This window comes from Capricornis sumatraensis, chromosome 2, assembly GCF_032405125.1.
Source record: "Capricornis sumatraensis isolate serow.1 chromosome 2, serow.2, whole genome shotgun sequence".
In the NCBI taxonomy this organism is placed as follows: Eukaryota; Metazoa; Chordata; class Mammalia; order Artiodactyla; family Bovidae; genus Capricornis; species Capricornis sumatraensis.
In genome coordinates this window covers 148,712,204-148,856,382 of record NC_091070.1, presented here as the reverse complement: position 1 = coordinate 148,856,382, position 144,179 = coordinate 148,712,204, and positions in this window count along the sequence as shown.

Genomic DNA, 144,179 nt, shown 5'->3' with positions numbered 1-144,179 from the left:
CTTTGATTTGGCCAGGACAGCATTCATGGGAATGAGGCCTGAAAAATGCAGCTGACGGAGGTCAGCATAATAAGGCTTCAGGGTAGAAGTGAACCTTAAGAAGCTAGTTGAGGATGAAGGCAGAGGGTAGTCAGAGTGGGAGATTCTCCTAGACATAGGGAAGTGGCCCAAAAGAAGGCATAGCGTAGAGACCTGGAGACTAACAGAAGTTGCTTTTGTAAAATAAAAATGATGGAAGGGAAGGTCAGGTATAATAATGTATGAGAGAAAAGAAGGACAAGGTTGAAAGTGAGCAGGGATTTAAAGTCCGAGGAGAAGGCCAAACAGAATTAAATGAGTTGGGAAAATAACTAGCATATCCTAATGGAACTGGTACTGCTTGATGCACCATGTCTATATTTTCTAGATTTTCTGCTGTACAAAGAAGGAAGAATATAAATTAGGCTAACACATTTCTTCTTGGTTAGTTATTAAGCAAAATGATTGCTCAGGAGTCTTTATCTACAAGTGAGGTGACTGGTCAGGGGAACTCTAAGGTTATCTTCTAAGGTACAGATTTTGTATCACAAAGATTAAGAGGATTCTTGTGAAACGATTAACATGTGAAAATAAACCCAATTAATTTATGGGTTAAATATGTGGAATATATATGGGGTGTGCATATGTGTGTGCATGCTCAGTCGTGTCTGACTCTTTGTGACCTCTTTGAGCCTGCCTGGCTCCTCGATGCATGAAATTTTCCAGGCAAGAACACTGAAGAGGGTTGCCATTTCCTACTCCAGGGGATCTTCCTGACCCAGGGACCAAATCCATGTCTCCTGTGGCTCCTGCATTGGCAGGGAGACTCTTTGCCAGTAGCATCACCTGGGAAGCTCAGATATGATTTATAAACTCATGAAAGAAGAAATACTATTGGAATAGAGATGAAGAGTTCCTCATCTATATTTCGTAAAGTAATTGTTAGGTACTAGTAATCCTAGTACTGGGAAAGACCAAGAAGATGATAGAGGCAGAACAAGGGAAGAGAAAATTCTGTATGATTTAAAGTCTCACAGGTACATGTATGATCTGGCTCTTAGGGCAGAAATTGATAAAATTCAATAATTTGTCTGTAACAGAAATAATAAAGCGAATAGGACTTAATTGGCCTAATTTAAAAGGTTCAAATGGACACTGTAGAACACTTTGTAAAATGAGTAAATTTACCTTAATTTCATATATTAACTCGAAGAATTGAAAACTAGCTAAAATGTGACTTGCAAGGTCCTCAGAACACATTATTCCATTTGCTAATTATAATCAGTAGAGAGAATCCCTGTCTAAATGCAGGATGGGCCTGGAAAATATAATGCCCATGAAGCCAATAGGTGGCATTTTAACTGTATCACGTCTGTTTGAATACAAGAGACCACCTGCGTTTGCAGCATGTTGAAACAAATCCATATAATATTTGCAAAACCCTTGGCATTGGGTAGCTTTTTTCCTCCCCTTCCATTTTAGTAATGTTTCTAGAAAATTTTTCAGATTAAAGGGATAGAATGTAAAGCTAAAAATTTTAAATGAAAGCTTTACATTTACATTGATGAATATGAACATTTGGACACAGTCACGGTGATATATTGAGAGATGATAGTTCATTCAATACTTTAGAATATAATAGAAGATGTTTGTGGTCATACTGCCATAAAATAATTGAAATTTTCAACAATATTAACTTTTAGGTGAATAAACATTTGCTAGAAAAAATGAGGTAAATAATTCTCAGCCTCTCTTCCAAGTAGTTTTTTCAGTACTTGTTACTATGAAGGGGTTGCAAACTCACTGACGCTCATTGGAGCTGCCATTGAAGAGTCAGATACTTTCATTCTCCTCAGCATCCCCAAGATAGCACTCGCCACGTCCTGAGCTCACCAGTCCCTTATCTGTAGTCCTGAACACACGCTATGGACCTTCTTATTCTGTCCCTGAAATCCGAAGGTGGAAGCAAATTCACCCAACACTTCTTAAACCTAGTGATGGGACCTCCTTGGATGGTGTGAAAGAGGGAGTCCACTTTAATCCTGAAAGAATATCAGAGAAGAAAGCTAAATAAAAATGAGAAAGAATGAAAAGGGTGGTGATGAGTAGAGAAGTTCTAGTCCTGCTAATTCCCGCTTTATCCACATTACGTCTCTGTCCCTTCACTCAGCTTTCCTTCCCCTCATTGTACTTACTCCCACCTGATATCATATATCTATATATATATATATCTACATATATATAATATTCATTGTTGTCTCTGCCTCCATTAAGACATTGTCTTCTTCAGTGTCCTATGTGGAGAGCTTAAAGAGTGCCTGACACATAGCAGATGCTTAATAAATATTTTTGGCTAAATGAATGACTGAAGGAATTAGCTGACGTCAGATCTCAGAGTGGATAGTGGCTTCCATGCTTTAAAGGTTAGGGTCTTAAATATCTTGTCAAAAGACTTGAAACCTTGAGCATCTGTATTTGAAGATGATAGATCTTAACTAGACATTGTACAGTGTCTGTATACATGGAATCATTGTTGTAAACCAACTAATATAATGTTATATGTCAATTATATTTCAGTTTTTAAAAACTGTTAAAAGAATGAAAGACAAAAGAAAGAAAGTGAAGTCACTCAGTCGTGTCTGACTCTTTGCAACCCCATGGACTGTAGCCTGCCAGGCCCCTCTGTCGATGGGATTTTCCAGGCAAGAATACTGGAATGGGTTGCCATTTCCTCCTCCAGGGGACTTGGCCGACCCACGGATTGAATCCGGGTCTCCCACACTGCAGGCAGACTCTTTATCAACTGAACCACCAGGAAAGCCCAAAATAATGAAGTGAAATGTCACAACAAAAAAAAGATAAAGCATCCCTTTTCACTGCCTACCAAAGTATCTCAATACTATAAAATAATATATGCTCAAACATATTAATGTGTTTGAATAAATTTATTGAAGATGAAAAAATTAAAGGAGGAATAAAAGGGGGCATGAAGGATGTAAGAAAAAGTGGAAATAATTAATTGTTTGTGTGAAACTGAAGGAACTGTAGCTAGGGACTGCAGCTAGAGAAAGTGAATGAGAGGAGCAGACCTCCAGGTGGGTCTGGGCTGAGACTGTCCCAGCTAGTAAGTATCTGTTACTCCTCCAAATCAAACTTTGAAGTATGTGTTTCATATCTACTTGGAATCCAGGCTAGTGATGGAAGGACTGGGAAGAAGGTGTGACCTTGGTGGCAACTTTTAGATGTTCTCTGCTGTCCAGACTTGCATCCCCATAAAATATGGGCTCTGAGCACCCATCCACTTCTGAAGGCAGCTTAATGAGGCCACTTGGTCATCTCACCTCCCTATGTCTCCTCACCTCTCATTCCAAGTAACCTATTAAAATGTCTGCAACAACACACTGTCCTGCCATTTTGCTATCCCTCCAGTGATATTGTAGGGCTCACTACCAGTTGGGTTATCAAGCAGCTTTCTGGATTACATTCATCCTCACTTTTGAACTTAGCAATGCCTTTAAGAGTTGTGTGGAAAATGAGCTAGCTACAAATATTTGAGGATAGATTACAGGAGCATTAGTTTAAATAAAATATCACTATGAGTGGTTATGAACTATGTAATATAGAGTTGACAAAAAAGTAAGCTTTATGTATTTAGAATCTGACTCTGTAGCAGCCATTGGGATTAACACATAATGCATATTAATTGCCTCATTTTATCCTTATGACCACCTGAGGTAGGAACAGATATTCATGTTATGCACAGTGATGGTTTAGAGAAGGTTAAATAATTTTAAATTATTTTAATTATTTTTAAAATAATTTTCTCAACATTATAGTGCTGGTTAGTGAAGGAGTTAAGACTTAAACCAAGACCCATGCTCTTGCCATTGGCCAAGGCTGTCCCAGTAAGAGTTTATTCTCAGTGGTGGTGGTGGTTTTTCAGCTACTTAGTCATAACTGACTATGACCCCATGGCCTGCAGCATGCTAGGCTTCCCTGTCCTTCACCATTTCTTAGAACTTGCTCAAACTCATGTCCATTGAGTCAGTGATGTCATCCAACCATCTTGTCCTTTGTCATCCCCTTCTTCTCCTGTTTTTGATCTTTCCCAGCATCAGGGTCTTGTCAGTGAGTCGGCTCTTCACACCAGGTGGCCAAAGTATTGGCGCTTCAGCATCAGTCATTCCAATGAATATGCAGGTCAGCATCAGTCATTCCAATGAATATTCAGGGTTGGTTTCCTTTAGCATTGACTGGTTTGATCTCCTTGCAGTTTAAGGGACTCTCAAGAGACTTCTCCAACACAACAGTTCAAAAGCATCAATTCTTCAGTACTCAGCTTTTTTTATGGTCCAAATCTCACATCCATATATGACTATTGGAAAAACCATAGCTTTGACAATATGGACCTTTGTCAGCAAAGTAATGTCTCTGCTTTTTAATATGCTGTCTAGGTTGGTCATAGCTTTTCTTCCAAGGAGCAAGCATCTTTTAATTTTATGGCTTTTAATTTCATGGCTTTCACCATCTGCAGTGATTTTGGAGCTCAAGAAAATAAAATCTCTCACTGTTTTTTCCATTGTTTCCCCATCTATTTGCCATGAAGTGATGGGACCAGATGCCATGATCACAGTTTTCTGAATGTTGAGTTTTAAGCCAGCTTTTTCACTCTCCTCTTTCACCTTCATCAAGAGGCTCTTTCGTTCCTCTTCACTTTTTGCCATAAGAATGGTGTCATCCACATATCTGAGGTTTTCATATTTCTCCTGGAAATCTTGATTCCAGCTTGTGCTTCATCCAGCCTGGAATTTCACATGATGTACTCTGCATATAAATTAAATAGTCAGGGTGACAATATATAGCCTTGACATACTCCTTTCCCAATTTTGAACTATCTGTTCCACATCTAGTTCTAACTGTTGCTTCTTGACCTGCATACAGGTTTCTCGGGACCAGTTAAGGTAGTCTGGTATTCCCATCTCTTTAATTTAGAAAGATGACAACAATAACCCTGTATGCGAGACAGCAAAAGAGACACAGACGTTTTGAACAGTCGTTTGGACTCTGTGGGAGAGAGAGAGGGTGGGATGTTTTGAGAGAATGGCATTGAAACATGTATAATATCATATAAGAAAAGAATCGCCAGTCTAGGTTCGATGCAGGATACAGGATGCTTGGGGCTGGTGCACTGAGATGACCCAGAGAGATGGTATGGGGAGGGAGGTGGGAGAGGGGTTCAGGATTGGGAATACGTGTACACCCGTGGTGGATTCATGTTGATGGATGGCAAAACCCATACAGTATTATAAAGTAAAATAAAGTAAAATTTAAAAAAAAAAGAAAAGAATTTTCCAGTTTGTTGTGATACCCACAGTCAAAGGGTTTAGTGTAGTCAATGAAGTAAAAGTAGATATTTTTCCAGAATTCTTTTGCTTTTTCTATGATCCAGCGAATGTTGGCAATTCTCATTGGTAGAAAGGATTAATAAAAAGAAGTAAGGATATTGTTGAGGAATATAGGCTGATGCAAATAGTTACAGAAGTACAGTAAAGAAATGTATGACAGGGACATGTCTCTGCCTTGTTTCTGCCAGGAGTTTACACACCATACCCTAGACTCACGTTCTCAAACACTGACTGTTTGTCATATCTGAACATGGGATACAGTGGTGAAGAAAATAGAACTGTTGTCTTTATTCCTAGAACCTCAGCCCAGCTACCCTCTTGGGAAACAGAATCTTTAAATGCCCTTCAGCCTTAACCTCACCCCCTTCTTGGACCTATGAACACACCCCACACCGTTGTTGCTGCTGTTGTTTTTCAGCCACTATGTCATGTCCACCTCTTTGTGACCCCATGGACTGCAGCACGCCAGGCTTCCCTGTCCTTCACCACCTCCTGGAGTTTGCTCAGCCTTACACTCACTGAATTGATGATGCCATCCAACCATCTCATCCTTTGTCTCCCCCTTCTCCTCCTGCCTTCAGTCTTTCCCAGCATCAGGGTCTTTATACCCTTTATTCCTCTTTTATCCAAACTGCCTTCTTCCATCTTTTCTCCAACGTCCATCTGGCACCTGCCATTCACCAACATGGCTTACCTTGTGGAGGTGAGAGTAAGTTCATGAGTCTTAGGTGTTTCTGCCTTCGTGGGCCCTAACCTTCTTTAAAAATAAAGGTAAATGTATTTTATGACCACCTTGGCATTGAAATGAGTGTAGTAATATAACATATTAAACATTTTCTTTGACCTAAAATTTTGTATTTTTTCCCTTATGCTTTTAAAATAAATGAACATATTTCCATAGGCCCAAAAAAGAATCATGAGCTGTAGGTTCTATGCCCAGTATAACTAATGCTTATATTGATGGTGGGTCTAGTCACCATTTGGCAAAAAGCTGATGCTCACCTATTGCTTTCTAGTAAGTCAGGCATAACTGAGCAAGAAATACCTCCTTTGGTTTATTGAGATCTCTCTGTGAGGCACTTTTCTGGGAGCTTAAGACTTCTGCCCTTTTGCTTTGATGCTCTAGTCATCACTCAGTTGTCATCTGGTAATTGCCTAATTATATTATCTGATGATAAGTGAGGTTTTTAAGTGATAAACTTTTCCAAACAGCTGTGATGGGATTTGGATTTGGTTTCAATATTTTAATTTACAGTTGCATTTGTAAAATCATAATTAGCCTTAATTCATTTAATGACCTCCATCACAGGCTGTAGAATATGTAGAATGTTTTTAATTACACATGAATCAACATCACAGTTTTAGAAGGGTCCAGTGAAGTTGACATTCACGTAATTCCTACCATTGGTCCTTAGCAGAAGATTTAATAATTTTTCCACTAACAGTAAAAAGGTTTTTAATGAATACAAAATGTTTTTTTCTGAAAGGTTGAATTCACTTAGGAATTTAGAGATATATCTTTCTCTTTTAAATTTTTGGAATCTCCTTCCTGACCTTTTCTGTTCTGTGCCCAGGATAAATATACGTCTTTGGATAAAGTTAATGATGTTATAACTGATCCTGAACAAAAGGTTAACTTCTAATCAGGACCACAATTGAATTTAATCTGTCAAAAGTGGTTTTATGTGTGTTTGTGTTTTTCCTCTCCGTTTAGGTGTGTCTCTTAATTAATCTTGCCTTAGAACGAATTTGTGTTATTTTCACTTTTAGGTAGACCATAATGGTAGCATTCTGAAGAACGGTAAGTAGGGACTGGTCAAACTGAATTATTTTTGCCTACTTTGCTAGCAACAGTTTTGGAAAATCTGGATTGCACTATGAAAAGTCTGTGTGCCTAGTGTCATGTTATCCAGTTGGCCAATCCGCTTGGTTTTGGGAAAAGTCCTAGAAGCTTGGCAAGAAGAAGTTCTCAAGAGAGCATGAGTCCTGCCAATTTCCAACTGGCCAAGACTCGTTACAAGGACTGCCTTCCCTCCAAGCAACCTGGCGTTTCCACTCGGATTGCAACCTGCAACACAAAGATGCGCTTGGGAGGAAGACTAAGCAAACCTCTTCAGATTTCTGCTCCAGGTGCATCTTTCATTCTGGTCTATCTGGTGAATCTTTCATTTCCTATCTTGTTTGCTCCAATCTTCTTTTGATCACTGACCATTTCAAATATTAGGGAACAGTGGGCACATAACAGGTTGGTTTCAGAACCGAGAAAGAGCCAGGACAAATGAAAGATGAATGAACAGATCTATTTATATGTATGTATGTGTGTACACACACACTCACACACATACACACACAAGGCATTGAACCTGCCTGAATTGTTCAAATTGTTGTTAATGAAATTGTAGATTTTCTGTGTGAGGAAACCTTTGCTGGCCTTTGCTCCAAGGGCTCCCAGCCTGCATGCCTGTTTGAGGAATGGTGACAACTGTGCTCTTTGCCTGGCTACTTCCATTTGTGAAAACATGTGGGTGAATGGTAGGTCTCTCCACTGTGAATCTTCTTTTCAAGTCATAGCCAAGAGTAAAAGCTCCCAACAGAACTGAATAGCATTCAGGGCCTACATCAAATAAGCTTAATTTGCTTTTTATAAGAAAAAAAAAACCCTCAGAAAACTGAAAAAAGATAGTCACCCAATTAGAATTTCTAGACAATTATTTTGTTTCTAAAATAACCGTCATTTTAATATGTTATTTTGCTGTTGTTCAGTCATGTCTGGATCTTTGCAACCCTTTGGACTGCAGCATGCCAAGCTCCCCTGGCCTTCACATCTCCTGGAGTTTGCTCAAACTCATGTCCATTGAGTCCCATCCTACCATCTTATCTTCTGTCACCCCTTGTCATGCTGCCCTCAATCTTCCCAGCATCAGAGTCTTTCCCAGTGAGTTGGCTCTTCACATCAGGTGGCCAAAGTATTGGATCTTCAGCTTCAGCATCCATCCTTCCAATGAATATTCAAGGTTGATTTCCTTTAGGATTGACTGATTTGATCTCCTTGCTTCAATCATGTCTGACTCTTCACGACCCTATGGACTGTATCCCACCAGGCTCCTCTGTCCATGGGATTCTCTAGGCAAGAACACTGGAGAGGGTTGCCATGCCGTCCTCCAGGGGATCTTCCCAACCCAGGAATCAAACCTAAAGTCTCTTATGTCTCCTGCATTGACAGATAGGTTTTTTTTTTTTTTTTTTTTTTTATCATTAGCGCCAACTGGGAAGCCCCGATATGTTATTTTAACACAGCCATTTCTGATAGTCTAGATAAGCAAGACAGAGATATCCCATATATGAAGTGAAGTTTATTGGCTGGGTGTGGCTGGGAGAGTCTGGAAGGCTTGGAGCCCATACATATCCCTTTGGCAGATCTGGCCTCATTTTACCTATAAACACTGTCAACACTGTTATCTCTGAGAAAAGAGCCTTAAATCAGATTAGGTGAGATCATTCCTTCAATGGGTTAATGTATCCTTGTCCCAAGAGCTCTGGTTTCCCTTTTCACCGTGCTCCTCAGTCCCCATGTACTTTAAAGTGCATCTTGGCTCTTGTGTGTGCCTGCTGGCTCTTATCTGTCTGACCATCAGAGCAGGTTGGTGTGATCCCTGCCCTGCCTCATGCAGATGGCACAGAAAGGAGCTGGGGCTCTCAGGAGCGAGCCCAGCCCCATTCCCCTTATTCTTCTCCTCTTGGTGTTTGTTCCTATATTGTGAAGCCATGTTTGGAAACCTCCTCCCCACTTGCCTCTTCAGTTTCTGTAAATCTCTTGGCTACGAGAGGAACTCCAGCCTAGAAGGGCTTAAGCTGGTGACAATCTCTTGAAATCAGCAGAGATTGGTGTATGGCTCCACTAGGTCTTGTTGCTCTATTGCCGAATGTTCAGCTCTTTGTATGAAATGCCTTGGGCATCATAAATGATGACTGTATGAGTGAAAGAAGAATCTCGAGGGATGTATCCCCATCAACTTTCACTAGACCTTCTTAGATTGTCCCCCAAGTGTCCACTTCAGTGTTTTATCACTTTTTAAGCATACATCAATAGATATTTTTGCACTGTTCCTGGGTGTGACACATTATGTTACAAAAGTAACCTATAGTCTGATAATTGAGTGTCATGGGCAACAGCAGTCAAGCTGGAGGGGTGGCATCTCAGCACACCATTCTGAAGGGGTAGAAAGAGCATTGATAGAGACATCTGCGGGACATGGAGAGAGGTTGGGAAGTGCACCTGACCTTGACTGTGTGGTTAGGGAAGTCTGCCTAGAAAAGCTGTCACTCTAAATGGAAAAATTAGTTGGCATTAGTACAGCAAACCAAGGAAAGAAAGAGGTAGTAGAAGGAAGAGAAAGAGAAATGTTTTGAATGTATAGAGATCTAAAGCTTGAGAAACTGAGAGTAAATTCACAAGTTCTCCATTGCATTCAAATATCCATTTCCTTTCATTAAATTATCTTTGGAGATGAAGACTTCCCTCTAGCCCATAGGATGTGCAAGATATTTTCATTCACCTTTTGCACACTCCTGTAAAACCTTTACAGTACTTACAAATTCTTTTAAATGTGTGTCTTCCTAAATCCAAAACTCTAAGACCAAGCATTTCACTTCACTTTCATTTCACCCTAGGCCATAACTCTCTGGGTGTCCATCCTGACAGTGAGCAAAGGCCTCTCTGGATGCTCCATGGAAACTGATTGTCAGTTTCTGAATCTGTGAAATGGAGCAATTAACAACACAGGTTCAGGGACAGAGTAACTGTGAAATAAAGATGCTTCACCTCTGCACTCCTCTCACTCTCTCTGGGCTTCTTCCAAAATCTAGGCATACAATTGCCAGATTAAGCAAATGAGAAATACAGGGCACACAGTAATAAATTTGAATTTCAGATAATAAAAAAGCATAATTTTTTAGTATGTGTGTGTCCCAACTTTCGCATGGCACATATTTATAATAAAAGTGATTCATCATCTATCTGAAATTCAAACTTGACCAAGATTCCTATATTTTATCTGGCAATCCCATCCAGGATGTGGCCTAGAAAGAGTATGCTAGTAATGTATCCTTCTTCTCAAAGAGAGTCCAAATTGTATAAGCCATGCAAAACCAGGATTCTCTCCCATATGGTTCAGTTTGTTATCATGATTAGCTTAAAGCACTTAACACTACCATTAGTAAAACTACTTTGGTTATTGTTGTTATTTTGGTAGAAATAAGCCTTGCTCAAGAAAGGTCATGGCCTTTACTGACATATTTAGCTTGTGATGAACTAAGATCATCACTTCTTACTCTTTTTACTCTTGTTTACTTTTCCCTATGTTGAAAATTCCATTTGCACCAGGCTCTCTCTATTCACAGCGTCTGGATTCATGGACAGCCTGATCTTAACCATCTTGTTAGCCACTACTTCTCTTACCGTACTTGAAAAGAAGGCAGGTAACCTGAGGTCAGAAACAGGATTCTCTCACTTGTGCAGAATCTTATGAAAAGATGATTGAATCCCCTCACCAAAGTGGGGCTAGAAGGAAATTTTCTTTTGAGGCCAGTTGTCTGCTTTCCTTTAGAGCTCAGTGATTATTTTCGTGACTTTGGAGTCATCAGCAAGGTCTTTCTCTTTCCCCAGCCATCACTGGTTAGATTTGTATCAGCTCACCTCACCCATGGGCTTCCCTGGTGGCTTTAGTGGTAAAGACTGCTACTGCTGCTGCTAAGTCGCTTCAGTCGTGTCTGACTTATGCGACCCCATAGACGGCCGCCTACCAAGCTCCCCCATCCCTGGGATTGTCCAGGCAAGAACACTGGAGTGGGTTAGTGGTAAAGAATCTGCCTACAATTAAGGAGACCTGAGTTCGATCCCTGGGTCAGGAAGATCCCCTGGAGAAGGGAATGGCTAGCCACTCCAGTATTCTTGCCTGTAGAATTCTGTGGATGGAGGAGCCTGGTGGGCTACAGTCCATGGGGTCACAGAGTTGGACATGACTGAGTGACTAACACTTTCACTTCACTTTCACCTCACCCTAGGCCATAACTCTCTGGTTGTCCATTTTGACAGTGAGCAAAAGCCTCTCTGTATGCTCCATGGAAATTGATTGTCACACAGATACAGTAGAAGTCTATTTTGGCCACGCTTGTGCTTGCCTAGATCCACTCCCCTCCACCCAAGTTTTGGGTATTCTCCCACCCCTGACCAATCTAATGAGCACTTCCCAGGGCACTGCCAGCATCTCAGGGCTCCTAGGGCTCTGTGAGCACATGAGGAGGAATCGCTCCTGCCGCACAGCATCTGGAATATAAAAGGCCCTCACTGTGTTTAAAAAAAGTATATATTTTCTTATTAGTTTCTTAAGGTTGCTTTGGCAAGCAACTAGGGAGCAGGCTTGTAATATTTTTTACATACGATGTTTGAAACCACTAATGCAAAATCAATTATCCTACCATTTTCATCACCATTTGAGAAGTAAGGAATTATACTAATTGTTTAGAGAATACAGCCGACCCCCGTGGAAGTTGCTCTGCTTTATCACAGATAGTTCTCGCCCTGTGCTTAACCTTGAATGAATTTCCTTTTCCAGTCAGTGTCCCAGTGCCATCTAATTTGTTTAATTTTGTATCCATATGAGATACGTATATTCTGTGATAATCATTTCATGATGTATATGTCATTATAATGTACATCTTAAATTTATGCAGTCCTGTGTATCTATTATATTGGAATACAACCGGAAGAAAAAATAAAACTTGGTCTCATTCTTTTGGAAAAGTGGAAGAGAGCACTAAATGATTGCTAATCTATTGCAATCTAAGCACTAATCTTCAGTGCTTTTACTAATGATATTCATCATGGTAGCTAACGTATTTTCAGGGCTTTCTATGTGCCAGGCTCTGTGATATAGACTTTATTGCATAATCTCATTATATCCTCACCTTCTGGTGAAGCATCATTATTTTCCCATTATACAGATTCAACACTGAATGCTTAAGGAATGTCCTAAACTCACAGAGCCCGTTGATTTTGGAAAGGACAGGTTGGGATAGATTTGGTAGGCTTTGGCTTTCAGTGATTATTCAAGTTTGGACCAAGTTCAAGTGAACTCGAATCCTGGATCCACTGTTCACTTAGACTCTTTAAAATCAGCTTATGGATCACAATAAACTGTGGAAAATTCTGAAAGAGATGGGAATACCAGACCTCCTGACCTGCCTCTTGAGAAACCTGTATGCAGGTCAGGAAGCAACAGTTAGAACTGGACATGGAACAACAGACTGGCTCCAAATAGGAAAAGGAGTACGTCAAGGCTGAATATTGTCACCCTGCTTATTTAACTTGTATGCAGAGTACATCATGAGAAATGCTGGGCTGGAGGAAGCACAAGCTGGAATCAAGATTACTGGGAGAAATATCAATAATTTCAGATATTCAGATGACACAACCTTTATGGCAGAAAGTGAAGAACTAAAGAGCGTCTTGATGAAAGTGAAAGAGGAGAGTGAAAAAGTTGGCTTAAAGCTCAACATTCAGAAAACTAAGTGGCATCTGGTCCCATCACCTCATGGCAAATAGATGGGGAAAGAGTGGAAACAGTGTCAGACTTTATTTTTTTGGGGTCAAAAATCACTGAGGATGGTAATTGCAGCCATGAAATTAAAAGATGCTTAGTCCTTGGAAGGAAAGTTTTGACCAACCTAGACAGCATATTCAAAAGCAGAGACATTACTTTGTCAACAAAGGTCCATCTAGTCAAGGCTATGGTTTTTCCAGTAGTCATGTATGGATGGGAGAGTTGGACTGTGAAGAAAGCTGAGCACTGAAGAATTGATGCTTTTGAACTGTGGTGTTGGAGAAGACTCTTGAGAGTCCTTGGACTGCAAGGAGATCCAACCAGTCCATCCTAAAGGAGATCAGTCCTGGGTGTTCGTTTGAAGGACTGATGTTGAAGCTGAGACTCCAATACTTTGGCCACCTGATGTGAAGAGCTGACTCATTTGAAAAGTCTATGATGCTGGGAAAGATTGAGGGCAGGAGGAGAAGGGAATGACAGAGGATAAGATGGTTGGATGGCATCACCAACTCAATGGACATGGGCTTGGGTGGACTCCGGGAGTTGGTGATGGACAGTGAGGCCTGGCATGCTGTGGTTCATGGGGTCACAAAGAGTCGGAAACAACTGAGAGACTGAACTGAACTCTGTTCACATAAGGGATCTAATAAAGCACCTATAGTAAAGGGTTGTAAAGATTAAAAGGGCACTGATAATATTGATGAAAACTTATGAATGCTTACCAAATGCCAGGCCATGTTTTGGAGTCATTGGACATATCTGCTTATTTATTTCTGACCGCAAAAATGGGGAGCTGTTCATGCTATCCAATTTTAGAGATGGGGAAGATGAAGCCCACAGAATATAAGTAACTTTCTCAAGTTTATGTAAACAGTAAGTGATGGAGGTGGGATATGAGTCCAGCTGTTTGTATTTGGAATCATTTCACTACATTGCCTTCAATAATGGAACCAGAGCACTCAGCACAGTGCCCACCACATGGTAACCACTCACTAAATGGTCGTCTTTTAAGAACATGACTCTGTGCCATGTGCTATGCTGACACTTGTTTAAGTTATTTCAAAAAATTCTTATGACCACCTTAATAAAGTAACAATGAACCCACTTTTGCATATGTGGGCACTACGTTATCCATGAAATACGTGAACTTTATGTGAAATATATGAACTTTCCAGCATCACATTCACAGTGAGTAACCACATTGAGACACAGACTCTGCCTCTTAAATCCCCAAGCCTGTGGTTTTGGCCATAGTCAAATAGACAGACCACTGTTGCTATTCTGAGAAAAGACAATCCCAAATAGTAGCTTATTTTTATGTGAGTCTTTTACATTTTCTGTAGCTCTCAAATTACCCCCATGTAATCTTTTTAATGCTTATTTAGGTTTGGTTTTTGGAGCTGTGAAATTGATCATGATTTATGATAACTTCTGTTTTTTGTCTTCCCTCTGCTCCAACATATAATCTCCACATGCAGTGTTTCCCATCTCACTAGGAGAACAGGCACTGCAGGAACCATTTAGCATTCTAGGGCTTTGCTAAACTTCACTTTGGGGTGATGTATCAGGCAGTCAGTCACAGCAAGATGCTAAATGCCAGATGTTGCGTTGTTGGCTAGGATCATCCTTTGAACATCTGTCTCCAATCCTGAAAGGGGAAATGCCCTAATGCACAGAAAACGTGGCTATTTGTAAGAAGGTATCTGGCTGCTAATGAGTCACTAGGAGTGATCCAAGGGAGTAAAGTTACCACAAAGGAGACTGGCCACATTCAGTAAACTCAATGATATTTTCAGTGAGTGAAGATTCGAGGGGTATTGGCATAATTTAAGGAAGAACTTATTTGGTACCTTTTTTCAGTTCTATTGTCTAGCAGCTGGAAGCTTGGTGGTTTAAAACAACAGAAACTTACTGTTTCACACTTCTGGAAGCTAGAGAGCCAAATCAAGTGTCAACAAAGCCGTGTTCCTTCTGAGACTCTTGAGGGAACGCTTCCTTGCCTCTTCCTGGCTTCTGGAGGTGGCTACTGCCCTTAGTGTTCTTCGGCAAATGGCTGCCACACTCTAGTCTCTGCCTCTATGGGCACAGGCATTCTCCCTGCATTTCTTTTGCCTTCCCATGGCATTTCTTCTTATGAAGACACTAGTCATACTGGATTAGGACTCACTTTCATGACCTCATCTTAATTTGATGACCCTATTTTTCAAATAAGGTCGTGTTCATAGACACAGGGTGGGGTGGGGGGCTAGGATTTCAATGTGTCTTTTTGGAGGTCACAATTCAACCCATAACACCATGTAAAATCATCACAAGTTCCAGGAATTAGGACATAAATATATTTGAGGGGACCATTACTCAGTCTACCCTATATTCTAAGTGATAGTTCATAAGATCAAATATCCCAGAGCATAGCCGTGTTACCTGGATTCCCAGAGAAGGTCTGAGCTGAGTCTGGAATCCAGGTCTGTGAACCTTCTGGCTTTGCAGCTTCTATTTGAGGAGGCAAGTTCTTGGTTGAGTGTTACAAATAAAGAGTCCTTGGGTATAAATTCACAGAACTTGTGTTAGAATTGTTGACTGGGACAAAGATTTAGAAGTTTCACTGGCTATTTTAGGGAATGCAGTGGCCTGGTTTTACAGCCTTGAGGAAATCACCTTTTAAATTGGACCTTAGTTACATGAGCTTTGAAACAGGATTATCATAGAAACTTAAAATAAAATTGGTTGATGACTAATAAAAGCATCCTAACAAACCAAATGAGCAGGGCGAGTCTTGGAAAGAAGGAACAGTACTTGATGTTAAGAGCCTGCTGATGGACATAGGCATGGGTGTGGGATCAAACAGATATCAGGACAAAGTTATTGCTGGCCCGACCCCTTCCTCTGCGTGTCAAAACACTCAGAAGTTAGCTCCTTCCCTCCAATGATAGCTCTTAAAATCTAAAGCCCACGCTCTTTCTTTAGCACCAGTTATTAAAAAGAAAAAAATAGAACATTTCAGCTATTTTAGCCCTTTCTGCCTTTTCTCTACTTTTAATTTTCTCTTAAAACTCTTCAGACCCTGAGATGAAACCTTTTTCTTTAATTAATAAAGACTGCATGAAATGCTTCAGCAAATTCACACACTGCATTGTCAAACATAGAGTTTCACTTGGAAAGATGAAGAAAAGTGAGATTTGAATCTCCCCAAACTGCAATTAGGTCAAGTGGAACTATATTTGAGAGACAGAATCAGGAAAAACCTTCTTCACGGATTCTGTATCTCTAAATAGATTTGGGGCTTTGCTAAGGCTCCGGGTTAATCGTGATGAGAGGAGAAATGGTTGCCCTTGCTGTTGCTTCATACATGGGCAGCAGGAAGAGTTTGGAAACATGGATGAGAGATTTTCCCATTGCTATGGACTATATCTGTGATATAAGGGGCACACGTTTGTTGAAAGGTTTTTCTGTTCAAAGCAGGAGATCGATGCCCTGAACTCACAGACACCATCCCGCTCAGCTGTGGCTCCCATCTCCCCAAGTGACTTAGGGAATTAGTTGACCTCTCTCGCTCTTAGATTCCTGACCTGTAAGTAAGGGAGTGGACGAATCTTTAAGGGATCTGTCATTTTACAATGTTAAAATAGTGATCTCTTCAATACATTTGTTGTTATGCTGAGGATATCTGTGAAAACTTTCACCTCTTTGTGCTCAGTGGTTCACTACAGCTTTACACTGCCTCATGGGTCTTAATAAAAAATGTGTCTATTGTATGAGAAATGATGAAGGAAGCAGGTCTAGATCCTCTGAATGGTACCCTAGGTGGAAGCTACCTTCTAAATATTTCATGTTGATAGGGAGCATGACAGTGAGAATCTTCAGAATTTCCTGAAGTGTGCTCCCTAGAAGATGAATTCCAGAGGAGGAGCCAACACTTCTGATGGTGTTTTGCTGCAAAGAACACAAAACTCTATTACTTTGCTACTCGACATGTGATTCGTGAAGCAGCATTTGCATCACCTGGGAGGTGGGCAGCAGATCCAGCCCAGATCTGCCAAATCAAAATTTGCATTGCAACAAATCCCAGGGGATTCATTTACATATTAAAGCTTGAGAAGCACTTTCCTCTTGATTACACATCCATAAATAGAAAGTATTTAATTCAGTAAGAAGTCCAGGAGTAGGCAGTTGTGGCTCAGTTTGGTGCCTCAGTGTGCAGTTGGGCATGCAGGCATTAGCCATCTTTTTGCTCCACCTTCCTCAGCATGTAGAGTTAATGATAGAGTACAAGGTGGCATTCAGCCCTACTCAGGGCTCACCAAGAAGAAAGAAAGGCAAAGGCAAGCAGGAAAGGATAGGGGTGAAAGTGAAAGTCACGCAGTCATGTCCCACTCTTTGCAACCCTGTGGGCTATACAGTCCATGGAATTCTCCAGGCCAGAATACTGGAGTGGTAGCCTTTCCCTTCTCCAGGGGATCTTCTCAACCCAGGGATGGAGCTCAGGTCTCCCGCATTGCAGGCGGATTCTTTACCAGCTGAGCCACAAGGGAAGCCCAAGAATACTGGAGCGGGTAGCCTATCCTTTCTCCCGTGGAGCTTCCTGACCCGTGAATCGAACCAGGGTCTCCTGCATTACAGGTGGATTCTTTACCAACTGAGCTACCAGGGAAGCCCAAAGATAGGGGTGGGGCCTTGCTTATAGGTTCTGGAAGTGGCTGCCGCAAAGGTCTCCACCTCTTACTGGCCACAACTGTGATATACAGGCCAGATTAGACACAAGGCAGGGCAAACACAAGAAGGGGTTTATTGTGCCAGCTTCTGTACTACAGAAGGCACAGGAGAAGTGGACTCTGAGTTACTCGTAGGTAACCGATCCACTGTGTTTGCTGTATTCATGTTCATATTCATGGAGGAAAAAATATAGCCAATTATGTTTATTTTTTTTAATTTTTATTTTTACTTTATTTTACTTTACAATACTGTATTGGTTTTGCCATACCTTGACATGAATCCACCATTATGTTTAGGAAATAAATCTAAATAGGTTTCTTTTGCACAGGACTTCTGAAAGCTTTTAATATACCAAGGTGCATTTTAAATCTTCCAGAGGGAAATACAATATATAATGTTTTCTACTCACATGGTTATAGAACTTCTTTTCTCAAAAATCAGTTTTCTGCCAGAGGGGGGAAAAATACAAAAATAACTGGAAAATGTAGATCGATATCATGTGATAATGTATTTTTGAGCAGGGGTCATCAAACTTTTCTGTGGAGGGTCAGATGGTAAATATTTTGGGTTCTGCAGCCATAATGTCCCTGACCAGCTACTCAGCCTACCATCAGGGTGCAATATGTCAGCGGACAGGCTTGTGTTGACCACATTGTGCCCACCGGCCATAACTTGCTGTCTCTATTTTAGAGTCCAGTTCAGTTTAGTTGCTCAGTCAAGTCCAACTCTTTGCAACCCCATGGACTGCAACATGCCAGGCCTCCCTGTCCATCGCCAACTCTTAGAGTTTACTCAAACTCATGTCCATTGAGTTGGTGATGCCATCCAACCATCTCATCCTTTGTTGTCCCCTTCTCCTCCTGCCTTCAATCTTTCCCAGCATCAGGGTCTTTTCAAATGGGTCAGCTCTTCACATCAGGTGGCCAAAGTATTGGAGTCTCAGCTTCAACATCAGTCCTTGCAATGAATATTCAGGGTTGATTTCCTTTAGGATTGACAGGTTTGCTCTTCTTGTAGTCCAAGGGACTCTCAAGAGTCTTCTCCAACACCACAGTTCAAAAGCATCAATTCTTCAGCTCTCAGCTTTATTTATCGTCCAACTCTCCCATCCATACATGACTACTGGAAAAACCATAGCTTAGACTAGATGGACCTTTGTTGGGAAAGTAATGTCTCTACTTTTTAATATGCTGTCTAGGTTGGTCATAGCTTTTCTTCCAAGGAGTAAGCGTCTTTTAATTTCATGGCTGCAGTCACAATCTGCAGTGATTTTGGAGCCCCCCAAAATTAAGTCAGCCACTGTTTCCCCATCTATTTGCCATGAAGTGATGGGATCAGATGCCATGATCTTAGTTTTCTGAACATTGAGTTTTAAGCCAGCTTTTTCACTTTCCTTTTTCACTTTCATCAAGAGGCTTTTTAGTTCTTTGCTTTCTGCCATAAGGGTGGTTTCATCTGCATATCTGAGGTTATTGATATTTCTTCTTGAAATACCTTGATTCCAGCTTGTGTTTCAATTAGAATTAGCCACACCAAAATCTTCCCTGGCAGCTCAGACGGTAAAGCGTCTGCCTACAATGTGGGAGACCTGAGTTCAATCCCTGAGTTGTGAAGGTCTCCTGGAGAAGGAAATGGCAATCCACTCCAGTATTCTTGCCTGGAAAGTCCCATGGACAGAGGAACCTGGTAGGCTACAGTCCATGGGGTTGCAAAATGTCGGACATGACTGAGTGACTTCAATCCACAGCAAAAACAAGATGAAAGAGACCCAACCACAACAAGATGTACTAATATTTTGATGGTGCCCTAAATTCTACAAAATATTTTAATATGAATTCATATTTATATTGTATTTTTATATTCAATGTAAATATATGTACACAGATATAAAATGTTCAGTTCAGTCGCTCAGTCATGTCTGACTTTTGCAACCCCATGAATTGCAGCACGCCAGGCCTCCCTGTGCATCACCAACTCCCAGAATTCACTCAGACTCACGTCCATCGAGTCAGTGATGCCATCCAGCCATCTCATCCTCTGTCATCCCCTTCTTCTCCTGCCCCCAATCCCTCCCAGCATCAGAGTCTTTTCCAATGAGTCAACTCTTCACATGAGGTGGCCAAAGTGCTGGAGTTTCAGCTTTAGCATCATTCCTTCCAAAGAAATCCCAGGGCTGATCTCCTTCAGAATGGACTGGTTGGATCTCCTTGCAGTCCAAGGGACTTTCAAGAGTCTTCTCCAACACCACAGTTCAAAAGCAGCAATTCTTCGGCACTCAGCCTTCTTCACAGTCCAACTCTCACATCCATACATGACCACAGGAAAAACCATAGCCTTGACTAGACGGACCTTAGTCTGCAAAGTAATGTCTCTACTTTTGAATATAAAATGTCACACACATGGAATCCCCTCTGATTTTTTTACCCATGATAATGACTATCACTTTTGTGTCGTTTCTTGAAAAAAAAAAAGTACTGTGCTCTAAGTTTCCCTAAGAAACGACTCTGGATATTATTCATCAGGACTCTGGATATCATATTTGATCATTTGTCCAAAATTATAAAGTTTTGATTATATATATATTTTCTTCCCAACATGCTCTGAGAATTTCTTAAATTTAACTGTCATATTCATTCTTTAAGGGAGGCCACAATCCAACCAATTATTCACAGGGGCTTGTGAAAGCATTGCAAGTATTTGAGATTTACTATGGCAGCAGAAGATGAAATGGTTAGATAGCATCACCAACTCAATAGACATGAACTTGAGCAAACTCTGGGAGATAGTAGAGGACAGGGAAGCCTGGTATAGTGCAACCCATGAGGTCACAAAGTCAGACACAACTTAGTGACTGATCAACAATTTAGGGGCTCTTAGCTTTCTAGACCTTAAATTCCTCAGTGCAAATCTCCTTCCAATCATATCAGATTTTTAGGCTCCGTGGTTCCGCTATTATGTACTACCATCATACGAGGTACATGGTTCTATTATAATGGCATCTGTGGTGTTTGGGGCTTCCCAGGTGACTCAGTGGTAAAGAATGCACCTGTATTGCAGGAGATGTGGGTTCAGTCCCTGGGTTGGGAAGATCCACTGGAGAAGGAAATGGCAACCTATTCCAATATTCTTGCCTGGGAAATCCCATGGACAGAGGAGTCTGACAGGCTACAGTCCATGGGGTCACAAAAGAGTAGGACACATCTTAGCTACTAAACAACAACAACAATTATGGTGTTTTAGTGTACTTGCTTCGGAGAAGGCAATGGCACCCCACTCCAGTACTCTTGCCTGGAAAATCCCATGGATGGAGGAGCCTGGTGGGCTGCAGTCCATGGGGTCGCTAAGAGTCAGACATGACTGAGCGACCTCACTTTCACTTTTCACTTTCATGCATTGGAGAAGGAAATGGCAACCCACTCCAGTGTTCTTGCCTGGAGAATCCCAGGGATGGGAGAGCCTGGTGGGCTGCCGTCTATGGGGTCGCACAGAGTCGGACACGACTGAAGTGACTTGGCAGCAGCAGCAGTGTACTTGCTTATTTAAACTCCTTATGTGTCTTTGCTTCAGAAATAACCTGCTTGAGGGCCAGGCTGGTGTATGTTCTGTTTGTCCCAGCGCCCTCAGTGCTGAGCAGACTGTGATGGATGAACACTGTTGAGTGAAGTGTCTGGTGTCAACTGTAGGGGTGGGATGTGAGGGAGCTGTGAGGGTGACTTCAGGGCTGCTGGGTTACCTTGGGGTTTCAAAGCATGTCTTCTGTACTCACTGACACGCCATCTCCACCCTGCAGGTGGCCATCTATTCTAACTCTGCTGGCATTTTCTGTCATGTCACAGCAATGAGAACTGATCCCAAGGCAACAACAATGATGTACCTGTGGATTGAGTTCAGGCCATTAAATTGCCATCATGCGACCTATCTAATGTCATTATAGCCCAGTTCCAGAAAAGCAGAGAAATAAGAAAAAAAAAATGACTCAATTACCAATGTACGTGTTGTCAGACTTTCAAAAGAGCCCGAAGGAAGAAGTGTCTGTAGTAGATGGAATGGTGTACACCCACACACACACACACACACACACACACACACACACAAACAGACACACAGAGCCATCCCTTCCAAGGATAAACTTCCAAGTTTGTAAACTATAGGAGGAGGACAATTACTAAACTAGAGCTTTATTTGGATGTGAGCCCAGTTCACTCACTCTAGAATACTCTTCAGCCAAATTTGTTTCCAGGGGCTTATGGAAGAAATTTTACAAATTCTAAATAGGAAGTTTTGAAAAGCTGAGATCCTTAAATCATACAATATGCACCGAGTGACATAGGTTGCCTTGTATGTTACTTTGGGATTGAAGAAAAGAACAAAACAGCATTCTGGACCACGAAAGTGAGTGAAAGCATATAGTCAATGGCAAATGACACTGACATCCCTGCATCCTGGATTTGCTGACTATCAGGTGACTGTCCAAGACATTGTTATGGTAGTTTTGGTTTGAAATCGTTCCCTGGAAAAGTTGCTTTAGGAACCCTTCAGACATTTTCTCACTTTAACTGATTTCATCAGTGTTAACCCTGCATGGGACACTGTGCTGCTCTCCTGCCTTGGAGTCATACACTTTCTTTTTCTTTGTTTTGTTGTTATATTTGGCTTCTTAGGGAAATACCTGAGCAGAATGTCCACCTCTCTTGGCTTCTTATAATTTTATTATCAGTCTTTCTTGTCACCTGCTCTTGCAAATAGGCCCGGGAACTTTGGGCATCCTTGTGCCTTAATAGTATTTTTAAAATGCCTCCCACCTCCTCTTTAATTAACTGTAATCAGGAAGGCTAGTTGGTGGACACATGGTGTCATCACTCTGTGAAATGCTGCCTGATGGCTATAAACATGGCCATATGCTCTCTGTGAAATATGACTACAATCACCAGCAACAGGAATAGCTGATGGGAGAAGACTCGGCTTCTCACTTCCTTCTGCTTTATTCTCCAAACCTGGGAGGCACTTTGCAGGTCAGCTGAATATTTTCTCTCAGCCACTGCTGCTTCTGCTAAATTTCCTTTTATTTTAGTTTCAGTTCTCTCCAAGACATATTTGAGCTAGAAATGGCAATTATTAATGGAATATATTTGGTACCTTCCTGTTTAACATCACAACACTTTAATTAGGCTGGCCTCTCTTTAAATCCTGCACTACACACATAACATGGGTTTCTCCAACTAAGTGGTTATCAAGAAAGAGGATAAAACCATCAAAATTTTCACAGTGAATGAACAAGAATTTCTCAGCAAAGTTCAATAGATTTGCCCTGAACCGGTGCGGCTTATAAAACCCTTGAGCCTAATTGCTTTCCTGCATTTTGGCAAGAAAAATAGCTGACTTGCAATGGAATAGAAAGAAGAGGTTTGGAAGAAAGTGTCTTTTAAGAAAAGCTTCCAATGAAAATTTCAATCAATATTTTTAATCCCAGGAGACTAGATAAAGTATGATATTATGTCCCTTGCACTGAGAGATTGTGACGAGGGTTGTTTTCCATGTAGGTAGGAGAGCAGCGTGCCTCTCATGCTACAGTGTGGACAGAGAGCTAGACTCCGGCATTTCAACAGTGCCTCGTACCTAAGGTGGCGGCCCTTGGATGCCACATTCTTACTGAACCAGGTGGACTCCTGCTTTCACAGCTATGCTTGGAGACACAAATGTCTGCCTTCCCCACTGTGAAAGTCAGTGAGAGGAGCTGAGTATGAAACAAGTAATATACTCCACGTCCCTCCACTAAGCATCATTTGACTACTTATTGAAATAACCAGACAAAATTGAGTGCAGAGGAGAAGCACTGATTGCTTTGAAGCCTTCACTTTCCCATTTAGAAGTGTCTTAAGTTACTAATTTTGATATCAAGTTTTCTACCTCTAGGAGTATATATGTATACATATGTATTATTGAAAGCTTATTTTATTGCTTCTTTTATGCTTTCAGGGCTTTGTTAAAACAGGGCTCTCACCCTTTACCCTTTTTCGCTTTTTTCCCCACCTTGTATGTACTGCACAGACTATTAAACTGTGTGCAGGTGATTGATCTCTTTAATAAAAGCAAGTTCTTTAGTAAGCAAAGAGTGATAAAGATAAACAAATGTACTGGTTTGTCCAGTGCTTTGGAGATTATGGTAACACGGGGGCATCAGGAAAGCCTATTAACAGATAAGTTAGATGAAACACATCCATTCTGATCTCAGTAAGCCGGGAAACCATTCGCTTTAAGTTAATTTTATCCATGTTTTCTCTTCATTTGTAATACTTTGTGGGTTTTAACAGAAAATATTTAATAGTGTGCAGTGCAGTCCGTAGATAAACGATCTTGGCAATTTCTCTACATAACTGCTTGTCAAGCCCTTTAGCAAGGTACACAACGCCCTGTAGTTTATCACTTCACTTTCTAGATTGTTTCAAAAGATCATTGAGAGGGCCGAGACTCCCTAGAGTACTGTGCTCTGATCCTGTCATATTTTTTAAAATGCTGGAAAGTGTAAGGTTACATGGTAAGATGGTTTTACATGGGCATTTCTGGAGCTCGTCACCATGGCGCACCCTTTCCATGGTAACCACTGTTTCCATGGCACGTACCGTAAGCTTCTCCGGAGCAGCTGAGGGGTTTATCAAGATGCTTACCCACCCACAAGTGTGCACACACACACTTGCCTTCTTTCTCTCTCTCAGGCACAGATTCATCCCACCATTTATGTGAATTTAGGCACATTTTCTGACAAATTCTGACATTTCTGACTAAATGGAGCAAAATTAATTTTAAAATAAAATCTGCTTTTCTTCCTATTATGTGATGAGACAAATAACCACTGATGCAGCCTTTTTGAATGATGCAGAAATGTAACAAAACCTGGTGGTGTTCTCAGTGACATGGATTAACAGGATACAATCTCAGAGGCAAAATTTGACAGGAAAACAGTCAGCCCTGGACCAGATTTTCTAAATGTATCTCCCTTTCTTAGACTCTGGGCTAAGTCTGTACTCAGCATCATGTTAGATGCTATAGCACATAAAAGAAATTTATTCCCACAGGAGCCTTGCATTTTCTGCAGGCTTGGGGGAATGAAGTTTAGACATATATAATAATTAGAAAACAATATAACATTGTACATAATCAAAATAAATTGTTATAATGCCAGAATTTTTAGGCTTAGAGGCAAATAATATAGCTGTTATTTATTTTAAAATATTTTTTTCTATCACTTTTATCCTTAGGACTGGAGAAACCAGAACACTTTAGGAAAATGTGCTGGTTTAGGTAGAGATAATGGTTCATGACTTTCTGAGGTGCTAATTAAAATCCCAAGATTTAACAACAGTTGTTGTTCTTTTGTTATTGATTTCAAAATTGATAGCTTATCCTTTTATAGTGTAGGTGGTTCCTTTGGAAATTAACTTCCAAATACTTTAAGTGTAGTGATGATAAGAGAATGGGGTCTCTGAAAACCATGGGTTATACCTAGTGTCCCAGTAGCTATTTTGGCATGAGACATAGAAATCAGCAGTTCAGGCATCCAAATCTTTCCCTCCTAAAGCGAAATCAAACGATCTCTTAAAATAAGCCCTATGTGAGCATGGTTCTTGGAAACTGATCTCGAAAGGAAAGTGTATGTAGACATAGCCAATTCATTACTTTTTTCAAGGAACATTTATTTTGTTCCCAAATGTGTCTAACACTTTCTGTAAAGAGCTTTTATTTTTTTCAGCAAGAAAAATAAGATAACTGTGTGAAACAACTAAGGGAACTCAAGCCTAGAGGTCCCAGGGAGATTCAGAGTAAAGATGATAGAAATTCTGAATTGAAATGAATCTATGATGACATTATAAGAGTGTTATGTACCTCAAAACAACATGGTTAACAATAATAAGGATTTGAGTCAGTGCAAAGGAAAGAAGAAGGTATGAGAGAGAACCTGCAAAAGATGAAGGCAGAAAAGAGTCTGGTATATTATGTTAAGTGAAAGAACCCAAACACAAAAGACCACACATTTTATGATTCTATTTATGTTAAATGTCCAGAGAAGTCAAGTGTGTGGAGACAGAGAATGGGGATGCAGATGGGAATGGGGTTAACTGTAAATTAGCATGAAGGATTTTCTTGGGGTGGTGAAAATTTTCTAAGACCACATTATGGTGATGGTTGCACAACTAGGGAAACTTACTGAAAAATGAATAATAAACTTAAAGTAGGTGAATTTTATGTTATGCATATTATGCTTTAAAATGTTTTAAAAAAAAAACAAAGAAATGAGTCTAGTATGAGTAAGGGATGGCAAGGAAATTGACATGGTTGTAGTACAATAACAGGGAAATAAATTGATCCAAGTCACACAGCTGATAAAATGTAGAACTTGTTAAGAGAGAGAACTGTCCGACTACAAGTAAGACTAGATAAGTGAAGTGATGCCAATTGGGATACAATACTGGATTAATTGGGAGAAGAGAATGGGTTTTACTTGAAAAGTTACTTGGAATATTTTTGACTTTTCAGCAGAAAGAAGCATGCTTACTGAGAGTGGTGTTTTAAGAAGCTTAATTTTAGAAGTGGCATTTTAAGAAGCAGGATCCATAGGTGAAACCCTGTGTTAAATGTTCTGGCATTGGGAGGATCTATGTGGTATTTTATCTTGAGGATTCGCCTGGGTCTCCATCTTGGGATTCACCTTGGCTGTTCTTGGGGGGACAGTTATGGGCTTTATATATATAGATGACAGCGCCCTACCAGTAAACAGTCACTCTTTTATTTTCCTTGATCTTATAAATATTTAATCACTATACTTAAGAGGAAGGAACCATATCTACTTAAAAATCTTTCTTCTACTTGACCTCCAGTCTATATTGACTGTGACTTATGTGGATACAAAGAGAACAACAGTCATTGAGTTTTATTATCAATTGCGGATTGATTCATTCAACAGAACCTCGTTTGAAACTTTCAATATGCAAACCATTACTAGGTACTATAAGAAATGCACATGAGAAGATTACATGTTCCAAGTCCTGAAGGATGTCACAGTCTGGAATCCTGCCTGTGAGATATCAGGCCTTGTAGAGTCCGCAGGTGAGTGTTTCTCCCTTCACCTGAGTCTGCTGTGTACATGGAACAATCCTAATAGTTCTTTTCTTAATCATTTTGAGAAGAAAAAAGTCAACAGGGCCTTTCCTTTCTTTGATATTTGAGATATTCTTGGGATGGTATTTCATTGCCCTTTGGTAGAATAGCTCATGAAAACCAAATAATACTTTGTGTAAACTACAGACTTCCCTGAAAGAGTGTGCTTGAAATTTTTGATTCAGCTAACTTTCTGTCAAGTTAAACAACCAATGTCAGGAAGGAATTTGAGAATTTGTAGAAAATTCTAACATATTCTTATACATTAAGATAGAGTTAAGGAAAATTCATTATGGTCAGGTTTGTAGGATCTTTGTTTTATGAAAGGTATCCCCAACCTTATTTTTTTCCAGTATTATTTAGATATAATTGATGTACAGCTTCGATTTGTGTAAATATTGTGAGATTCTCACCACAGTAAGTTTAGTTAACATCCATAACCTCATATGGTTGTAAATTTTTTTTCCTTGTGATGAGAATGTTTAGGATTTATTCTCCTAGCAAACTTCAAACAGACCATGCCGCATTGTTAATTAGTCATCATGTTGTACATTACATCCATATTTAACTTACTTATAACTGGAAGTGTGTATCTTTCGATCATCTTCACCCAGTTCCCCCATCCCTCACCCATGCCTCTGGAAACCACAAATCTGATCTCTTTTTCTACATTTGTTTTAGATTCCACATGTGAGATCATACAGTATTTGTCTTCTCCTGACTTATTTCACTTAGCATTGGGCTTCCCTTGTGGCTCAGCTGGTAAAGAATCCTCCTGCAATGCAGGAGTCCTGGTTCAATTCTGGGTTGGAAAGATCCCCTGGAGAAAGGAAAGGCTACCCATTCCAGTGTTCTGGCCTGGAGGATTCCGTGGAATGTATAGTCCATGGGGTCACTAAGAGTCGGATACAACTGAGTGACTTTCATTTCACTTAGCATTATGGCCTCCAGATCCACCCATATTGTCACAAATGACAAGATTGCCTTCTCTTTTATGACTGAATAGTACTCCAGAAGGAAATGGCAACCCACTCCAGTGTTCTTGCCTGGAGAGTCCCAGGGGCTGCTGTCTATGGGGTAGCACAGAGTCGGACACGACTGAAGCAACTTAGCAGCAGCAGTACTCCAGTGTGGTGAGTGTACACATTCTGTTGCTCACTCACTCAGTTTTGTCCAATTCTTTGTGCCCCATGGACTGTAGCACACCAGGCTTCCCCATCCTTCACTCTCTGAGTTTGCCCAAACTCATATCCATTGAGTTGGTGATGCCATCCAGCCATCTCATCCTCTGTTGTCCCTGTCTCCTCCTGCCTCAATCTTTCCCAGCATCAGGGTCTTTTCCAGTTAATATATATATATACATACATATATATGTATATACACACTCACTTGTAAATTTATATATATATATATAAATTTTTTTCTTTATACATTCATTTAGCATTTTCTTTATACACTCACCTGTAAATGACACTTCACTTGTTTCCTTCTCCTGACTGTTATAAACAATGTTATAATGAACGTGGGGGTACAGATATCTCTTTGACAGAGGGATTTCATTTCTTTCAATTATACTCAGCAGTGGAATTGTAGATCATATAGTAGTGCTATTTTTAAAATTTTGAGAACAAGCCTTACTATTTTCCATAGTGGCTACAGAAATTTACATTCCCACTAACAGTATACAAAGATTCTCTTTTCTGTACTTCCTTGTCAGCATTTGTCTCCTGTCTTTTTCACACTAGCTCTTCTCACAGATGTGAGGTTTCTCATTGTGGTTTTCATTTTTATTTCCTAATGCAAGGAGATCAAACCAATCAATCCTAACGGAAATAAGTCCTGAATATTCATTAGAAGGACTGATGCTGAAGCTGAAACTCCAATACTTGGCCACCTGCTGCAAAGAACTGACTCACTGGAAAAGACCCTGGTACTGGGAAAGATTGAAGGCAGGAGGAGAAGGGGACAACAGAGGATGAGATGGTTGGATGGTACCACTGACTTGATGGACATAAGTTTGAGCAACCTCTGGGTGTTGGTGATGGACAGAGAGGCCTGGCGTGCTGCAGTCCATGGAATTGCAGAGTTGGACATGACTGAGCAACTGAACTTCCTGAACTGAATAAATAATGACATTGAGCACCTTTTCAGATACCTATTAGCCATTTGATTATCTTCCTTGGGAAATGTTTATTCAGGCTCTTTCTCTATTTTTTAATTCCTCTTTTTTTTTTTTTTTGATATGAGCTGTATGAGTTCTTTGTGTATTTTGAATATCCAGTCTGATTTTTAAACAATTATTACTGATTTAAAGTAGTTGGTGCTCACCCCAATTTTGCATTTCTAGCTGCCTACATATATGGAGGCATGGTGGGAGGAGGCCCCTTTCAAAAGTTCTCTCAAATCAGCCTAAAGGGCTTATTAAAAGCATGGAGTTCAAGTGCACTAGGTACCATCCCTTATTTTTCAGTGGAGGAAGCTGAGACTTGAACAGACCAGAAACCATATTGAGGCCACCTATTTAAGCAGCTGCAGTACTGCTACTATCAGTACAGTACCAGAGACTTGAAGCCAGTTCCCTGAAATCATTATTATTGGAAATTCTTTTTTTTTTTTTTTTTAACAACTTTTGGATCCGTCATGGGTGTACATGAGTTCCCAATCCTGAACCCCCCTCCCACCACCCTCCCCATATCATCTCTCTGGGTCATCCCAGTGCACAGCCCCAAGCATCCTGTATCCTGTATCGAACCTAGACTGGCGATTCATTTCTCACATGATAGTATACATATTTCAATGCCATTCTCCCCTCTTGGATCATTTGTTTTAACTTCCTAGCAATTTACAGTCATTGAATTATGCCTTACGAAATACTAAGAGTAGAACCTATTTTTCCCATTCTCCTAACCTTCCCACCAGTCACTCAGTATATACAGATTATTTTAGAAATATATTTCTAAAAGTTTAGCTTATAAGTGTCACCAAATTTCCACCAATTCCTTTTAGTCCCTCTGAATGAGTCAGAATACTGTAAAAGTTTAGAAAGAAAAAGAAAGAAAGTGAAGTAACTCAGTCATGCCCGACTTTTTGCAACCGTATGGACAGTAGCCTGCACCAAACTCCTCTGTCCATGGGATTTTCTAGGCAAGAATACTGGAGTGGGTTGCCATTTCCTTCTCCAAGGAATCTTCCCAACTCAGGGATCGAACCCAGGTCTCCCGCATTGTAGACAGGGAGCTGTCTGAGCCACCAGGGAAGTCCTGGTGAAAGTTTAGAGCAGGGGTTAAAAAAAAAAAACAAATGGATTTTGGTCTTGTTCTACCATTTATTAGGACCAGAGCAACTTATTTCAATTTATTAGGACCAGAGCAACTTATTTCAATGTTGCTGATAGATTACATTCAGTTCAGTTCAGTCGCTCAGTCGTGTCCGACCCTTTGCGACCCCATGAATTGCAGCATGCCAAGCCTCCCTGTCCATCACCAACTCCCGGAGTTTACTCACAGTCACGTCCATCAAGTCGGTGATGCCATCCAGCCATCTCATCCTCTGTCGTCCCCTTTTCCTCCTGCCCCCAATCCCTCCCAGCATCGGAGTCTTTTCCAATGAGTCAACTCTTCACAGGAGGTGGCCAAAGTATTGGAGTTTCAGCTTTAGCATCATTCCTTCCAAAGAACACCTAGGACTGATCTCCTTTAGAATGGACTGGTTGGATCTCCTTGCAGTCCAAGGAACTCTCAAGTGTCTTCTCTGACACCACAGTTCAAAAGCATCAATTCTTCGATGCTCAGCTTTCCTCACAGTCCAACTCTCACATCCATACATGACCACTGGAGAAGCCATAGCCTTGACTAGATGGACCTTAGTCGGCAAAGTAATGTCTCTGCTTTTCAATGTGCTATGTAGGTTGGTCATAACTTTTCTTCCAAGGAGTAAGCGTCTTTTAATTTCATGGCTGCAATCACCATCTGCAGTGATTTTGGAGCCCCCCAAAATAAAGTCTGACACTGTTTCCACTGTTTCCCCATCTATTTCCCATGAAGTAATGGGACCAGATGCCATGATCTTCGTTTTCAGAATGTTGAGCTTTAAGCCAACTTTTTCACTCTCCTCTTTGTTCTACAAAGTTTCACTTTGCTTCAGCTCCTCCTTGGTTGGGGGGGAGGGGTCCCATATTTTTCTACTCCAGTGATGTCAGTTTTGGCTATGTCACTTACTCTGTTCAAGATATTAAGAGGAAGCTTTGATCAGAATGTTAATAGCACAGAGTACCGATGTTAAATGATTTGGTTTGGTCTCTCATGCTTCTGCTATTAGCCATGAGAAGAGCATGCTCTGAGTTCAATTTGCAGCTTGGAGTCAAACCATATTTGCAGCCTGGAGCCTGATCAACTAATCCTAATTTAGTTCACAGAGCCTTCCTAGACAACCCATAAACTAATTAGTGAGAAAAAGAAATCTTTGTTCTTGTAAGTCACTGAGATTTTGTATTGTTTGTTTTGCAGCATTGTCATAACAATAACTGACTAAAAACAATTTCTCTATGCCTCAAATGCCTGATCTATAATGTGGAGTAATATTTGTACTAAACTCATTTCCAGTGTTTGAGATTCATTTAAATGATATATGTAACATATTTAGAACATTGTCACCTTGTAGAAAATTATGTCATCCACTATCATATGTTATTATTTAGTGAACCATACTCTAAAGACTTGTTGGTGTGCTTATATCACCTCCATAAAACAGTAAAACTTGCCAGTGGAGGAGAAGTACAAGCAAACAATATGAGAACTGTTCTTGTGGTGACACTTCTCTTGGTTATTCTTCTCCCCCCTCTCCAGATTCATGCCATGATAATGGGCTGCAAGAGCTCCTTGACTGGTAGTGGGTCTCTTCATTCTGTAAAACTCTTTAGCTCTTCTGCCCATGCCTTTTCATCTCTAGAGTAAATTTGAATGTAGTGTTGGTGGCTGGAGCAGATATCTGACTGATATCCCCTAGACCAATGAACTCAACATGAAAGTACTGAATGCTTTCTACCTCAGACACTTGTATATCTCTATTTTTTGAAGTTTGTTTAGCAAGGTAGCCAGGAAGTGCCTCTGGGGCAACCCTCAAGCCGTGAGAATTGGAGTTGGCAGATCAGAACTCTAAATTTCTCACCCCTCTATGAGACATTTTGAGGAATATTCTACTAGATTCCAGCAGAGCTGAGTCCTGTGCCTGCCCAGTTGCTAAGTCATGTCTGACTCTGCAACCCCCATAGACTGTAGCTCACCAGGCCCGTCTGTCCATGGGATTTTCCTGGCAAGAACCCTGGAGTGGGTTAACATGCCCTCCTTCGGGGGATCTTCCCGATTCAGAGATGGAACATCTACTGGCAGATGGCCTCCTGCATTGGCAGGCAGATTCTCTACCACTGAGCCACCAGGGAAGCCGTTCCAATGGAACGGAGCCCCAGTTTCCTACACGATAACTTGTTCATTGACATATTATTTACTGGGTTTTCTCCCTTTTCTGTCTCAGTAGTCCTTCCCTAACTTGTACTTCCTTGAATCATATCCCCCTAAAATGCCTGAATTCAAGGCTCTTTCTCAAGACCTATGTTTGGGCCAACAAACTCAGTCAATTAACCTATCTTTACCCCTTTCACTTACGCTGTCTGCTTGTGGGCCAGGAGTACCATGGCAGACATCTACACTTGTGTTGATAAACTGGTAGCAAATTTTCAGTATTTTTTCCCTTGATTCTGCAGGTAACAAGGCCAGTGGTTTTATTTGGGCAGGGTTGTCGTCTGTGGAGGGGAGCTTCTTCACCCCGGGTTATGTACCCTTCTTGGAGGCAGCCCACAGCAAGTAACTGATTGCTTCAGGGGTTCAAAGCTTGCCCTCCCTTGCCTCAATTTGATACACCTCTGAAGGTGATTCCCAGATTCCTAGCTAACCACAGAGTTGGAATGGCTGAGGCCTCTGCATTGTAGTTCAACTCCTCTTTCTGTCCATTCCTGCTTCTCTTTCTTCCCCGCCCCCTTCAGCCATGATTCCCAAGAGTACTTCCCAATAAACCTAGTAGATGCAAGTCTCTGTTTGAATGTCTGTCCAGTTAGTTCTAGGAGTAGTCCTAGGAAGTAGACTTTAAAATGGGATTTTGGAGCTGGAGCATCTACTGGCAGATAGTAATGAGGACTCCATCACAGGTACTGGGTAGAGTCCTGGTTGCCCTTGGCTTGCTCCTGTGGTGCAGCTGTTGAATGTGTGGTGAGCTGTGATGGGATCCCAGTGGAAAGGAATGCCTTGCTGGTGCAGTTGGAGAGGTATGTAAGAGGTGGGGACTATGGAATCAGATAGCTGTTGCTTGGAATTGTTCATGAGTTAATCAATGGAAAAGAGACTCCAGGAATAGACCTGCACTTATAAGTAAATAGATTTTTTTTTTTAAAGTGCCAAAGCAACTAATATAAAAATTGTAAAAAAAAAAACCTAGTTCTGAAACATCTAGAAATTAATGTGGATAATCATATACTTTGGCCTTATTTCATACCCTACACAAAAATTAATCCAATATTAATCTTAGATTTTAATTTAAAGTTTGAAACTACAAAGCTTAACAATAGTTTGGGGTAAACAAAGATTTTATAAACAGGATAAAAAAGCAAGAAACTTTTTTATAATGATAAAATATACTTTGTAAAATGAAAAACTTTTGCTCATGAAAAGGGAACTGGTATGAAAATGATTAGATAAGCCACAGACTATAATAAAATATAATATATTTAATATGTGTGCTGTGCTTAGTCACTCAGTCATGTCCAACTCTCTACAGCCCCATGGACTGTAGCCCACAAGGCTCCTCTGTCCATGGGGATTCTCCAGGCAGGAATACTGGAGTGGGTTGCCAGGTACTCCTCAAGGGGATCTTCCCAACCCAGTAACTGAACCCAGGTCTCCCACATTGCAGGTGGATTCTTTATTGTCTGAGCCACCAGGGAAGCCCAAAAATACCAGAGTGGGTAGCCATCCCTTCTCCAGGGGATCTTCCTGACCCAGGAATCAAACTGGGGTCTCCTGCATTGCAGGCAGATTCTTTACTAGCTGAATTACCAGGGAGCCCCATTTAATATATATTATATGTTAAATATTTAATAAAATAAAATAAATATGCATATTAAAGACCTCAAATCCAGCTATATTAAACATTTCTTCCATTCAGTAATTTAAAAAAATTGGCAAAAGGTTTGAACAGTTCAGACTCTTCACAAGAAAATATGGTAAATTAGTATATTTAAAAAACTGGGAAATTAAAATACAGTCAGAATTAGACACCACTTTAGAGGTACTAGAATGGCTGAAATTAAAAAAACTTGTGAATAGCAATGTTGGTTAGAAGATAGAGCAACTGAAATTTGTAAACATTGCTGGAGGGAATGTAAAATGGTACAACTGCCTAGAATATAGTTTGGCAGTTTCTTATAAAGTTAAGCGTAACCTACCTTATGACCCAGAAATTGTAATCCTAGGTATGTACCCGAGAAAAATGAAGTCATATGTCTAAAGAGAATTTCAGAGCAGCTTTAGCTGTCCCCTCACAGGAAACAACCCAAATTTCCACCAGCAAGAGAATGAACAGAACAACTTAGTATAGTCATACCTTACTACTCAACAGTAAAAACATACATACACTACTGAGTGTAAAATAAATAGCTAATTGGAACCTGCTATAAAGCACAGGAAGCTCAGCTTGATACTCTTTGATGACCTAGATGAGTCGGATAGGTTGTGGGGAGGAGTAGAGAGGTCCAAGAAGGAGGGGATATATGTACATATATAGCCGATTCACTTCATTGTACAGCAGAAACGTAACACAACTTTTTAAAGCAATTACAGTCCAATAAAAATTTTAAAAATAAATTAAATTAAAATTTTAAGCCACTTAAAATCATCTATTTGTAAAAAAAAAAGAGACAATAGAAAGGAACTAAATACTGATATATGAAGCAACATGAATGAATCTCAAAAACATTTTGCTGAAGGAAAGAAATAGACACATAAGAAAACACTGTGTATGAAGAGCTACAACAGGCAAAACTAATCCAGAGTAAAACAAACCACAGTAATTTCTTCTGGGTATGGAGGTTGGCAGAGAAGGGGCACTTGAGAACTTCCTAGGGTGATGGAAATATGCTGTATATTGATAGGGATATGGTTATGTGGGTATACCTATGGCCACAGTTATGTGGATTATTCATTTGTCAAAACTCTTCAAACTTAAAATCTGAACTTTTCATTGTACGCAAATTATACTTGAATAAAAGAAAGGGTTAAAAAAGTAAAAGCAAGTACACCAAGGCATAAATGCCACCAAGGCATTTTGCCATAAATTTAGGCACAAGCTTTTCTGAGCTTGACTAGATTTCACATTCTTTTCCTTTAAATTATTTATTGAGCAAATGATCATTTTGGAGACTGCCTTTATCAAAATAAATTGCGGTTATATACTCTTAACTTAGAAATCCTTTCTGAGACAACAGAAGTAAGAAAATGTATATGCAAAGTTGTTTATTGAATAGTTTTGTATTATGTTTAAAGATAAAACACTAAATGAAGCCAAAATGTTCAAGAAATTGTGGTACATTTGTATGATGAATTATTTCATAGCTAAAGACATCAAATAATTGTTATACAATAAGGAAATGGAATAATAATATTAGTGAACAACATAGGATATAGAATTGTATAGATAGCATGATTTCTATTCACATAGAAAACACTGGACAAAGAAGCACCAGGTTGTTAGGAGTTTTTATTCTGGGATTGTGAATGACTTTTATTTTCTTTTTTTCAGACTTCAGTTTCTGCATTTTTATTTATTTCTTTTATAATCTGACATAAACCATAAGACTTACAAAGTTTTACAGTAAAATGAAAGTTAAACCTATTGAAGCCCTGAGCCTGGCTTTCTTTGCCCTTCTGCAGCCACTCAACTATGGGCAAATCATCCATAGAAGTACATGGGAAACCCCTGAAGCTTTCTCAGAAATCAACTGCTCAGTTCTTGCAGAAATAGGATATGAATTCGAGTTTTTTTTTAAACCTTCCTGATGAAGCCAGCTCTCCTTTCCCTCTGGTCTTCTTGCTTGTCTCTCCTCTCCATCCTGCTCCAATTCTGCTGGTCTCTGAACCATGAAGAGCAGTGATGCTCTTTAGGAGATTCTAGCAGACACTGATATCACTAACTTCCATGCCATTCTAAAAATACATTTAATTTGGCTCCATTTCCTAGTCTGCAAACTTGTTTTCATCAAAATTGAAATCAGTTCAATAAGAAGTCATGTACATCTCAGCCCCCTGTTTGGTATTTTGCTGAGATTAAGTGAGCTCAGGACTCTGTAAGAGATCGCCCTGCACCAGAAGGGTTTCTACAGGCTTGCAGTCATGGGACACAGTGATTACCATAGAAAAGCAATTTTTTAACAATAAATCAGCTCATTAAAACCAAGGCAATGAAAAGTTGCATATGAGGAGGAGAAAGGGAGTGAGGGAAGAAGAAGGACTATCAAAAATCTCTTCATGATGTTTTATTTTATCTATCCAAAAGCTAATCCAAAGGTTGCTACAGGACTGTGCTCATAAAACAGGTCTGCAAAGGGAGTCTCTACAGAAAAAGCTGCCTTGCCCGCTTCACTGGCAGTTGAGTTCACAGTAGAAATACATTCAATTCCACATAGTAATAGTGCTTTAATAACAGATGAAAATATGTTTTATGGTGTGTGTTGATAACTAAATGCTTATCCTATATATAGAAATTCAAATAATTGGAATTTCTCATAGCCAGCATCCAGTTGAGACCACTGGAGAATACCTTGATATAGAAGGTTAAAATCAATAGACTGTGTTTTGGTTATTTTTCCAAAGATGTCTGCTGTATGTTTAATATACTATATTTGTATTATGGGCTCTGGTTCCTGTAAATCTGAAGTCTCTCTTTCTTGAATGAATGAGGAGATAAGCAATTGAATTTGAAAGATACTTTATGCAACAGAAAAGCAATTTTGTTCCTGGTTATCAGAGGGCAAGAAGTGAACTAGCAATTGAATGCTAAATATTTTTAACCCTTGGAATTCTGGTTTACTCTCTGGGCTCAATCCATCTCAGCTGTAATGTTCCATATAATGGAGAAGCATTTTGTTAGAAGTTTAGTCGATTTGAAGTAATTAATTATCTTTTACTGTTAATGAATGTCAGTTTATACTACAAAATCTCCTATTTCCATTTTTATAGAAGGAAAGGAGGAAGATTCCCATTTCTTACTACGAAGACAGATGAATACTGTTTAGCTCTGACTAGGGCTCCTTTGTGATAAACTTGTGTTGGTTTTAGCCGTGGTTCACAATGGGTCTCTGAAATTCTTGGTGCTCCCAACCCAGCAAAGGAGGCTGACATTTTCTCACCACATTTTCTGGTAAAAACTTTATTGTCCACTCCACTGGTTCTTCTCAAATAACTTTTTAAAGAATTTGATGACTTAAAAATTATTTATTTCAAACTCTTTACTCACTAGTCTTTGAGAATAATAGTACAGATATAGCTAAAAGCACTATTTTTAGACACTATTTTAACTGAATATTTCTGAAAAATATACCTTGCCAAAAAGTGATTTTTTTTTCTTTTGCTTATCAGTTTATATTACACGTGAGGTAGCCAGCCTCCAAGATGGGCCCCCAGTGATCTTCCCTGCCTGGTAATGATGTTTTTGTATAGTCATTATCCACGTTGTATTAGTCAATAGTATGCAGCAGAAGTGAAGATGTATGTCTTCTGAAATACCTCACATGAGACATTGCCACTCTGCCCTGTTCTCTTGAATTGCTTGCCATGTTATAAGGACTCTCCAGTGTTCCCATGTTGGAAAGGCCCATATGGCAATATGAGGCATCTGCGACCAGCACTTATTTGCCAGCCTTGAGAGTGAGACATCTTAGAAGTGGATGCACCAACCCCAGTCAAAACTCTGATGATAGCTGCCCTGGCCAATGTCATGACTGCAACCTCCTAAAAGATCCTCAGTCAGACCACTCAGCCAAGCCATGCTCAGATTCTGGACCCACAGAAACTCTTAGAGATAACAAATACATACTGTTATTCTAAGCTCCTAATTGTTGGGTAGCAATTTGTAAGCAATAATACATAACCCTGGAAAAAGCCATCAAAGCACAATAACAGATTTCTCACTTAAATAGAATTTTACAAAAGCATGCTAGGATGAGAGTAACTTTGGGAACTGGACATTGTAGATTGTAGCAATACAATCTATTTTTTAAGATAACTTTCTGCAATTAAATTTTTTGTTACCAACAAGTGTGATCATTGCTGTTAGTACATTACTTCCTTAGGTAAAAATTCTCCATGGGTCTACTGACATGGATCTGCTACTCAGTTTATTTGCCTCAACATTTTAATAACCATCAGAGTGTGTTCCGTGATTCCAGAAGTCATTAGAGGCAACTAAGTCTTGAGCTGAGTGGTGAATTCCTAACACATAAGTTAAAGAAGGAGGAACTGCAAATGATAGACTCCCAAGAGCTGTGCCATAGCGAGGGTAGGATGTGGTATGCAGTGTCTGCTTCCCACGTTGGATTCTTCTCACACTGACAAAAGCTCTCCCTGCCGGAATCAAGTTGACCTGTCAAACTTAGAATAAATAGTAAACCTTGACGCGGTAATACAAATGTACACACACACACACACAAAGTAATGTCTATACCTCAATAACTCAACTGAGTACATGTCTATTGAGTCCTTGCTGTAAGCAGTCCACTTCGCTGGAATTTCATTTATAGAAAACACAAATTCTACTTCCTGACCCATTCTATTCCATGATCTTTAATACTATGACATGCAGTCCTGGATGGAAGTCCTTCAAATCTCTCCTGCCCAAAACACTTTGTCATTCAATTGACTCTTAGATCTCTGGATTCTTCCCACTTAGGTCTGAAGCCATTTGTTTGGAGATTTGAACTAAGCATTTAGCATTTGTACTGTCACATGACTACTTTTTGGTTTCCGGAGTTTCTTTCCCTTGTTTACTTAGTCCTATCTTCCTAGTACTTACTGTTGGCATGCTTTACTATCTACTCTGATTTCTAAATTATTGGTTGACCACCTTCCTCCTTATTCGCTTATTTCTGGTTTAATTCAGTGAAATACATTCTATTAATAAAACCAGGTCTCTACTTTTAAGAAACTTACAATTAAGTAGAACAGCACATGTGGCAGAGGAATGCATGAACTCTCCATTCTGCTCCCTGCTCCCTGGAGGCACTAATTGTCTGTGAATCACCTCTGTTTCCTAATATTCTGCCACCAGGGCTTACACTGTCGAAGGGGCTCTTGATTGTACCCTGTGCAAAGTAACTGTTCAGTTACTTTGATCTCATGAGAGTCATAGTTCAATTATGGAGGTAAGACCTGGTGGGAAGAATTCAAATAATAGCAGATTTCAAAACGACAATAAGAGGACAGATCTAATGAGACAGAGAACCTGATTGTTATTAAGTGACATTAATGGTCATTGATTTGTCATAGTACACAAAAGAAGGTGAGATTCCTCCAGGTGGTTCACCTGGGAGAAGGCTTTTCAGAAGTAGCATTATGAGCTTGATCTTAGAGGCCAAATAAGTTTTGGATGGGTCAATGGCAAGAGGAAATTTGAAATGCATAAACATGAGAATCACAGTGAACACTTAAAGATGAGGGCTTAAAGATAATAATGTGTTGGATCTGGTCAGAGGACCCTGAGCTAGGTGGAGAAAGGATTATGGGGAAGCTCACAAAGGGAGTTTGGGGCAGGTTGTGACCAGCAAATGAAATAATATATGGGAAAGAGCTTTGTAAACTTCAAACCAGCATAGAAATTTAACAAAAATATTTATTACAATAGCATAAACTGTGGTGGTTGCCAGTGAAATAATATTTGACTTAGGGCTTTGTTATTTCTTTCAAAGAGATGTTTGAAGATCATTGCTTTGAATAGCTCTTCTCCAAGTTCCGTTGCCTGTAGCTATCTTTCTCTCCTATTGACTTCTTTTCAGCCATCTTTAGTACAAATGGTGAAACTGCAGAAAAACTTCAAGGCTTTGCTCTTCACTTCCTTTAAAGGTTCTTCATCTCTTTAAGAGTTTAGACTTCTTTTTATAACTGTGGCAGCTGCAACTCCCAGAGGTCCCTCTAGCCTTGAGGTTTGTTTACCACTCAGCAGGGATTTGTTTACCACCTGGTAGGAGAAGAGTCAAGAAGATAAAAGCCAATCAGGGAAGTAGAAAGACAGAACCAGACAGAAAATACCAAGAAAATAAGATTAGAAACACCAGGCTCAAGTAGAGTTAACTTTAGCAATATGGTGACCCTGGCAAGCCCACTGAATGCACGTTAAATCATTTTATCCTGTGGGTTGTTAGAGATCTATTATGTCTTCTAAGATTACTTTGTGCCTACTGAACATGCTCCACCATTTTAAACTTTCATGTTTTAAAAAAGTCTCCAATCACTTCAAGTTCCCAAACAAATATGTTTCTGGTTCTCACGTTGTTAATTGGCTAGTCAGATTGTACTTGGGGTGAAGTCTGACTTGGGCTGATGAATAGTTAATAAAATACCATTCATTTTGAAATATGAAGAGAACAAATCTCTTCTTTAGCATAATTCTTCGATAGCTAAAGTTTATATTGAAAAGCTTGACATACCACGATGCCTTAAAGTAGCGTCTGAATCCACAAGTCAAATTATTTTAAGTCAACCATAAGTACATTTTATCATCTTTCTTTGAAAATTGGTGATCTGGTTATGGTGGAGGTATAGTTATTTTTCATTAATTATAACAGCCAGTAAACCAGAAATTATGATTATCAAAGAATCTGGAAATTCAAGGTTTTAGTGTAGGAGTATTTTATTTGTTAATGTTTAGTATTTATAATCTTAAAGATAAAAAAGAATGTTGAATTATTTTGCTCACGTTACCGTCTAATATGTAGGCTTTTATAATCTATTTTTATTCACTTACAGACTCTAAATATAACTTTGATCTTGCTAATTCACTTGAATATGGGGTAAGATAAATGATTTTTGAATATTTAAAAGATTCCATTTAAAATCACTGATTGAACTGGTTTACAGCTAGAAGCAACTATTTCTTAGATATTGGGGATTTATTGTATATGACATATTAAGGGATAAATAAGGACTAGAATTCAGAATGTCTTTAATCTGAGACCATCTTATATCATTAAAATATACTAATGTCATTCATTCAATACATTTGTTGAGCATCTACAAATGTTCTGATAACTTTGTTAGACAGGGTTTTTTTTCAAATGTCAACATCTAGAAATTCTGTGGAATAATAAACTCATTGTTACATTTTGAGCAGCAGGTTGATAATTATCTTTTTAGAAAAGTCGTGCATTGTTATTTGTATTGATGAAGACAGCACCTCTTTCTATTGGGAGTTCCCAATAAATATCATTCAGAATAATGTGTCAAGAGCAGTCTAGGGCAGTTCATGGGAAAGGCAAGTATGCCTGAAAATCAAGGATGAGGTGAACACTTAGTAACTGTTCCTGGGCTATTTTAAAACCTGACAGCCCACGGGCAAGAGCTGTGGATATTTCAGACTCCAGGTAGAACTGGCAGGATAGTAATTGCATCCTGTGGAGCTTGTGGGAGAAGGTTGGAAGGATTATTAGAGTTTATTAACCATCCTAAGGGCTTTCCTACATACCTTTCCTAGGAACTCTGAGGTTTGCCATTTACTCCTCACTGACCCCTTTAACCTTTAGCCTTTTCTTCCTTCCAATTAATTTTAAGCATTGCTACAAGAAATCATATTAGAAACCAAGTTTCTGCTTTGACTAATATATTGAAATGACTTCTCAGTACATTGTGCATTTGACCCTAGGCATCTGAGTTTTTTCCAACCAATTTTCATTACTTGCTAGGAATGTCTACTGCTGTCGATTGGAGAGGATGTGCTTTTCCTTTACATAACTACTTGCTCTTCTACATGGGGAGTCATTCATTTATTTTAGTCGGTGGCTACCTACTTTTTGTACCATGCTGGGTGCTGGCAGTTTCAAAAAATTATTTAGATTGCGGCAATCTCTCAAGGGAGCTGATAGCCTAGAGAGAACACCAGCACCTAAGTAATTACAGAACAAAAGAAGAAGTGCTGTCATACCATTGTGATAAACAAGGGCATGAGAGCATGGAGGAGTTACTCACTTCCTCTGGAGGATCCCAGTGAGGCTTCACAGGAAAGGCAGTGCTTGAACAGTTTTGTGAAAGATGAACATCTATTTTTCGTATGTAAAGAATGGAGAAATAAATAACAGCAACAACAAAATAAAAGCATGATTGGGGAAACAGCAACTAGTATATTTGGAGTGCTTGTGGTAAGAACTGAGACATGGAGAAGTAAATAATCAAATCACACTTAGGCATATTTTTAAATTGTAATTAATTCAGAGATTCTCTTCAAGATGGTAGAATGAGCTGATGTAGGGCAAGTTCTCCATCCAATATAAATAGATGAAAGGTTTTTAAAAGTACTTTTCTTGAGAACTTGTTTAGAGAGTCTATATGCCTTAGATAGAAGAGTGGTCCTCCTGTATCAGGTAAAGTTTTCCTCTTCCACTGAGCATTCACCTCAAGGAGGGATGTACGTGCAGTGGTGAGGGGGCAGGGGGACACCAGCTTAGCTGCAGATCAGCCAGATCCACCCTGGTGATCCCTGGGGTGACAGATGTCACCGTCAGACTGCCCTCGGATTCTGAAAGGACTTATCTGAGCACAATAACAAGAAAGGACATCTCCAGTGCCAGGAATTTTGTAAAGGGACCACAAAACGGCATGTGGAACTTGAAGCCCTATTCCCTATGCAGGTGCCTCATCCTAAAAACTGAATTTGAGATCTGCATCATTTGTCTGTCACAGAAACACAAACGGGATCACAGAATAAACTCAGGAGAAACTCCATGCCCTAATTTTAGAATGACTCACAGCAGTATCCCATAGATGTTGCTATGTAGTGCTGTTATTGTCATTATTTTCCATGCTGTCTGTATTTTCCGTTTTGATTTCCTCTTTAACCCACAATTTGTTTAGAAAAAGAGCTGACATGCTGTTGGGAGGGCTTTGCTGTGGGTGTGGTTGGTGTTTGCCTCTGGGTGCAGGGGCACCCCAGTTCCTCCTCATGGTTGTCATAACAAGAGCATTTGTTTCCAGCCACAAACTCTTTTCTGACAGCCTTTGGTATTGGCCGTCTCCTACTGGTATCTGTTCCTCAGCGGGTGCAGGTGTGAGCTGGACTGCTCCCACGTTGCGTGGCAGCCATAGGTGAGCCTCAGCCGGCCCTCCCTGGAACCTTTCAGACACCCACTCGGCTTTCTGGAAGACTCTCGGTATGCTCTCTCTTGCCTTTGTGGCTTTTGCTGTCAGTCTGTCCCACTCGGTTTATTTCTTATGTCTTCTACGCATTCCTCACTCTATATTTTTCTGGCAGCTTCTCTCTCTTCACCCTGTGTATCCTGTTTTCCAGTGCCTTTTGGGATTTATTTGCCTATTTATTCTGTGATGTCATTGATATTTTGCAGGGGAGGACAGGTGACCTTGTGTGTTTACTCAGCTATCCTGAAGAAGAAAACTGTGTACTCTGTCTGTCATCTAGTTCATATCCCTGGTTCTTTAAAACCCAAGGAAACTGTATTATTTATTAAGATTGCTCCATAACCACCGAAGAAAAGTAAAATTGCTTTAGCTGCTGAAAGGATAGGAAGCTGTTGTTTCCTATACTTACTTGGTATTTCAAGATAGCGCTAGTCCCACAGGAACAAACTCTGGAATATCACAGTGTCCCTTTGTCTAACAGATTCCATCTGCTAAAACACTATGTCTTCTCACACCTGCCGTCTTAGTGAGCTACTCAAGGATGGCGTGACTGATGGGTAATTTTGTCAGTTTAGCAAAGGGAGGGCTTTCACAGTAGCCTATGAGACAGCTTCGATTTATGTGGCTGTGTAACACCAGGTTTAAATATACCCCTTTCTGTCTAAGTCCAGAACGGAAAAAAAAAAAAAAAAGGTGATTCAAAGATGTTACTTAGAGAGATTTCAAAGTGGTTCCTGGAATCTGGGAGCCTGGTATATTTGATTCAAACCTAAAGAAAACCTCTACAGATTGAAGACCAGCCAACGTGACCATGGCAGCTGAGCCTGGGGTGCATCTGAGAAGGGACCACATTCCCCTGATGGCAGGTCAGGGGCTCCCCTTTCCCACAGACCACATAAGGGATCTGTAGTAGGAACATCTGCTTACAAATGAAGCCCTGGAGGGCTCTCTGCAGGGACTGAAGGAACCACAGCCAGCACAGGCTGCCATGTTCTGCTCAGCCGCCGGAGCTGAGGGGAAATCACTTGCCAGAGCCAAGGGAAAGAGGTTGCCCGTGTGGCATGTCCTACCAGAGTATGTGGGAGAGAAGTGTTAGCATACTAGCCTGGGTGGAGGAAGCCAGCACAGATCACATGAGTGTCAGGAAAGTGAAGTTTCCTGCCCCATATTCCTTTCCTTCCTCTAGCACCTCTTCAACCCTGGGGATGTCACTGGCCACCCACTCAGTTGGGGGAAAATAATCGAATTTCTAGGTAGGGGAATAGAAAAGACAATTATATGTCTTCCCTTCACTGTAGACTGCTAACCAGAAGCAGGCCTGAACTGGGGAAATGGGGAGAAATTGGAAATCTAAATGCAGTGTTGAGCTTGGAAATGACCAAGTACATTACATGGTACTTGGTAATTTAAATATTGATAGGAGATGTCCTGGAGATTAACATGTCCAGAGGCCATCTGAATAGCCAAGAGTGTTCAGGGAATTCATGAGACCAGGCTGAAATTTCCCCAGGGCAAAGAAGAAAAAAACCACAGGTTACTTCGTGAGTGCACCTCTCTTATTATCAGTGTCTTACTGAAAGTGACATTATTACAGGCACGACCCCCAACCTGCCTCAGGGCTCGTGCTAACACTGTGGACTGGACATGATCTCTCTATGGCAAAGAGTTCTTTTAAACAAAGTCTGGGGCATGGTAATCTTGAGTCTGAGAATCCTAGTCCCACCATGACGTGTTGTCACAGTTCTGAATTTTTGTTCTGTTAACTGGTGTCTTATCAACCCCATTTATTTAGGAATCTGAGCTTTTTTTTGTTGTTTTCATTTTTCTAACATTAAGCCCTAGATAGGAGGGAAGAATAGAAAAACCTCCAGATCAGTGATTTTTAAAGAGGACCAGCAGTATTAACATCCTCTGGGAATTTTTTATAATTGCAAATTCTCAAATTCTGGACCTGAAATTCAGCAATGTGTATTTTTAAAAGCTCACAAGGTGGTTCTGATCCAGACTACAACTTGAGTACCATAGATGCTCAACAGAACCTCACTTTACTAGGCTGTTTTACAACTTTATTATTTCTAAATGTTTTTTGCACCTTTTAAAACTGAGGGATATTGCCTGGAACAGTATAAATCATTTGGGAAAACTCTGTTGCATATGATTGCTCTCTCATTTTGGAAGACGTTGCTCAAAAAGCTTCAATACTTTGGCTACCTGACATGAAGAGCCAACTCATTAGAAAAAACCCTGATGCTGGGAAAGATTGAAGGCAGGAGGAGAAGGTGACAACAGAGGACAGGCTGGTTGGATGGCATGACCGACTCAATGGACATGAGTTTTAGCAAGCTGTGGGAGATGGTGAAGGACAGGGAAGCCTGGTGTGCTGCAGTCCATGGGGTGTCAAAGAGTTGGACTCGATTGAGTGACTAAACAGCAAATTTTAATACCACTTTAGTTCACTGAGTTCAGAATTTCTGAAACACGTTGCTTGAACAGAGGTGATTCTCTAACAGTTTGAATTCCAGATAAAGTGTCTCAGTGATTAAGCTGGAACCCTGGCAACAGAAATATCTAGGTTTGAATGATGTTATTTGCTTACTAATTTCATGATTTTTTTTTTTTTTTTTTTGGCAATACCACATGTCTTGCTGGATCTTAGTTCTCCAACCAGGGATTGAACCCAGGGCCACGGCAGTGAAAGCACTGAGTCCTAACTACTGAACTTCCAGGGAATTCCTAATTGTTTAAAATTTCTAGACCTCAGTTTCATAAATTTTGACACCAGAATGACAGTCGTCTTAAAGGACTGTGAAAGTGTTAGTTGCTCAGTCATGTCCTACTCTTTGCGACTCCATGGACTGTAGCCTCTTAGGCACCTCTGTTGATGGAATTCTCCAGGCAACAATACTGGAGTAAGTAGGCATTCCCTTCTCCAGAGGATCTTCCTGACCCAGGAATGAAACCCCGATCTCCTGCACAGCAGGCAGATTTTTTTTTTTTTTTTTTTTTTTTTACCATCTGAGCCACCAGGGAAGCCGCTGTTAGGATTGCAGAAAGGATTAAATATTATACTGCATATGTGATGTGAGCAAAACACTTAATTGAGTACTTGATGAACAAATATGCTTTACACTAGATGGTGGTGGTTATTATTATAACTGGGATGTCCTTCACTCAGTTTGGACTGCACCTCAGGTACCCTAGTCTGTCTCCAGGAAAGAGAGTCTACCACAGATCTGTGACAATCCAAAAGCCCAGTAATTTATTTCTCTTGAAGGCCACAACCATCCAAGACTTTCCCAGAACCCATGAGGAGCCTCATTCAGAAGTTGATACAATTTTTTCAGTATTTTTTTCTTTTTGGGGGGGATTGAGTAGAAGCCAGCCTAAATCCAGCGTCTGAAGCCGAGAACTTGGGCAACCTACTTGGCTTTCCTGGTGGCCATGAACACTGGAGGACCAGGGGGGTCTGGCTAAGGCATTTTGTGCTCTCTGAAAACTGGGAGGCCCATCAGCATAGCATTAACTGATTCCGTGGAGGGAGGGGCAGGATCTGGAGGATCTTTTCCAACCAAAAACGTGAGTTTTGGTAATTAATCATTTGAATATAAGAGTGTCTCTTATATTGAAAGCAATCAAACTCATCACCCAGTGAGAAGGGTGAAGTTCTAAAGACTTCATTTATCTCGGCTCCTTTGTACTCAGCAGTGTCTGTGCAAATTGCTTATGAAGTGAAAAGCATGAGGGAAAAGGCACAGAGAAGGCTTCCGAGGAAAGCTTTATTTTAACTCTAGGCATGATTCTCCATTTATTATCAGAGGGAACTATATCAAATATTCCTGTGCTGGAACCAATGATTAAAAGCACCTTTTCATTTGATTCTTAAAAAAAAAAAAAAGCATGTAAGCTATTACAAAAAAGAAATCAGCCAGTGCCTGGTCTTCCAGCTCTGAACCAATGAATGACACAGTACAAGACAGTGTGAATCTGGGTGCCCACTGGGGTTTTGTGTGGTACGGACACCCAGAACAGGTTCACCTGTGATGGGTTCACACCATGGTGATGAATTAGTTAACCGTCTACATAATCTTCATGTGCTGCAGCTAAGATTTCAGGTATTTTAAATCTAAATGAAGGCACTTTGCTTATCCTGTGTAAATGGAACTTACAAACAGAACTGCAATTTCATTTAATAGCTATAAACCATTACTCTAATGGTTTGACAAATACCTATGAGGATAGACTGCAATATTTCATCCAAGAAAGGACTGAATATTAAATAAATGTAACCTCCCAATGGGTTCTACTTTAACCCCCTACTAATTTTGGAGGGTGGATTTAAAAGCTGAAAGCATTTCAGAGTAAATGTTAGGGGTGGATGCAGCAGTTCTGTGGTGCAGATTAGCACTTTATCCCAGTAATCACAAATCCTTTTTCCATCTTCCATTATCACTTCAAACTCATCACTGTAAAGTGCAGAACTTAACTCAGAAGTTGGAAACACCATTGCCTCATGTCTAACATCCTGCTGGGGGATTTAAGCCATTAACTAATTTCTCTGCTCATGCTTATTATTTTTTTGGAAACAAAATTGAACAACAAACATCTAGAGATCTCTTCCAGGTTAATATCAGTGAAGTCAAAAGTGCACACCCGATAAAATGGGAAGATGAATCATCATTCTGTAGTCAGAGAATATATCAAAGGCAACATCTCTTGATTCAAAGAATAAAGGGTCATCAAGGGACTTTCAAATAAGAGGCCTCATCAGTTGGAAAATTTTGAATGGTGTCTAGAACCTGAAAAAAATGGTTTCTATAATTATCTCCTGTAATTAAAGATATTTTTGATATTGGCTGTTTATGGAGTGAGAGAAAATAGGACAAAACCCCAAGGACAGAAGTGTTCAAGGAGAAATTTGTTAAGGAAAGGGACAGTTTCCTTGTGGAGCTTAATAAAAATTTAGTTTCATTTGATTCATAAACTTTTTCCTCCTGAAGACATATCACTCATATGCACTACAAAAAGACATTTAATGATTAGACAAAAAAAAAAGGAGGGGGTTACATAAAATTGATCACATCTGTAATGACCAGAGAAAAATAACAGCAGCTACAAACCCTTTAATTATAACTGACTTAAAAAAAACAAAACAAAACCCTGAAACTGCTTGTAATGGCTGCTTTCATTCTGTAGTTTTGCTTTGTGTTTGACAAGAGGAAAGACGTGCTGAAAGCTTCCGAGAACCCTATAGCAATTACCAGAAAACCAATCAAAAGGCAATTTAGATTTTTCGAAAAGTGTGACTTATCAATTTACCCAATAGAGTTTTTCTTTTTTTCTTTGTACGCTAATTAGATGGTGGTTTAAAAACATTGCCTTTCACAGGGACACAGATTTTGACTAATAGCATAGACCAATAAACCAGACCATTGTCACATCTTTCACTGTTGGAAAGATCGTCCCTGTCACTACACCTATTCATTTCCTAAGCCTCTTCTCAGTTTCCAGATTTTCCTATATTCAGCTGCCGCACCTGCAGCATACCCAGAAACTGCTGGGAGGAGACCCTGTTTCTGACAACAAAGCAGGCGTGGGGCGCAGCACTGCGTTCTGATGAAAAAATAACATCCCTATGAATTTTCTAAATTGCATAATCTTTCTTCAAATGACAGGAAAAGGATACAAATACATATAATGAACTGATGTGAGGCATAAATTAGTCCCCTTTGTAGCATGATGGGGAGTAAAAAAAAAAAAAGAGTACGTGATGCATGAATCTCCATCTTCCTCTCACCTCTCCTACCCGTTCCCAGACACCACCTCCCCCAACCTAGTTCGGCAGCACATCTCATTTTTCTACAGATGGAACAGCCGCTACCCTCCAGAATCCGTGAGTATACGTATCCACCAGTGTTGAAACCGTTTTCCTCCCACAGAGAGCTTGAGATGCTTGTGAGCCCAGGCATACACTCGTGCACGCCCACACAAAGAGAAATGGGAAAAGAGTGTTGGAGATTGAGAGTAAGTGTTCCTTTCCATTTTTGGAATGGGCCAGCTATAGACAAGTTCCTTTATTTTTTTTTTATCATTGTGTTCATAGGTATAATTCCTAATGGCAATTTTTTTCAAGAGAGGTTTGTGTGATACCTGAAAGTTGAACTAGCCCTGCATTCAGGGGAAAGAAGCAAAAGCAGCCTTTGCTATAAAGCAGCTTGCTTTTCATTGGGAAGATGCTGAAGGCAGAAGTGTACAGTTGCCTGCCTTTCAATATTCCATTTGCAAGAACATCTTTTCATTGATCTCTGTCTATACATCCTGAAAGTGTGTGGTGTTAATTTGTTTTTTGAGATATAGATCACATAGTGTTGCCAACACTTACGCTTCCCATTAAGATTCTTTGTCGTGTGGTTTATTTCAACTTCTGCAGCAAACTCAACATCTACTATTAAAGACAGAACTCTATACAAATCCAAACAAACAAAACAAAGCTGAACTAAACCAGTTCCTCTGAAGGCTGAAATCCAAGTAACTCCAGTGGCAGTTTATTTCACAGTGGAAATGTGTTTTGTTCTGACATGTATGAGCGCTTTAGTTATCACTGAGAGTTAGCTTCCTAGACAAAATAACTTCATGGTGACAAATTCTTCTTTCATCTATAGAACTCAAAAGAAAAATAAAATTGTCACATTGATGTGATTTGCTGAATTTTAAACTGGGAGGAAATTTTTGAAATTAAAATTCTAATTTCTACATTTATTCGAATATAACAAGAATTTTAATAGATCAAGATTTTTCAAATTATTTTATTAATGCTACTGTTTTTGAGTACTACCAACGTGCTGCTGGCCCCTGCTTCAGGAAATTTATTAACACTGTTTCATTTTGCCTTCTCAATAGCCCATCCAATTATGCATTTCCCCCATTTCACAGATGCAGAAACTAAGGCTCAGAGAATTTTGATGGTTCACCTATAGTCAAGGTAGATTACAATCCCTGCCCATCGTTTCAGCATTTATTCAGAATGATTCTGAATGCTTTAGGTAAAAGAAGGTCATGATTTTAAATCTTATCAGAATGATAAAACAGGCATTACACTGAGGGTTTATATTACTATTTCCATGGCCTTGGAACTTCATATGCATAAAGTGTTATTTTCTGACATTATGTAGCTTGATTTATTTTTATGGTAAATCCATTGTAGAGTTTGATACATATTTAAACAAGAAAAAGGATATTAAATCTTAAAAGATCATTTATATAAGATTAGAAAAGCTATCCTAAATACACACATGTGGATAAGGAAAATGTTAACTAAACTGAAATTCATACCTGAGTCATATTCTCTTCCTGCTTTTCTCTGTCTGGAAAGTTTTTCAGTCACCATTCTTTCACTAACAGAAAAAGGCATCTGGCTCATTCTTTTCAATAGGTCCTGAAATACTGGTCTAACAGTGATGTTAGACTAAATGCAAAACAGGTAGTTTATTTAAAGATGTTCAAGGAAGACCCAAGGAAGAGCTGACTCACTGGAAAAGACCCTGATGCTGGGAAAGATTGAGGGCAAGAGGAGAAGGGAACAACAGAGGATAGATGGTGGGATGGCATCACCGACTCAATGGACATGAGTTCGAGCAAACTCTGTGAGATGGTGAAGGACAGGGAAGCCTGGCATACTGCAACCCATGGGGTCACAAAGAGTCGGACACAACTTAGTGACTGAACAACAACAAGGAAGATCTTGTTGTTTAACAGCTTTAGGTGTAGCTGATGGATATGGGCACATAGCAAAGACTTTTTTTTAATCTTATCATCTAGGCAAGTGTAACTGAGCGGGACGCTATGAGGCTTTTCCAAAACAGAACTCTCCCCTATATCCTCTACTTTAGCTCCTCTCTGAAGGACCTAGCTAATAGTATGTGATACCCATGTTCTGAAATGTTTTGTAGATGCTAAAAAAAAACCCTCACCAAATAAAAGAAATTAACTACCTGATGGCCATGAGCACATAGCCCCTAGACCTACTGGAGCCTGAGGATGGATAATGTGACACCACCCTGTTACTTCACCATCAACCAGAGAATTGCGCGTTAGCCAATCCCATACTCTGTGACTTTCTTCCTTCATAAATCCTTTAAAAAGGCTTTCCTGGAACCCATCGGGGAATTTGGGTGATTTGAGCACTGGTTGCCCTAAATTCGTTACTTAGTGTCCCGCAGTAGACGCTGCGCTTCCTTTCACCACAATCCTGTGTCAGTAGGTTGGCTTTATTGCCTAAGTTTGGTTCAGTGACACAAATACATCTCAAATCTTTATAGCAAGGCCCACAGAGAAAATGGTTCTCTTTCTGCCCCACTGCTTTAACTCTGGGTCTTGCCTGGCTGCCCTTAGGACTTATGGCATCTCAGCATATATACAACCCACATTCTGTGGCCCATGGAAGACTGGTTGAGAGGCTCTAATACTGTTTAAGAAGAAGGACTCATTTCCCAGAGAGAATTCTGGAGGTGCCTACATGGCAGCTTGACACTTTTCAGGGTCCAAATTCATAGGGATTTCACTCAAATTTATCCAGATTACTCCTATTGTTTCAATCCCCCACTTCTCTTTCCCCCTCCTGTTAGTGTCCTAATAAAAGCATTTGGTGATCCTCAGGTGGAGAAGTATATAGACTATAATCTGAGATGAGAAAGGGAAATCTAGCTGAGCTTCCTTTAAAATAACTACTACTTGACTCTCCGGACTCTTTCTCTATTTGTAACTGAACAATGAAATTCATTTTATCATTTCACTATTTTAACCATGTCATGGGCCTACATGAACAATTCTCGAGAAGAAAACAGCAGTAATAGAGGAAAATTCATTCCTGATTTTGATTTTTTTTATGTTTGGTAATTCATTTATATTTGCAATAAAGAATTCCAGACTAGAGGTAACAGAGTTGTGGCAGAAAAGTTAGCATAATGAAGCTGGAATTAAGTGATCAAAAATATTTTTTCTGTGAATGTTAAGGGTGTGCATTGACTGTAGAAAACCTATAGTAAGTTATAAAGACTAAAATTCTTTCTTGTTTCTATACCAGTTATTATTTTAGCTGTGAAGATACTGCATATAGATTGAGTATCAAGTAATAAAATGGTCTCTGGATTATTCTAGATACATTTTCTTGATTCTTGTTCTCATCTTTGCAGACTTATATTATTCTGTTCCTTTAATTGTTAATGTTTGTTTAGCTGGTTTCCACTAGAAATTATTCTATCTCCCTCTATAAGAAATATGAATATATGTGTGCGTGTGAAGTAGGGTCAGGTTGGGTATCAGGGAAGCAGTCTGCTTCCCTGTAACTGTGAAGCAGAGCTACCTGAGAATAAGGTAGAGTCCTCTGTCATAGATGTTCATTTCCCTTCTATCAACAGATAATCCTAACTCAAACTCAAACCCAAACATTGTGCTCGATGTTCAGAAAGGACCAAGAATTGAGATATACAGGTGCCAATCCAGATGCCACAAATGTTCAACATAAGGAAATAAGAGGAGACCATCCAGGACTTTTATTTGATGCTAAGGACAAAGGTAGAGTCATAATCTGATTCTATCCTTAACAGACTTTTATTTATACTAAAAATGAAAAGACTGAGCTGCATTATGAATGTGGCAGTTTTCTACTTTTGTGTAAATAAGAGCTATTCAAACCCTGGCTTTCATGATATGGTAGACAAGACATTAAAAAAAAAAATCTGAGATAGTTAAGCTAGATTACTCTGTATTTTATTTAAACACTATTATTAGTATTATATGCCAGGCTTCAGGGTAGATTTTGAAATTGTTAAGAACCAATCTTGTAGCAATTAGCCACACACAGCTATTTAAATTTAACTTGAAGAAAATAAATAAGTTAAATTTAAAACATCCTTAATCACACAAGCCACATTTCAAAGGTTAAGTTATTGGAACATGGACTGGTTCAAAATTGGGAAAGGAGTACGACAAAGCTGTATTTTGTCACTCTGCTTCTTTAACTTCTATGCAGAATACATCATGCAAAATGCTGGGCTGGATGAAGCACAAGCTGGAATCAAGACTGCCGGGAGAAATATCAATAATCTCAGATACGTACTCTAATGGCAGAAAATGAAGAGGTACTAAAGAGCCTCTTGATGAGAGTGAAAGAAGAAAGTGATAAAGTTGGCTTAAAAACTGAACATTCAAAAAACTAGATCATGGCATCTAGTTCCATCACTTCATGGCAAATAGAAGAGGAAAAAGTGGAAACAGTGACAGATTTTATTTTCTTGGACTCCAAAATCACTGCAGATGGTGACTGCAGCCATGAAATTAAAAGTCGTTTGCTCCTTGGAAGAAAAGGTATGACAACCTTAGACAAGCGTATTAAAAAGCAGAAGCATCACTTTGCTGACAAAGGTCCAGATAGTCAAAGCCATTGGTTTTCCAGTAGTCATGTAGTGGTAAAGAATCTGCCTGCCGATGCAGGAGACACAATAGACTTGGGTTCAGTCCCTGGGTTGGGAAGATCCCCTGGAGGAGGAAATGGCACCCCACTCCAGTATTCCTGCCTGGAAAATTCCATGGGCAGAATAGCCAGGTGGGTTACAATCCATGGGGTCACAAAGAGTCAGACATGACTGAGCACGCACACACACACACACACACACACACACACACACCATGATCAGGTCATATGCTACAAGCTGGGGACATACACAGACAGGCACAATTTCTGCTCCTGGAAGCTTGTGATTAATTCCCTTCCTTCTGCTAGTCTCAACCCTGTTCACACAGTTTACCTACAGGAAGACTTCACTGCCTTCCCTCTCCCAGCTTACAGTAGATAACCTTTCTGTGAATTTCCTTAGCATTTACTGTTCTTATTTTGACAATTGGCCCATTCAGTTGGCACACGTTTTGCAAAGTACTCATTACATGCCAGAGACTTTGCTATTTTCTATGGAGAATATAGCATGGCAAAATAAGGAATTTCCTCCTTTGAACTATTGCTTATGATATTTATAAAGCTGACAATAGTAACAAGTGGGCTCCATGTAAAAGGGGACCAGAGGACCTGTCACATTGGCTACCATTTTAGTTCTGCCAAGGGACACACGGTAGGCAGCAGAGCGCAGATCCGAACTGTGTCTACTGGACTCCAAAGTCTAACTTCCCCTTTGACACATTCAAGAGCAGTCAGGGACTACATCATCTCTCAGTATTCCTCTGAGTGCCTAGCATGGCCTGACTCTGAAAAATATTTGTTAAATAGAATAATTAATCTTGACTTCATAGCCTCTTGGTCCAAACATCAAATAAGCACTTTACCTGAGAGTGGAGGAGGGAATTGGTCTCCAGAAGGTGCAGTGGTGTCTGAGCTGCTATGTGGAGCTTTGTCAGGGCAGACACGTCTCATCTGCTTAATAAAGAGATGTGGTAAAAGACAGTCAGAAAACACTACATTCAGCTCCAACTGATCTTGCTGAGCTGGTGAGATCTTACTGTAACATGATCATAAATTTAGAGATTCTTCTGAGCTGAGACCTGCTTAAAAGGGTAGAGTCAAGAGGTGAAGCTCAAACAATCTGAGTTTTGAAAAGGCTTTTTTTTTTGGTTGCTTAGGATGTAAAATTTTGCAGAGATCATCTTACTCAATGAAACAGACACAGAGACAGCACCTACTGAATATGCACACATGTGCAAACACACACCTTTTGAGGTGCTATGAGGGGGTAAAAAAAAATAACAATTAAGTATACACCAGCATTATAAAGGTGACACCTATTGACAAAAAGGCTGCTAATCATCTAGAATATAATGGTAATTGAGCTCTAATGAAAATACAAAGATGCTATGAGAGTATTGTGGAGTAAGAAACTCATTCCAGCCGAGGAAGCTTGGATGGATAGGGTAGGTTTTAAGTGAGCAAGAAATATAACTAACTATTGATGGCAAGCTCAACATTAAAAAACTAAGATCATGGCATCTGGTCCCATCACTTCATGGCAAATGGAAGAGGAAAAAGTGGAAGCAGTGACAGATTTTATTTTCTTTGATTCTAAAATTACTATGGATAGTGACTGCAGTCATGAAATTAAAAGACACTTGTTCCTTGAAAGGAAAGCTATGACAAACCAGGAAAGTGTATTAAAAAACAGAGACCTCACTTTGCCAGCAAAGGTCTGTAAAGTCCAAACTATGGTTTTTCCACTAGTCATGTGCAGGTGTGACAGCGGAACCATAAAGAAGTCTGAGCACCACAGAACTGATGCTTTCAAATTGTGGTGTTAAGAGAAGACTCTTGAGAGTCCCCTGGACTGAAAGATCAAAACAATAAATCCTAAAGGAAATCAACCCTGAATATTATTGAAAGGACTGATACTGAAGTTGAAGCTCCAAAGTTTGGCCACCTGATACTAAAAGCCAACTCACTGGAAAAGACCCTGATGCTGGGAATGATGGAAGGCAAAACGAGAAGGGGCGACAGAGGATGAAAGGGTTGGATATTGTCACCGACTCAGTGGCCATGAGTTTGAGTTAGCTCCAGGGAATAGTAAAGGACTGAGAAGCCTGGTGTGCTGCAGTCCATGGAGCTGCAAAGAGTCAGACATGGCTTAGTGACTGAACAACAACAAATAAATTAAAATATGCTTGCCTAATCACATAAGCCACATTTCAAAGGTTAAACCATCACTATTTCTACTGGCTACCATATTGGACAGCACAGACATGGAACATTTCTACCACTGCAGTAGTTTCCATCCATTGGGCCAAAGATTTAATGATAAATAAGAAAACTATGCACCAACCAGTACCGCTGAAGAAGCTGAAGTTGAATGGTTCTATGAAGACCTACAAGACCGTTTAGAATTAACACACAAAAAAGTTGTCCTTTTCATTATAGGGGGCTGGAATGCAAAAGTAGGAAGTCAAGAAACACTTGGAGTAACAGGCAAATTTGGCCTTGGAATACGGAATGAAGCAGGGCAAAGACTAATAGAGTTTTGCCAAGAAAATGCACGGGCCATAGAAAACACCCTCTTCCAACAACACAAGAGAAGACTCTACACATGGACATCACCAGATGGTCAACACTGAAATCAGATTGATTATATTCTTTGCAGCCAAAGATGGAGAAGCTCTCTATACAGTCAAAAAAAACCAACACCAGGAGCTGACTGTTGCCCAGAGCATGAACTCCTTATACAAAAGGAGTTCTCCTTTATACAAAATTCAGACTTAAACTGAAGAAAGTAGGGAAAACCACTTGACCATTCAGGTATGACCTAAATCAAATCCCTTATGATTATACAGTGGAAATGAAAAATAGATTTAAGGGCCTAGATCTGATAGATAGAGTGCCTGATGAACTATGGACTGAGGTTCATGACATAGTACAGGAGACAGGGATCAAGACCATCCCTATGGGAAAAAAAACGCAAAAAAAGCAAAATGGCTGTCTAGGGAGGACTTACAAATAGCTGTGAAAAGAAGAGAGTCAAAAAGCAAGGAAGAAAAGGAAAGATATAAACATCTGAATGCAGAGTTTCAAAGAAGAGCAAGGAGAGATAAGAAAGCCTTCCTCAGTGATCAATGCAAAAAAAAAAAAAAATAGAGGAAAACAACAGAATGCAAAAGACTAGAGATCTCTTCAAGAAAATTAGAGATACCAAGGAAACATGCAAAGATGGGCTCGATAAAGGACAGAAATGGTCTGGACCTAACAGAAGAAGAAAATATCAAGAAGAGGTGGCAAGAATACACAGAAAAACTGTACAAAAAAGATCTTCAAAACCAAGATAATTACAATGGTGTGATCACTCACCTAGAGCCAGACATCCTAGAATGTGAAGTCAAGTGGGCCTTAGAAAGCATCACTACAAACAAAGCTAGTGGAGGTGATGGAATTCCCGTTGAGCTGTTTCAAATCCTGAAAGAGGATGCTGTGAAAGTGCTGCACTCAATATACCAGCAAATTGGGAAAACTCAGCAGTGGCCACAACACTGGAAAAGGACAGTTTTCATTCCAATCCCAAAGAAAGGCAATGCCAAAGAATAATCAAACTACTGCACAATTGCACTCATCTAGTAAAGTAATGCTCAAAATTCTCCAGGCCAGGCTTCAGCAATACGTGAACCATGAACTTGCAGATGTTCAAGCTGGTTTTAGAAAAGGCAGAGGAACCAGAGATCAAATTGCCAACATCCGCTGGATCGTGGAAAAAGCAAGAGAATTCCAGAAAAACATCTATTTCTGCTTTATTGACTATGCCAAAGCCTTTGACTGTGTGGATCACAATAAACTATGGAAAATTCTAAAAGAGATAGGAATACCAGACCACCTGACCTGCCTCTTGAGAAACCTGTATGCAGGTCAGGAAGCAACAGTTAGAACTGGACCTGGGACAACAGACAGGTTCCAAATAGGAAAAGAAGTACGTCAAGGCTGTATATTGTCACTCTGATTATTTAACTTATATGCAGAGTACATCATGAGAAATGCTGGGCTGGAGGAAGCACAAGCTGGAATCAAGATTGCCAGGAGAAATATCAATAACCTCAGATATGCACATGACACCACCCTTATGGCAGAAAGTGAAGAGGAGCTAAAAAGCCTCTTGATGAAAGTGAAAGAGGAGAGTGAAAAAGCTGGCTTAAAGCTCAACGTTCAGAAAACGAAGATCATGGCATCTGGTCCCATTACTTCATGGGAAATAGATGGGGAAACAGTGGAAACAGGGTCAGACTTTATTTTTTGGGGCTCCAAAATCACTGCATATGCTGATTGCAGCCATGAAATTAAAAGACGCTTACTCCTTGGAAGAAAAGTTACCACCAACCTAGCTAGCATATTGAAAAGCAGAGACATTACTTTGCCAACAAAGGTTCGTCTAGTGAGGCTATGGTTTTTCCTGTGGTCATATGTGGATGTGAGAGTTGGACTGTGAAGAAAGCTGAGCGCCGAAGAATTGATGCTTTTGAACTGTGAAAAGAAGAGAGAAGACTCTTGAGTCCCTTGGACTGCAAGGAGATCCAACCAGTCCATTCTGAAGGAGATCAGCCCTGGGATTTCTTTGGAAGGAATGATGCTAAAGCTGAAACTCCAGTACTTTGGCCACCTCATGTGAAGAGTTGACTCATTGGAAAAGACTCTGATGCTGGGAGGAATTGGGGTCAGGAGGAGAATGGAACGACTGAGGATGAGATGGCTGGATGGCATCACTGACTCAATGGACATGAGTCTGAGTGAACTCCGGGAGTTGATGATGGACAGGGAGGCCTGGCATGCTGGGATTCATGGGGTCACAAAGAGTCAGACACGACTGAGCGATTGAACTGAACTGAACTGAAGAAAATTATGATCCTTGCTGACAGTTATGGTGGTCAAAGTGTTAGTCACTCAGTTGTGTCTGACTCTTTGCAAATCTATGGACCGTAGCCCATGAGGCTCCTCTGTCCATGGGATTCTCCAAGCAAGAATATTGGAATGGGTTGCCATCCCTTTCTCCAGGTTATCTTCCTGACCTGAGAATCGAACTTGGATTTCCAGCATTGCAGGCAGATTCTTTACCACCTGAGCCACCAGGGAATTGGACTTCCCTGGTGGCTCAGAAAGTAAAGTGTCTGTCTATAATGTGAGAGACCTGGGTTGGGAAGATTCCCTGGAGAAGGAAATGGCAACCTACTCCAGTACTCTTGCCTTGAAAATCCCATCGATGGAGGAGCTTGGTGCAGGCTACTATCCATGGGGTCACAAAGAGTCAGGCATGACTGAGCGACTTCACTTATACCACTATGTAAGTATAGTGGTAGTTGAAGCCCATTTCTCCCCAAAGACATGAATACTGTGTTCTATGCTATAATAACAAGAAAATGCATGTATTTGAAGTAGCATAAAGTGGTGGAAGGGGAGAGTCTTTTTCAGGGACTGTTTGAGGTAAGACATGAAGGGGGAAAAGAAAATAATTATGCACAGAGTGATACCCCATGGTCCTATTAGGCCACAACTATGGAACAACTTGCTGTGTTTTCTGGTTATTGCCCTCTGCTTCTTCTCTCTACTGTTTTATCTTGGGGGGCTGGATCTAACTTCTAATAAGGATCTAGCTGTGACAAATCATCTGAAACTTGAATTCTGAGCTTGAAGCTCCAGGGCTAAGAAATATCATCACCTATTTGTTCATCTGAAAGCAAGGTTTATCCTCCTCTTTGACACACTCAGAGGCAGTCAGGGACTATATCATCACTCTGTGTCCTTCTGAGACTCCCAAACATATGGACACTTGAAAAATATTTGTCCGAGTAAGACAAAAATGCCCTGGGTGCCCTCCATCAGCTCAGATGCAACAGACAAGAATAGACACATCATGTTTCCTTGGAAATCATCCCAACCTTTCACATTCCCATTTTTTGGGCACTACCATTCTCTCAGTGTTGATGAGTTAAAGAATCATATTCTTGCTTGCCTTTCATCCTCCTCCTCCCTACCCCATCAGCCAATGAGCCTACTGATCCTTCCTTTCTATTCTCTGTGCCAACACTCAGTCCATTCCTCATCACCTCCTGCCACCCAATGCTCTAGTTTTCCAACTCCTTCCAGTTCTGTACATAATACTCCTGCACACAACCCCAAGATGGCTCTCCACTCCTTACATTCAACTTAATCATCAAGGCTCTTCAGGAACTGCTTCAATTTTCTCTTGCTGGCCATATCTCTCTACTACCTGCCCACCTGGTCACTGGACTGCCTCCTCATTTCATTTTTCCCTTAATACGCACTGTGGTCAATGCTGATTTATTGCTACTAACAATCTTCCTCTGGGCCGTGGTTCTCCACCCTGGGTCCCGGGGCCGCCGCCAGATTGGGCGGGGTGGAGGAGGAGGAAGAGGAGGGTGGCCCGCCACCCTCCTCCCACCAATGCCACCTCTTGCCTCTGGGCAGTGGAGCGGCGCGCTGCGACCCTCTAACTCAATGAAACCAAGCCATGCCTGTGGGGCAACCCAAGACGGGCGGGTCATGGTGGAGAGGTCTGACAGAATGTAGTCCACTGGAGAAGGGAATGGCAAGCCACTTCATTATTCTTGCCTTGAGAACCCCATGAACAGTATGAAAAGGCAAAATGATAGGATACCAAAACAGGAACTCCCCAGGTCATTAGGTGCCCAATATGCTACTGGAGATCAGAGAGAGAAATAACTCCAGAAAGAATGAAGGGATGGAGCCAAAGGAAAAACAATACCCAGCTGTGGATGTGACTGGTGATAGAAGCAATGTCCGATGCTGTAAAGAACAATATTGCATAGGAACCTGGAATGTCAGGTCCATGAATCAAGGCAAATTGGAAGTGGTCAAACAAGAGATGGCAAGGGTGAACGTCGACATTCTAGGAATCAGCGAACTAAAATGGACTGGAATGGGTGAATTTAACTCAGATGGCCATTACATCTACTACTGCAGGCAGGAATCCCTCAGAAGAAATGGAGTAGCCATCATGGTCAACAAAAGAGTCCAAAATGCAGTACTTGGATGCAATCTCAAAAATGACAGAATGATCTCTGTTCGTCTCCAAGGCAAACCATTCAATATCACAGTTATCCAAGTCTATACCCCAAACAGTAACGCTGAAGAAACTGAAGTTGAACGGTTTTATGAAGACCTACAAGATCTTTTAGAACTAACACCCAAAAAAGATGTCCTTTTCATTATAGGGGGCTGGAGTGCAAAAGTAGGAAGTCAAGAAACACCTGGAGCAACAGGTACATTTGGCCTTGGAATGTGGAATGAAGCAGGGCAAAGACTAATAGAGTTTTGCCAAGAAAATGCACTGGTCATAGCAAATACCCTCTTCCAACAACACAAGGGAAGACTCTACACATGGACATCATCAGATGGTCAACACCAAAAGCAGATTGATTATATTCTTTGCAGCCAAAGATGGAGAAGCTCTATACAGTCAACAAAAACAAGACCAGGAGCTGACTGTGGCTCAGATCATGAACTCCTTATTGCCAAATTCAGACTGAAATTGAAGAAAGTAGGGAAAACCGCTAGACCATTCAGGTGTGACCTAAATCAAATCCTTTATGATTATACAGTGGAAGTGAGAAATAGATTTAAGGGTCTAGATCTGATAGATAGAGTGCCTGATGAACTATGGACTGAGGTTTGTGACATTGTACATGAGACAGGGATCAAGACCATCCTCATGGAAAAGAAATGCAAAAAAGCAAAATGGCTGTCTGGGGAGGCCTTACAAATAGCTGTGAAAAGAAGAAAGGCAAAAAGCAAAGGAGAAAAGGAAAGATATAAACATCTGAATGCAGAGTTCCAAAGAATAGCAAGAAGACATAAGAAACCCTTCTTCAGCGATCAATGCAAAGAAATAGAGGAAAACAACAGAATGGGAAAGACTAGAGATCTCTTCAAGAAAATTAGAGATACCAAGGGAACATTTCATGCAAAGATGGGCCCAATAAAAGACAGAAATGGTATGGACCTAACAGAAGCAGACGATATTAAGAAGAGGTGGCAAGAATACACAGAAGAACTGTACAAAAAAGATCTTCATGACCCAGATAATCATGATGATGTGATCACTAATCTAGAGCCAGACATCTTGGAATGTGAAGTCAAGTGGGCCTTAGAAAGCATCACTATGAACAAAGCTAGTGGAGATGATGGAATTCCAGTTGAGCTGTTTCAAATCCTGAAAGATGATGCTGTGAAAGTGCTGCACTCAATATGCCAGCACGTTTGGAAAACTCAGCAGTGGCCACAGGACTGGAAAAGGTCAGTTTTCATTCCAATTCCAAAGAAAGGCAATGCAAAAGAATGCTCAAACTACCGCACAATTACACTCATCTCACATGCTAGTTAAGTAATGCTCAGAATTCTTCAAGTCAGGCTTCAGCAATATGTGAACCGTGAACTTTCTTACATTCAAGCTGGTTTTAGAAAAGGCAGAGGAACCAGAGATCAAATTGCCAACATCCACTGGATCATGGAAAAAGCAAGAGAATTCCAGAAAAACATCTATTTCTGCTTTATTGACTATGCCAAAGCCTTTGACTGTGTGGATCACAACAACCTGTGGAAAACTCTGAAAGAGATGGGAATATCAAACCACCTAACTTGCCTCTTGAGAAATCTATAGGCAGGTCAGGAAGCAACAGTTAGAACTGGACATGGAACAACAGATTGGTTCCAAATAGGAAAAGGAGTCCATCAAGGCTGTATATTGTCACCCTGCTTATTTAACTTATATGCAGAGTACATCATGAGAAACGCTGGACTGGACGAACACAAGCTGGAAGCAAGATTGCCGGGAGAAATATCAATAACCTCAGATATGCAGATGACACCATCCTTATGGCAGAAAGTGAAGAGGAACTAAAAAGCCTCTTGATGAAAGTGAAAGAAGAGAGTGAAAAAGTTGGCTTAAAGCTTAACATTCAGAAAACGAAGACCATGGCATCTGGTCCCATTACTTCATGGGAAATAGATGGGGAAACAGTCGAAACAGTGTCAGACTTTGTCTTTTTGGGCTCCAAAATCACTGCAGATGGTGACTGCAGCCATGAAATTAAAAGACGCTTACTCCTTGGAAGAAAAGTTATGACCAACCTAGATAGTATATTCAAAAGCATAGACATTACTTTGCCAACTAAGTTCTGTCTAGTCAAGGCTATGGTTTTTCCAGTAGTCATGTATGGATGTGAGAGTTGGACTGTGAAGAAGGCTGAGCGCCGAAGAATTGATGCTTTTGAACTGTGGTGTGGAGAAGACTCTTGAGGGGCCCTTGGACTGCAAGGAGATCCAACCAGTCCATTCTGAAGGAGATCAGCCCTGGGATTTCTTTGGAAGGAATGATGCTAGAGCTGAAACTCCAGTACTTTGGCCACCTCATGAGAAGAGTTGACTCATTGGAAAAGACTCTGATGCTGGGAGGGATTGGGGGCAGGAGGAGAAGTGGACGACAGAGGATGAGATGGCTGGATGGCCTCATGGACTCGATGGACGTGAGTCTGAGTGAACTCTGGGAGATGGTGATGGACAGGGAGGCCTGGCGTGCTGCGATTCATGGGGTGGCAAAGAGTCGGACACGAATGAGCGACTGAACTGAACTGAACTGAACAATCATCCTTACACATAGAAACCATTCATTCATTACTTGGCATTTATTAAATTCTTACTATGATCAGGCCATGGCCTTCCAGGTAAAGAAACCCCGGGAAATCATGGAGGCCCGAGGAATCTGGTATGCTACAATCCATGGGATTGCAAAGAGTCAGATACAAGTTAGTGACTGAACAGCGACATTGATGGCAAACATTACATGAAAAGGCATGTCAGGCAGGGAAAACCACCAGAGCAAAAGCCAGAACAATAAGGTTCATGAAAGAAACGATGTGCACTTGGGAAAGACACCTGCAAAGGTCAATAGAAAGTTCACCAGGGAAGGCCTTGCACCATAGAGCCAGGAAATGGGATCATATTCTCTTTATGGGAGGAGTATAGGGGCCATCTGAAGTTTGAGGACCAAAAACCAAAGTGATGTAACATGGGTTAACACTGATGAGCCGTCAAGGCAGTGTCCTTTGCCTTTAGGGGGTGGAAGAACTTTGAAACCTCCATGTCAGCAAGGTTACAGCACAAATGGCCAAATTTCTAGGATGATGGCAGGCTATTCAATGCACTCCTAGCTTACTTTATTATTACCGGTGTTAGGATTAAAATATGACATGCATTTTCCAAAGTAATTTATTAGATCCTCTCAACTTACACTCTTCCATTACTCTCTATATTTCCTTCTAGCACCACTAAAACTGTGAAAGATGGGCTTTATTGTATTTGTTCATATTTTAATTGCATTTTGGACTTTCTAAATGATTTACAACCACTAATACTTTGTGATGAATAAGTAGTCATTTGTAACCACTATTTATATTTAGCAAAGCATCACAAAATCAAGGGAGCAATTTTTGCATTGAAGCAAAATATTCCTATACACAGAAACCTCTTTAGGAAAGCAACAGGATGTCAAAATACAAATCATGCTTTATTTTAGGAAAATAAAAGGTGGAGGTGGCTTTATGTATGGATGCCTTTACTACTAACTAGCTGTTTGGTTAGTATATGTGTTTTTTAATTTGTAAAAATGACGAGAGTTGGTTTTAACTGCTGTCTGTGACCTCACCTATCTCTAAAATGGGTTCCTAGCACATATAAAAACACTCAAGGTTTGAAATTCAATACCACATATGTTCTTACTTCATGTAACTTTTTCAGTTAAGTCTTATATTAACAATATTTGAATGATGCTTACAAAATACAATAGCTCTAGCACAGCTTATTTCAAGATAGAGAAATACTCAGGGTTTATCTTCACAACATGAACTGGAATGAAATCTCTCACAATACAGTGAGCCTGTGGAGTTAGTCCAACCCCAGTTTGTGTCTCTAACCTGCCATTTAACTAGTTTTGCAATTTGGAACAAGACACTCAACTCCTTTAAATCACAATTTTTTCATCTACAAAATGGAGATAATAATCAGGCTATATAAAGACATTAAATTAATTGAAATAAAAATATGGCAAGTCTTAACACAGTGTTTTCATATGTAATAAGGACTGTAATATTACCTGCTATTCTAATAATTACCTGACAATGCTGGAAAAATGAATTAGGCATGGACCTAGCCCTTGAGAAAAACAGGTTGGAAAGGGAGATGAGGCATATGAACAATGCTGTTATACAGGAAAGAAAAGTGCCATTGTCATGAAAGCAGACCAGAAAGAAGATTGGAAATTCAGAAGGCACATCTGCATGTTTTCTGCTTCATATTTGTACCACAGAACTTTGGCCAGTGGTCTAACCGTCTTTCTGATGGCTTTGTATTGTCTCTTACTCCTTGTTCACAAAATACACATGAGAAGATTCTCCTTGGAGCATGCTTGAGGGTTAGGGTGCAGAAACAGCTCTTTCTATAGCTTCTCTGGTAGTTCCCCTTGGCTTTAGGAAGGTGATGGAGCCCGTGGGTGGGACTTAGAAGAGCTTAGATGATATCCCCCCTACTTCAGAGGGCACAAGGACTCCTTCATTGAAAGAGGGAGCTCTTTGAAATAAGACTTGGCACCTCTGAAAACCTTCCCTTCTATATAGAAAGCATCAGTTCAGTTCAGTCGCTTAGTTGTGTCCGACTCTGAGACCCCATGAACTGCAGCACGCCAGGCCTCCCTGTCCATCACCAACTCCCGGAGTTCACTCAGACTCACGCCCATCAAGTCAGTGGTGCCATCCAGCCATCTCATCCTGGGTTGAACTCTTCTCCTCCTGCCCCCAACCCCTCCCAGCATCAGAGTCTTTTCCAATGAGTCAACTCTTTACATGAGGCGGCCAAAGTACTGGAGTTTCAGCTGGGAGAAATATCAATAACCTCAGATATGCAGATGACACCACCCTTATGGCAGAAAGTGAAGAGGAATTAAAAAGCCTTTTGATGCAAGTCAAAGAGGAGAGTGAAAAAGTTGGCTTAAAGCTCAACATTCAGAAAACAAAGATCATGACATCTGGTCCCATCACTTCACAGGAAATAGATGGGGAAACAGTGGCTGACTTTATTTTTTCGGGCTCCAAAATCACTGCAGATGGTGACTGCAGCCATGAAATTAAAAGATGCTTACTCCTTGGAAGAAAAGTTATGACCAATCTTGATAGCATATTCAAAAGCAGAGACATTACTTTGCCAACAAAGGTCCATCTAGTCAAGGCTATAGTTTTTCCAGTGGTCATGTATGGATGTAAGAGTTGGATTGTGAAGAAAGCTGAGTGCCGAAGAATTGATGGTTTTGAACTGTGGTGTTGGAGAAGACTCTTGAGAGGCCCTTGGACTGCAAGGAGATCCCACCAGTCCATTCTGAAAGCATACCATTATTTTAATAGCAACATATGTGTGTGGCAGGGTGGAAGCTGGGAAAACCATTATGTTAGGTGTTTTTCGGGTGTACATCCCTCATCCAGCAGGTCTTCCTTAAGTCTTTGGTATATGATCTTCAGGGCTGTGAATGAGTTAAGACATTAAGACATAAGTGGTTTAAGACATGTTTCACACTGAACAGGAGCTCTGAATTTAGACAGAAATACACGATTACACTGTGGTGAGGTTAAGTGTTGACAGAGATGGATACAAAGTGATCTAGGCTACGGCTGGCCAAAAAGTTCCTTAAGTTTAAAAGTAAAAATAACAAACACATTTTCATCTTCAGCAAAACTTTATTGAGTGACATATTCATGGTTTTGTTCCACTCTGTTCTGTCATTTTTCAGCATGTGTGCGTGCTAAGTTGCTTCAGTCATGTCCAACTCTGAGATGCCACTGACTGTAGCCCACTAGATGCTCCTCTGTCCATGGGATTTTCCAGGTGAGAATACTAGAGTGGGTTAGCCATTCTTCAGACACATTTATAATTCCATCTTCACCATTAAAAAAAAAATCTTTTTGACCAAAGAACTGTTACAAGTGCCTTTTGCAGTCTTGCAGGGAATTGAAACATTTTCCATTAAGAGAATTTTGTAAAGATGGAAATAAATGGAAATTCAAAGGTGCAATGTCTGGTGAATGTGATAAATGAATCTCAACCTCCCAGCCAAGTTGTAACAGTTTTTGTCTGGTGTTCAAGGAAACAAATGATCTTGCATTATCCTGATGGAAGATGATGAGTTTTCTGTTGACTAATTCCAGATGCTTTTCATTGAGGGCTGATTTCAGTTGGTCTAAATGGCAGCAGTACTTGTTGGAATGAATCATTTGGTTTAGCTCATCATAGAGGATGCCCTTCCATAGACACAACATTACCTTCTTTGGATGAAGACTGGCCTTTGGTGTGGTTGGTGGTGGGAGGTTCATTTCACTTGCCCCATGATCTTTTCCATTCTACACAATTGTACAGTACTCAGTTTTCATTACCCAACAGGATTTGTTCTAAAAATGAATTTTTCATTATGTTTCAGTAGAGAATTGCATGCAGAAATACAGTCAAGATGGTTTTTTTTCACTTATGTGGAACTCAAACATCAAAGTGATGAACATGACCAAGCTGCTGCAAATGATTTTCAACACTTGATTTGGATATTTTGGGTATGTTGGCTATCTTCTGTGTGGTATAACATTGGTTGTTCTCAATTAATGTCTTGATTTGATTGCTATCAACTTCAACTGGTCTACCCGATTGTGGAGCATCATCCAGTGAGGAATCTCCAGCACAAAACTTCAAACTAATAAAGCATAAATGCTCAAAATGTTGCTTTTTTTTTTTTTCATTTTCACTATTAAAATGGCTACACAAAAATTCATCAATTTTGATAAGTTTTAAAAAAAATTCACAGTGATATGAAAGCTGTCACAATAGAGTGTAACAAAATTGTTTTGAATGAAATTAAGGACAGCTAAGTGCTAACAGAGCTATCTTACAGGGAACACTACGTGAACTTTTTGGCCAATCCTCTACCGTCAAGGATGTGTTGATTAGCGGCCTGGACCACAGGAGTAGGGGACTTTGGGGATCTTCAGAGAAGAAGTGATTAGTGAAGGATGAGTGGTCTGCTTGTCACACCTTCAGCCTTTCAGAGTGAACTCACACAAACAAGAACGAGGGCCACAGCTGTACTTTGGGAGGCATGTGTGACGGCCCCATGTCGAGAATCTGTCTGAATCAACCACCATTTCAATCATTCTGACCTGCAGATCTTTGCTCTTGTGTCCATGACCTGTTTCTGTTTGAACGCTCAAAGCTCATCTCAGACTTCTTTCCAGACACCACTGTGAACCATAGTTTCTTGCTTCAACTTCAGCTTTCCCCTTGTTATGCTCTGAGCCCGTATCTCCGAACTGACCGAGAGAGAGAGCAAGTCCACCACAGTAATGCAAAGGCAAGAAGGGAGTTTATTTCTAGCGCGCTAGGGCCCAAGTCTCATCCGGCACAGCAGAATCCGACAAGAGCCCCGAACAAAGGAGTATGGTGGCTTATATACAGGCAGTTCTTTGTCTCAGTTACAGGAGTAGCTGGCGTTACATGATTGGCCAGGCAGGATGAGCGCATGTCCTGTCTCTTTCTGGTAAACATGACTCAGGTCCTAGAGCCCGTTGTTCGGTCCCTAACACCCCTTAGCCTCCTTTATTCTCTAACTCCATTCACTATGTCTGCCGGCAGAAAACAAATGCTGTCTGTCTAATGCCAAAGTGATCCAGCATCACTCATCTCTCTTGTAATAGGATAAGAATAGAAAAAAGAAAATATTCCAGTTTGGAAGGAAGCAAGGAAAGAATTCCAAGCAATAGGGGAAGAGCTTCAAGAGCTTTACTTAACCTGTAATATCGGGATGATTATACCTAATTTATGGATTTCCCTGGTGGCTCAGATAGTAAAGAAACTGCCTGCAATGCAGGAGACCTAGGCTCAATCCCTGGGTTGGGAAGATCCCCTGGAGAAGGGAATGTCAACCCACTCCAGTATTCTTGCCTGGGGAATCTCATGGACAGAAGAGCCTGGTGGGTTACAGTCCATGGCGTTGCAAAGAATTGGACATGACTGAGGGAGTAACACTATACTTAATTTTTAAAATATGGTGAGATATAAATAAATGGGAGTGTACCTGTATGTCTAGGACATTGATGGCACATAGTAGATACTCAATACATGTTTCTTTTCTTCTTATGCCCATTTGATGGGCAGGTTCTGTCAGAGAAAGTCCACTGTGTCCAGTGGAAGCCAGAGAAGACTCCTTCCACAAATGCGTTCAGAACTGGCCTCCAGAATGTTACCTGGATAACTGGACCAATGGTAACTGAAAACTTTTTGATGATTTCATTAGTTTCTGATTTAACTACTACCTCCCACTTCTCCTGTCATGTACCTTGGCAAGGGTCAGTCCTGACACTTGTTCAGACAAGCTCAAGTTACATGGAGAACTGCTGCAATCTCTGGCTGATCAAATCTTTGGGACTAAGAATTCTTACTAAAAAATTGTGTGTTCAAGTAGGCCTGTGTGTGCATGCGTGCATGTATGAGTGCATGCCTGTGTGTTAGTAAAGTATCTGGGTAAGGGGAAGCCAAAAAAAAGAAAGGAAGATAAAGAATGATCGTCATCAGAATTTCTGTGTTGTTTAGGTCAGGGCTAAATAGAATATATGATGTTTGAATATTTATTGCTGTTGTTGTTCAGTCGCTAAGTTGTGTCTGATTCTTTTGCAACCCCATTGACTTCAACATGCCAAGCTTCACCATCTCCCAGAGTTTGCTAAAATTCATGTCCATTGAGTTTGTGATGTTATCTAGCCATCTCATCCTCTGCTGCCCTCTTCTTTTGCCTTCGGTCTTTCCCAGCATCAGGGTCTTTTCCAAAGAGTCAGTTCTACACATCAGGTAGCCAAAGTATTGGAGCTTCAGCTTCAATATCAGTCCTTCCAAAGAATATTCAGGGTTGATTTCCTTTAAGATTGACTGGTTTGATCTTGCAGTCCAGGGGAATGTCAAGGGTCGTCTCCTCCACAATTCAAAAGCATCAATTCTTTGCCACTCAGCCTTCTTTCTGGTCCAACTTGACTACTGGAAAAAACCATAGCTTAGACTATATGGACCTTTGTTGGCAAAAGGATGTCTTTGCTTTTTAATACGCTGTCTAGGTTTATCATAGCTATCCTTCCAGTATATTCAGTTCAGTTCAGTTCAGTTCAGTCGCTCAGTCATGTCTGACTCTTTGCGACCCCATGAATTGCAGCACGCCAGGCCTCCCTGTCCATCACAAACTCCCCGAGTTCACTCAGACTCGCCTCCATCGAGTCAGTGATGCCATCCAGCCATCTCATCCTCCGTCATCCCCTTCTCCTCCTGCCCCCAATCCCTCTCAGCATCAAAGTCCAGTATATTACTATTATTTAAATCTTTTTTTTTATATTTGTAGAATTTTTTGCTGAAATAATCTTGTTTAAACTAGAGGATATATAAGTTCTTACTCTAATATGCAGTTCATAGGCCCAGGAGAAGCACTGACCTCACATGGACTGTAGTGAGGTCAATTGCTGTCCACAAGAATAAATTCATTGGTATATTTCCCCAAGGCAGTCAGAAGGAGACATAATTCAAGGAATAAGCTCATGTTGTAATCAAGAGTGGAAGATAAGGTTAGTATCAAGGAGCAAGTACAAGGTGTCAGGTCTAGTGATGTGCACAAGACAATAAAGAGCAGACAAAAGGCAAGAAGCCAAGAGCTGGGGGCATCAGAGACAGTTAGGAAAGCAGACATCAGGTTATAATTTTGTTATTTCAAGCAAGTGTCAGGAAACTAGCAAGGCATATAGTTCTTAATTAACTACAGTTTCAGAATGTTTTCTCTGGCATTTTGGAAATGACACAAATACTTTGGTTGAATAGCAATGGCCTTGATTTATTTTGAACCAAAGAATAATGGAATTGTAGATCTCCAGGGTTTGAAGAAGGGGCATTCGAATTCAATTAATAGAACTATTGCTAATGTTCAATCTACATTTGTGCATCCAAACAATTGACTAATTTGTACAACAGGAAGACTCCCTCCCTCTTGAAATAAACAATGTTTCCTATTTCAGACTCTGGAGGGATGTGAGAATATTCCATGCCCTATTGCATCTAATTCCACCAACTTCATATTTCTCTCCCTTTATGCTAGATTTTCTTCCTGAGTTGTGAGAAGAAATCTTGTTATCTTGTATGAAAACTAAAGAATACATAAACTGTCAGGTAATTTCATTAAGTTTATCAAAATATTTCAAGTAGAGCTTTGGGGAGACATAGGGGAAATTTAGTGAAAATTCGAAGTTCGTTCACCCATGGCTGTGTAGGCAGAATGCCCATCAGACTCCTCTGCCCATGAGATTCTCCAGGCAAGAGTACTGGAGTGGGTAGCCATTCCCTTCTCCAGGAGATTTTCTCAGCCCAGGGATTGAACCCAGGTCTCCTGCATTGCAGGCAGATTCTTTATCTTTTGAATCACCTGGGAAGCCCTAATTAAGGATACTGAGGATTAGTCTTGTTAGTTAAGCATGATTCTGTATACATACAACAAATTCACAGGGAGGTGGAAACTTCATTTTTGATGGAACCGTCTTGGAAAATCCTGAATCGAACCCAAATATCATTTCTGTGTTAACGAATGCATACAATTTCCAAGTTGAGATGACTTCTTTGGATTATAGTTTCCATAGGCATTACTTACATTTGCCTTGATCTAAATTTGGAAGTGGCTAATTGTAACTGGATTGACTATGTCCATTTTGAATACTTTCATCTACAAATCTCTGTGATGAGCCAGGTACCTCTCCTAAATAATTCCCTATGCAGAGGGATGTATTAGAAACAGCTTGTCAAATTGACTAAGAGAGAAACTCAGTGTTGCCTGGTCCATCTCCCTACACAGACACATCTTGACACAGTGTATTTGAGTGCTAATAATGACATTAGAAGATGCTGGAAAGAGATCTAATTCAGCATGCAGAAGTGACTTTGCTGTCATCTCCTATTTTCTGCGCAATTGACAGCAGATACTTGGGGCTGAATTTTTATTTCAGGTCAAATTTCCAAGGCATGAGGCTGTCTGTTAGAAATAGATAAGACCAAAACCAATACGAAAGCACTTGTTGAAAGTGTCAGTGGTGCTGAGAATTTGAAAGGGATGCTTCAGTTTTCTGTTTAGGACATGACACAACAACATATGTTTTAGCAGCAAGAAAAACCAACCAGCAGCTCCCTGTCATTTTTCCATGGTTCCTACTGGGAAGATTTCAGAAGAGAAGTCTGATTTCTTTGGGGGATGTGATGATTTTTTTTTTTTTTTTAAAGCATAGTCTCTTTGGTCATTTTATTTCCCCCTAGCCAATATTTCCCAGAATATTTTATACAAATTCAACTAACACCAGCAATTTATTTTATTTTTTGAGAACAGGGTCCAATATGCCATACTTTAAGAATTATAAAATCAAACAACAGCTAGTGCTGCACCACTATGAAGATGGGCACTAATAAGAAAAATGTTGGACGTCAATAAGGTTGAAGGTTTATAAAATCATTCAGATGTGTCGGCTCACTGAATTGAATAGGAAAACCCAGGAGTGTTTTAAAAGTTGCTTTGTCCATGTTTTAGATTAGACTCTTAACTATTTTACATTCCCCTGGCTGGCAGACAAGCTCTGGCTTCCTTCTGGTTGTGCATGCTAAGTTAATATTCACCTAGTCAAGTTATAGTTAACAATATCATTTTATTGTTAAGAGACCTGGATGATCTTTTGTCATTTTAAGTTTAATTTGAACCACTTATCCAAAAGTGGGAAGTTTGTTTATGGAACAGAAGCTTCAACAACAAAGTTAAAATCTGAACACATTCACAAGCCTAAATTGACAAAATTCTCTCTTTCCTGAACGGAGTGCCTTGTACCCAAAGGCTCTGTGTATTTCTTCCACACACCCTGAATTTGAAGGCAAGTACATGTTCCTCTTTTCCATTTTTGTGCCTGCTTTATTTTTATTAGTATTACTATTTAAACATTTCCTGTGGCATTGAATTCAAATTTGTCATTTTATTTTTCTCCTCCAGAAAGAGTGATTTAAAACCCAACCAGGCACATAAAGGTAATTTGATGTGGTACCCTCAACCATTTGTCATCATCGATGGTTTGTTCTTTGAAATAGAAGCCTTGGGGAACCCTTAAATTCCAAACCTCATGGGAGACCTGCTTTGCAGTTTGTAACACAAGTGAACCCTCCTGGACTCATTAATCTCAGGAGACTCCTGTCTCATATTGTTCCCATTTTCCAGCAGCTTTGCCTCAGGGGCAAGCACTTTCCTTCTTTTTGCCTTTCTTCTGTGTAGCTGAATTTCTCTGCAGTACCCTCCATAAACAATGGCTTTTACTACACTATTGCCACAAGCTCTTTCTGTGCACAGATCTCTTTCAAGAGTCTGTGACATTGTCATTGCTTTGGTCTGTATTTAATCAGCTTGCATAAAACCATAAAGCTATGGGCCTTTTTACTTTTAAATAGCTGTCATTTTCCTACAACAACAACATTTCTAAATGTTGCCTTTTAAAAATTATCTCTTTTGGAAGCTATGTACTGAGAACTCTTCCATTGCTTAAACTTTTTCAGAAACTTCTCTATTTGAATTTCATCTGGAGTCAGTGTGCAATTTCTATGGCAATATTTCATTGGTATTTAAATTGTCAGCTCATAATTTATAGTCTTCTACAATCTAGCTTTGCCAATAATGTTATTAACCTTTTCTATTAATTATCTGATTATAAGAATTGACTGCAAGTGACCATTTCTGACAATGAATCTGTCATCAAAGGAAGAAGAACTATTCTTTCGTGGAGAGTTAAAAGAATGAATCCTGTTCCCAAACACCGTTCTGAAAAAAGAAATTCAAAATTATCTTAATCTCTGCGGTCATCACCAGGATAAGTGACTTGGCTCTCACAGTCCTCTGTAAGTCTAATTATGTAAATTAATTAGATAAGCTTTGTTTATTCATTTAATAATATAACTACACTTTGTTCACAATATAATAGCTTTACCTTGGTTGATCATTTTTATTTTTAACTTTTCAGCAAGTAACTTGGATCTGTTGGAGCATTGCAACTTACCTTGTTTTCTCAGTTTTACTGGATACATTTCCCCCATGAACTGGTTATTTCCTAAGTTGGCCCAGGTGAAAATGCACACACACATACATACACACACACATCTCAAAAACATTTCTTTCATCAAGTAATGCTTCAAAGTCTTTTAACCTAATTTCTATATATACATGTAGCTGATACTTGATATCTCCTGTTTCACATGGTTCTTTTACTATAGCTCCCACATCACTATATAGTGCGAGGCCGCCTCCATGTACGTATAGAAAGTGGTAATCTACTAGAGGACATCTATCACTGGAAGATTTCTTTTATTCTGGGAGATTGGTATAAGCATTTAAATGATGACTCTCTATCTTTTAAGTTATTCCATGTGCCCTTTTATAAGATGGTAACTTGAAGACAGGAAAAGATACTCTTTTGAATAAGAGCAAGAAGGAATAAACTTGGTTATGTGAAGCAATGGCTTACAAAGCATTCTGCAAATAGTTAATAGACTGTCTTAGCCATGGCATAAAGTATAACATGACCTCCTTCCATCTTTTTCTTCCAGACTCTGGTGAGGGAGGAGGAGAAGATTAATTATTTATTCTAGTATGAATTCCACCCTGCCAAGCCCTAAGAGACAAGCAGGAGCAAACAGTATATAGATGATTTGAAGGCATTGCCAAGTCATCTTCTGGTTAAAAGTATTTGAAAATTTCTGTATGTCTTAAACACTGCTGAGCCAGAGATTAAGTCAGGAGGGATTTCTGTGTCTGAGATTCAATACTTGTAAGCACAGAGGGATAAACCCAATGAGTAGAGAAGTATAGCCATGCAGAAAGAGGTCAAATACCCCTGAATGAATCCCTTCTGTACCACACATTGTCCCTGGCTACTAAGAAATTCCTTTATATTAAGTAGAGAATCTGATACTTTTACCCCAATATTAAAGCCACAAGAAAATCTGATTTAGTTCAAGAAACTCTATTGTCCCTGGGGACACTATGAAAGTGTAAACCTTTAACAACTGATGCCATTTGTGATTTTTAACCAGCTAGAGTAGTTTCTTTCAAAAGTTAATATTTATCTTGCCATAATATTTACCTTCACACAGTAAGTGCTGCTATTTCCCCATGACTGCAATGAAGAATTGTGGTAAGATAAACTCACCTCTATAAGACAAATGTCAGATATTTAATGAAAATCACTGGATGAGAATCCCTGGTTTACGTTGAACTTGCTGATCTTCTGGACTTTCAGTAAGATTTAGCTCACAGAATTTTCCCAATATGAGCCTCTATGTTCAAAATGAGGGATTGCAAGTAATTAATTCTGAGAGTGCAAAATCATCTGGCTTGGGGTTGCAGAAATGTGAATTCTCTTTACTGTTCAGACACTGATTAATTGGGAGATTCTCTTGCTCTTAGTTTAAAATAGTGGATTTTACTAGATAATCTCTAAGATCCTGCCCTTTTCTGAGAATCTATGATTCCATGCTAGTATATGACCAGTGTGTGATTATCCATCAAAAATTTCATACTCCCATATTTGGGGCATAAGACTTCGGACGTGATTTTGAAGATAAGAGAGATGTGAAGTATATCATCAGCCAGCAAGAAATCACATCATGTTTGAGAGAAGGGGATAGACATATGAAAAGCTAAGTAGGAGTCTACTCTTAGTTAAACTTAAGTATTTTTCTGGAAGAAACTGAAAAAATATGGATGCTTGATTGGTCCTGGAAAATTTGATTTATGATTACAAATAGTTAGGGCTGTTTTCATAAAGTGCTCTATCGAACCTCTCATGGTTCTCTTTGAGAATGTAGTGAGGAGTTGAAGTTCTGGAGTGGAGTGAAGAGCCACTCACCTCAGCTTTGAGGAGAACTCATCTACTTAAGAGTATTGGGCTTCCTTGTCAAATCTAATTTGAAGGTAAGAGTCTACTTCTCTAAAAAGTTTGAGAGCCTTTGCTTTAGTCAATCCATTTTCTCAGGGTAGTAAACATATCTCACCTCGCACTTAATCAAAATCATTCCTTCCTCTATTCCAAACCTTCCACAAAGCACACTCCTTGTAGAACTGCTATGAACTGAATTATGTTTCTCTCAAATTCATGTGTTGAAGCCCTAAACCCAATGCAACAGTTTGGAGATGGAGTTTTTAGGCGGTAATTAAGATTGCATGTGTGTTAAGTCGCTTCAGTTGTATCTGACTCTCTGCGATCCCTTGGACTGTAGCTCACCAGGCTGCCTTGTCCATGGGATTCTCCAGGCAAGAACGCTGGAGAGCGTTGCCATTCCCTTCTCCGGGGGAATCTGACCCAGGGTTCAAACCTGGGTCTCTTGCATTGCAGGGAGATCCTTTATCATCTGAGGGAAAGAATTAAGGTTAAATGAAGTCATAAGGATAAGACCTTGATCCAGTAGGATTAGTGTCCCTAAAAGAAGAGATAAAAGAGAGCTGTCTCTCCCTCCCCAAGAGCACACACTTAGAACAGCTGTGTGAGGGCATGGCAGAGTCTGCAAGCCAGGCAGAGATTTCTCACCGGAAATGGAATAAGCCAGGTCTTGGACTTCCAGGCTCCAGAACTGTGAGGAAATAAATTTCTGTTGTAGAAGGCACCCATTCTGTGCTATTTTGTTGTGGCAGCCTGAGCAGACTAAGAATACTAACCCGGCCCAAACAAGGAGCAGAGATTTCTCTTTAAATCACTTTCTTGAGAATAGGTCTTTACGTAGATCAATATGAAAACTGAAATAAAAACCAAATGCAGTATGTCACTAACTTTGAGCAACTGTTGCTGTGTGTGTGCGCATAGTATTTATAGTCTGTTGTGCTTAAGAATGAATTGCTAAATGGCAGCTCTAGGAATATGAGTTCTGTAAACGTGAACAGTCACACAAAAACTATGATGTATATGTGTTGTGCATATTGGCTCACCTATGAATTTAACCTCTGGAGAGAATTGTAACTCATCAGCACTTTGTGGGAATGCAAAAAAAAAAAAAAAAAATCAGAAATAACAAAATTGCTAAGAGGTAGGTGGCAAAATGTTATTATTATCATTTTATAGAAGAGCAAAAAATGTGCAGCTGAAAGGTCAAGTATCTTGTTCAAAGTGACACAGAATAGTAGAGTTGAGCCCTGGAATTATTAACTTCTGTTTTCTAATCTAGTGGACCTGAGGTTATAGAACCCAACTAGGAAGGTCAAAAATATCAGTTTTATGATATGAGGCAGTTATGCTACAGGGTCGCTCCTGTTCTTTTGTCCCCTCACCTGGGAGCCACTTGATGACTTTAGTCTCAGCAACTTCCCCCATCCTGGGGAGCTGAACCTGAAACAAGAGACCATATTAACAGCCAGTACCTCCCACTGACTATGAATTTCAGATCCCCTGCTCTCTAGGCCATTCAATAGCTGTAGCTAATCAGAATCTCTTTTTGTTAAATCTGTGTTTCCTTTGTTGGGGAATAGCCTGGTGATCTCTTGAGAGGGGATTCTGGTGGGGAACACCTGGGACAGCTGTTTAATGCTAAATATTAGAAGCAGTCAGCTTGGCCTCTGAAGGGCATGCTTGGTCCTCACACTCTGCCGTGAGCCCACAGCTTCTGGGATATTGTGTTAATGTCTATCTAGATCTCCATTCAAAGAAGAGATTTGATAAAATGCCTCTGAAAAGGACTTTGTAATAATCAATCAATAGTTCTTTTCTTTAGCCTCCTCAAAGTTTTGGCACCTTTGATCATGCCTTCACTTAAATTCTCTTTTCCTGGCTCAGGAATGACAATAGCCACACCCTTTCTTTATTGGCTTCTGTGTGATACCCACCAAATACAGAGGGGACTCTCCAATTCAGGGATTTATGAAAATTTCAAAATTATGCTGAGAGCAACAGAACTATATCCTAGATTCAGGACTCCTTGCCATGTTGCTATCTGGTTAATTCAGGCATAAATATATCCAACAAAAAGTGAAAGGTACGTAGTAGAGTTCTGGTTTCATCTCTTAGTTCCTTCTCATGGGAAATCTGGCGAGAAATTTTAGCCTTTGTGACTAAGGAAATAGGTGGTGTTGGTTCAGTTTGTGATTATTATTCTTACAGATTTTGATAATCTTTTCTTTGTGTACCTTTATATATTTTGCTGGAATTTTTTGCCTCTTAGTTTCACATTATTCTGAAACCTTATATTAGGATTCTTAAAAGTTAATCAGAGATCTGAATCTATTTTTTTCTGTTTTCAACATCAATTCTCTGACACCAACTTTGTGCCCTGCAATTCAATTCACTTCTAACATTAACTACCTGTCTGGCCTAGGTTAAGGGGTTCTGTATCACAAAATGGACCCTATTTTAGATGCCCTGTAAGCCCCAAGTGTCCCCAAGACACCCTCATTTTTGTTTAGTTGTTTACAAATTTGAGGGGTGCCCACAACTGTCTCTCAAGTTTGATAATTTGCTAGAATGACTAAGTTCAGAAAAGTACAATACTTAAAATTATATTTTTATTATAAAGGATGCAACTCAGAAATAGCCAAATGGAAGCCACACAGGGCAAGGTATGAAGGGGTGGGGCCCTTCTTAGGTCTGCCACACCCCTAGCACATCCTGTGTCCAACACAGGCACTACCCAACCTCAGTGTTAGAGAGTTTGTATTCAGGTTTTATTGCAGAGGCATGATTAATTAAATCATTGGTCATGGATGCCTAAACTCAATCTCTAATCCCCAACTATTCCCCAGAGGCTATCTAAGGGCCCCCACCCAGAGTCATCTATTAGCATAACAAAAGCATGCCTGCTGTTCAGCAAATTCCAAGTATTTTCCAAGCTCTTGTGGCAAGAATAGGTACAAAGATCAAATATTATTGTTTTTTTATCATTATACAGTAGTCCACTAGTTCAGTGATAAAGAATCTGCCTGCCAATGCAGAAGACACAGCTTCAATCTCTGGCCCCAGAAGATCCCCTGGAGAAGGAAATGTCAACCCACTCTGTGTCTTAGTGACTAAATATCAGAAGGTCACCCTTATCCATGGTTGCCCTTTCCATGGTTTAGGTCACAGGCTTCAATCATGGCCCAAAAATATGAAATTGAAAATTCCAGAAATAACCAATTGTGTTATTAGGAGCATGCTTTAAATTGTGTGTCATTAGGAGAAGCATAATAAAACCATGTGCCTTTCTACTTCATCCCACATGGCACCCCCAAGTGTCAACGTTATCTGCTCCTGACAACCAACCATCAACATTGTCATGGCTCAATGGTCCAAGATTACCCAAAGCAGATGATTCTCCGTTTGACGTACTGTCAGAAGGTCAGTAGTCGCCTAACTCTACATCACCATGATTATGTTATTCATTTACTTTGTCTCATCATGTAGACATTTTATCATCTCATATCACCACAAGTAGGGTGAATATAGTACAATAAGATGTTTTGAGAAAGAGAGAGATCATATTGAAAATTTTCATTGCAGTACAAGTGACTCTTGAACAACACGGCCATTAATTTGCACTTTATAGTTTGCTCTTCATATCCAGGGTTTCTCTGCAACCACAGAGTCAACCAACCCCAGGTATATAGTACTATAGAATTTATTATTGAAAAATATCCACACATAAGTGGACCTGCAAAGTTCAAATCCATGTTTTTAAGGGTTAACTGTGTCATGTTATAATTGTTCTGTTTTATTATCAATTGTTTTTAATCTGTTACTGTGCCTAAACTGTAAATTAAACTTTATTGGAAGTATGTATGTATGAGGAAAAAAAAAGTACATGTAGGATTTGTTGCTATGTGCAATTTCAGGCATCTCTTGGGGGTCTTGGAACATATCCCTCATGGATAAGGGGGGACTGCAAGGAGAGCCAACCACTCCATTTTAAAGGAGATCAGCCCTGGGTATTCTTTGGAAGAAATGATGCTAAAGCTGAAACTCCAGTACTTTGGCCACCTCATGCAAAGAGTTGACTCATTGGAAGACTCTGATGCTGGGAGAGATTGGGGGCAGGAGGAAAAGGGGACGACAGAGGATGAGATGATGGCATCACTGACTCAATGAACATGAGTTTGAGTGAACTCCAGGAGATGGTGATGGACAGGGAGGCCTGGCATGCTGCGATTCATGGGGGTCGCAAAGAGTCAGACACGGCTGAGCGACTGAACTGAACTGAACTGAACTGTACAATACTATCAATTGTCTTTTTTTCCCCTTTATTTCTAATTTATTGAATTATTTAGTGAGGGAAGCAGAATTCTAAAGTAGTCCTTAATATTCCTGGTTCCTGTGGTACATTCCCCTTCATGGCTCACTGCCTTGCTCTGGTTAAGAGGCTTGCATAACTCAGTGAAGCTGTGAGCCATGCCATGCAGGGTCACCCAAGACAGATAGGTCATAGTGAAGAGTTCTGACAAACTGTGATCCCCTGAAGAAGGGAATGGCAACCCACTCCAGTATTCTTGCCAGGAGAAGCATCTGAACAGTATGAAAAGAAAAAAACAAATGACACTGAAAGATGAACCTCCTAGGTCAGAATGTATCTAATATGCTATTGAGGAAGAGCAGAGGGCAATTGCTAATAGCTCCAGAAAGAATGAAGCAGCTGAGCAAAAGTAGAAGCGACACTCAGTGTGGTTGTGTCTGGTGGTGAAAGTAAAGTCCAGTGCTGTAAAGAACAATATTACGTGGGAACCTGGAATGATAGGTCCATGAATCAAGGTAAATTGGATGTCATCAAGCAGGAGATGGCAAGATTGATTATTGACATCTGAAGAATCAGTGAACTAGAATGGATGGGAAAGGGTGAATTTAATTCCATGACCATTATATCTACTACTGTAGGCAAGAATCCCTTAGAAGAAATAGAGTAGCCCTCAGAGTCAACAAAAGAGTTAGAAATGCAGTTCAGTTCAGGTCAGTCACTCAGTCCTGTCCAACTCTTTGCAACCCCATGAATTGCAGCACGCCAGGCCTCCCTGTCCATCACCAACTCCTGGAGTTCACTCAAACTCACGTCCATCGAGTCAGTGATGCCATCCAGCCATCTCATCCTTGGTCGTCCCCTTTTCCTCCTGCCCTCAATCCCTCCCAGCATCAGTGTCTGTTGGGAGCCAGCGTGAGGAACTCCGCCCATGGCAAAGGTCATGAGGAAGGAAGCTTGGCATACGCAAAGGCGTGATCAAGCCTCAGGAAACCCCCTGTTCCCGAGCATCTACCCCCAAAACCAGAGTACTTTACGGGGAGCTCTCCCCCATAACCATTTCTCTCAGAGAAGGAGTTAACTTGCAGCTCCAGTTAATAAAAATTCCTGGGCGTGACAAGAGTGTTTCAACTTACGAACTCTGAAGGTTCTCTGGCCTGCCTGATCAGGCTCGTCCAGCTGCATGTGATTGTTTACAGCCTCCCAACTGTGAGAGGCATGGGATGTTTTAAAACTTTCTAAATACAGACTCTTTTGAGAAGTTAGAAGATCATTAGTATAGTATAGTGGGTTGATTAGGAATTATATTGGTGAAGGGTTTTTTCATTTGTCATGCCAATAATTACTGCTAATTCCCTGCCCTGGTTGTGACAAGGATGTCTCAGGTCAAACCTCTCTGCTGACAGACTAGCTTGTGTGACAGCCTCTCAACCATAAACAGCACAGAGAGTTTGGAGTATTAGCGTAGGGCTTTTTTCATTGATGAGTCAATGATTGCCATCAGGCCTCCATATCCTTAGGCACCTGGGAATATATTAATCAATGTATTTGAAATATAGAAAAGGAAATATAGTCATTTTTGATGTTAGCAATACTAGACTTTTTGAGTTAATGAATTTTCTCTTTTGTTATAGATCACTGTACTTTGTTATAAATCACTATAAATCACTGTGTCCTTGCTATGCAAAAATGTAACTTTATCACTATCTTAAGACTAAATAGATCTTAAGGGAAACATTGGTGAAGGGTTTACATTTGTTGAGCCAATATTTGCTGCTAAATCTCCATATTCCTGCCCTTATAATGAATATAACTAGCATATAGGGAAATAAGTATTAACCTTTAAGATTAATCATGTTAAACCTTAGGTTAAGTAAATTCCTTTCTTGATTGTAACTCATTACACCCTCACCCTATAGGAATGCAACTTTATTTGGAGTGTGGCGCCTGATTTAAGAAAAAATCACCCCTGGAAAAATAAGTTTTCTGGTTAACTGACCGGTATCAGAAAGGGCCATAAAATGTCAGCAGACCTCATGGCCAGAAGATGATGAAACTCATAAGACCTTTGTATAATTTTATATGAAGCACCTGATTGTGACAAGGGTCAGGTCTGCTGACCCCCGCGTGACTCTGTATTCATCCCTATGTATAACAAAAAGGTATATAAACAAACCTGAAAAATAAAGAAATCGGATCAGTTTCTGGAAAGACTGATTCCCCCGTGTCGTTTCTTTCTCGCTCCCCGTTTTCCTGGCTGAATTCCCATCTGAAATGTGGGTACTCACAAAGCCTGCTAATTCTGCCTGGGCTTCTGAGATCGGACCAGGGAGGCCTCAGTGCCTCCTCTCCTTTGGGAGAATGGAAAGACGCCTGTGGCCTACATAGGTGGTGATTGGTATTCCATGTAAACCAGTTATTCAGCCTCTTTTCTCCACTAATTCTCCTACTACACTATCTGTTTCTAATCTCCCTCTATATCTGTAATTAAATAAGTTTTTTCCAGGACGCTGACTCCGTCCCCACCTTCAAATCACCCTGGATCCACCGGGGCTGGACCCCGGCAGTGTCTTTTCCAATGAGTCAACTCTTCATATGAGGTGGCCAAAGTGCTGGAGTTTCAGCTTCAACATCAGTCCTTTCAAAGAAAACCCAGGACTGATCTCCTTTAGGATGGACTGGTTGGATCTCCTTGCAGTCCAAGGGACTCTCAAGAGTCTTCTCCAACACCACAGTTCAAAAGCATTAATTCTTTGGCACTCAGCTTTCTTAACAGTCCAACTCTCACATCCATACATGACTACTGGAAAAAGCATAGCCTTGACTAGACGGACCTTTGTTGACAAAGTAACGTATCTGCTTTTCAGTATGCTGTCTAGGTTGGTCATAACTTTTCTTCCAAGGAGTAAGTGTCTTTTAATTTCATGGCTGCAATCACAATCTGCAGTGATTTTGGAGCCCCCCCAAAATAAAGTATAACACTGTTTCCACTATTTCCCCTTCCATTTGCCATGAAGGGATGGGACCAGATGCCATGATCTTCGTTTTCTGAATGTTGAGCTTTAAGCCAACTTTTCCACTCTCCTCTTTCACTTTCATCAAGAGGCTCTGTAGTTCTTCACTTTCTGCCATAAGGTTGATGTCATGTGCATATCTGAGGTTATTGATATTTATCCCGGGAATCTTGATTCCAGCTTGTGCTTCTTCCAGTCCAGTGTTTCTCATGATGTACTCTGCATATAAGTTAAATAAGCAGGGTGACAATATACAGCCTTGACATACTCCTTTTCCTATTTGGAACCAGTCTGTTGTTCCATGTCCAGTTCTAACTGTTGCTTCCTGACCTGCATACAGATTTCTCAAGAGACAGGTCAGGTGGTCTGGTATTCCCATCTCTTTCAGAATTTTCCACAGTTTATTGTAATCCACACAGTCAAAGGCTTTGGCATAGTCAATAATGCAGAAATAGATGTTTTTCTGTAACTCTTTTGCTTTTTCCATGATCCAGCAGGTGTTGGCAATTTGATCTCTGGTTCCTCACCTTTTCTAAAACCAGCTTGAACATCTGGAAGTTCACGGTTCACATATTGCTGAAGCCTGGCTTGGAGAATTTTGAGCATTACTTTACTAGCATGCGAGATGAGTGCAATTGTGTAGTAGTTTGAGCATTCTTTGGCATTGCCTTTCTTTGGGATTGGAATGAAAACTGACCTTTTCCAGTGCTGTGGCCATTGCTGAGTTTTCCAAATGTGCTGGCATATTGAGTGCAACACTTTCACAGCATCATCTTTCAGGATTTGAAACAGCTCAACTTGAATTCCATCACCTCCACTAGCTTTGTTTGTAGTGATGCTTTCTAAGGCTCATTTGACTTCACATTCCAAGATGTCTGGCTCTAGGTGAGTGATCACACCATCATGATTATCTTGGTGTTGAAGATCTTTTTTGTACAGTTCTTCTGTGTATTCTTGCCACCTCTTCTTAATATTTTCTGCTTCTGTTAGGTCCATACCATTTCTGTCCTTTTTCAAGTCCATCTTTGCATGAAATGTTCCCTTGGTATCTCTGCTTTTCTTGAAGAGATCTCTAGTCTTTCCCATTCTGTTGTTTTCCTCCATTTCTTTGCATTGATCACTGAGGATGGCTTTCTTATCTCTTCTTGCTATTCTTTGGAACTCTGCATTCAGATGCTTATATCTTTCCTTTTCTCCTTTGCTTTTTGCTTCTTTTTTTCACAGCTATTTGTAAAGCCTCCACAGACAGCCATTTTGCTTTTCTGTGTTTCTTTTCCATGGGGATGGTCTTAATTTCTGTCTCCTGTACAAGGTCACAAACCTCCATCCATAGTTCATCAGGCACTCTATCTATCAGATCTAGGCCCTTAAATCTATTTCTCACTTCCACTGTATAATCATAAAGGATTTGATTTAGGTCATACCTGAATGGTCTAGTGGGTTTCCCCACTTTCTTCAATTTAAGTGTGAATTTGGCAATAAGGAGTTCATGATTTGAGCCACAGTCACCTCCTGGTCTTGTTTTTGTTGACTGTATAGAGCTTCTCTATCTTTGGCTGCAAAGAATATAATCAATCTGATTTCGGTGTTGACCATCTAGTGATGTCCATGTGTAGAGTCTTCTCTTATGTTATTTGAGTGCAATCTCAAAAACAACCGAATGATCTTGGTTCATTTCCAAGGCAAATCATTCAACATCATGGTAATCCAAGTCTATACCCCAACCACTAATGGCAAAGAACCTGAAATTGACAGGTTCTATGAAGAACTATAACACCTTCTACAACTAACACCAAAAAAAATGTCCTTTTCATCATAGGGGGTTTGAATACAAAAATAAGAAGTCAAGAGACACCCAAAATAACAAGCAATTTTAGCCTTGAAGTACAAAATGATGCTAACAAAAATTAAAGTACATAAAAGCTAACAGAGTTTTGTCACGAGAACATGCTGGTCATAATAAGCACCCTTTTTCAACAACCTAAGAGATGAGTCTACACAGGAACATCACCAGATGGTCGACATCAAAATCAGGTTTTTGCAGCCAAAGTTGAAGAAGCTCTATACAGTCAGCAAAAACAAGACCAGGAACTGACTATGGTTCAGATCATGAGCTTCTTATTGCAAACTTCAGGCTTAAATTGAAGAAAGTAGGAAAAACCACTAGGCTATTCAGGTATGACTTAAATCAAATCTCTTATGATTATATAGTGGAGCTGATGAATAGATTCAAGGGATTATATCTGGTAGATAGAGTGCCTGAAGAACTATGAATGGAAGTTCATAACATTGTATAGGATACAGTGACCAAAACTACCCCAAAGAAAAAGAAATGTAAGAAGGCAAATTGATTGTCTGAGGAGGCTTTACAAATAGCTGAGAAGAAAAGTGAAAGGCAAGGGAGAAAGGGAAAGATATATCTGATTGAATGTAGAGTTCCAAAGAATAGCAAGGAGAGATAAGAAAGCCTTCTTAAGTGAACAATGCAGAGAAACAGAGGAAAACAATAGAATGGGAAAGACTAGACATCTCTTCAAGAAAATTGGATATCAAGGGAACATTTCATGCAAGGATGGACATTATAAAGACAGAAATGTTAAGGACCTAACAGAAGCAAAAGAGATTAAGAAGAGGTGGCAAGAATACACAAAAGAGCCATACAAAAAAGTCTTAATGACCTAGACAACTGCAATGGTGTAGTCACTCATCTAGAGCCAGACATCCTGGAATGTGAAGTCAAGTGGGCTTTAGGAAGCATTACTACAAACAAAGCAAGTGGAGGTAATGGAATTCCAGCTGAGCTATTCAAAATCCTAACAGATGATGCTGTTAAAGTGCTACATCCAATACATCAGCAAATTTGGAAAACAGCAGTGACCACAGGACTGGAAAAGGTCAGTTTTCATTCCAATTCCAAGGAAGATTAGTACCAAAGAATGTTCAAGTTCAGTTCAGTTGCTCAGTCGTGTCTGACTCTTTGTGACCCCATGAATTGCAGCACGCCAGGCCTCCCTGTCCATCACCAACTCCCGGAGTTCACTCAGACTCATGTCCATTGAGTCAGTGATGCCATCCAGCCATCTCATCCTCTGTCGTCCCCTTCTCCTCCTGCCCCCAATCCCTCCCAGCATCAGAGTCTTTTCCAGTGAGTCAACTCTTCGCATGAGGTGGCCAAAGTACTGAAGTTTCAGCTTTAGCATCATTCCTTCCAAAGAAATCCCAGGGCTGATCTCCTTCAGAATGGACTGGTTGGATCTCCTTGCAGTCCAAGGGACTCTCAAGAGTCTTCTCCAACACCACAGTTCAAAAGCATCAATTCTTTGGTGCTCAGCCTTCTTCACAGTCCGACTCTCACATCCATACATGACCACAGGAAAAACCATAGCCTTGACTAGACAGACCTTAGTCGGCAGAGTAAGGTCTATGCTTTTGAATATACTATCTAGGTTGGTCATAACTTTTCCTCCAAGGAGTAAGCGTCTTTTAATTTCATGGCTGCAATCGCCATCTGCAGCCCCCCAAAATAAAATCTGACAATGTTTCCACTGTTTCCCCATCTATTCCCCATGAAGTGATGGGACCAGATGCCATGATCTTCGTTTTCTGAATGTTGAGCTTTAGGCCAACTTTTCCACTCTCCACTTTCACTTTCATCAAGGGGCTTTTTAGTTCCTCTTCACTTTCTGCCATAAGGGTTGTGTCATCTGCATATCTGAGGTTATTGATATTTCTCCCAGCAATCTTGATTCCAGCTTGTGTTTCTTCCAGTCCAGCGTTTCTCATGATGTACTCTGCATATAAGTTAAATAAGCAGGGTGACAATATACAGCGTTGACATACTTCTTTTCCTATTTGGAACCAGTCTGTTGTTCCATGTCCAGTTCAAACTGTTGCTTCCTGACCTGCATACAGATTTCTCAAGGGACAGGTCAGGTGGTCTGGTATTCCCATCTCTTTCAGAATTTTCTACCATACAATTGCACTCGTTTCATTTGCTAGCAAAGTAATGCTCACAATCCTTCAAGCAAGGCTTCAACAGTATGTGAACTGAAAACATCCAGATGTGCAAGCTAGGTTTCAAAGAAGCAGAGGAACCAGAGATCAAATTGCCAGCATTCATTGGATCATGGAAAAAGCAAGGGAATTAAAAAAAAAAAAAAAATCTGCTTCATTGACTGTACTAATGCCTTTAACTGGGTGGATCACAACAAACTGGAAAATTCTTAAAGAAATGGGAGTACCAGATCACGTTTCCTGCCTCCTGAGAAACCTGTATGCAGTTTAAGAAGCAACAGTTAGAACCAGACATGAAACAGTTGACTGGTTCCAAATTGGAAAAGAAGTACAACGATATTGTTACCCTACTTATTCTACTTCTATTCAGAGCATGTCATGAGAAATGCCAGGATGGATAAATCACAACCTGGAATCAAGATTGTTGGGAGAAATACCAACAACCTCAGATAAGCAGATGATGCCACTGTAATGACAGAAAGTGAAGAACTAGAGAGCCTCTTGATGAGTGTGAAAGAGGAGAAGGAAAACCTGACCTGAAGCTCAGCATTAACCAACTAATATTCTGGCATCTAGTCCCATCACTTCATGGCAAATAGATGGGAAAAAGTGGAAGTAGTGATAGATTTTATTTTCTTTGGCTCCAAAATCACTACAGACGGTGACTGCAGCCATGTATCTTTTGCTGTAGCCCATTCAACTGCATGAATACAAGGGTGAGGTAAGAGGAGAGTTGACTTTAAACAGGAACATATCAAAGCAACAAGTGTTTGAAGCAGAAGTGTCCATGTGATTTACAATGGAGTGGTGGATGAGGGAGTTTAAAGTGGATAAGGAGGGAAGTGAAGGCATAAAGTGTTGAAATTTATTGAAAGGTTGTAGTTTCATCACCATCAGAGATACTGACAGGGCCAAAAATTTGTTAAGATGGGTGTGTAAAAGGAATGAACTGGAAAGATTGGAGATAGTAGAGTAAGGGGCATGAGACTGGGATTAGAGAAAGATTTTTATTATTGGTGATGATAGGGTTTAGAGTGCTACCATTAAGAGAAAGTAGTAAGTTAGGGGAAAATACAAGACTGATGGAAGAAAAATCCTAAATCATTGAGAGATCAACTTGTTACAGGATCATTTACATACTTACCAAAAAGAAAGTCAGTCTAAGTACCAGTATGAGTGTGAGCCAGGAATTAAAATGAGAAGAAATGACCAGGCTGTGAGTGGGGACAAGGATTGCCATAGAATGACAGCAATAATGAACAGCAGAGTGACTGAGACTCAAAGCTTTTTCTTTTCTTTTTCCTTTACGAGAAAAGGGAAGGGAGGATGGTCTGAGAGCTGTAAAGAAGATCATAGAGGTCATTTACCCATGCACAACCCAGTAGCACAAGAGCTGTATGAGAAAAGCATTGTCCCCATTTGAGAAAGCTTCAGTGACCCCCGGGGAAGAGCCAGGTTCTAGTTAGTACTCAGAGAATACGTTCTGATTACTAATTGGACTTCCCAGTGACCTTCCTTAGAGAATCGAAGTAGAGAGGCCAGCATACTCCATGTATTTTGAAGGCTATCATCCAAAAAAAAAGATATTTAACCTATTTTTTTTGTTAGTATCCATAATACTGCATACAAGAGAAAATTTGTCCTTGGGATGTTTTATTCTTACACGTTCTGACTGAAATGGGCCATGGAAATTCTGATTATTTAGCTAAGGTTTGGACTGAGCAAAAAATCTTTAACTACATAATTGCCTTTGATAGATCAAAAGCAGAAAAAGCAATCTGCATGCTGGGCTGTGACTTCATAGGCTTACATATTTGGAAGGTGTTAGGAGGGTAGAAAACTAAAGCTTATAGATTACTTACTATTATAAAGGTCAGAAATAGAAATTGTGCAGGAGGAATAGTCTTGTAAAACTTTCCTGAGCTATTGAAAGTGGTTTACAAACATACAACATTAAAGGAAAGACTTACCTTGTAAAATGTATTTGCTTATTTTTGTTAATTTCCATGTTAATAAAATGCTTTTTATTTTGTTAGCCAGTATTTAAAGTTTTAACTTTCTTCCAATTGATATGCCATGAGCAATAAATTATGCATAGTGCTGCTAAAAACAAGACAGTTTAAGGGGTAAAAAGCTAATAATTACCAAAGACCAGAATTACAGTCAACATTAAAACAGAAAATGTTAGCCCACAACTCTTCACCTGTCTCTGTTACTACCAGGATGGCAATTGGTATCTATAAGCTGCAGAACATACCCCAAATTGTTGGTGCTGACGTGCTAAGAACATTGAAAAAAGCGCAAACTAGAGTAAGCCTTCCTTTTCCCTCATGCTTTTCCGTGCCTTATAACTCAGGGTTCGGACTGCCCTTTGTATGATTTCTCTGCCTACTTCAACATATTTGTCTTTTATTGCTCCTCTAACAGGAATAGATCTAATTCCATTTTCCAAATGCTATTTAAGGTAATGCCCTAAAAACTTCTTATTTTCAACCATTATTTTGTTGAGAAGTTCTAAATGGGGAATATGAAAATAAAATAGGAGTAAGTTAAAAGGGAGAAATTGACTTTGGAGTACTGGATAGTCTAAACTTGACCCACTGGTTATTTTGCTTTCTACTGTTTTTGTGTGTTAGTGGCCTAGGTAGAAGGTAGCTAATAATGTCTTCAGTCCCATCTAGCATTCACTCATCTAAGACGGAGTCAGCTGGCTGTGGTCTACGTTTCCTCTTGTTTCAGAGAACTTTTACGGCTCCACCATGGTTAGGGTATAGCTGGATCTTTAGAGATGAGGTTGTTTGCCTTTCATTCCTTTGGTAAATGAGTATATACACTATTTTTGCTCATCTTACTCTGCCAAGTATGAATACATACAGGTATAAATGATATTTTTAGCACCAAGGATTTGAGAGAACTTATATCCATTTAGCTATTTCAGCTCCTAAATGGTGTCTGGGACAGTGCCTGGTTGCTAAGTGAACATGTCTTTGCAAACTCCCGAATCTAGCAATTTTTCCTCAGTGTAAGAATGGGAGCCACATACTCTATGGATCAGAGACAAGCTCCATGTCTGTCTTTTTTTTTTTTTTTTTTTTCATATAATTATTTTCATTCTATATTTAGCTCCCAATTTGCTGAACACCTATTACAGTACTTCCCTGGTGGCTCAGAGGTTAAAGTGTCTGCCTGGAATGAAGGAGACCAGGGTTCGATCCCTGGGTCGGGAAGATCCCCTGGAGAAGCAAATGGCAACCCACTCCAGTGCTCTTGCCTGGAGAATCCCACGGAGGGAGGAGCCTGGTAGGCTTCACTCCATGGGGTCGCAAAGAGTTGGACACGACTGAGCGACTTCACTTTCACTATCACTATTACAGACAGTATTTTGCACTTGTATTGAGAAGGAATAATTATTATTTTAGAAATTACTAGAATAGATAATCATGATGGTGTGATCACTTACCTAAAGTCAGACATCCTAGAATGTGAAGTCAAGTGGGCCTTAGAAAGCATCACTACAAACAAAGCTAGTGGAGGTGATGGAATTCAAGTTGAGCTATTTCAAATCCTGAAAAATGACGCTGTGAAAGTTCTGAACTCAATATGCCAGCAAATTTTGAAAACTCAGCAGTGGTCACAGAACAGGAATAGGTCAGGTTGCATTCCAATCCCAAAGAAAGGCAATGCCAAAGAATGCTCAAACTACTACACAATTGCACTCATCTCACATGCTAGTAAAGTAATGCTCAAAATTCTCCAAGCCAGGCTTCAGCAATATGTGAACCGTGAACTTCCAGATGTTCAAGCTGGTTTTAGAAAAGGTAGAAGAACCAGAGATCAAATTGCCAATATCTGCTGGATCATGGGAAAAGCAAAAGAGTTCCAGAAAAACATCTATTTCTGCTTTATTGACTATGCCAAAGCCTTTGACTGTGTGGATTACAATAAACTGTGGAAAATTCTGAAAGAGATGGGAATACAAGACCACCTGACCTGTCTCTTGAGAAACCTGTATGCAGGTCAGGAAGCAACAGTTAGAACTGGACATGGAACAACAGACTGGTTCCAAATAGGAAAAGGAGTACATCAAAGCTGTATATTGTCACCCTGCTTATTTAACTTATATGCAGAGTACATCATGAGAAACGCTGGGCTGGAAGAAGCACAAGCTGGAATCAAGATTGCCAGGAAAAATAGCAGTAACCTCAGATATGCAGATGATACCACCCTTATGGCAGAAAGTGAAGAGGAACTAAAGAGCCTCTTGATGAAAGTGAAAGAGGAGAGTGGAAAAGTTGGCTTAAAGCTCAACATTCAGAAAACGAAGATCATGGCATCGTGTCCCATCACTTCATGGGGAATAGATGGGGAAACAGTGGAAACATTGTCAGACTTTATTTTTCTGGGCTCTAAAATCACTGCAGATGGTGATTGCAGCCATGAAATTAAAAGACACTTACTCCTTGGAAGGAAAGTTATGACCAACCTAGACAGCATATTCAAAAGCAGAGACATTACTTTGTCAACAAAGGTCCGTCTAGTCAAGGCTATGGTTTTTCCTGTGGTCATGTATGGATGTGAAAGTTGGACTGTGAAGAAAGCTAAGCACAGAAGAATTGATGCTTTTGAAATGTGGTGTTGTTGGAGAAGACTCTTGAGAGTCCCTTGGACTGCAAGGAGATCCCAGCAGTCCATTCTAAAGGAGATCAGTCCTGGGTGTTCATTGGAAGGACTGATGTTGAAGTTGAAACTCCAATACTTTTGCCATCTGATGCAAAGAATTGACTCATTTGAAAAGACCCTGATGCTGGGAAGGATTGAGGGCAAGAGGAGAAGGGGATGACAGAGGATGAGATGATTGAATGGCATCACTGACTCAATGGACATGGGTTTGAGAGTGGATTCCAGCAGTTGGTGATGGACAGGGAGGCCTGGCGTGCTGTGGTTCATGGGGTCACAATGAGTTGGACACAACTGGGTGACTGAACGGAACTGAACTGATATCCATTTAGAAATATTTATAGGAAAATACTTTTTTGGCTGTAGGCCACAGAAGCCATATATGGGTCCCCATAAAGAGGATTACAAAATTCTCCCTCTGCCTACCTCCTCACTTTCTTTTTCTTGCATTGATGAGGGAATGAGGTAACATTACACCAAAAGAAATAATCTTTACCTTTATGTATTTCTGCCAAAGTTTCAAAAAATTAAAATGCTTGTCCTCACAGTTCCAGTGGAAACTGTGAGGTAGTAAAATATTTTTGAACCATTTTCATCTCCACTCAGCAAACAATTTGGGTATCTCTGTTACATTATCCTGACACTAGGTAAATTACAGTAACTAATATAAGAGTTATGGTGACACATTATAGGCTAATGAAAAATTTAGTTGTTTGGAGATTGAACAACAATGATAACCATAGACCAAAACTAGTTTTGAGGTTTGCTGCAAAGTCTCACTTCAGAAAGATACTAACATGGAAACTTTAAATATAAAATTCTGGACTACATTATCTCTGGAAGGATCTAGAATCCAACTTGGGAGACCTTTTGATGAAAAACCTCAAAAATAGAATGCTCAGAGAACAAGAGTATTCCAGCCAATTTAATTTGAAATGAGTCAGTTTGCACCACTATTTAAAACATACAATAGGTGACTTTCTTTCTTGATGGTTAATTGTGGACAAAGTCTCAAGGTCACCATTCTGAAGAATATTTTTCACTGGCAATACTATAGATATGTTATTTTTAATCCTCTTAAATAAGACTTACATCTTCTATCTCATGCAAGTGTCAAAGATTTTAGCACAGAACTTTATGGCCACAAAGTAAACGTAGACGTTGTTGAGAATTGCACTGCATATTGAGGCTTCCCTGGTGGCTCAAATGGTAAAGAATTTGCCTGCAATGAAGGAGACCCAAGTTTGATTCCTGGGTTGAGAAGATCCCCTGGAGAAGGAACCCCATCTCTAGCTTCCTCTCTTCCATCTTTTTTTAAAAAATTCATGGCAAAACCAATACAGTATTGTAAACCTCCAATTAAAATAAATAAATTTATATTAAAAAAACAAAATGCAATAACAAAATTATAAAAAAAATTCATTGTTATCAACTTATTTTACAATCATATACACCAGGCACATGAGCAACAGAAGTTGTATTTATAATTACTCCAGGTTTTAATCTACATTTGCATAATGATTTTCTTGTTTCTAAGAAGGGAGCCTCAGATGGAAACTTGAAGAAAGGAAGACTATATAATAACTTTATTCTTCATGACGCTTCCAGTATAGAGAAGTAGTTGTGGCTTGTAGATTTTAGTAAATCCTCTACTTCTTCGAAGTTTATTTCAGGGTAGAGCAATGGAATATGTAAACGAACTGAACACTATAATTAAGCCATTTTATTTTCCATTTATTTCCATTTGAAGATCTGAGTCACCATCTTGCAAATATTTTTGAACACGTTAAAATTTAACACATGTAAGAACTGATGTGGAAAATGGTAGAAACATCTGACTTCATAAAGAATAATTTTTAAATTGTCAAGTAATTTATTCAATGTCCCTTAGGTGTCTACTTCTCTTATAGGGAATGTGATAATTATACAAGAAATATAAATTATTGTCTTTACTCCAAAAATGCATCTTGTTGAGGTGTAATATGTATGTTGTTATGCTGAAGATGTCAAAATTAGTGGTATAAACAACTAGTTAGTTAGGGATTCTGAGACTCTGCATTTATAACCAACTCCCAGGTGAAATGATACTGGACCATGGACTGCATTCTGAGTTGGAAAGGTATAGATCAACATTGTCCAATAGAAGTATAATTTGAACTAGAAATGTAAGCCACATATGTGACTAACTTTCCTAGTGGTCATATGAAAAAAGTAAAAAGAAATAGCTGAAATTAATCTTATTATTATTTTGATTTAATCCAAGGTACTCTTTTGATTTAATCCCTGTGTTGGGAAGATCCCCTGGAGAAGGAAATGGCATCCGATGCCACTATCTTTGCTTGGAAAATTCCATGGACAGAGGAGCCTGGCAGGCAACAGTCCATGGAATCACAAAGAGTAGGACATGACTGAGTGACTAACACACCTAATGTATAAAAACAACCATCACTTTAACATGTAGTCAAAATTATTGAATATTAATATATATTATTGATTGATTTTACATTCATTTTTCACTTTGTCTTCAAAATCCAGTGTATGGTTTATGCTCACAGAACATCTCTGTTCAATGCAATCACATTTCAAGTGCCCCATAGCCATATGTGGCTGGACAGAGAAAATAGAGATAATATGTGCCATGGGACTGCAAATAGAAAAAAAAGGAAAATCAATGGACAGAGAGGAGGAAAAGGCAGGAAGTTTGACATTGAAGGCTAGATACAATTTGTAAAAAAGCTGGTGGAGTTTAGAGTAGGACAACTTCAAATAGAGAGTATTTGATGGATTTAGCTCATTCAGAAGTTTAATGATATCCAGACCTCAAAGTTTTGAAGAGAAGTGAATAGGATTTATGTTCTAGCCAAAATCCCAGTAAGACAAATAGATTCTCACCTTACGTCTGCCTTGAACTGTGAGCAAGACATTAAAAAACAGTAGTGTCCAATTTGTTGGACTTGAGAGAACTTGTATCCATTTGGCAAGAAGGTCCACCTAGCTGGGTGTCTAAATAAAACCAATCAATCCTCAAAAGATGTCACTGAGACCCTTCTCTGTGTTGCATGAGGCTCTTTAGGTGTCCACCACTTCTGTTAAATTTCCTTTCCATTTTCACTGTGTATGCTTTTAGAAAGAAATTTGTCAGAAAGAAGAGTTGATGTATCTTGGCCTTTGTGGCTATCAATGAAGGTGATATCATTTAAACTAAGGGTTCTTGTGAGAATGGAATATTATAAAGAATATAAAGCTTGGCTCATTACAGATAACCAGTGGGTGATTGCTTCTGTGACTATAATACTCATCAGTATCAATGATGATGTTACTATCTTTTAAACCCACCTCCATTAAATGGAAGCATTGCCTAGGTGTACAGTCTATATTGAAAATTACACTTGAGGGCTACAGCCTTGTCTACACCAGCAAAGCTTTCTCTCACTCTCTCACTCTCATTTACTAAGTTACTGAAACTATGGAACCTCATATTCTGGTTACTCTAAATCCATGAAGATTATCAACATAGTTAGTTCTCTCCCAGAAGTTGTTCCTGGGCTTCAAGACATGCAAGCTGACTCACTAGCAGACTTCCCAGCAGGGTTTACCACTCCAAGGGCAATTGCTTTGAGACTAATAAGTTTCTTTTTTTTCTTTCCTAATAAGATTTTAATGACAGTTTAGATTTATGGTCAAACAGTTTCTCACTTACTGTTGATCATTCCCAGGAATATGTTTTGTGAAGAAGAGCCATTGTTAAAAATCTTCATAAAATATTTTTGGCCCTCTTTTCTCAAAGAATAGAGTAAGTCACTTTACTTGGAAGTACAAACTTTCAAGTTGCAAACTTTCAAAGTTGTGCACCTACGTTAACATGTCCAATTATGTAAATATTAGTTTACCTGTCTGTTGTATTTTATCAAGTGCATGCATCAAGCCCAGGATGTCCAGAAACAAGCATAAAAGCAACAGTGATGTAGTTGGTACCGCTGAGAAGTCTCAGCTGTTTGTTGTACTGTACTTCTGTACTTTTCAAGGTACTGTACCATAAGATTAAAATGTTTATTTTTTGTGTTTGTTTTTTATATATTGTGTGAAAAGTATTATAAACCTATTATTGGCCAATTGTGTTAGTTGCTACCTAGGCTAACCTAGGCTAACTTTGATGGACGTACAAACAAATTGGACTTATGAATGCACTCTAGGAGCTGAACTTGTTCATCTTACTGTACCCATTTCCTTATACCTACAGAGATGTTAGTTTTGACGCAGCTTAAAGAATTTCTTTCTTTCTTTACACAAAACTGAAGGAGTTTCTTACTGGACTAGTGTTCTTACCATCTGTAGCTGGTGTGTCATATTTTCAGGCCTCAGAGCTAATGCTCTTAAGTCTCCAGCTGATGCTAAGAATGACTTACTTTTAGTATTGCTATGAGTCATAGGAAAAGGAGTACATCAAGGCTATATATTGTCACTCTGCTTATTTAACTTATATGCAGAGTACATCATGAGAAACGCTGGGCTTGAAGAAGCACAAGCTGGAATCAAGATTGCCGGGATGAATAACAATAATCTCAGATATGCAGATGACACCACCCTGATGGCAGAAAGTGAAGAAGAACTACAGAGCTCTTGATGAAAGTGAAAGAGGAGAGTGAAAAAGTTGGCTTAAAGCTCAACATTCAGAAAACGAAGATCATGGCATCTGGTCCCAGTACTTCATGGGAAATAAATGGGGAAACAGTGGAAACAGTGTCAGACTTTATTTTGGGGGGCTCCAAAATCACTGCAGATGGTGATTGCAGCCATGAAATTAAAAGACACTTACTCCTTGGAAGGAAAGTTATGACCAACCTAGATAGCATATTCAAAAGCAGAGACATTACTTTGTCAACAAAGTTCTATCTGGTCAAGGCTATGGTTTTTCCAGTGGTCATGTATGGATGTGAGAGTTGGACTGTGAAGAAAGCTGAGCACCGAAGAATTGATGCTTTTCAACTGTGGTGTTGTGAGAGTCCCTTGGACTACAAGGAAATCCAACCAGTCCATCCTAAAGGAGATCAGCCCTGGGTGTTCTGTGGTAGGACTGATGTTAAAGCTAAACTCCAGTACTTTGGCCACCTCATGCGAAGAGTTGACTCACTGGAAAAGACTCTGATGCTGGGGGGGATTGAGGGCAGGAGGAGAAGGGGATGACAGAGGATGAGATGGCTGGATGGCATCACTGACTCGATGGACGTAGGAGTGAACTCCGGGAGTTGGTGATGGACAGGGAGACCTGGCGTGCTGCAATTCATGGAGTCGCAAAGAGTCGGACATGACTGAGTGACTGAACTGAACTGATGAGTCACTGAAGAGAAATTCGAGTTACCTGTTAAATCAGAGGACTATTCAAAGGAAAATAAGAATTTTATACCTCATTGAAGAGCTGACTTACAAAAGCATCATTTCTGTTTAGTCCATTGAACTGCTTTAGGAAATGTCACTAGGGCACCAGAATTGGGCAATTCATGGCTCTCACGCAGGACAAAATTCGTTTCTTCAGCATTGTTTCTGTAGAATTTCAGGCAGCCAGCCAAATGTCAACTGCTATCATCATCTCTGTGGAATGTTTTAATTAACCCCTTCATTGGTAACAGACTAGCCCTTTCACCTAGCTGCCTGGGCAGTGTTTCTCTAATATGTGATGAAATTGTCCACTTTGTTTCCTGAGCTGTCAGAGGTGCTTGCTCTGCACCGAGAGGGCTGCCTCCATCCAAGTTCATGCGCAGACTATGATCTGTCACACTCTTTGTTTTTCTTAAAAAGCTTGACTACCTGCCTCCTCACTTCTTGCTGGCAAACATTTCCTTCTCTGATTACTTTCTGTGCTAATAGACTTCAAATGTTTATGAACTTCTAAATCACAATGATGGCAAAGAATTGAATAGGAAGGTCTTCTTATCTGGCAGTGAAGGTGTGTGGGGGGATGAGCTTGTTTTGCCTATTTACTTGCATTTCCCTTTTATATTTATATTTAGAACAACCAGAAACAAAATGTGTTGAGGGCAGGTTTGAAAGAAAAAGTGAAGAAGAACACCATTTCCCCCCTAGTTAGTTTGAAACTATTCATTGCTCAACTATGAACAACTCTGCTCACAGAGTTAGTTGTACTGTGGAGGATGTGAAAGGACTAATAAAAGGGAGTGACGGGACAGGTCAACAATTTTGAGTACTCAGTGTGCAGAGCTCTGCAAAAGATAGAGGTAAAGAACAAAAATATAAGAATATTGTTTATATCTGAAATGATAAACTCTATGTCACTATATATTAAGTGAATGGCATACAATTTTGGAGTTGTGGGTATCCAGAAGGAGGCTGTAACATTGAAGGGTAGAGTAGGACCCAAGCAGATACACCTAGAATAACCTTTCTAAAATGCCATTTTGAGGATACCAGCCTATCCCATCCCACTGAAAATCCCTTCAGGGAAGTGGTGATTTTTCCAGGTCCTCCTTCTGTCACCTTATCTCTTAGGCTTTCTGTCTAGAACTCAAGGCTCCAACCATATGAAAATGAATCTCAGTTTCTGGAATGCTCTACTGTTTTTATGCCTCAGAACTTTCTCTTATGCTTTCCTTCTACCTGGGGCACTTACAAAATTTCTCTTGCCTTGCTAATTCTTACTAATTCTCAGAGTGTTTCTGAGACATTCTGTTGGTCCCGTAGCTAACCCATAGGTTAGATGCTTCCCTTTCATCCTGTGTCTACTTTATGTAATTGCTGTTTCTTTTTCTCTCCTGCTAGACTCTATGCTTGGTGAGAGGTGAGAACCCCATTAGATGTTTCAAGTTTGTGCCCAAGACAGTGCTTGTGGTCTAGCAGAACAGAGCTTTGGAGGCTGTGAGATTCTCACAGCCAGAGAGGAGAGAGAAGGGCTGGAGCAGGGCTGAGGGTGATGCACGACTTTCCGACACCTTCCTTGGCCTTGTGATAATAGCCTTGAAGGCATCACCTCTTTTGTATCTTTTTGTTAGCTTCATGAAATCAGTATTTTCAATCCCCATTTTAAAGAAGGAGCTGAGTATCAGAACATATAACTAACAAAATAACATAGCTGATCAGTTATGGAGTTAGAATTTAAGTTCAAGTCTCTTGGGTCCTAAAGGTTTAGGAGAAGGTTTGTTTCTTTATTTAAAGAAATGAATAATATTGATAGTTATAATAGTAATCCAGGGAATTGAAGTTGGTGCATTGCTAAGCACTTTCTTTGATTATATATACACAAATATTGGGTTAGCCACAAAGTTCGTTCAAGTTTTTCCATAACAGCTTACAGAAAAACCAGAACAAACTTTGTGGCCAACCCAGTACTATGAAGAAGTACCTAAATTATACTTATCTCATATGCTTGTCTTAGGAAACTAAGATTCAGATAGTTTGATCAGCTCCAAGTCACCCATTTACCCAGAGGGGTGAGAGTATGTAGGGCATGAATCTTGGCAACCTGACCTGGGGGTGCAGGTGTTAAAGATGTGCCACTTGCTCAGGCTCTCAGGTCAGCCTCCTGGATTCCAGTCTTGCCAATTTACAATTCGTACAACTGTGGACAGGCATTTTACTTTATTTCTCTCATCCTCTGTGTTTTCATTTGTGATTCTGAGGACTAAATGTAAAATTCTTAGGATGCAGTCTGGCATAAAGACTCAATAAATGTTGGCTGCTAATATTCTTTTTATTGACAAGGTCTCGTTTCATCAGTCAAAGAACAAATACTTATTGCCTCTTTGATATAATCCATTTTTTTTCTTGGTGACTTTATTATTTTAAAATGTTTTAAGTTAAATTTAATGAAAAATTGTTCCAGGGAGTCATAACTTGCAACAACCATTACTCAATTTTGTGATGAATTGCATTTCCAGTGAAATTTCAGAACCTGTGTATTTTGACAATAGAAATAATGGGAGGGAAATATGTTTTTTCCCAATTAGGGAATATATTAGGTTTGCATGAAGGCTTGGAGAAAATTCTAGGTAACTGCTGTGGGGATAAGGAGCTGAGTTAAGGGCCTGTGTCTCATTTTTCTCACAATTGAATTTTTGCATATGTGTTAGTGAGACTATTCAACTAGCTTCATCATCTTGTCTGTCACAATTTGAGCATTGGCCTACCCTAATTCTTCATTTGACTTAATGAGATGCCTTTTGGATTTTTCTGCTTGGTTTTGAGGCTGTGCATACCACATCAATACAAACTAGGTAAGGGAGATAAGTCTCAGTTCAAAATTAGCCTTTATTGAGCAAAAAGACCTATAAGGGACTTTCACAGTTTCAAGTCTTGAGAGTCCCTTGGACTGCAAGGAGATCCAACCAGTCTATCCTGAAGGAAATCAGTCCTGAATATTCATTGGAAGGACTGATGCTGAAGCTGAAACTCCAATACTTTGGCCACCTGATGTGAAGAACTGACTCACTAGAAAAGACCCTGATGCTGAGAAAGATTGAAGGCGGGAGGAGAAGGGGATGAGAGAGGATGAGATGGTTGGATGGTATCACTGACTTGATGGACATGAGTTTGAGTAAGCTCCAGGAGTTGGTGATGGGAAGCCTGGCGTGCTGCAGTCCATGGAGTCGCAAAGAGTTGGACATGACTGAGTGACTGACCTGAACTAAACTGAACATTTTCAAGTGACTATTGCCTTTGTTTTAATATAGGATATTATAATATCCTATAACATAGGATATCATAATATTTAGTTATAGGATATCCTATAATAGGATATTACCATATTAATTGGTGAAACCTCTTGAATTTGGTATACTGGAAAGATTATAAGACTAAGACCTACCAGACCTTTAATCTTGTTTCTAATAAGCAGCAGTATAAATACTCTTACCCTTTGGTCCTCAGTTTTCTCAAATATAAAATGGGTGATGTTGACTAGATGAGGAATCCTCAAGCTAAACAGCCTGTGGGCCAGGTCCAGACCACAGCCTCTTCTGGACATATTGCAGGACAGCCCTTCCCACTTGTGTGTGTGTGTGTGTTTGTCATGGCTCCTTTTGCATGGTGACAGCAGAGTGCAGCAGTTACAACACGAAGCCTGACATTCTCATGATATGGTCCTTTACAGAACAAATTTACTGAGGCTGTCTTTGAGGATCTCTTCCCTGGTGGCTCAGATGGTAAAGATCTGCCTGCAATGCAGGAGAGCCAATTTCGATCCCTGGGTCAGGAAGATCCCCTGGGAAAAGGAATGGCTCCCCTCTCTAGTATTCTTGCCTGGGAAATCCCATGGACAGAGGAGCCTGGCAGGCTACAATCCAAAGAGTAGTACATGGCTGAGCAACTAACACAAGATTGTTTCTAGCTCTAAATTAGAAACACAACTCTACCATTTACCAGTTAGGTGACCTTGGGCAAGTCAGTTAACATCTCATTGCCTCAGTTTCTTTATCTATAAAAGAAGGACAATAAAAGAAACTACTCCACAGGCTTGTTGGTAAGACTGAATGAGACAATTCATTGACAGAACATAGTACAGTCCAAGAGCGTCTTAGAGAGGTACCAAATTTTAGCTATCATTATCATCATCATCATTTTTTAGTAATGGTGCTTATCATATTCTGTCTTACTAAAAATAATAATATACCTAAAGTTATAGAAAATCAACATAGTTTAATCTTTAAATAATTTTTGGGCTTGTATCTCATGGAAGATTTAGAACAAATGATCAAGAAATTCTGGAGTCAGCTGAGATAATATCACTCCTGCATGTTGGGCTCCTCTTCCACTGACAGTTGTGCAGCTTCCTCCAGTCTGTAAAGGATAGCTAGAGAGAGGATCTGCAGTTTTCTCTATTTTCTGTAGGAAGGAGACAGAGGCGTAATCTTGAGTCTTAGGCTAACACAGAACATAGTTAGGATGAAAATTTAAAAACACCATCCTATGGGTCTGAGCAGGGAAATGCTATATTCACAAAGCTTCTGGTACAGATATTAAATCTATAAGCCTCTCTGTATACAGATAGAGAGGATGCTACTCAAACAGTTCAGATGTCTCTGAGCTCATTCTTGGATGCAACAGATCTCATTGTCCTATAGAGTAAGATTCATTTTTCCCAAACACAAAGATGAGTGATTCTTTTTGGCTCTGTTTAAGCTTCTTTGCTCAAACACCGCCAAGGATCTCTGAGGGGTGGAATCTGTTCCTTGACTCAAGAAACCAGAAGTCTGGTATCTGCAATATCTTCTCTACGCACCCCAGGTCTGAAGAGAGGCAAAACCTGCTCTGGCAGTATTCCAGGGAAAAGCTCATCTGCTCCCAAAGAGGAAAGCTAGACCCTCCATTGATATCCTTCCATGGCAAAGCCAACTGCTGAATGCTAGTCCAGGTTCACCTCCAGAGCTCTGTTGAATCTGCCTCAATAGCCAGAGTCACCGTTTGCATTAGAATAGATGCTGAAAATCTTTTCCAAAAGAGCAAAATGATAATGAGTTCAGACACAAATGAAGTACGGTATCCAACACATGCTCTTATGTCAGTGTTACTCAGTTATTAGATTGTCAAAAGGTAAATTCTGTTGTGAATGACAATATTTACACTGAAGTTTCAAAAATTCATGGCTTTCGAAGTGTTTCAAGTCATAGGGAATAGAAGTGGAAATTTCCAGTAGCTTGTCTTTGCAAAGAGGAAGTGGAAATTGAAATAAAGAGGGCAGGCAATTGGGTCGCCTGTAGCAAGCAAGCTTATGTTCCTGATTTTCAGTGCCTTATTCAATTTTAATCAGACAAAACAAGTTCTTCAAATATGAGTCAATAGCATTATTTTCTTAATTAATTTTCTCCTATTTGATGTCATGTTGAACTATAGCTTTTTGTTTTTTTTTAGAAAAATTTTTATGTAGACAGCTCACCACAGTGGTGCAAAGAATGCTGGGAGCACAAACGTTGGGTCTCTAGGTATGTACATACCTATAATATATGTATGTAGAATTTGATCTCCTGCTGAATGAATGAGCACTGTGATATTTTATCTGATATATGGAAACTAGAGATGATTCTCATGTGAATGAAACAAGTGAGATCTAAGTATTGTTGTTATTGTTCAGTCACTAAGTCTTGTCCATCTCTTTGCAACCCCATGAACTGCAGCACACCAGGCTTCTCTGTTCTTTACCGTCTCCCAGGGTTTCTCGAACTCATCATGTCCATTGAGTTGGTGATTCTTGGTCTAATCTCTGATCAGCAATGGATACTCCCTTCAGTGCTTTTTGGCTTATTCCTTTTTATTGTGGCCAATCTTCATAATGCTAAGAGATAAGACTTTGGCACCCAACAGTAAAAACAAAGCAAAACAAATAGACAAAGAAGATACAGAAGGATGACACTGTTTAATATCCAGTAGGCTTGAGAATACTTTCCTTCTTTTTATTTCTGATGATAGTCATATCTCTGCTTGAAACTTTAATTTAGTCATTTACTCTTTTTTCAACAGAGTTTTAGGATGGCCTATTTTGTTCTAACATTGTCCTAATCATTGGGGATACAGGGCTTTGATAGATCCATTTCCCTATCCTCAAGATTTTATAGGTCAGGAATAAAAGACATAGAAACAGATGCTTGCTAAGTAAAGAAAGAAGATTCAAGGCTGAAATAAACTGTTTCTTCAAATATCTTTTCTAAAGATAGAGTGTAATATAATGTGATTTCAAGTACCCTTCCCTCTTTCCCCTGCCTTCAGCACTACATACATGATAGTTTTGTTATTTCTTTTCAATACCTGATTCTACCATAAAAGTGTTTTTTCTTTTTAATCACCGTAGCTTCTACCATAAGAGTTTTATTACTTTAGCTTATAGCTTTATGCTGCATATCTCAGTGTATGTGTATGTGAGAGAGACTGCTCATGTTATCTTACTTTTAGGTATGAGTGAATTCTAATTCCTTTTTCAGAGAAGACTTAAATTAGAAAACAGGAAAGAGAGCAATACTATATGTGATTTGGGAGGAAGAGGTGGAGAAGGAGAATATCAGACTCTCCTCTAGAACTTGGCCTGGGGATTTCTACATCCTGTATACTCTATCCTTTGCTTCTCTATTCCCAGGATTTTCCCATGAACAACTAAGGGCCCATAGGAAAGTTTTCTTCACATCTGTAAAGACTCATTCCTAGCATTTCCTAGCATAGGATTTGGATTCTGGAATGATTAGATTATTGCCTTAATCACATTAGCCACTGTGGCTTCTTTACCTCAAAGTTAGAGAGCCCTGAAACTTATTCCATAGATTTCCCAGGTTTCAACCCTGCTTCTTTCTAGTTTAATTGTCAAGAGCAAATGGTGACTCAAGTATCATTCCTACATTCTCCAGGAGACAAAGGAGTTTGCTGTAAATCATATTGCTTTACCATGCTATAAAGCTGGCTATGTGATGCTAGCCCATGGCTAGTCTAAACAGAGCTTTTTTTTTTTTTTTTTTTTTGATAGGTAAGAGATAGTTTATTAACCTAGGACACTTGTGAGGGATACAAGTATGCAAGCAAGGGCTCTCTTCCCTGAGAACTAAGTGAGAAAGCAGGTTTACTTAGGGAGATACACATGCTGTAGATAATGTGTGGGCTGTCTCAGAAGGTGAGAGGCCCTGGGAGATACACATTTCATAGACAGGATGAATCCGTCTCAAAAGGTACGAGTACCCCAAATAAGAGATTTAATTGGGGCCCATTGTCACGGTTTCTTTCCCTGGACTGTCTCCTTCCAGTCAGGGCTCACCAGGATGCTTCCTGCATACAACTGTATTCAGGAAACCAGCTTTAGAACTCTTTGGACATGGCTGCAGCACCATTTTTCCCCTCTTCTCCTTATGAGCATTTCTAGAAGGAAAGCAGAGATAGGTAGTTGTCTCAGCTATACCCAAGGTAACTGGGTAAGTAATTGTAGGACCATAGAAAATTTAGACTACTGGTAACCTTTTTGTTGCTGTTGTTTAGTCACTAACTAAGTTGTGTCAGACTCTGACGCCATGGATTGTACCCCGCCAGAGTCCTCTGTCCATTGGATTTCTCAGGCAAAAATACTGAAGCAGGTTGCCATGTCCTTCTCCAGGGGATCAAACCTGCATCTCCTGTATTGGCAGGCTGATTCTTTACCACTGAGCCACTAGGCAAGCAGTGGCAGTATACTGTAGTCCAAAGAAGTCACTTCTGACAGGTAATTTACTAAAATGTACAGTATTATTTTCGTATGTTTAATCAGAGTTACAGAAAAATTTGTGAGCTTTCAACTGGGTTGTGGGTGGTGAGAAGTTTTGCATCATAACACTAAAAAAAAACGAGTATCATTGAGAGCAGCCTCGCCCACAGTATGCCCATCACAGTGATGATTTCACCTCTCTGTGACCTCTGGAAACTGTTATTAGAAAGTGGCTAGTTTCACCAGTCACTTTTGTGTGTTATATCTGAGAAGAGATAAAGTGGAACAATCTTTTGCTTTTGTGGATTGCAACCATTAATATCTGGAGTAAATATTACCTTATGCCCTGAATGAATCACACTTTGCACATGGTACTTGTAGCTGCCTGTCTCTTGAACTTCTTCATAACAATGCTTAGCCCCAGGGCCTTAGGCCAAAAGGTCAGCAAAGAAAGGATAGAATTCATCTTGAAATACCTATGGCTTCTGATACAGATTTTTTTTTAATGTTTGAAAATTTCAGGTGTTAGTAGTTATGGTCTTGTTGAATCTACCTCAGAAAAGTACTTGACTTGGATGGATGATCGAAATAAGAAACATGGCAATTCAGTTCAAAAGCTAATGAAATAGAAGGATGAAAAATATACCCAAAAGCTGTAACAAGTAAAGCTAAAATAAATAATACATTAAAAAGTTGTTAGACTTCCATACATTTAAGCATCTCAACAACAAAAAAATCAGCAACTTTATCCTTTAATGGCATGTAATATTACAAGATTTCCTCTAAATAGATAGTTGCTAGCATTAATGGCAAGAACAAAATAACTGGTACAGAAGGAACTGGTATACATTTATTTTTTCTTAAGTGTTTAAGTCAAAGAGCTTGAAATAAAAAAAGAAGTACTAATACTTTTACAGTCTGCACATTTACATAACACAAATGGGAACAAATTAGATTCTCCTTCATATAGGTATCTAGGGAAAATTATTTGCAAATCAGTTTCCGAGGAACTTAGAGATATTGTTTTATGATTTGAGTCTTTCTGGAAGCAACACTTTCATCAACAATTTTGAGTAACTGAATATTGCTTCATAATGGAAATCAGTGTGAAAATCAACTTCTAAGAGCCCACCATGGGCATACAAGTCTTTGCAGAAAAGGGAGCTGGTTCCTCCCTCAAGCTTTGCTGAATTAGTGTGTTTTCTCCACCACATGCATTTTATATTTGGCTCTCTTTCCTTTATTATTATTAATCTTGCTTCTAGTTCTAGTGCCAATGACACTTTCAGCTGCCTCCATTTATGGCCTCAACTTCTTAGCAACATCCACCCACCCCCATTTTGTCTTGACACTCTCTTAGAGGTGACAAGTGCTGAAGTAAAAGTTGAGGTTAGGGTACTGACTGGAGATAACTGAGTTCAAGTCCCAGCTCTGGAACTTGCTACGTATGTGATTTTGAAGAATCTGTGCCAGTGCTTCCTTCCTTATAAAATGGAGATAAGAAATCTTCCCTAAGGCTTGTGACAACTGAATGATGTAACAAATGTATATAAAGTACTTGGCACTATGTCTACAAAGAAACAGAACTTGGTAAAGAATAGGGAGATTAGATGTGTTTATTGTTCTTGATATTCTCATAGACTACCTGAATTCCCAAAACTTCCTTTTCATATTCTTTTCCTTGTTCTACCCAAGTCTAGCTGATACGACCTTATCACAGAGCCTAGGATGTCCCAGCCTAACACAAGAAAATAGTTCGTAACCACCTTGGCATTTTTCTCTTGGTAAAAATTCATACAGAAGACAGCTCCAACCCCAAGTTGAAGAGATAAACGTCAAGTTGCTGAATCTTGTGGCAGTACCTCTTGTATCCCTTAGCATAAGGGACATTCCAAGGTTGCAACTGGCTCATCCGTATCAACATGTTTTACTGGTAACCTAAGCAATTTCTCAGAGAAGGCAATGGCACCCCACTCCAGTACTCTTGCCTGGAAAATCCCATGGATGGAGGAGCCTGGTAGGCTGCAGTCCATGGAGTCGCGAAGAGTCAGACACGACTGAGCGACTTCATTTTCACTTTTCACTATCATGCATTGGAGAAGGAAATGGCAACCCACTCCAGTGTTCTTGCCTGGAGAATCCTGGGGACGGCGGAGCGTGGTGGGTTGCCGTCTATGGGGTCGCACAGAGTCGCACACGCCAAGCGACTTAGCAGCAACAGCAGCAAGCAATTTCTACTCTCTAATCCTTACTCACCTTCTCCAATACCCACACACCCCTGCTAAGGATTAAGCACTGTGGGCCTTATCTTCAAATTTAGGATTTGAGAAGTTGACTATATTTTGAAAGACAGCCTGATTCTAATATTAGAGGGTGGGATCCTGGGGAAAAAGTTGAGAAAGATCTAGGCAATGGCACCCTACTCCAGTACTCTTGCCTGGAAAATCCCATGGATGGAGGAGCCTGGTAGGGTGCAGTCCATGGGGTCACTAAGAGTTGGACATGACTGAGCAACTTCACTTTCACTTTTCACTTTCATGCATTGGAGAAGGAAATGGCAACCCACTCCAGCGTTCTTGCCTGGAAAATCCCAGGGATGGGGGAGCCTGGTGGGCTGCTGTCTATGGGATCGGACAGAGTCGGACACGACTGAAGTGACTTAGCAGCAGCAGCAGCAAGCAAATTAAAAAATGTTATCCTTTCATTAATTTCTTTGTGAATCTCCTGATCTCACTTTCTTCTATCACCTTTCCTCATTAACTATAATCAGGTCATATACTGCCTATTTGTTTCTAAAGTTTCCAATTTTATTAGGGGAGGTGGTGGTCCATCATACAGATTCCTTTACCAGTGCTAATCACGTAAATCCAGATTAACTGATTAAAGTTCACATTCTTGGCAGAGGCTTTAACCACACTTCAGTTCAGTTCAGTTCAGTCGCTCAGTCGTGTCCAACTCTTTGCGACCCCATGAATCACAGCATGCCAGGCCTCCCTGTCCATCACCAACTCCCAGAGTTCACTCAGAGTCACTTCCATCTAGTCAATGATGCCATCCAGCCATCTCATCCTCTGTCATCCCCTTCTCCTCCTGCCCTCAATCCCTCCCAGCATCAGAGTCTTTTCCAATGAGTCAGCTCTTCGCATGAGGTGGCCAAAGTACTGGAGTTTCAGCTTTAGCATCATTCCTTCCAAAGAAATCCCAGGGCTGATCTCCTTCAGAATGGACTGGTTGGATCTCCTTGCAGTCCAAGGGACTCTCAAGAGTCTTCTCCAACACCACAGTTCAAACGCATCAATTCTTTGGCGCTCAGCTTTCTTCACAGTCCAACTCTCACATCCATACATGACTACTGGAAAAACCATAGCCTTGACTAGATGGACCTTTGTTGGCAAAGTAATGTCTCTACTTTTTAATATGCTATCTAGGTTGGTCATAACTACACTCAGATTAGATGTTAAGTCTGACATGGGGCTTAGCATAAGAGATTCCATTTGGGTTTGTTGTTTCTTTTTTTAAACAATACTTATGGTCATTTACAAAGTCTACACCAAGTAGATCTGTTAGAATCTTATGGGAGATATCGTTTTTCCCCAGCAGTGTCTCCCTGCCAACAAAATCTGGGAAGAAGGAACTGCTTCTGATTTTCCAATGAGCAGAGGTTTAAAAATCAGATAAGGGCTTCCCAAGTGACGTTAGTGGTAAATAACCTTCCTGCCAGTGCAGGCAGGTGTAAGAGACACCGTTTTGTTCCATGGATCAGGAAGATCCCCTGGAGTAGAGCATGGCAACCCACTCCAGCATTCTTGCCTGGAGAATCCCATGGCCAGAGGAGCCTGATGGGCTACAGTCCGAGGGGTCACAAAGAGTCCAACAGGACTTAGCTACTGAGAACAAGGCAGGCATAGGGCAGGGAGAGGTGGATTGCTCATGGTGATATTTCTAAATTGAGTGTTGATAGGGGATCCTCCCATCCTGGCTTGGACCCCAGCATACTGCAATAGGCTTATGGCATTGATAGGCTAGACTATATAGTGATGGAGCCTTGATCATGCACTAGCAAAGCCTCAAAATTAAAGGCCCTGGGCCACTTTGGGCCTTAGATTCACTCAGGACTGGTAATCTTGAGCATAGTTACACACTGTCTTTGAATCACAGGATCATTTACAGCAGGCAAAAAATACAGTGCTAAATCATGCTCTTGAATGCACCTGTAATTACCACAGGTGTTAACTATTTCACTTACTTAGACTATCAACATGATGAAAATAGATACATTTTCTTCCTAATGCTATTTTAATCATAGACAATAGCTTGAAATAAAATATCACAGCTAATATTTGACCTGAGTCTACTTTTAAACAGTCATACTGAACTCCTCTACATACGAACTCAATAGCCTTCCAGACTTAGCTTTCACTATTGAATTGAGAACAGTATGACTTTGCCATTGTATATATATATATATATTTCTGAATGATGTTATATATTGCTTTAACGTCTTATCTAAGAAACTGGAAATCTTTTGTAGCTTGCTCCTTTGCTTTTTTTGGCATTCTGACATTTTTGCAGATGAACAATTGCTCAATATGTAAAGACTAAATGGCTCTCTTTATTCAATAAAGTATTGTATTATTGAATGAATTACAAAGAGGCAGTATCCTTAGCACATTAACTTTGAATCTGCTGCTTAGAGCAAAATCCTGGCTTTCTTTCAGATGCTAATAACATACTGCTCCAGGCAAAGGTTACTTTCTAAAAGGATTTGGTAAAGCTTGGTTTACTTTCATTATTTGTTTTGCTTAATAATGCTTTCTTACAATATCAGAGTAACTTTTTTCCTTATTGTCCATTATGGTAATTTTGACTTGGTAGACATTTTTTTTCTGCTTTTGGTAAGTTAAAATATTATCAATTAAGAAATAATTCAGTGAAGAATACAATCATCTTCTGATGGCTCCTGTTAAGTGTTGGTGGATGTTTTATTTTTTATAAAAAGAATGAAATTGGTTGCCAATACATTAATTTTAGCATGAATATACATGATAGTAACTAGCAGTTTAATATAATAGAAATTATTGGATTGGGAACAGATAAAACTATTGTTTCTTATATGGATTGGAGTCTACTTATTACTGTGTGATCTTGAGTCACTTTAACCTCTTGTAATCTCAGTTTCTGTAAATGAAGATAACAATTCTACATTGTCCGCAGGCAATGGCACCCCACTCCAGTACTCTTGCCTGGAAAATCCATAGGCGGAGGAGCCTGGTAGGCTGCAGTCCATGGGGTCGCTGAGAGTCGGACATGACTGAGCTACTTCAATTTCACTCTTCACTTTCATGCATTGGAGAAGGAAATGGCAACCCACTCCAGTGTTCTTGCCTGGAGAATCCCAGGGACGGGGGAGCCTGGTGGGCTTCTGTCTATGGGGTCGCACAGAGTTGGACACGACTAAGCGACAGCAACAGCAGTAGAGCTGAGACATAAACTCAATGGAATAGAGGTGTGAAAGTACATTAGTAACTACACAGTACCATGTACATGCAAATTAATATAACTAAATATTTATAACGAAATTTGTTCTCAAATTGTCAGGAATAAAATTCAAAGAGATCTGAATCTGTTAGTTGTGAACCTTAATAATTTGGAATAATAATGCCGATAAGTGTTGCTATTTTTGTTCAGTTGCTCAGCTCAGTTGTGTCCGAGTCTTTAGATTGCCAGGCTCCTCTGTCCTCCAGTATTTTCTGGAGTTTGCTCAAATTCATGTCCATTGAGTCTATGATGCTAACTAACCATCTCATCCTTTGCTGTCTCTTTCCCCTTTCGCCTTCAATCTTTCCCAGCATCAGGGACTTTTCCAATAAATCGGCTCTTTGTGTCAGTGGCCAAAGTATTGGAGTTTTAGCACAGAGTCCTTCCAATCAATATTCAGGACTGATCTCCTTTAGGACTGACTGGTTTGGTCTCCTTGCTGTCCAAGGGACTCTCAAGAGTCTTCTTCTCCAGAACCACAGTTCAAAAGCATCAATTCTTGGGCACTCAGCCTTCTTTATTGTCCAATTCTCACTACTGGAAAAACCATAGCTTTGACTGTATGGACCTTTGTCGGCAAAGTGATGTCTCTGCTTTTTAATATGCTGTCTAGTTTTGTCATAGCTTTGCTTACAAGAAGCAAGCGTTTTTTAATTTCATGGTTGCAGTCATGGTCTTCAGTGATTTTGGAGTCCAAGAAAAGAAAATCTACCACTGCTTCCATTTTTCCCCCATCTATTTACCTATTTATCTTTTTTTTTTTTGGTCACATAGCCATGTGGGGTCTTTGTTGCTAGACCAAGGACAGAACCTGATAAATAGATAACTAGTCCATAATGGTTTTATAGAGAGGTGGCTGTTTATGATCTCTGGCATGTGGTAATAAATAAATGGTTTGTTCCTTATGGGGAAGAATGAGAAATGGCAGAGTGGCTGTAGCCTCCTCATTTTCTCCTTGTTGTGGCAGTGATGATAACTTCCCATACAATGTGCCCAATCAAATGTGATCCAGCCATGAAGCTTCAAATACATAAAAGGACATGCAAGTCCCCTCCCCTGAGTTTCCCCTTCCTTTTAGTCTTTGATTTTCTCATATTCTTAATCTCTCAGAAGACTGTGAAAAAAATGCAAGGGGAAACAGGTGAATTTCTAAAATTGCATTAAATTTGCCTTCTGCTTTCCAGCAGTTTTGTGTCTTGGTTCTCTGTTGATGTTGTCCAAAAATAATAGAATTTTAGAACTAGAGGTGACCTAAAGGTTTCGATCAGACATGTTTTACAGGTGTAAAAACCAAGTGTTAAAGAAGATAAGTGACCTGGCCTAGGATACATTGGTAACAACCTTGGTATTGGCTTCTGGGATTCCTGATTCTCAGGTCTGACTCATTCTACCATACTGTGCTGCTCTCTGATTAGCTGTTTCATACATGTTTGTTACTGTGAAGTCACAAGCCACTGCATTATTATCATGCTCCATGGTACCGGTTACTGTCATTCCCAAAGACGTTATCAAACCTAGACCTATGTTCCTTTGTCATGTCATCATGTCCGTCCTTTTGACCAGGATTATTATTGGATTCCAGGTTTCTACTGGAAGTAAAATTATGTGTTGTGCCTCATAGCTGGCCAACCCAGCACTGCTTCTGTCCTAAATATTAAAAAGAATATGATTGGACAAGATTACATTTTATCAAATGTGTGATTTTTTTCTGTATAGCTATTTTGCTAGCAGTGTTTTTATAATGCATATTTAGAATAATTTTTTGTTCTTGCTAATAAATACATACTTGCATAAACAATAGAGGAAAACTATAAATTGCATCAGTTTAGTTCAGTTGCTCAATCGTGTCCGCCTCTTTGCGACCCCATGAATTGCAGCACACCAGGCCTCCCTGTTCATCACCAACTCCCGGGGTTCACTCAGACTCATGTCCATTGAGTCAGTGATGCCTTCTAGCCATCTCATCCTCTGTCATCCCCTTCTCCTCCTGCCCTCAATCCCTCCCAGCATCAGAATCTTTTTCAATGAGTCAACTCTTCGCATGAGGTGGCCAAAGTACTGGAGTTTCAGCTTTAGCATCAGTCCTTCCAAAGATCACCCAGAACTGATCTCCTTTAGAATGGACTGGTTGGATCTCCTTGCAGTCCAAGGGACTCTCAACAGTCTTCTCCAACACTGCAGTTCAAAAGAAGCAATTCTTTGGCGCTCAGCTTTCTTCACAGTCCAACTCTCACATCCATACATGACTACTGGAAAAACCATAGCCTTGACTAGACGGACCTTTGTTGACAAAGTAATATCTCTGCTTTTGAATATGCTATCTAGGTTGGTCATAATTTTCCTTTCAAGGAGTAAGTGTCTTTTAATTTCATGGCTGCAATCAACTTCTGCAGTGATTTTGGGGCCCCAAAAATAAAGTCTGACACTGTCACTACTGTTTCCCCATCTATTTGCCCTGAAGGGATGGGATCAGATGCCATGATCTTCATTTTCTTAATGTTGAGCTTTAAGCCAACTTTTTCACTTTCCTCTTTCACTTTCATCAAGAGGCTTTTTAGTTCCTCTTCACTTTCTACCATAAGAGTGGTGTCATCTGCATATCTGAGGTTATTGATATTTCTCCCGGCAATCTTGATTCCAGCTTGTGCTTTTTCTAGCCCAGCATTTCTCATGATGTACTCTGCGTATAAGTTAAATAAGCAGGGTGGCAGTATACAGCCTTGATGTACTCCTTTTCCTATTTGGAACCAGTCTGTTGTTCCATGTCCAGTTCTTATTGTTGCTTCCTGAACTGCATACAGGTTTTTCAAGAGGCAGGTCAGGTGGTCTGGTATTCCCATCTCTGTCAGAATGTTCCACAGTTTATTGTGATCCACATAGTAAAGACTTCGCCATAGTCGATATAGTGAATCCCATAAGTTACAATATAAAAATTAATCATATTTTTAAAATATTGGTATTTGATTGGGTTTTCAATCCTTTTATTTCCATAATTCAGTTCAATAAATTCTTACTTATTATTGAATTTATTACTAAGTTCTGAGAGCTATTACGAAAAGCAATGGTGAACTATGAACAAAATTATCTTTGCCCCAGCATATATATTAGTTCTATAAGGTTGTCCACACGCAACTTCTATCTGTCATGTAGGAATTCCTCCTTTTCCCATGACAGTTTAAAACTACTTATCCTCATCCTCAGTATTCTTTACCAGCTTGAATATAAAGGCTGCAGCAAGGTTTAGGAAAGTTTTTACAAAAGTCACAGGCTTTGCATCGTGTGTTGAAACAATGGAGGGATGCACAGGTAGTAGAAATATCAGCACTACGTGGCTCAGAAAAGTGAAATAGCATTGAATTCAAGGAATGTCATTGGTAGAGTAGAAATACCAGCAGAGATGTCTCTAGCCAATTGGATAGATACATCTGAAGGACATGAGAGAGATCTAGACTAAAGATGAAGACTTAGCTGTTAAGATATCATTAAAATCATGGGAGTAAATACAATCACCAAAGAAAACTGAAAAGAAAAGACATCAAAGTTCAGAAGCCTGAAAACCACTGACATACAGTGTGAAAAGAGGAAGGAAACCAGCCAAAGACTCTTTAAAGAATGGTTGTGGGAGGAACACCAAGCCTGGCGTGTCTCTGGTTAGGATTGGGATATATGACCATAATTGTATGATGTGGCGAATCTGAAATGTTGTTATCCTAGGAACGTAGGGAGCAGCCTGGGGCAAAGACCTCACCAAGGCAAGAGGGAAACTCAGCTATCACAGTTAGTTCTAGAGATGATGGCATGCACCAGTGCATATTAAATCGCTTCAGTCACGTCAGGCTCTTTGCGACTGTATGGATTGTAGCACACCAGGCTCCTCTGTCCATGGGATTCTCCAGGCAAGAATACTGGAGTGGGTTGCCATGCCCTCTTCCAGGGGATCTTCCCAGCCTAGGGATTGAACCCACATCTCTTACATTTCCTGCATTGGCAAGCAGGTGAGTTACCACTAGCACCATCTGGAAAGCCCAGAGATGATGACAGGATGTATTAAACATAGTATGTGAAGAGTGCAATATTCCCCATGCTAATTTTGAAAAGGTGTTTAATCTGTGAAATTAATAAAGACACAAAAGTATTCTGATATCAGTTTATATTTAGGAGCTAGTAACCTAGCTCTTAAATCCTTGGCAGTTTCATCCACATGTGGCAAAAACCCTTGCAGAAAACCAGCAATGCAGAAACAAACTGTATCTTTGGGGAACTTAGGAAAAATTAAGCAGGACTCCAACACCTCAGCCAGTAAACAGGGACTCAACTGTGGAGAAGAAAATGAGAAATATCACACAGGATAACTGATCAGCTTTGAGACCTGTGCCTGGTTCTGAAAGCCAGTTTTAACAACCAGGCCTTTGTGGGAAAAAGAAGGTTAAAATTTTGTTTTCTGGATATTCAGTGCAACACCATGAACATTCATTTTAATGTAGATTCTACCCGTAAGCTTTTAAAAACCTAACTTAATTCAATCCAGTTAATTACCAAATTGATAACATGGAACTTTACTACTGTCAAAATTGCAGAAGTATGATGTTTATACTCCTTTAGCTCAAAAATTATTTACTTTAGAATATGTGTTAAATTAATGAGCTAGGGGGCTTAAATAAGATTATTGTATCCATGAAAGTAAAAAGTATTGTATATTATCTTCTTAAGGTGTAATTTTATTAATTATCCTCAGATATACCAGGTTTATACTCAGCATGAAAAAAACTTCAGTTCTACTGAAAACATAAAATTATCTTTAAAAAAGAAAATTCGGTCTATTGAATGTATTCAGATAGGATAGATATATTTATTTAAGGCAAGCCATTTTGTTTTAAAATTTTGAAGGTTAGAGGCAGATAGATTAGGTCAGAAAGGAAATAAGCTTTTTCAAAAACCAAATAAACAAGAATTTATTTTTTGAACAGGAAATCCTCAAGGTACAAAGAAGACATTTTGAAACCAACCTGTTTACATCAGAAGTGTTGAACAAGCTTGTTGTAGAAGATAAGAGAAAAATTGTTTATTTTATCTTGACTGTATACCACCAGCAAATACAAATATGATCAATCCTGTTAGATAGACTAAGAATCATGTGATTGTGTATTTAAATTCCAAAATAAACCAAGTTTCCCAATCCCCACAAGATAGTCAATTTTTTGACTTCTAAAATAAGTGAAACAAAGACTTTGTGAGTAGATACACTAATAATTATGACAACGTAAATAATTTTTAAAAATCTAGAATATTAACACATGCTTTTGTTTGTAAAGATTTTTTTTAAATTTTATAGAATTGCAAGTACACCTCTAAATATAATTTGAGGTAAAATTTAAGTCTGTGAAACAAAGATACTTTCCTTAGCTGTTATCCATTTCTCTGCCTTCAGTTTTATTGTACTCATGTCTGCTATGTACTCATGGAAAAAAAAAAAACCCTTTGAGCCACATTTTACTTTATATGCCAGCTTCAAAATAAAGGAAAAAAGTTATTGGCATCTGACTTGACAAGGAAGAGGCATATTGTTTTACTGTAGCAAAGCTCACTTGTGTCTTGATGGCTTGAGTACCAATGGTGATTCCATTAGAAAGTATCATATTTTCTTAGTAAGTTTTAAACTCCATAGTCATACTTTACTTCATCTTTATTAAGAATTAATAACCTAACAGTCACACAAATGACATCCTCAAATCTTGAAAAAAGACATTTATTTTGCTGTGATATGAGAACTAAAATATCAATCTATCCATTTATGATACTACATATATTAAGAAAAATACAATAACATCTTCATTCACTCATGCATTTATTTACTAAATGTGTACAATGAGCCACTTTTTCAGGGCGCTAAAGATACAGCAATGTATAAAACAGGGAAAAAAACCCTGAAATAATGGAGTTTACATTTCAGAGGGTGGAGATAAATAATAAATGAAACAAGTAAATTGAAAAATATATTAGAAGATGCAAAATGCTTGGAAAGAACTAAAATAAGAGTGAAAGAGCGTGTACTTTGGGTTTGAGAAAGCCTGGGTCTGACTCCAGTTTTAGACAGAGACTTCAGGAAAGGCCTGGCTGAGAATATTTTTTTAAAAGACTATTTTGTTTATTTATTGGCTATGTTGGGTCTTAGTTGCCGCACATGGGAAATTTGTTGAGGCATGTGGGATCTAGTTTCCTGACCAACAATCAAACCCGAAGCCCCTGCATTGGAAGCATAGAGTCTTAGCCACTGGACCACCAGAGAAGTCCCTGACTGAGAAGGTTTGATTAAGAAGGAGATAAGGGAGCAACCTTACATGGTGCAACTGACTGGTTCAAAACCGGGAAAGGAGAAAGACAAGGCTGTTTATTGTCACCTGGTTTATTTAACTTACACGAAGAGTCAGTATCAGTACCAGTTCAGTAGCTCAGTCGTGTCCGACTCTTTGCGACCCCATGAATCACAGCACACCAGGCCTCCCTGTCCATCACCAACTCCCAGAGTTCACCCAGATTCATGTCCATCAAGTCAGTGATGCCATCCAGCCATCTCATCCTCTGTCGTCCCCTTCTCCTCCTGCCCCCAATCCCTCCCAGCATCAAAGTCTTTTCCAATGAGTCAACTCTTTGCATGAGGTGGCCAAAGTACTGGAGTTTCAGCTTTAGCATCATTCCTTCCAAAGAAATCCCAGGGCTGATCTCCTTCAGAATGGACTGGTTGGATCTCCTTGCAGTCCAAGGGACTCTCAAGAGTCTTCTCCAACACCACAGTTCAAAAGCATCAATTCTTCAGCACTCAGCCATCTTCACAGTCCAACTCTCACATCCAGACATGAACCACAGGAAAAACCATAGCATTGACTAGACGGACCTTAGTCGAGTACATCATGCAAAATTCCCTTGGTGGATGAATAACATGCTGAAGTCAAGATTGCCAGGAGAAATATCAGCAACTGCAGAATTGCAGATTATACCACTCTAAAGGCAGACAATGAAGAGGAACTAAAGAGCCTCTTGATGAGGGTGAAAGAGGAGAGTGAAAAAGCTGGCTTGAAACTCAACATTCAGAAAACTAAGATCATGGCATCCTGTCCCATTACTTCATGGCAAATAAAAGGGGAAAAAGTGGAAGCAGTGACAGATTTTCTTTTCTTGGGCTCCCAAACCACTGCATATGGTGACTGCAGCCATGAAATTAAAAGATGCTTGCTCCTTGAAAGGAAAGCTATGACAAACCTAGACAACATGTTAAAAAGCAGAGACATCACTTTGCCAGCAAAGGTCCATATAGTCAAATCTAAGATTTTTCCAGTAGTCATGTACAGAAGTGAGAGCCGGACCATGAAGACATGCCAAAGAACTGACGCTTTTGAATTGTGGTGCTGGAGAAGATTCTTGAGAGTCCATTGGACCACAAGGAGATCAAACCAGTAGTCAATCTTAAAGGAAATCAATCTTGAATATTCATTGGAAGGACTGATGCTGAAACTGATGCTCCAGTATTTTGGCCACCTGATGAGAAGAGTCAACTCATGGGAAAAGACCACGATGCTAGGAAAAATAGAAGGCAGGAGTAGAAGGGGATGACAGAGAATGAGATGATTGGATGGCATCACTGATTCAATGGACTTGAGTTTGAGCAAACTCTGGGATACAGTGAAGGACAGGGAAGCCTGGTGTGCTGCAGTCCATGGGGTCACAAAGTGTTGGACACAACTAAGCAACTGAACAACAGCAATGTTTTTCTATAAATCCTTGGACATATTTATAATAATTATTTAATGCCGTTATTAATTCCATATGATGTCACTTCTGAATCTGAATTTTTTGACTGATTTTTTTCCCACTTGTTATTGGACATTTTTCTATTTCTTTATGTATCTAATTTTGTTTTCAGTCAGATGCTATACATTGTGAATGTCAGATTGTTTTGAATCTGGATTTTTTCTTCCTTTAAAGAATGTGAAATTTATTTTTATAGTCTGTTTCTTATAAGTCAGCTTCATCTTTGGCATCTTATTATTTGCTTATTTAGGATAAGATTGCAGTAACTTTTGTAAAGTTCTGGTTTAGCCAGCACATTAAAGTGTGACTACTGTGAGATCTCTCCTGAGAGTCCTGGTAGTTTAGTAAAGTTTTCTCTTCTATGACTGATCTAAATTCAAATGTCTCCCAGCCTTTGTGAGTTTAAAGAATTGTTCAGCTTCTCTTTGTTGGGCCTCATGGATCTTTACCTTACAGACATACAGCTTTGAGCTAAGTAACAAACTCAAGTGAAGTCTGTGTATGTTTATGAAGTGATTTCTCCTGTAGCTTCCTCCCCTCCATTATTTTTCTCTGCAATTCTGACTGCTTCAAGCTTCTCAAACTGACAAATTTCAACTCAGCGATCCTATCGCACTGTGCCTAGGTCCTTTATTCTTGCACTGTGGTCCTGAAAGCACCTCTTGGCAGAGAACTAAGACAATCTTAGCATTTACCTCATTTGTTTCTCTTCTTTCTGGGATCACAGACCTTCTCTGCCTGTTGTCTGAAGTCTGATAATAGTTACTTTGCATATTTTGTTTACTTTTATAGTTGTTTATAGTGAGAAAGCAAGTCCAGTAGCAGTTAACCTGTATGAACAGAAGTGGAAATTTCAATTGTCTCTTTTTTAAAATAATGACTAGCATTAGTTTAAATTTTACCATTGAAGTAGATCTTATCACTAGTATATCATATCCTTTCTAATATTTCTATTCAGATTTTAATCCATTTTTAAATTAATAAACTTTATTTTCAGAGCCATCTTAGTTATATAGAAATCTTGAGCAGAAAGTACAAAGGTATCATATATCCTCTCCTCTTTTCTTCTTTATCAAAGATCGGTTGACTGCATTTGTGTGGGTCTGTTTTCAAGCTATCCATTCTGCTCCATTTATCTGTTCCATTTATCTATTCTTTTTGCAATACCACTATATATACAAGGTGAAAGAGAGAGACATAGAAGGGAAGGGGGGGTACATATCAGGTAGTTCCTGGCCTCCAAATTTGTTCTTCTCATTTTATATTGTGTTGGCTATTCTGTTTTTTTTTTTTCCTTTTCATATAAACCTTAGAAACAGCTAATTCACAAAATAACTTGCTGAGATTTTGATTGAGATTATGTTGAATCTCTGAATCAAATTGGGAAGAACTGATATTCTAACACTATTGAGTCTTCCTATCAATGAGCATGGAATATCTCTCCATTTATTTAGATTATATTTGATTTACTTCATCAGAGTTTTATAGTTTTCCTTATACAGATCTTGTACATATTTTTAGATTTATATATAAATACTTTAGTTTTATCATAATGTATAAGATGTATTTTTAATTTCAAATTCCAATTTTTCTTCACAGACATACAGGAAAGTAATTGTTTTTTGTAAATAAATGATTTTTAGCATGTTAAAATATACATAACCTAAAGTTTACTATCTGAACCGTTTTTAAGTGTACAGTTGAGTAGTATTACTTACATTCATTCACATTATTGTGCAGCCTTGTAACTTTTTCATCTTATAAAATTGAAACTCTATACCTAAACAATAACTCCCTATTCTCTCATCTTGCTCACCTCTGGCAACAACCATTCTATCTCTACAATTTTGACTACTTTAAGTACCTCATATAAGGAAAAGCAATTAACTTTTGTATATTAATCTTTAATCTTGCAATGCTCTAATCATTTATTAGTTCAAGAATTTTTGTTGTTGTTGTTGTTGCTTCTTTGGGATTTTCTACAAAGACAATCATATTTGTGAACAAAGACAGCTTTATTTCTTCCTTTCCAATCTGTATACCTTTTATTTCCTTTTCTTATTATATTAATTAGAAGTCAGATGTGGAGATGAGGCACAACCTTGCCTTTTTCCTGATATTAGGAGTAGAATATTTAGTTTCTTATCACTAACTGTGATGCTAGCCTTAGATTCTTTGTAGATGTTCTTAATCAAGTTGAAGAAATTCCTATAAACTCCTAGTTTGTTAGAAGTTTTTATCAAGAATGGATGCTGGTTTTGTCAAATGCTTTTTCTGCATTTGTATATTGATTACATGATTTTTCTTCTTTAGGGTGTGGATGTGATAGATCACACTGATTGCTTTCATTAATCCTTCTTTACACAGGAAGCCTTGATTTCCTCACCTACTTTGGAAATTAATCCATACTCTGTAATCAGTCATCTCTCACACTTAAATTTTAAATTGCTTTTCATTTAGTGAGTATATTTTCTATTATTTTGTGGTTCTATATGGTGGGGCTTCCCTGGTGGCTCAGAGGTTAAAGTGTCTGCCTGCAATGTGGGAGACCTGGATTCGATCCCTGGGTCGGGAAGATCCCCTGGAGAACGAAATGGCAACCCACTCCAGTACTCTTGCCTGGAGAATCCCATGGACGGAGGAGCCTGGTAGGCTACAGTCCATGGGGTCACAAAGAGTCGGACACGACTGAGCAACAAACTACTACTACTATGGTATGCACCATATTTTAAACAGTCTCTTATTGTTGGACTTTACCGCTTTTAAAAAAATTTTTATTTGTTGTTAACAATACTGAACTGAACATCCTTACATATTTGCCATAGTCTGTTAATTTTCCAGAAATACGTTTATAATTTTTACATAAAAGCTAGAAATAATTTTAAGTTTTGAGTCATACTGGCAAAAATTTTCTTCTAGAAATGATGCATAAATTTGGATCTCATGACCTGACTTCTTTTATAAGGGATGACTTGAACATTCCAATTATTGTGGCTAACCAACCTTCATTGTCTCCTAAGCATATGTCTAGTAACAAACATTTTAAGTTATCTACTATGTAGAGAACATTGTGGCAAATTTGAATAAAATTTAATCCTTGTCTTCCAATGGTTTACATTTTGTTGGAGATTATGTATATAGTTGTTGCTGTTCAGTTGCTAAGTCATGTCTGACTCTTTGTGACTCCATGGACTGCAACACACCAGACTTCTCTGTCCTTCATTATCTCCTGGAGTTTGATCAAATTCATGTCCATTGAACTGGTGATGCTATCTAACCATCTCACCCTCTTGCTCCCTCTTCTCCTTTTGCCTTCAATCTTTCCCAGTATCAGGGTCCTTTCCAATACACAAACATATAATCTCAAAGTGTACCTACCACCCAAGATCCCAATAATTCTCTTTGAATGTAGAACTATTATATTAATCATAATATGACCATTTACTAAAGATATAGAAGTTTCTGACTAGGAGGATTCAGGAAGGCTGATCCTAGTGACCTGTGTGAGATTGGTCCAGGGCAGTGAAACTCACTTCCAATAGATAAGCAATGCGGCTTTTACATATCAATAATGGAAGAAAAGACAAAAACATGCCTGTTTTATAAAATCAGACTTGTTGACATTTGAGTTCTGGGCACTCTGAGTTCTAGGAAACAATGACAAATCTATAATCAGAGTCATTTTAGGTAATCCAAGAAACTTAAGCCACAAAATTTGTCAAATTATGTATTAATATAAAGATACCAAAGTGAAAACATTTCTTTCCTAAATAACTCTGCTTATATAGCTTGTTATCAGCTTCTAATGATAACCAGCTTTACCTGTAAACTGAAAATTGTACTGCAGAACCTTACAACCCAGTGAGTTAAATGTATTTCATTTATAACTGCTCGGTGAGCAAAGAAAAAGACCCAGGGGCATTTAGGAGTCAGAAAACCTGCCTTTCTCCTGGATGTCGTAATTGTAACTCCAGTACAAAGAATAAATGATAAATGAGACAGTGATAGATGAGTATGGTATGAATTATATTTAGAAACCCAAATATAAACACATCATATTATTTTGTCCACGCCCCCTCCCCCACCAGCCCAGAGAACGGAGCCTATTCTTATAAAGCAAATTGAAGAAGAAAAATTTGAGACACTCACAAATGAATAAAAATGCATGTGGAATTCAAATATGCAAATGATAACGATTCCTTTTGTACACACTGTCGATGGAAGAACAGAGTACATGATCATAGCCGGAATTCACGCTGGGATCTTATACAATGTAATATTAGCAGCCACCTTCAGATCAGGCTCACCCCAGCTGTTCACTTTACAGAGCCTGCCTCCTCCTTTTCCTTTCCCTTCCCCTCCAGTAACCCTCCCTACTAGCTTTCCTCATTATAAAAAAAAAAAAAAAAAGCAGAAACTAAGCCAAAACCTTTTGTGTAAGTAAAAAAAAAAAAAAAAAACACCCCAGAAAACTATAAAGCAAAAGGCAAACAATAAGCAGTTATTTTTTTAAAAAGATTTTGCTTTAATAATTAGAAATTCTTTCCCTCCAAACCAGTACCACTTCAAAACACTTATTCTGCATTTCAAAGGCTGTCATTGTCTTCTGTGTATGCTGGAGCAGTTGATATGACCCTACTGTTTAAGCAGATGAATAACAGGATAAAAACTTTTTTATTGTTTAATCTTCACTCTCTTGTGCTTGATTTTTGCCTTTTCTTGGATAAATGTATATCTAATTATACTGTCATATGAGCTCCATGTTGTGCATAATTTACAAAAAAGTATTTGGTATAGAAAAATCCTTCCACTTCCTAAAATGTAATTCATTTGTGACTATAAGCATATTTTTTTTTCATGTTGTAGTGAGTGAATTATACCCTCCAAAAAGATACATCCAGCTCCTAATTCCTGGACTTGGTAATATTACCTTATATGGCAAAGGATGTGATCCAGTTAAGGATCTTGTGTGTGTGTGTGCTCAGTCATGTCTGACTCTTTGCAGCCTCATGGACTGTAGCCCACCAGGCTCCTCTGTCCATGGAACTTTCTGGGCAAGAATACTGGAATGGGCTGCAATTTCCTATTCAGGGTATCTTCCCAATCTAGGGAGCGAGTCTGCGTCTCTTGAGTCTCCTGCATTGGCAGGAGAATTCATTACCACTATCGCCACCTGGGAAGCCCCTTAAGGATCTTGTGTTAGTCGCTTACTCGCGTCCGACTGCACGCCGTGAACTATAGCCCACCAAGTTCCTCTGTCCATGGAATTCTCCAAGCAAGGATACTGGAGTGGGTTGCCATTTCCTTCTCCAGGGGATCCTCCCAACCCAGGTATTGAAGCCAGATCTCCTGCATTGCGGGCAGATTCTTTACCGTCTGAGACATCAGGGAAGCCTGAAGAACCTTGAGAAGAGCCTAATCTTGGTTTCTGCAGGTGGGCTCTAAATGTAGTCACGTGTATCTTTACAAGAGAGAGGCAGACGAGTTTTGAACAGAAGGAGGCATTGTGACCATGGAGGCAAAGATCAGAGTGATATGGCTGCAATCCCAGGAACCCTTGCAGCCACCAAAATCTGGAAAAGGTAAGGAAGAGATTCTCTCCTAGAGCCTTCAGAGGGAATGCAAACTTACTGATACATCAATTTTAGATTTCTGGCCTCCCAAGCTGTGAGAGAGAAAATTTCTGGTGTTTAAGAAAAAAAAGAAAACACTCAATTTGTGATATTTTGTTAACACAGCCACAGGAAACTAAATACCTCTGGATTTCTGAAAATCAACGTTATTAGTTTGCTAAAGTTTTGTGCCTTAGATTGGATTCTCTAGAAAAGAGATCGTAAGAAGAAGATTAAAGTATGAAGGCCCATGTAGGACAAACAAGCAGGGTAAAGAAAAAACAACATATAACATGGAAGAATGTAAAGCAGTGTTGTACGATCTGTTACCTTACCAGCTACTGCTTATGATTAACTGCTGAGAGATATAATATGTTGCTTGGCAAGTGTATCAGCTCAACATTTAGACTTCTCTGGAAAGCTGCGAGGAGGGACCTAGTAGTACTTCATCAAAAAGGTGAAAAGGAGGAAATTTTATTTGCCCAAATCCATCCCATCTTCTCTTTCCAGTGGTCAAAGTTCATTGACATCAACTCATTGTTGACCTGAGTGATGCAACCCCTCAGTGATGGCTCAGGAAAGCAGATCCTACACTAGGTGGTATGCTATTTCATGCATGTACACAAGCATAGGGGCATATTGACATAGATAGACTTTGCAAGGGAGCATGAAGGCTATTCAGGCTGGGGTTTCAATTTGGAGAGATGATGGATGGCTGTGGATGGCTGGTGGTTGTGGTGGCCTTGAACCTAGAGACAGAGAACAACATCTGAGAAACACATGAGGCTTGCGTCTGATATTCTCTCTGACAGCTGGGACAAACTGCTGAGACTCATGATTAGTATGGAAAGTAATAGACAAGTAATTTGGATGTATTCAACTTTGAACGGGGGTCTGAGAAAGGTATGGGCTTCCCTGATAGCTCAGGGGTAAAAAAATAAAATAAAATCCACCTGCCAATGAAGATGAAGATTCGATTAAGAAGATCCCTGGAGGAGGAAATAGGAAATGGCAACCTGCTCCAGCATTCTTGCCTGGAAAATCCCATGGACAGAGGAGCTTGGTGGGTTACCATCCACGGCATCACAAAGAGTCAGACATGACTTAGTGGCTAAACAACAATAAACAATAACAACTGAGAAATGTATATACTTCAAGATGCTTTCCAGCATGACAGGGCATTGAATGAAAATAAAGCCATTAATTCATAGAGGTCATCAGTCAACATGAATTGTTTTTCTGTTTACTTTTTCTGAGTGTTACCATATTATTGTCATTGTATGATGCTGGTGTGCTAATGAATTTTTAACACCTAACTCTTTCCCAAAATGTATGAATATCTATCTATACCTAAACTTATAGTAAAAGTTACTGATATAAAAAGGATGCATAGCACATGATTTACAAGTAATAATTACATGTACTCTTTAGAATAAATTCCATACAGCCAATTGATTCTCATAGAAAGATTTATTTGAGTTTTGCCCACTCTTGTTAAAGTAGCCAAATTAAGGTTGCAGTGGATGGATGAGTGTATGGTTGACTTCAAATATTAGCTAATATTTTCATTCATGTCAATGAGTAAGACAAAAATGAAAACATATGTTAGGACTTTGCCAATTTACCAATGACATGAGTGACTTCTTCACTGAGTGGGCTAATAGCTTCCAAATACTGGAGGAATATTTTCTCAATGTCTAGTGCAATTCCTAGCATAATGGCTATAGGCATGGCATCAGTTCAGTTCAGTCGTTCAGGAGTGTCTGACTTTTTGTGACCCCATGGACTGCGGCACGCCAGGATTCCCTGTCCATCTCCAACTCCTGGAGCTTGCTCAAATTCATCTCCATTGAATCAGTGACGCCACCCAAACATCGCATCCACTGTTGTCCCCTTCTCCTTCTGCCTTCAATATTTTCCAGCATCAGGGTCTCTTCCAGTGACTGATTTCTTTGCATCAGGTGGCCAAAATACTGGAGTTTCAGTTTCAGCATCAGTCCTTCCAATGAATATTCAGGAATGATTTCCTTTAGGATGGACTCTTTGGATCTTCTTGCAGTCCAAGGAACTCTCAAAGGTCTTCTCCAACACCACAGTCCAAAAGCATCAGTTCTTCAGTGCTCAGCTTTCTTTAGAGTCCAATTCTTATATCCATACATGACTACTGGAAAAACCAAAGCTTTGACTAGATGGACATTTGTTGACAAAGTAATGTCTCTATTTTTAATATGCTGTTTAAGTTGGCCATAACTTTTCCTCCAAGGAGCAAGTGTCTTTTAATTTCATGGCTGCATCACCATCTGCAGTGATTTTGGAGCCCCCAAAAATAAAGTCTCTCACTGTTTCCACTTTTTCACCATCTATTGCTATGAAGTGATGGGACCAGATGTCATGATCTTAGTTTTGTGAATGTTGAGTTTTAAGCCAACTTTTTCACTCTAATCTTTCACTTTCATCAATAGGCTCTTAGTTCTTTGCTTCCTGCCATAAGGTGGTGTCATCTGCATATCTGAGGTTATTGATATTTCTCCTGGCAATCTTGACTCCAGTTTGTGCTTCATCCAACCCAGTATGTCATACAATGTACTCTGCATATAAGTTAAATAAACAGGGTGACAATATACAGCCTTGATGTATTCCTTTCCTGATTTGGAACCAGTCTGTAGTTCTTTGTCCAGTTCTAACTATTGCTCCTTGACCGGCATACAAATTTCTCAGGAGGCAGGTAAGGTGGTTTGGTATTCCCATCTCTTGAATAATTTTCCACACTTTGTTGTGATACACATCAGTTCAGTTCAGTTCAGTCGCTCAGTTGTGTCTGACTTTTGAGACCCCATGAATTGCAGCACGCCAGGCCTCCCTGTCCATCACCAACTCCCAGAGTTCACTCAGACTCACATCCATCGAGTCAGTGATGCCATCCAGCCATCTCATTCTTCGTCGCCCCATTCTCCTCCTGCCCCCAATCCCTCCCAGCATCAGAGTCTTTTCCAATGAGTCAACTCTTCGCATGAGGTGGCCAAGGTACTGGAGTTTCAGCTTTAGCATCATTCCTTCCAAAGAAATCCCAGGGCTGATCTCCTTCAGAATGGACTGGTTGGATCTCCTTGTAGTCCAAGGGACTCTCAAGAGTCTTCTCCAACACCACAGTTCAAAAGCATCAATTCTTTGGCTCTCACAGTCCAATTCTCACATCCATACATGACCACAGGAAAAACCATAGCCTTGACTAGACGGACCTTAGTCTGCAAAGTAATGTCTCTGCTTTTGAATATACTATCTAAGTTGGTCATAACTTTCCTTCCAAGGAGTAAGCGTCTTTTAATTTCATGGCTGCAGTCAGCATCTGCAGTGATTTTGGAGCCCAAAAAATAAAATCTGACACTGTTTCCACTGTTTCCCCATCTATTTCCCATGAAGTGATGGGACACGATGCCATGATCTTCGTTTTCTGAATGTTGAGCTTTAGGCCAACTTTTTCACTCTCCACTTTCGCTTTCATCAAGAGGCTTTTTAGTTCCTCTTCACTTTCTGTCAAAAGGGTGGTGTCATCTGAATATCTGAGGTTATCGATATTTCTCTCAGCAATCTTGATTCCATCTTGTGTTTCTTCCAGTCCAGCGTTTCTCATGATGCACTCTGCATATAAGTTCAATGAGCAGGGTGACAATATACAGCCTTGACATACTCCTTTTCCTATTTGGAACCAGTCTGTTGTTCCACGTCCAGTTCTAATTGCTGCTTCTTGACCTGCATACAGATTTCTCAAGAGGCAGGTCAGGTGGTCTGGTATTTCCATCTATTTTAGAATTTCCACAGTTTATTGTGATCCACACATTCAAAGGCTTTGGCATTCTCAATAAAGCAGAAATAGATGTTTTTCTGGAACTCTCTTGCTTTTTCCATGATCCAGCGGATGTTGGCAATTTGATCTCTGGTTCCTCTGCCTTTTTTAAAACCAGCTTGAACATCAGGAAGTTCACGGTTCATGTATTGCTGAAGCCTTGCTTGGAGAATTTTGAGCATTACTTTACTAGCGTGTGAGATGAGTGCAATTGTGTGGTAGTTTGAGCATTCTTTGGCATTGCCTTTCTTTGGGATTGGAATGAAAACTGACCTTTTCCATTCCTGTGGCCATTGCTGAGTTTTCCAAATTTGCTGGCATATTGAGTGCAGCACTTTCACAGCATCATCTTTCAGGATTTGAAATAGCTCAACGGGAATTCCATCACCTCCACTAGCTTTGTTCGTAGTGATGCTTTCCAAGGCCCACTTGACTTCACATTCCAGGATGTCTGGCTCTAGGTGAGTGATCACACCATCATGATTATCTGGGTCGTGAAGATCTTTTTTGTACAGTTCTTCTGTGTATTCTTGCCACCCCTTCTTAATATCTTCTGCTTCTGTTATGTCCATACCATTTCTGTCCTTTATCGAGCCCATCTTTGCATGAAATGTTCCCTTGGTATCTCTAATTTTCTTCGAGATATCTAGTCTTTCCCATTCTGTTGTTTTCCTCTATTTCTTTGCACTGATCACTGAGAAAGGCTTTTTTTTATCTCTTCTTGCTATTCTCTGAAACTCTGCATTCAGGTGCTTATATGTTTCCTTTTCTCCTTTGCTTTTTGCCTCTCTTCTTTTCACAGCTATTTGTAAGGCCTCCCCAGACAGCCATTTTGCTTTTTTGCATTTCTTTTCCATGGGGATGGTCTTGATCCCTGTCTCCTGTACAATGTCATGAACCTTTTTCCATAGTTCATCAGGCACTCTATCTATCAGATCTAGGCCCTTAAATCTATTTCTCACTTCCACTGTATAATCATAAGGGATTTGATTTAGGTCATACCTGAATGGTCTGGCGGTTTTCCCTACTTTCTTCAATTTGAGTCTGAATTTGGTAATAAGGAGTTCATGATCTGAGCCACAGTCAGCTCTTGGTCTCGTTTTTGCTGACTGTATAGAGCTTCTCCATCTTTGGCTGCAAAGAATATAATCAATCTGATTTTGGTGTTGACCATCTGGTGATGTCCATGTGTAGAGTGTTCTCTTGTGTTGTTGGAAGAGGGTGTTTGCTATGACCAGTGCATTTTCTTGGCAAAACTCTATTAGTCTTTGCCCTGCTTCATTCCGCATTCCAAGGCCAAATGTGCCTGTTACTCCAGGTGTTTCTTGACTTCCTACTTCTGCATTCCAGTCCCCTATAATGAAAAGGACAATTTTTTTGGGTGTTAGTTCTAAAAGGTCTTATAGGTCTTCATAAAACCATTCAACTTCAGCTTCTTCAGCATTACTAGCTGGGGCATAGACTTGGATTACTGTGATATTGAATGGTTTGCCTTGGAGATGAACAGAGATCATTCTGTCGTTTTTGAGATTGCATCCAAGTACTTCATTTCGGTCTCTTTTGTTGACCATGATGGCTACTCCATTTCTTCTGAGGGATTCCTGCCCACAGTGTAATGGTCATCTGAGTTAAATTCACCCATTCCAGTCCATTTTAGTTTGCTGATTCCTAAAATGTCGACATTCACTCTTGCCATCTCTTGTTTGACCACTTCCAATTTGCCTTGATTCATGGATCTGAATCATTCCAGGTTCCTATGCAATATTGTTCTTTACAGCATCGGACCTTGCTTCTTCTATCACCAGTCACATTCACAGCTGAGTATTGTTTTTGCTTTGGCTTCATCCCTTCATTCTTTCTGGAGTTATTTCTCCACTGATCTCCAGTAGCATGTTGGGTACCTACTGACCTGGGGAGCTCCTCTTTCAGTATCCTATCATTTTGCCTTTTCATACTGTTCATGGGGTTCTCAAGGCAAGAATACTGAAGTGGTTTGCCATTCCCTTCTCCAGTGGACCACATTCTGTCAGACCTCTCCACCATGACCCACCTGTCTTGGGTTGCCCCACGGGCATGGCTTGGTTTCATTGAGTTAGACAAGGCTGTGGTCCTAGTGTGATTAGATTGACTAGTTTTCTGTGAGTATGGTTTCAGTGTGTCTGCCCTCTGATGTCCTCTTGCAACACCTACCATCTTACTTGGGTTTCTCTTACCTTGGGCGTGGGGTATCTCTTCACGGCTGCTCCAGCAAAGCACAGCAGCTGCACCTTACCTTGGAAGAGGGGTATCTCCTTACCACCACCCTTCCTGACCTTCAACTTGGGATAGCTACTCTAGGCCCTCCTGCACCTGCGGAGCCGCCGCTCGTCGGGTTGTTCCTCCCGGGCCCGCCCCTGGCCTCGGACATAGTCAAAAGCTATTGTCAAAGGCTAATGTTAGCTAATTGCCAACATTTGCTGGATCATCAAAATAGCAAGAGAGTTCCAGCAACACATCTATTTATGCTTTATTGACTATATGTTTTTCAGGAACTCTCTTGCTTTTTTGATGATCCAACAAATGTTGACAATTTGATTTCTGGTTTCTCTGCCTTTTCTAAATCTAGCTTGAATATCAGGAAGTTCATGATCCACATATTGTTGACACCTGGCTTGGAAAATTTTGAGTATTACTCTGCTAGTGTATGAGATGAGTGCAGTTGTGTGGTAGTTTGAATATTCTTTTGCATTGCCTTTCTTTGGGATTGGAATGAAAACTGATCTTTTCCAGTCCTGTGGCCACTGCTGAGTGTTCCCAAGTTGCTGGCACATTGAGTGCAGCACTTTTACAGCATCATCTTTTAGGATTTGAAATAGCTCAGCTGGAATTCCATCACTTCCACTAGCTTTGTTCGTAGCAATGCTTCCTTAGGCCCACTTGACTTTGCAATCCAGGATGTTTGGATCTAGGTGAGTTATCACACCATTATAGTTATCTGGATCATGAAGATCTTTTTTGTATAGTTCTATGTATTTTTGTCACCTCTTCTTAATATTTTCTGCTTGTGTTAGGTCCATACCATTTTTGTCCTTTATTGTGCCCATCTTTGCATGGAATATTCCCTTGGTATCACTAATTTTCTTGAAGAGATCTCTAGTCTTTCCCATTCTGTTGTTTTCCTCCATTTCTTTGCACTGATCACTGAGGAAGGCTTTCTTATCTCTCCTTGCTATTCTTTGGAACTCTGCATTCAGATGGGTATATCTTGCCTTTTCTCTTTGCCTTTAGCTTCTCTTCTTTTCATAGCTATTTGTAAGGCCTCCTCAGAAAACCATTTTTCATCTTTTTCTCAGGGATGGTCTTGATTCCTGCCTCCTGTACAATGTCATGAACCTCTGCCCATAGTTCTTCAGGCACTCTGTCTATCAGATCTAATCCCTTGCATCTATTTGTCACTTCTACTGTATAATCATAAGGGGTTTGATTCAGGTGGTCTAGTGTTTCTCCCTACTTTCTTCAGTTTAAGTTTGAATCTGAGCAACAGTCCACTCCTGGTCTTGTTTTTGCTGACTGTATAGAGCTTTTCTATCTTTGGCTACAAAGAATATAATCCATCTGATTTAGGTATTGACCATCTGGTGATATCTATGTGTAGAGTCTTCTCTTGTGTTGCTGGAAGAGGGTGTTTGCTGTGACCAGTGTGTTCTCTTGGCAAAACTCTGTTAGTCTTTGTCCTGCTTCATTCTGTACTCCAAGGCTAAATTTGCCTGTTACTCCAGGTATCTCTTGACTTCCTATATTTGCATTCCAGTCCCCTATAATGAAAAGGACATCTTTTTTGGGTGTTAGTTCTAGAAGGGCTTATAGGTCTTCACAGAACCATTTGAAATCAGCTTCTTCAGCCTTACTGGCAGGGGCATAGATTTGAATTACTGTGATGTTGAATGGTTTGTCTTGGAAATGAACAGAGATCATTCTGTCTTTTTTGAGATTTCATCCAAGTGCTGTATTTTGGGCTCTTTTGCTAACTATGATGGCTACTCCATTTCTTCTAAGGGATTCTTGCCCACAGTAGTAGATATAATGGTCATCTGTGTTAAATTCACCCATTCCAGCCCATTTCAGTTCATTGATTCCTAAAATGTTGATGTTCACTCTTGCCATCTCCTGTTTGACCACTTTCAATTTACCTTGATTCATGAGCCTAACATCCCAGGTAACCATCGGACCTTACTTCCATCACCAGTCACATCCACAAATGTGTGTTATTTTTGCTTTGGCTCCATCTCTTCATTCTCTCTGGAGTTATTTCTCCACTCTTGTCCAGTAGCATATTGGTCATCTACTAACCTGCAGAGTTCATTTTTCAGTATCATTTTTTCATCAGGAGAGACTGACTGGGGAGAAACTGGGTCCTGTTCTGACGAGTGGGGCCATGCTCAGTAAATCTTTAATCCAATTTTCTGTTGATGGGCGGGGCTGTGTTCCCTCTTCATTGGTTGACCTGAGGCCAAACTGTGGTGGAGGTAAGGAAGATAATGGAGACCTCCTTCAAAAGGTCCTGTGCATGCACTGCCACACTCAGTGCCCCTGATCCTGCAGCAGGCCACCAGCAACCCATGCCTCCACTGGAGACTCCTGGACACTCGTGGGCAAGTGTGGGTCAGTCTCTTGTGAGGTTAGTGCTTTGTTCTCCTGAGTCCTGGTGTGCACAAGGTTTGGCTGGTGCCCTCCAAGAGTCTGTTTCCCCAGTCTTGGGTCAGTTCTGGTGGCTCTATGGTGGGATTAATGGGGACCTTCTCCAAGAGGGCTTATGCCATACCCACGTCTGCTGCACTCAGGGCCCCTGCCTCTGTGGCAGGCCACTGCTGGCCCGTACCTCTGCAGGAGACACTCAGACACCCAAAGGCAGGTCTAGTTCAGTCTCTGTGGGTTCTCCTGGTGTGGACAAGGTTTTGTTTGAGTCCTCCAAGCATTTTTGGTGAGTATGGGGTTTGATTCTAAACACAATTTTGCCCCTCTTACCATCTTGTTGGGGTTTCTCCTTTACCCTTGGACATGAGGTTTCTTTTTTTTTGTGGGATCCAACATTCTCCTGTAGATGTTTGTTCAGCAGTGGATTGTAATTTTGGAGTTATCATAGGAGAAGATGAGTGCACATCCTTCTGTTCCACCATCTAGTATATGATAGACATGGCATACATCTAAGTTTAATCTTCATTAATAACATTTTTTCCACCATTTTCTTAAGATTAGATATTCAACCCAACAATAAATCAGGTTATGATTTGTAATGTTTACCAATTTTAGTGCTGTAAGTACTCCCATTATGGATGATTTCAAGCTACCAGTGTGATGTCATTGAATGCAGATTTGGCAGCACATTATATTATATATATGCCATAGAGATTCAATAGGCCCAAATAAACTCAAGGGCATAATAGTAAGATGTAGTAAAACAATTAGAAAGTGATGAATTTTAAGTATTTATAAAACTATTCAAATATAGTTTATTTTATAATATCTGTCATACATGCAGTTAGGGCTTCCCAAGTGGCACTAGTGGTAAAGGATGCACCTACCAAGAGATGTAGGATTACAGGTTTGATCCCTGGGTCAGGAAGATTACTTCAGGAAAACTGAAAATGTCTAATGTCTTTCCTGGGCTGGTAAAGGATATCGCAACCCACTACCACATTCTTGCCTGGAAATTTCTGTGGACAGAGGAGCCTGGCAGGCTACAGTCCATAGCTTCACGAAGAGTCAGACATGACTGAGCAGACACACACACACATTACTACATAAGTTTATAAAGCTTAGTTTTTAATGTTTTCTCTGCTTATCAATCAGCTTGCAAAATCTGCCCCCCACCCCCAAATTTACAGTTGGATCTTGCTAATTGTTATGAGTGGGTTCTAGTAGACTACTGGGGATCCCACTGAATTAAAGGAAAACTGCTAATGGCACCTCCCTGGGTGGTTGTGAGAATCAGATAAGATATTTTAAGTGAAAATATTTTGGTACATGTAAAGGTGCTAAATAACTGCAATATATTCTTACTGAGAATAATGATCAAAAGGTCCAATACATGTGTGTTAAGAGGCAAATATTTGGTTTTGGCATTTCAGGGGAAAAATATAGATCAAATTGATAAAAGTTTTTTGAATGAATTCTACTTACTCCATATACACAGGGAAAATCTGATACCTGGAATTTCCTTTATCTATTGAAAAACACAATATTAGACATTTTCATCTTTCCTGAAGTAAAGTTTTTATTCACTAAATTTATCGAGTGTTCATTTATTATAGAAGTGACAAAAAAGGATGGGAAGATCAAATCATAGTTTTCGGTTTTGGAGGCGCAAATATGAATCACCTAGTTGTACCATACTTTTGCTTAAGTTTTAGTATCTATTTATTATTATTTTGGTTAAAACTTATCATAGTTGCTCATATTTCTACATCTCTCTGACATATTAAAATACTCCATTTACTTAAGTTGTTTTGTTTGAACACTAAGTATTTCATTTAGGAATCACAATAACTTTTGGGGAATAGACAGAAATTGTTAATCTCCTTTACAATTGAGGAAACCAAGGCTCAAAGGGTCTAAGTGATTTTCTCCAAAGTCAGACCAGAACTTAAGAAGAGCACTGGTAACCAGTCTTCTTATCCTGTTATTCTAATAGCTGGAATTCAGTGTTATAGTAAGGTAGGGTGTGTAGAATTGAAGACAGTTTTTAATGGTAATATGAAATTTTTCTTATTAAGTCTAATTGAATCATTTTTCTGATTAGGAAACCATACCATATAGCCATGATATAGAATTTTATTAGTGTAGAAGATATTACTAACATAAACAAAAACAAATAAACTTTTTTACCCTAATATACATAAGTAATCAATTGATAGCTTTTTAATGTTTTCTTTCACACACATATATGCATGTAAGTTATGTAATCAACAACATTGTAAAAGTTATTTATCTACCACCTTATATAATCAATATAAAACATAAGTATTTTCTAATGTCAGCATCCATGCATGCTAAGTCACTTCAGTTGTGTCTGACTCTTTGTGACCCCATGGACTGTAGCCCACCAGGCTCCTCTCTCCATGGGGATTCTCGAGGCAAGAATACTGGGGTGGGTTGCCATTTCCTACTCCAGGGGATTTTCCTGCCCCAGGGATTGAACCCATGTCTCGTGTCTCCTGCATTAAAAGGCAGGCTCTTTACTACTAGTGCCACCTGGGAAGCCCTAATGTCAGCATATATGCTTGAAAACCAGTTAATGTACTTGCATATTATTTTATTGTGTCAGTTCAGTTCAGTTACTCAGTCATTTCCCACTTTTTGCAATCCCATGAACCGCAGCACGCCAGGCCTCCCTGTCCATCACCAACTCCCGGAGTTCACCCAAACCCATGTCCATTGAGTCGGTGATGCCATCCAACCATCTCATCCTCTGTCATCCCCTTCTCCTCCTGCCCTCAATCATTCCCAGCATCAGGGTCTTTTCCAATGGGTCAGCTCTTCACATGAGGTGGCCAAAGTACTGGAGTTTCAGCTTTAGCATCAGTCCTTCCAATGAACACCCAGGACTGATCTCCTTTAGGATGGACTGCTTGGATCTCCTTGCAGTCCAAGGGACTCTCAAGAGTCTTCTCCAACACCACAGTTCAAAAGCATCAGTTCTTCGGTGCTGAGCTTTCTTTATAGTCCAACTCTCACATCCATACATGACCACAGGAAAAACCATAGCCTTGACTAGATGGACCTTTGCTGACAAAGTAATGTCTCTGCTTTTGAATATGCTGTCTAGGTTGGTCATAACTTTCCTTCCAAGGAGTAAGCATCTTTTAATTTCATGGCTGCAATCACCATCTGCAGTGATTTTGGAGCCCAGAAAAATAAAGTCACCCACTGTTTCCACTGTTTCCCCATCTATTTCCCATGAAGTGATGGGACCAGATGCCATGATCTTTGTTTTCTGAATGTTGGGCTTTACACCAACTTTTTCACTCTCCTCTTTCACTTTCATCAAGAGGCTCTTTCACTGTGTAGCTGTAACAAATTAATTTAGCTGAATATAAGATTATTTCTGTTTCATTATTATAAGTAATACTATTATGAAAATCTGTATTAAAATTTTGTAGAGTTTTCTGATTATTGTCTTATACTATTGAAGGGAAAGAGATTTTAAGTCCATAAAGTTATAATTGCTAAAGGTTCTTGGTACATGTTTCTAATTTTGTTTCTCAGTATTCAAATCAATACTCAGCAGTGCTGTGTAGAAATGTGTATATCCTTGCATTCTTTCCAACACTGAGTACTCATTTTTCAATCCTGCTTTTTAAAAGTTGAAAGATTCACTTTGGATTTGATTTTCTTTAATTACTAATAAGCTTGATTTTTATGATTATTTTTTATAGGTATTTTCCAGTTATTGTTTCATTACTTTTGTTCATTTTGTTTCTTTTGAGGGTCTGTTGAGATGTATCACTTTTTTCCCCCAACTCTGAGACCTATAGAAAAATTTTGAGCAAGGAGGAGATGTATAATCAGATCTGTTTTCTTTTTCTACTGAACAGTGTAAAACATTTTGAACAAAACATATGGGTATAGATTTAAGCAGATTTACATAGTACTAATCTCACATGTACTGCATTTCTCCCTTTTTAAATTAAATTAAATTAAAAATTTTCAAGCTGCCAAGTGGCACAGACTGGCAATATACATACTCCTTAAGTTACACAACAGTCAAGAATCTAAAGTCACGATTTATGTGTGTGTGCCCAATTAGAAAAGAGGCTAGTGCCAAGATAATCACAAATTTGCCATAAACTAAAGTTTATTATGGTTCCCTGAGAAGATATACTGGAAGAACTTCTTCAATACTTTCCAGTTGTCCTTAAAAAAGAAAAAAAAGATTATGAGAAACACATTCAGATAAATGAAAGGTGATATTTATTGACTGTTGACCAGGCATGAAAGCACTTCTAAATATTTTATGTGTATTAAGTAATTTAATCTTAACAACAACCTATGGGTTAGCCTATATCTTCAACTCCATTTTTTTAGATCAGGAAACTGAGGCACAAATTCAAGGGACTTCCCCAAGATTTTTCATTAAGTGTGTAGCAGTACTGAGATGTGATGCTGAGCACTCAGTCCTTGGAGTTTTTGTATGTAACCTTCTCTGTTGGAAGTGGAAAAAACTTTTCAATTCCATGTCACTACATTTACCTGCACTATTCTAAATATCGTATACTCAGTTTATGAAGATATATTGTGACATTCAATTTAGAGAAAAAAAATAAGGTATAGCTTCTGCCTTTTAAAAGTACAGAAATAAGTGATGGTAACTTGCCCATGAAGAGTGATAAACCTTGTGAAAAAGGCAAAGAATTCTATGGAAGCACACGGAAAGTATATTTAGCTCTGTCTCTTGGAGTTGTTATTTGAACTTGGACTTCCAAAGTGAGTAAAAGTTAACCAGGTGAAAGAAGAGGGAGGAGCCATCTGAGTTGATAGAACAGCTCCAACAAAGGTACCGAGGCATAAAATAGCTCCAGTTATTCCCTTTAGCATTTGGTGACATTATGAGATGTTTGGTATGACTGGGATACAAAGCACAAGGTGTATAGGGCTAGTAAATGAGCCTATAAAGGTAGGTAACTAACATTTCATCAGCACCTCTTATGAATTAGCTTTGTGCTGAAAGCTAGAAATACATCACTGAACAAATAAGTTTTTTTTGTACAAGACAGCAATGTATTAGTCATATGATGAATGAGAAATGAGCAAAATATAGATTGTTAAAGATACTTGGCAGAAGCATATAAAGAAATTAGGTGCTGGAGAAAGAACAATGGGCATGTGTTTTAAGTGGGGTGTGGTCAGGGAAGGACATTCTCAGAATTGGTCATATGAAGATTAGCAGGAAAATCTTCCAAATGGAAAAACAGCAAGTACAAAAGCCCTGAGGTCAGAAGGAAGCAAATGTATTCCAGAGGCTTAATGAAAACCAAAAAGGCTACAACATAGTGAGCAAGAAGGAAAGTGGCAGACTATAAGTTTGAGATGTTGGCAAAGTCAGATCTTAAAGCACTTGTAGTTCATGATATGGCAATTGTATTTTTCCTGCGGGCAACAGAAAGTCAATAATGGGCTTTTAAATCAGAGTGAAGCATCTTTTCATTTCTCACTCAGGCAGTTTTGGAGAGAATGGTTTAAGAAAGGGATGGGAAGAAGATGGGAGACCCTTAAGGAGGATCTGGGCTTTCCAGGTGGCTCAGTGGTAAGGCCAGCCAATGCAGAAGATGTGGGTTTGATCCCTGAGTCAGAGATTCCCTGGAGGAGAAAATGACAACCTGCTCCAGTATTCTTGCCTGGAAAATCTCGTGACAGAGGAGACTGGCGGGCTACTATGTCAGATACAACTGAGGGACTAAGCACTCAGGCATGCAAGGAGGCTCTGGCTAGTGGTCTAGTGGAGAGATGACGAGGGATTAGATACCATGGTAAGCACGTTGGGCTCTCTCCTCCAGAAAATAGAGGAGGCGCTCAGAAAAGTATGTTAGCCAGAGAGCTGTGTGGTGAAATCTGGGACTTAAATGTATCATTTTATTAAAGTTACAGAAAATAGAGAAGCCAGATCACTTGTCAGGAATTTTTTTTCAATATTTTGTGTGTAAACGTAAATTTACATTTGATTGTAAATACGTATATTCTTTTCCTAAGTGTAAATTCCTTCTTGGAAATACAGATAACTCTCAAAAGACATTATAAACTGTTATATTCTTTGGCTTCTTTGTCTTTTTCGTGAAGGTTCAGGGCTCCACACAATACTTCGAAATAGGACTTTTGATCATCTTTACATTCAACAACTAGATTTCTCCTTCAGATAGGAGCTACTGTGGTCTCCGTAGGAGGAAGACAGTGAAGGATGTTTTATATTTGTTTTCTTCCCTGATTAGTGGACAATTGTCAATGATCCTCCTGGGCAGGGTTCATGAAGCCCTTGACAATCTGGTCACCATTATCTTTCACTCGGCAATTTGATTCCTACAACTGCCCTGCAATTCATGGAGCCCTGACTTAGATCCCTGTTTATAGGACTCCACATGTTAAATTTGTCAGAGCAATCCATGCAGATAGCACAAATGCAGTAGAATCTTCCATTATAAAGTATTCTTTCCCAGGAGTTCCAAGCATCTGTTTTCCTGCTTCTCTTTGTGGTGCAGATTGTAATTCTATAAGCACTCACAAGAAATAATGTTGTATTCAATACATTGTACATGGCAGTCAAAGAGCATTTTGCAAGGTTAAACAATTCACATTACCCTTACATTTGTTACATGTAGGTTTACATGTAGTATGCATGAAGCATGATGCTATTTTTTTGCATTGACAAATAGATGGATGTGGATACTAAAAATGTGGATAGTTTCATTTCTGTGAAAATATTTAATAAGAATTATTATTAAAATGGAAAAGTATTTTAATACTTAAAATGATTAATCTAAATTAAGTCAATTTTAATTGATTTTAATTTGTATTCATTTTTGATTGAATATTCTTTAAATCAAGTAAAAATTTCAATTTTATTTAACTATTTTGATTAAAAATTTGATATTTCAGATGCACAACAAAGTGACTCAGCCTTACGTATACATGTATCTTGTAACTTTAAAATATTTAGACTTATGAGTTGGGCACCTCCCTCTGTACTCTTGCTTTGGGTCCTGCAAGTGTCAGAGGAGGACCGAATGATTCCCACATACGTCCCTGCTCAGTGGAGACATCACAGCTGCCTGCACACCCTGTTGTCCTCTGCTTGGCTCAGCCCTTCAAGCTTTGGCCCTAATGTTAATATTAATATTCTGTTTCCTCTGTCTAGGCTTAGTCACTTCCTCCTCAGGGTTCCTCTATACCTTTCCTTTTTTTTTACTATAATTGTTCATCTACATGGGTCTGTCTCCTCTGTTGTAAGATCTTTGAGGCCAGGGATTCCTCATTTCTCTCAGTAATGTTTGTCATAAAGCCGGGTCCTAGCCCACACCCTCTGTAACTGTTTGAGGAGGAAATGAACACTCATCCCCATATGCATCTTCAGAGAAGTGCTTGTTTTCACACACTATGTTTTCTCACATGTGACAGGACATATGGGCACACACCCAATTTCACATGCTCTCTCTCACATATACAGATAATTTGGAACCTGCTTGCAGGATCATGATTTTAAACATCTCTATCACACAAATATGTGATCTTATATCTTCTGTAAGTTAAATGTAAACTTTTCTCTTCCTACTTTTTGAGTGACAAATATGAAGTTGGCATATCATATTTTTTGTTTTTTTAAAAAATTAACTTTTGTCTTCTTTTTATTTCTTATTTTTCTTTATAAGATATTTATTTATTTACTGCTCAGGGACTTAGCAGTACTCAGTACTTGTAATACTCAGAATCATTAGCTGTGGCATGTGGGATCTAGTTGCCTGACCAGGGACTGAACACAGGCCCCCTGCATTGGAAGCACAGAGTCTTAGCTATTGGACCACCAGGGAAATTCCTTTATCATGCATTCTTAAGGTTGAAAGCACTTGTCTCCTTTTTTTGGTATTTTTGTTGCTATTATTTTGATGATGATTTTAATAGCCTAAACAACCTCCCCACACTTTTTTTTTTTTTTTTTTTTGGCTTGTGACTCAATTTGTTAATCCTATAAAATAAAAATGTCAAAAGAAGCAGTTGGCCATTTTGGTTAAATTTCATTGAAAGACGTTTATCAAGAAAGAATCTTCAAGTGTAAATATTCCAGAATATCAATGAATGCTAAGACCAAATCTATCTTGCTTCCCAGTGCTAAACAAGTCTTTGACCAAGCTTACTCTCCTGTTTTTCATGCCAAACAATACTGGGGTCAGACAAAAATAGTTTAACTTATTGCTCCAGGATATACCTGATCCTGGAAGATAAGGCTTAAACGAACTGAAAGAGATTACTTATCAAGGCTAACAGCTTGCCCATCAGGACCTGTTTTAAAACTCCTACCTCATGTGCCCACCATTCCAACTCTATTCATAAAATTTTCAAATTCCCAACTAATATGCCTCCTTGCAAAACTCTACTTTAAATCATCCTTAAAGTCTTACAAATGTGCTTTTCTTACACCAACCTTCTCTGCTCAGACATTATTAAGACTCTATCAATAGCAAGGAGAGATAAGAAAGCCTTCTTAAATGAACAATGCAAAGAAATAGAGGAAAACAATAGAATGGGAAAGACCAGAGATCTCTTCAAGAAAAATGGAGGTATCAAAGGAACACTTCCTGCAAGGATGGGCACAATAAAGGACAGAAACTGTAAGGACCTAACAGAAGCAGAAGAGGTTAGGAAGAGGTGGCAAGAATATACAAAAGAACAATGCCAAAAAAATCTTAATAACCCAGATAACCACAATGGTGTGGTCACTCACCTAGAGCCAGACATCCTGGAGTGTGAAGTCAAGTGAGCCTTAGAAAGCATTACTACAAACAAAGCTAATGGAGATGACAGACTTCTAGCAGAGATATTTAAAATCCTTGATGATGCTGGTAAAGTGCCACCCTCAATATGCCAGCAAATTTGGAAACTCAGTAGTTACAACAGGACTGGAAAAGGTCAGTTTTCATTCCAATCCTAAAGAAGGGCAGTGACAAAAAATGTTCAAACTACCATACAATTGTGCACATTTCATATGCCAGTAAGGTTATGCTCAAAATCCTTCAAGCTAGGTTTCAGCAGTAGGTGAAGTGAGAACTTCCAAATGTACAGGATGGATTTAGAAAAGGCAAAGGAACCGGAGATCACATTGCCAACATTTGCTGGATCATAGAAAACACGGGAATTAAAAAAAACCTACTTCTGCTTCATTGATTACAGTAAAGCGTTTCACTGTGTGGATTACAACAAACTGGAAAATTGTTAAAGAGATGGGAATACCATACCACCTTACCTGCCTCCTGAAAAACCTGTATGCAGGTCAAGAAGCAACAGTTGGAACTGGAACAACTGACTGGTTCAAAACTGGGAGAAGAATACAACAAGGCTAAATACCGTATATGCAGAGTACATCATGAGAAATGCCAGGCCAGATGAATCACAGGCTGGAATCAAGATTGCTAGGAAAAATATCAGTAACCTCGGATGTGCAGATGATACCACCCTTAATGGTGGAAAGTGAAAAGAGAGGATCTAAAGAGCTCCTTGATGATAATGAAAAAGGAGAGTGAAAAAGCTGGCTTAAATCTCACTATTAACAAACTAAGGTTATGGCATCTGGTCCCATCACTTCATGGCAAATAGAAAGGAAAAAAGTAGAAACAGTAACAGATTTTTTTCTTGGCTCCAAAATCACTGCAGACAGTGACTGCAGCCATGGAATTAAAAGACTCTTGCTCCCTGGAAGAAAAAGCTAAAACAAACCTAGACAGCATATTAAAAAGCAGAGACATCACTTTGCTGACAAAGGTTCATATAGCCATAGCTATGATTTTCCCAGTATTCATGTATAGGTGTGAGAGTTGGACCATAAAGAAGGCTGAGCATCAAAAAACTGATGCTTTTGAACTGTTGCAGGAGACTCTTGAGAGTCCCTTGGACTGCAGGGAGATCAAACCAGTCAATTCTAAAGGAGACCAACCCTGAAGGACTGGAAGGACTGGTGCTGAATCTCCAATACTTTGGCCACCTGTTGCAAACAACTGACTCATTGTAAAAGACCCTGATGCTGGGAAAGATTGAAAGCAAAAGGTGAAGGAGGTGGCACAGGATAAGATGGTTGGATAGCATCACCGACTCAATGGACACTCATTTGATCAAACTCTGGGAGATGGTGAACGACAGTGGGGCCTGGCGTGCTGCAATCCATGGGGTCAAAAAGAGTGGGACACAACTAAAGGACAGGACAACAAAGCAAAGCAAGGAGGTGGTCTTCACTACATTACATCCAGTAGATTTAGTTTTGCTTTATCAACAGGTTTTTCCATCTGAGCCATCAGGGAAGCAGATGATCAGAGGAGGAAATTGACTCTAGGTCTGATATAACCATCTCTTGAGGAATTCAGAAGGTATTCTCATACTGATCTCCTTATGGGACAAACTTCATCTTATGTCACCTGCTTAAGTTAATGAGTTCTCTTCTCAGCCTGTCCTGTTTTATCCATGAGTGTATGGTTCAAGGCAAGCGCTCTAGTCCAAATCTTCCATCTGCATTCAGTTCAGTTCAGTTCAGTCGCTCAGTTGTGTCCGACTCTTTGTGACCCCATGAACTGCAGGACGCCAGGCCTCCCTGTCCATCACCAACTCCCGGAGTTCACACAAACTCATGTCCATTGAGTCGGTGATGCCATCCAGCCATCTCATCCTCTGTCATCCCCTTCTCCTCCTGTCCCCAATCCCTCCCAGCATCAGTTCAGTTCAGTTCAGTCGCTCAGTTGTGTCTGACTCTGCTAGAGAAAGGACTCATCATACCTGATACCAGTACTTGTAATTCTTCTAACCTCCCAAACAATAAACCCAACAGGAAAGAATATAGATTCAATCAGGGCTTCATGACAGTAAACAAAATAAACCTTCCCTCTTTTTTCCCTTGTGGTGTAAAAACCATTTATTCTATCTTACTATTACATGAAGCTACAGTTTTTTTGTTTCTTTGTTTGCTTGTTTGTTTGTTTTTTACATTTGTAGATCTGGGTCCTGCTTTCTTTATCGTCTTTAGCTCAAGATAGTTAATACTTGCTTGCCTCTTCCTGGAGAGTTAAAGATACGCCTGGACGTCTCCATTTTTGGTGAAGATAGGGCAGCTCCATTCCTCTCAGGTCCTTCTTACAACTGAAAAACAATGGACATTACAGAACAAACGTAGGGAGACCCTGAAATGTGGAAGGGAGACAGTGGATTGCGTAGGGACATCTGGGTTTGAGAAATGACATGGAGGCTGTCACCTGGGTTTCCTATCCCTCACATGGAAAGCTCCAAAAGCTTCCAACTGAGGACCATCCCCGGGCACAGACCAGACAACTCCAAGAAAAGCCCTCTGCCCTGAGCCAAAGACCATGAAAAAGGTAGCCTAATCAAAAACCTTTTTGGCTATTTGTGTCCTAAACCAGACAAACACCAACAAGAAAAAATCACCTTCTTCCACCACAGTTTTACTAGGAATGAGCAGAGAGCTGATCTTTCATGCCACCTTCCCACCAGGTGTGATATTCAGATTCCTCTGTGAGGGTATAAGCAGACCAAGGGGAAGCAAATCTGTCCCTTTTCCAGTGGAAGTAAGTCATGGATTTTCAATTAC